A 144,179-nucleotide genomic window follows, 5' to 3' on the forward strand; every position below is an offset into this window, starting at 1 on the left:
GAGTCTCTATCCACTGCCAGACCAGTTCGAGCCTTCATTTCTCAGAGCTGGGGATGACGCACTATGAGCTCTTAGCCTGGTACCACCACAAACCTGGGCAGCCTCCCAGGCTCCTCATCTATGACGCTGAGACCCGGGAAACAGGAATCGCAGACAGGTTCAGTGGCCAAGAGACTGAGCACGGCTTCTCCCTCATCATCAGTGAGGTGGAAGCAGATGATGAGGGAGTTTATTACTGCCAGCAGTACAAAGACACCCCCACACAGTGATACAGCCCAGTACAAAAACCTGCCTGGGCCTTCCCCTTCACTGGCACAGCTGCTTCCTGGATTGTCACTGCAGCAGTGCAACTGCTACCCTGCTATGGGGCAGGGGTTTCCTCAGGGCCCCAGCATTCGGCTAATTGATGCCACACAGCTCGGCTGTATTTGGGATGTACCCAAATAACTACTAACACCAGGTCTTCACTGTGGACTGTGGCTGGCATAGCTGTGTCACTCAGGAGTTAGTGAGATGTCACTTGGGAGCAACAAGACTACACCGGGGACACTGGTTACTCCAGCTCCACAAATCCTACTGATGTTTCCAGGAGACTGAATTTCTATGAAGCTCAAAGCCCGGAGCTGGCTTTCATCTCCTTTGCCCCTTAGCAACACAATCCTGTCCCATCCCAACATCCCTCCTCTACAGTGCTTTCCCAAGACCATAAGAGTAATGTACACCCAGTGGGCCCAGCCCCGACTTCACCCTCGACTGCATTGTAGACCCGACTCATCCAGTTATACAACAGACCGAGATACACAAGCTACTTGCAGAAACCAGAGAATGGCAACCTCCCTTACACTATCAGTGATGCAGGTTGTACCGTGTTGGTCTGCAAGCAAAAGTAATCAGAACTCTTGGGGAGGTGATATCTTTTATTAGACCAACTAGATAGTTGCAAATAATTCCTTTATTTGCAAGTTTTGGGGCACCACCTTTCAGCTCTCCTGTTAAATATGAATTTTCATTTCCACCTGGGAGAAATTTTACAACCTTTGCACTCCCCTATGCCTTAGGAAGGGCACATGTACCCAGAAGCTTGCAAGTAATGTTTTTGCATCTAGTTTGTCTAATAAAAGATATCACCTCCCTAGGGGTTCTGATTACTTGTACAGTATCAGCGACATTCAGAGAGAAGACAAATGCTGATGCTCCATCAGAAGCAGAGGCCTGCATCTCAATACCATAGTCCAAATAACATTTTAGAGCAGTGTTAAATGATATAGCTCAGAAGGGCATTCATACCCACTCTCTGCCCTATTCCTCCCCAATCACAGGATGTGCCAGTGCTTTGAAACATAATTGAGATATATACCACCTGAGAGAAGCCGGCCACCTGACACGATTGCAACCAATTCTTTGTAGAGTGGTTTCACAGGTGTAAATGGTAGTTTCAAATGTTTAAACACAAACATTTTAAAATTGCCACCTACCACCTCATTAGAAGTTAATTTATCTATGTATGTATGAATTTTAGAAGTTAAAATATCTATGTATATGTCCCAAACATTTTAGCTGTCCATGCCAAACTATAGCTAGACTGGGTTAATAAGGTTTCTATTCACATGTTTTCCATCAAAGCCATTTGGTTAAAATTTAAGCTTTAGATTTTGATAAAAAGATTAGTGGATTTTTAAGGGATTGAAAATTAAAATGGGCTATTTTTAGTTCAACTTTGTTATGACCAAAATATATTGTTTTGAACTTAGGAACTGTTTTGTTTTGAAATGTTTCTGATGTTCTAAATCCTATGATGTATATTTTAGTCTGGAACAACTTCCACAGGCTGACATGTTATTCTCATTTGTGGCAAAAGAAAAGTTTGAGCAGCAGGAATCTCACGGGGATTTTCAGCCCTAGGCAGAATGCAGGAGGTGATGGCACGATGGAAATATGAGCTTCCGATTAATGGCCAACAGACGGCAGCACTTCCCCTACAAATGCAACCATCTGAACTTCTAGATGTCATCCAAAGTAAACGTAACAATAAGAAATTGCATACATTCAGAAATAATATTAGCTTTATGAATTTATTCCCTGCTGATCTATGCAGGACATGACCAACATTCACTGGGCTTGAGCCACATTTTTTCCCCATTTACCAAATCCCATTTACTTCCAGCAGCTGCCCTGGCTTAAACAAGCTGGTTAAATCAGAACCAATCCCATGGATTAAAACAGATTTCCTCATATCTTGCTGGGGGAGATTTAGTCCTAGGCATTCATGGCAAAGAGCTTGGGGCAAAACATTCCGGATATTTAGAGCAGGCTGATCTTTCCTTGTTGCTCTAAATGGCTATAATTAAATTGTCCCCCTCTCCCTAATTTACGGATTAGTCTGTGAGGGAAAGGAAGGAGCCAAAGCAGGGGCACTCTCGGGCTTCTGAGAGCAGTGTAGGAAGGTACCTTAGAAGTTAACATAACTGATGATTTTAGTTTGCATCATTACGGAGAACTTGCAAAGCAGCTCAGCGGGTTTGTAAAAGATCTGACTGTCCTTTTGCGGGGACCAAACAGACACACATGACAGCAGATCTGGCACCATCATGGCACACAAAATGATGCAGAATGGGGGAAGAGTCCTCCAGGACTGCTAAATAAAGTCTGTTGGCAGCACGGAGGTGGTAAGATTTTTGGGCAGGTTTAAATGAGCACAGAGGGACCACTAAGGAAACTGAGACGGTAGGAGATCACTCCATTACAGGGGACTGCATGGATAAAACTACCGAGATAGAAGTCGGAAGAGGAAAAAGAAATCAAGGTGCTATAACTTGGGAGAGAAAAGGACGTAGAGGGCTTTAGCGGGAGAGACAGTCCAAAGCAGAGTAAATCTGAACAGGTCGTTGAAGACCGAAATGAGAAGCTTGAATTTAACACACAGAGGGTATGAAGTGGAGGATTTATTTTAGTGTTGATGAGTGAGAAAGGTGGATCTGGTGGCTGTTTTTTGCCTTGACATGAGACTTGGGGAAGTCCAACAGGAAAGCACATTACAGGCATGAAGACTTTTACGCATTGTGCCCATCTGGATGGCAAGGGCACGTTCCCCGTCTGCCATAAGGGGAAAAACAGCAGGATCTGGACTCACCATGGAGGTGAAGAAGGTGGAATGCCCCAAATAAAGGAAGAGATGTGGATGCTGTCAATAGCAAGAAAAATGGGGAAGTTGTAGAGGAAGAGGAGGAAAAAAGATCTTCTTTATTTTTTTATGTTAGGTATTTTTCTTTTGATACCGGAAGTAGGAAGGGCCTTCCCCAGAATCCCACATGAACAAACACGCTCAACGTGCAACTGCAGGCTTCAATAACCTGCTGCCTAAATCTGGGACACAGGCAGTATATTATAACTTGTCCTCTTCTTCTCCACTTGATGCCTGGCCACAGGTCCCTGCCTTGTGAAGCTTGAGCCAAAGGGCGTAAATCTCTCCATTCAAGGAATAGCAATCTATCACAGCCAGCTTGAGCTTTCCAACTTTTTTTTGTGGGCACATGGACAAGGAGGTTGAATGTAAAATCATACTCCAACAAAGTCCCTTTCTGAGCAATGGCCACCCAACTCCACATATGGAAGCACAGAGCTGAATTTTCACTTGCAGTTCAATGCTTTCAAAATCAAGATAATTATTTTAGGTACCTAAATATGGACTTTGGGGTCTAACCCCTTACTGCAAAGTTCAGAAACCATTACCCCATGCTCAGGAAAAGAGCAAGAATTGTTGGGAGATTCACAGTTATGGTTCCAACAAAGCATCAGCTATTAAACAGGGCCTCAGCTGATCCCCAGGAGAGGCAAAAATGGCTCTCAGGTCAGAGACAGCATCTCCTGCTGCCCCCAACAAAGGAAGTCCCACTATCGATGGCATCACAGGGATATTTCCAGTGCAGTTGTGAGACTAAAGCACGTTGACTTAAGCTGGCATCCAGGCGCTGGTGATGACCTGGGAACACTGCTCCCAGTCAAACCTGACATCTACTTATCTTCAACGCATTGACAGTTGGCAAATGCCATTTCAACATAAAATGCAGAACAAAGACCACATGCTCCTATGGGTTTGACTGGCATTTACTGCAATGGGGTCCTGATCTTCACTGCACCAACTGGGCATGACTACAAAGAAGCAAGTAGTAATAATAGCCCCAAAGCCCATTGCTTTGCATAGTGAAAGAGCAGCTGGAGGCCCTCTCAGGTTGCACTTGTCCTCTGATACCCCGGCCATCCGGTCCCTGCACATTTAGATCAGAGGGGGGGCTCTTATATCAAACCCAAATTTGCATGTTGCATGCTCAAGTGACATCTCCTGTGCTGCTTAGAGCTGGTTTAAAACCTCCTGCATCACTCGTTGCAGCCTGCTGAGCAGCTGTGGGCCAGTCAGATGTACCAAGATGGTTTCACAGGCTCCACTCCTCTGCCTGTTACTGCTCGGCATCCACGGTAAGCAGCACACCAAGAGGGAACTGGCTTCATTGACAGTAAAGTTCCCTCTCAGAAAGAAGTTCAAGGCCCAGAGTCTCTGCCTGCAAAATCCTTGCTATTCCCAAGAGGACTCCACAAACTTCAGGCTGCCTGTTCCTCCTCTAAAGAGAAAAACACCCTATTTCAGGTATTTGGGCCTGATGTCAAGCCCACAGAGGTGGATGGGAGTCCACTGACTGCAGTGGATTTTCAGAAATTCCCTGAATGAAAACAGGCCTGCCTTAAGCTGAAAATGTCAGGCGAAAATTCCCACAGAGCTTTTTATAAAAGGGTACAGTACAGTGGATCAGTGTAACTATATTCTGTTTTACCCTTCAGGTTCAAGTGGAGACCGTGTGATGACCCAGACTCCAGAGTCCCTGGCCGTGTTCCCTGGAGACACCGCCACCATCAAGTGCAAATGCAGCTCCAGCCTCACATCTGCAGGAAAGGAGTTCCTAGCCTGGTACCAGCAGAAACTTGGACAAGCTCCTCAACTCATCATCACTTTTGCTTCCACACGACAACCGGGAGTCCCGGCTCGGTTCAGCGGCAGTGGGTCTGGAACGGATTTCACTCTCACCATCAGCCGGGTGGAAGCTGAAGATGCTGGATGTTATTTCTGTCAGCAGAAGTATGGTACCCCACTCACAGTGACGCAAACCAGCGCAAAAACCTCCCGGCACTCTTCAGACCAGCACGGCAGGTGCTTCCTTAGCAGTCACCTTCGGAGTACATGTGCTACACAGAGGGGCACGTTTTCTCCCTTGTTGAAATGACTGTAAAAAGAGAGCTGAAGTCCACTGTGGCATAAAAGCAATAACCAGGAGTCAGGACATGTACTCATTTACTTTCAACTCAGATAAGTAACACTGCAGCATAAAGTGAGGCAGCTCTGAGGAACAGTTAGCTTAAAACTGGTTTGTGGTCCTTTCTGAGCTCATGTTGGGATCAGACATGTACTTTGCATATATTAAAGCAAATAGCACCCTTTGATGCTGTAACAAGTTACTATTAACACCGTGTGCCACTCAGTAGTGGTTGTTCAGATGCATCACAATGATCCCAAAGGCTCAGCTCCTCTGACTGGTAGTAGTACTCTGTACCAAGGGGAAGAGGCTCATGAAGCTAGTACCGGTGTGATGAAAAACTATATTTGAGGGGTTTAGGGATTATAATGATATTATTTTTATTTTTTTAATTATGTTTTGAGTTAAATATATTTAGATATTCATCTATAAAACTTCACACATTCCTCAGAGTGTTCTGCATTTCCTTGTGTTATTTCAAGAGCAGTTAGGTCCTCACAGTATGTCCAGCACAGTGAATACGAGACTTTCACTGGGCTTCAAAGGTTTTGCATTAGGCTCTAAAGTGACTAACTGAAAAAGGGGAGAGAATGAAGGGGACAAATTCAAGGATAGGAACTACATAAAGAGCCATTTGGTAATGTTCATAAAAGATAGCTCCTCTGGCATTTATTTCGCTCTCATACACACATCCCTGTGCACTTTTCACTTATTTAACTTTTCAGACTCAAATGCAAAAACCGCCTGGATTCGGACTCCAGAATTCATGCTTGTGCCTCCAGGAGACAGTCATTGCAGTGTACAGACTTCCAGATACAAAGAGCAATAATCAGTAACTATTAAATACACCCTGGAGTCCCACATAAAGAGATCGGTGCCACCTTCTCATAGGCCCTGTGTGGCTTTAGTGGTTCTGCCTGCTGACAGGGTCTCAATTTCAAGCAGGTAGAACAGTTTTCAATGTCCTGATTGATCCTTGGCCAATACATCACCTCTCTTGCTCGCTGCTTGCATTTCTCAATACCTACGTGCCCCTCCTGGATCTTCTGTAGTATTCCTCTTTGGAGGGTCCGTCGTATTACAACTTTACTGCCCTTGAAAATAACTCCTTCAATGACTGAAAGTTCATGTTGGCAATTCCAGTAGTCCCACACACTCAAGTCACAGGTACTCCTGTCCTCTGGCCAATCAGAAATGATCATTTCAATAGCCGAATCAGTTCAAAAGCTGGAATATTTTTCTTGTCTGGTTTCACCCCTTCTCTAAAAAGAATGTCTCCCACAAATGTCAGTTTTGTAGCTCCAAAAACACATTTCTGTCTATTGAGTTTCAAATTTGAAGCCCTAGGTGCTTCCAACACCTCTCGGAGCTGATGATCATGCTCTTCCTTGGTGGAGCCCCAGATGATGATATCATCCATAGAGGCATCTGTCCCGGGGGAGAGCAGGAGAGAGGACCCCAAATTACAAATGGGGACCCCTGGGGACAGGAGCTCCCTAAGGAAAAGAAAACAAAAAAAAATTAAAAAGGGAACCCTTACCTGCAGCAGGACCCGCAGTGCAGCTGGAACACGGGAAGAGACCCACGTGGATTGTGAGCCACACCTTCATACAGCTGAAGCTGACCGGTCACGTCATCAGCAATCACTAGCCGGTGGGATTAAAGCGGACCACCAGTGAAGGTGGAGGGAAAGGGAGACCGGGGCTGTTGAGGGCACCAACAGTTGGTGCCTCCCGGAAGCCCTTCTGGGAGAGAAAGCCTGCAGAAGTTCCCTGCCCTGGTGGAGGATGGGTCTCCAGGGGGAGCGAGGAGCCAGAAGCAGTTCCTGATGCCGGTAACAGTGGTGGAGGAAACAAGGAGCCAGAAGAAGCCCCTGATGCCAGCAGCTTCAATGGAGGGGCCGGAGAGCTGGACATGGCTCTCTATGCTATAACAGGTGGGAATGTCGAGGGCACCGGGGAGGCAGAAGAGACGCTCCCTCCAGGAAGCAGCAGGTGGGGACAGCACAAGGGGCTGTGAAGCAAGGCCACAAGAGGCAGAGTACTGACCCTGCATGTGAGAAGTGGGCAGGCATCTGCAGAAGCGCTGTGAGGCACCCGAAGAGGAACGCTATTGATGGGAGAGATGAGGAGTGGGGACACAATCCACAGAAGGCTGGGTAATGGGGGAGGCGAGCCAGGCAAGAGACCATGGGCTACCCCAGCCACACATTGGATGTAGCCCCCTGACAAATTCTTAGAGAGGCAGGTGACCGGTACCCTGGCAGAAGGACCCAGGAAGGGACCGCACGGGTCCCTCAAAACATAATAGTGATTTTTTTGTATGTTCTTTGTGTTTCCCCCTTTTGGAGGGCTTGAGGGGCAGGACCAGGTGACACAGGCTGGATAATGGCAGCAGAGCTCTTTTGAGTGCTATCATTGCTTGGGACCCAGGTCAGGCTTCGAGCCCTGGGGAAAGGGAGCCAGCCTCACGACCCAAGTTAGACATCACAGGCAAGCTGGCATTATCCAAGCATGTCACCCTCTGGGAGCTAATACTCCAGAGGGGAGAGGGCCACCCAGGCGGACATAACCAGGGGCTTAACAGTGTTGGGAGCACAGCCAGGAAAACTGCAGTGATCTGCCAAGGCTTGGCGTGAGGTCGGGGTGTAGGGGAGGTGGAGCCCCATGGAAGACCGCCGATGGACTTTTTGCCACTGAGGGACCCTGAGTGGTCAGCCCCCCTCCACTGATAGAATATTCAAAGTCGTGGCAGGAGAGATTGGCAGACACCGCTCCGGGAGCAAACATCTTCTCAACAACCTGCAGGAAACGGTAGGGTGAACACCACCAGCCATTTGGGCCAATGCCGCACATGACCGGATGTTGGAGGCCAGGCAGACACAGTATCTACACATGGACTATGCTCATAAATCATATGTATAGTTTTGTGATGCACCTCTGAAGCTATACCGAAAGATAAACACAGAAACCGATACCTTCCAAAAGGAGGATTGAATGTGCATAATTTCGAGCTTTCCTCTGTTAACTTCAGCTGCCAAAATCCCGAAGAAACATCCAATTTACTGAAGAACTGTGCATTTGCAATCTGAGCCATAATCTCTTCTCTGGTGGGCAACTTAAAATGTTCTCCCTTTATGGCCTTATTGAGATCCTTTGGCTCCCAAGCATATCCGCAGATGTCCATTATTCTTCTCCACAAATAACTAGGGAGTTCACCCACTTTGTTGGCTCCTCAATTTTCTTTATTACCTGGGCTTCCTCCATCCTTTTTAGCTCTGCCTTTAGTTTATCACGGAGGACAAAAGGAATGTTTCTGCATGGGTATATAACTGGAGGGACCTGTTTCTTTACCTGAATTGTATGTTCTCCTGGTAAGCAACCAAGGCCTTGAAATAAATCTTGATAGTCCAAGATAAGGTCCTCATAACCCAAGCCAGAGTGTTGTAATGCAAGCACCCATTTAACCAAATTGAGCTTTTCACAAGCTGTTAGGCCCAAAATGGGTGTCACCTCCTTAGGTACTACAATGAATGCACTATTGTGCACCACATTTTTGTGTGTGATGCACGCAAGGGACTTTCCCTTGACCAGTATCTTTGCTCCTGAATAGGCAGTTATGGTTACTTTTGTTGGCCTCAGTTTTGGTTTAATTTTCAGCCTTTTATAATCTTGCTCCAGTAAAATGTTCACCTCAGCCCCTGTATCCAGTTTAAATGGTATCAGTGTCCCAAGCAATTCCAGTGCCAGGATCCAGTCCTTCTCAGTAGCTCTCCTTGATTCTACTGTATCTATATAATAGCCTCCCTCTGGAGTATCTTCAGCTATATGCACCCAGACATTATGGGCTTGTACTTCGCAACATGTGGCAAAATGAGTATTCCTCCACAATTAAAACAGTTTTCCTAATGCATCACACCATTTGGAGCCCTGCTGCTTTGCACATCGGCTGCATGCTTGCCTGTACTCCATCTGCCCCTTAGTAGCAGCCGTGGTAGCTGAGGTGACCTCCATTTGAAGTGGCCTTTTCTGTTTGTCTTTACTATGTATTGCATGGACATCCCCCTCAGCTGCATTCAGCTCTTTGGCCTGAGCCCTCACAGTTTCAGCTGCTCTACAAATCTGTATAGTTGCTTCTAGGGAGAGGTCTCCTTCGTGTAGCAGCTTCTCTCTTAATCCATTGTCTATAACGCCACAAATGAGTCTATCCCAGAGCAGAGAATCTGTTACATCCCCAAAAACAAAGGTCTTGCTGAGCCTTTTTAGCTCTGTCATATAGTGCTCCATGCTTTCATCTGCTTTTTGCGTGCACATGAAAAATGTATGCCTTTCAAAAGTCTCATTTCATTTTAGCACACAATATTCATCACATTTATTTATGTACCTCACTTAACTTTATGTGTTGGCCTGGAGCAAATGTCAAGGTGTTTTACACCTCAAGCACTTTTTCCCCTACTACATGAAGGAAAACTGATGATTTAACTTTCAGTTTTCTCTTCTGCTCCTATAGCTGCTAAATACAACTCAAAACTTTGTCTAAATTTTCTCCAATTCCCAGGGATATTGCGTGACAACTGAAGGCAAGGAGGGGCTTGTAATGCATACATATTTAACTGTCTCTCTCTGCAGGTGACACTTCTGCCTTGCAGGGACAGTACACTGGTTACTCCAGCTCCAGCAATCCTGTTGATGTTTCCAGGAGACAGAATCCCTATGAAGCTCAAAGCCTGGAGCTGGCTTTGATCTCCATTGCCTCTTAGCAACACAATCCTGTCCCATCCCAACATCCCTTCTCTACAGCGCTTTCTCAAGACCATACGAGTAATGTACACCCAGTGGGCCCAGCCCTGACTTCACCCTCAACGGCATTGTAGACCCGACTCATCCAGTTATACAACAGACCGAGACACACCAGCTATTTGCAGAAACCAGAGCATGGCAAACTCCCTTGCAATATCATGCAATGCAAGTGAGATTCAGAGAGGAAACAAATGTTGATGCTCCATCAGATATTACAAGCAGAGCCCTTTATCCCTCTACTGTAGTCTAAATACCACTTTAAACAGCGTGCTAGATGATACTGCTCAGAGGGGCATTAATATCCACTCTCTGCTCTGTCCTCCCTGCCACATCATTGCTTTGAAACATAACTGAGTGAGATATATACCACCTGAGAGATGCCAGCCATCTACCATGATTGTAATCAGTTCTTTATAGAAGGGTCTCGTGGGTGTAAATGGTGTTTTCTAAAGTTGAAATTCATACATTTTAAATCACCACTGCCCATTCCAGTGCAAAGTGAGGGAGCAGCGCCTGGCCCTGTCAGGCTGCACTTGTCCCCGGATCCCCTGGCCATCTGGTCCCTGCACGTTTAGATAATATGGAGGTTCTCATACCTAACCTATATTTATATACTTCATGCTCAAGTGACATCGCCTGTGCTGCTTAGACCTGGCTTAAAACCTCCTGCATCAGTCGTTGCAGCCTGCTGATCAGCTTTGGGCCAGTCAGATGTCCTAAAGTGATTTCACAGACTCCACTTCTCTGGCTAACTTGCTCTGGATCCATGGTAAGGAGCAAACCAAGAGGGAACTGGCTTCATTGTCAGTGAAGTTACCTTGCAAAAGAAGCTAAAAGTCTAGCGCCTCTGCCTGCCAAATCCGTACTATTCCCAAGAGGGCTCCACTAACCTCAGGCTGCCTGTGCCTCCACTAAAAAGACCTTCTTTCAAGGCCAAGCCCACAGGGGTGGAAGGGAGTCCACTGACTTCAGTGAATTTTCTGAAATTCCCTGAACAAACACATGGCTGCAGGGAGCTGAAAATAGCAGGGGAAAATACCCAGAGGACTTTTTATAAAGTCATTCATCACTTTTGCTTCCATGCGGCAACCGGGAGTCCCGGCCCTGTTCAGCGGCAGTGGGTCTGGAGCGGATTTCACTCTCGCCATCAGCAGTGCAGAAGGTGAAGGCACTGGTGATTATTACTGTCACCAGCAGTATGGGGCCCCTCTCAACAGTGACAAAAACCAGTACAAAATCCTCCCTGATCTATTCAGACCAGCATTTCAGGTGCTTCTTTAACAGCCACCTTCATAGTGCATCTGCTACACAAAGGGCACATCTACGTGAGTTGCTTACTTATAACTCCTTTGTCTACTTCCTGCGGGTGCGTACATGTACACACATACAGATGGGCTCTGGCTTTCTTCCTTGCCTTCTGCTTCCTGCTCAGTCCACTGCTCTGCTTTCTCCTCCTTGTCCTCTGTCGCTTTACTCCCTGCACCCTCTCTGATCTGCTGCATGCCACACACACAGGCTGCCCATGCCACTTGTGGTATACTTGCCACAGGTTGGCCACCCCCGAATGTGGATACAGTAAGAGAAGGCAAATACACTAAGAGTTCCATTTTATGTTACACATGCATGAATGCATGCGTGCACACACACACACACACACACACACACACACACACACACACGTAATTTTAGACAGAGCACACTGATTTCTCTTTCTGCATTTCTTTTAATGCACTTCACACTCCGAATTGCAGATGCTCCAGGGTTGACTTGTGACATGCTGCCATGAAGTTCATCCTCATTATTTGGCTGTCAATTCTCTGGATCCAGGGTATAAGTAGCGGCCACATGGTAAGCCTCTCCCGCTCCCTTCAGTGCCACTCCAGTCTCTTTCCCCTGCCCTCTGCTTGCTGCCCAATCTGCTGCTCAGCTTTCTGCTCCCTGTCCTCTCTGCACTGTGCTCCCTGCTCCCTCCCTCATCTGCTGCATGCCACATACAGAGGCTGCCTGCGCACTTGTGGCATACAGGTAACAGATTGGCCACCCCTGAAATAAAATAAGAGAAGGTGGGATGCAGCAAGTTATAGCTGCTGATGATAGTTTGAAAAGTCTAGCACAGTGGAGTAAAGGCCAAGCATGACTTCATGAGCCCTCTACTTCAATGCAACATTAATTCAGAGACAAAGTCCTAAGGTGAAAAGTGCACTACAATATTTGAAGATGGGGGCGGGGAGGAGGGAAGGGGAGCTTTAAGTTTAACACAAAAAAAAATAAAAAATCAGTGGTTTGTATCAAAACTCAGTTTTCTTCTTTACACAATGTCAGGGGTCAAAAGGAAAAGGAATAAAATCTAAGTGGTTTTGCAGCCTGAAACCTGACTTGAGCAGATCAGGCTTTTCCCTAATTTGCTGAAGGCTTCAACACCTGTCCAGACAGAAAACTGGATGCCTTCTACCCAGTCTCTTTTTCAAAAAGAAAGAAGCACTTACACTGTTGTGGAGAGGAGACATCTAGTGTAACACTGACACCAACCAGCCCTGAAGCAAAAACCATCAGCTGAGAACCGTTCCTGCAGCCCTGGCACATGCCCTGCGAGCCCATCCCCAGGGACTGAACTGGCCGCCTTCACGGGGCTCCCTCCCCTTTGCCCACGACACGGCTCAGCAACCAGTGTTCATCTCTGACCCAGATTTGCATAGTTCACGAACACGGAGATTTCCCTGCTTCTCTGAGCTGTTATAAATGCTTTGGTGCAGTTCTTCTGGGCTGGATGATCAGTGCTGGGTGCCAGACGCGTCATGATGATCTCCCCGGCTCAGTTCACCTGCCTGGTTGTGCTCTGGACCCAGGATAAGCAAGAAGCCAAGAGGGCACTGGCTTTCTCACTCTTACTATTTGTGGTGCAAGAACAGCAAGAGGGCCACGAACTTTTTGTTCTAGACATTGTACAATACCAGACAGGAAAAGGGAGCTCTGCCATAAGGTCAGAGATGGAGCCAAACAAAAACATTTGGATATAAATAGGTCCTACAACAAGGCAAGATTTATCTTCATACGTCACCAGGCTCAGAAAATACTGACTACTTCTAAATTGCTGCTAAAAGAAGGAGGTTGTGAGCAAGGGAAAAAGGGATGTAACATGAGTTTAATATTTACAGCCAGGGTCAGTTAATGAGCTGCAGTAACTTTACAAAGACCTGAAAAATCTCCTAAGCTCCTCATCTGTGTGCCATCTGCATCTCCTCCTCTGCAATCAGGAGTCCCAGCCCATTTCAGTGTCGAAGGGTCTGCAGCAGACTTCTCTCTCACCAGCAGCAGTGTTGAAGCCCAAGATGCTGGGGATTATTACTGTCTCCAGACCCACAACAGCCTTCACTCAGACCACAATAAAAACCTGTCCATGCAGTTCGCAGCTGCTTCCTCCACTTTCTCTCCATCTGTTCAGCAACTCCACTTCTGAGCACGCTTTAACTCTGCTCTTCCCCTTCCCGTTCTCCTGAGAGTGAACGGCAACTGAGAGGAGAAGCCCCTACCAAATGACTCCACACAAACATCGTGGCGATCCCTTCTTCTCCTTCATTCATTCATCTGTGTGCATCCCTCTTGCCCCTTGTCTTATACTTCAAGTGCAGGTTTTTTTCAGACAAGTCCTGTCTATTTGATCCATGGTCATACACTTCCCCCAACACAATGGGGTCCTGGCCCATGATTCAGACCCTAAGACGCAGAATGATATACATGATAAAGTGGGTAAAATAACAAGTGAGGCTAAGGTGTTGGACTTTAGAAGGACCAACTTTAGCAAGCTTAGAAGGCTAGTTAGTGAGGGGATGCAACTCAAGAACATAGAGCAAATGGGGGTCCAGGAGGGTTGGAGGTATTTCAAGGGAGTGATCCTACGCGCTCAGAAGGAGTCTATCCCACTATGTAGGAAGGGAGGTAAGGGGGCAGAAAAGCCCCCTTGGCTGAACAGGGAACTCCAGGAGAGCCTGGGGGCAAAGAAAGAGGTGTATAGGCAATGGAAGCAGGGAGCAGCCACCAAGGAGGAATATCTCTCCCTGGCACGCTATTGCAGGGAATCATTGAGACAGGCCAAGGCGGGCTTGAGCTCAGGCTGGCTTCAACAATCAAGGACAATAAAAAGTCCTTCATCAGGTATATAGAGGGCAAAAGGAAAGCTCAGAGCAACACAGGGCTCCTGCAGGACAAATCAGGACAGTTGGTGGTTGACGTGGGGAAAAAAAGCAGAGCTCTTCAATGAGTCCTTCGCTTCAGTATTTCTACGTACCAACCAAGCCAATTCCCCCACCTCGATCACTGACGGATGCCCACATGGCACCAGTCCGCCTACGGTTAGTTCTGAAATAGTTAAGAAGCTCCTGGAGGACCTGGATGGGTACAAGTCGGCAGGCCCGGATGACCTCCATCCACGGCTGCTGAAAGAATTGGCCAGTGTCATAGCTGAGCCGCTGGCACAGCTGTTCGAGCACTCGTGGTGCTCCGGCCAGGTCCCTGAGGACTGGAGAAGGGCCAGTGTGGTGCCCATACTCAAGAAAGGGAGAAGGGATGAGCCGGGTAACTTTAGACCAGTCAGTCTTACCGCTATTCCTGGGAAAATGCTAGAGAAAATAATCAAAGAAGACATTTGTGCAGGCCCAGCAGGAGAAACGATGCTGAGGGGAAACAGGTAGATCCTGCCTGACAAACCTTGTAGCCTTCTATGACCAGGTCACACACTGCCTGGACGCGGGAGCCAAGGCTGATGTCATCTTCCTGGACTTTAGGAAGGCCTTTGACACAGTCTCGCACCCTATCCTCATAGGGAAGCTAGCAGGCTGCAGAGTGGACGCCTACACGGTCAGGTGGGTGGCCAACTGCCTTAGGGACCGCACCCAGAGAGTGGTGGTGGATGGCTCCTTCTCGGCATGGAGGGAGGTGGGCAGTGGGGTCCCACAGGGTTCGGTCCTCGGACCGATATTATTCAATATCTTCATCAGCAATTTGGACAAGGGCGTGGAGAGCACCCTCTCCAAGTTCGCTGATGATACCAAGTTATGGGGCAAAGTTAGTACACCGGAGGGCAGGGAGTAGATTCAGGCTTATCTGGACAGGTTGGATCAATGGGCAGAGAGAAATAGGATGCAATTTAATAAAGATAAATGTAAGGTACTCCACCTGGGAAGGAGGAACCCCGAGCACACCTATAGCTTGGGGATTGTCCTGCTCAGCAGCTCGGAGGCAGAGAGGGATCTTGGAATCATAATCGACTCCAAGATGAACATGAGCTAGCAGTGTAACGAGGCCATCAACAAGGCCAATCACACCTTGTCATGCATTAGCAGGTGCACGACTAATAGATCAACAGTTGGAGTACTGTGTCCAGTTTTGGGCGCCGCACTTCAAGAGGGATGCAGGGAATCTCGGGAGGGTCCAGAGGAAGGCCACTCGCATGATTAGTGGCCTTCATGATAGACCCTATGGGGGGAGCTTGAGAGAGCTGAATCTCTTCAGTCTTCACAAGAGACGGCTGAGGGAAGATCTTGATTCAGACCCTAGGACACACAATGATATCCATGATAATAGCACTCTAGGACAGCTAAGGCATTTGACACAAGGCTATTTGCAGTCTGAGCAACCTGGTTCTCTGCGGTGAACATGCACTTCTCCACTGATTTCACCTATGCCCCAAGCTTATTACCCATTTGCATGGTTTAAAAACATCCCCTTTGCAAGTGTGGACAGGACTCGGCTTCTGACCAAGGTTCAAGAGCCCAGTCTACCTGATCATGGAGTGGACCTCATTTCCACAACTATTTGGTGGCATTCGCTCTGCCAGGGCTAAAACTAGCACTTCCCTCCAAGCTGCTCTTCTCCCCAAAGCCACTGGCACCCTCGAGGTGCCCAGGTTATACAACTGCCACCCAGCATTCGGGGTTAACAGTGGCAGGTGGTACCGTCTACTATAAATTACAGTAGCAAGAGAAAAAGGCCTGATATGATGTTTTCCATATCTTTATAGCTAGAATGACAGGTATAGATCAGGAAAATAAATTAATGAACCCCACATTTTAATTAACACATCAATTAACCACACCTGTTAGACTAGGTACATGTTGGAAAAGGTGGTTAACCTTAGGGTTAAACTGGCACACCAGATGATAATCAACTTCTACACTATGTCCAAGAGATGGCAGCCTGTACCTTATTAACTGGAGCATTGGCAATGCTGGCGGCACACCATCAAGACAGGAAACCCAGTGATATAAAGCATTTTGCACGGTCTAACTATGCAAATCCCGTGCAGGATACAAGTAACTGTCATTGAGCGTTATGCAGACCTCACTTCAACAATGTTAATGAGTAAACTGAGATCAGACTTAAGTCTACTGACTGTAATGTGCAGTATTTAAATCTCTCCATAGAAAATACCAGTCCTTATACAGCAGATGCTGAGATGACCAAATCTGCATTGATATAATTGACCTTTTTTTTTCCCCTGGGCAGCAAGGAATCACAACGGCTCCATTTTAATCTGTGCTCAACACTGCACAGCTCAGATGCTGGGGAACATTCCTGTTAACATTCCTGTTGCCACTACCATCATCTGTTGCTCACAGGGACAGACCATAAGGAAATGGGGCGGCACTGCTCAGTTCACTTTCTGAACAGTCATTTCCTTTGTGGAGCTGTTACACTCCATGTGTCGTCCCCTTCTTGCGCGCTCATTTGGAGAGTCAGAGATCTTCCATCAGCCCACTATGCTCAGGTCAACGGTGCAGTTCCCAGTGAGCAGGTGCTCCACATGGGTAAGGGGTGGAGAAATCTTTAGTCTAATAAGGGAGTTTTCATGACAATGTGGAAGGGGTTGTATTTATCTTGTCCCATATAATTGTGGTGCCTTGGAAATTGTATCATTCCAGATCATCATGGATTAGCTACTAGATTTGGGCATTACTAGTATGATTCACGACTCCTTCCTCCTGGGCTGGAATAAAAATGCTGTGGTTCATCACCTCTTGCCCCTTTATTCAGAGCATTCATGACTCCCAGCTAAATCATTGAAAAAGATGCTCTAACATGGCAGCCCCATTTGCCTTGCTTTTTCACCTGGGAGATGGTTTCTGGGATAATCAAAAAAAAAAAAAAAAAAAGAAAAAAAAGGAAGACCATGTGCAATGAAAGGGTCTTCCAGGTGAAAAATGCTTTATATGGCTGGAAAATCCTCTAGAAGGGCCAAGTTCAGGAACTTCCTATTTTCTTTACGTTATGCAAGATTTCTAAGTTGAAGAAAAAAAGCAAAGAGTGAGGAAGTCACTTCCCCTATGGCTCCCCTAACACAGGAACATCACCCTAGTGACATTGTGTCCAGCAGGACATGTCTAATAGGAATTAAGCACATTGACGCCCAGACAAGTATGAGCTCACAACCCTCTTCCCACCCACTTGTGACAAATACCAGCTCAGCACAAAGTGAAGGGGCTCCCGTGAACCTGCTGTGTCTGCCCACTTCAACACCACGTGTCTTTCACAGCTTAGTATTGGATCATTTGCAAATCATCTCTGAGCCAAATTTGCATGTTTTACACCCAGTCAACGCCCTCCTCATGCTCGGCGCCAGTATAAGTGCTCCAGGCCAGTTTGTACCAAACGGTGATCGGTGCCAGGCCAGGCAGACGTACCAAGATGGTCTCACTGCCTCCCCTGCTCTGCCTCGTGGTGCTCTGGGTCCAGGGTAAGCAGCAAATGCAGAGGGAAGTAGCGTCATTATAGCAAAACCATCCTTTTTCCAGAAACAAAAAGTCCAAGGAATTGGGTTTCTCTGATGCTTGAAAATGTTCCAAGAAATGCACTGCCTTGGCAGGTAGGGACTGCAACCGAGACAAAAGACTGACTTAATCCCCAATACCAGGATCCAAAGCCCATTGGAGTGACCAGAAGTTTTTCTGGGGATTTCTAGGGGCCGAGGCTGTAACCTAGATGAGCAATGAAGAAAGGGCTGCAAGGAAAGAAGCACTTCTGGCTGCATGTTAGCATTTCAGCCAGGAGAAAAACTCACTTAATTCTGTAATAATGCGCACAAGGAACATTGCTAGAGCATCCAGATTGTCTAGTCTGACTGGTTACTTGGTTTGCTGGAGGCACTACGTTAATTCAAGTTTTACAGGGATTTTGTGTTGCTTTGTTTTTACTTCCAGGTTCCTCTGGGCAGATTGTGCTGACTCAGACCCCAGAGTCCCTGGCGGTGTCTCCAGGAGATCGAGTGACCATCAAGTGTAAAGCCAGTTCCAGCCTTACTTATAGTGTCTTTGGGAGTAGCTATGAGCTATTAGCCTGGTACCAGCAGAAACCTGGACAAGCTCCAAAGCTCCTCATCTATCTTGGTTCCACACGTCAGTCGGGAGTCCCAGCCCGGTTCAGCGGCAGTGGCTCTGGCACTGATTTCACTCTCACCATCAGCAGTGTTGAAGCTGAAGATGCCGGAGATTATTACTGTCAGCAGGACAAAAGCTCACCTCACACAGTGATACAAACCCATACAAAAACCTGCCCTGCTGCCCAGCCCAGCACCACAGCTGCTTCCTGAGGAGACACGTGATCGGCACAACTGCTACACTCAATACCAGCTCAGGGGTTTCCCCGGGACCCAAACACGTCACTTGTTGAGCCACAGATACCGTCACGCTGCCCCTGCTGCCCAGCCTGCAGGACAGATCAACCCCGGTGCGCGGTCCAGGGGAGTTTGCTTCTCAGACTTTTCAACCCACCTGAACTAGGGGTTCATTTCTTCTTCTAGCATAACATTTATTTGCACCCTGAAAACCAAGCAATTCCTTTTCCTCCCCATTCCACAAACACCGTGGCAGGCAGGGCCAGCCTGGGGCTCTGCAAGCGGCACTGCTGCAGGGAGGTGTGGCTCTTGGTTGGGACGGCTGCAGAGGCAGCAACAGAAAAGTCCACGATGCTCTCGTCACCCAACACAGCAGATGCATTGAATGCCATTAGCAAGGTAACAGGGAGGCACACACGCTCTCTCTGATCCATGCAAGAAGGAATAAGGGCATGGACCCTTTGGAGAGGGGAAGGTGCAGAAGATGGGGTATTGTTTCATCTCAGAGAGGTTGTGGTAGGAGTTGCTTTACCTGGGTCTCCCTTTTCCACCCTGTGGGACTGGTCTCTGCATCTCTCACCCTGCAGTGAGTTTCTTCCATCAGGCTGACTGCACCTCAAGAACGTAAATACTTGCTTTCCTTGGAGTATTTCTTCTTTTATACTTAGTCATTCAAGCCACTGCTCTGGGTTACTTCTCAATGAGATTCCCCTCCTCTTCCCTCCACCCTCTCTCTATCCCCAAATCCTTTCAGCATGAAAGAGCTAGACACATTCACAAGGCACATGTACAACTGAACTATTTTGGGGGGGCTTCAGTAGGATGGATGGGTGCATTGAGCATGCCCTGGACTTCTGAAGAGAGGAAATGAAATCCTGGGGAAAATTAAAAATCAAGATGCACACACGCAGGATTGTTATCCAAGACTAAGTTGGCTTGTAAGGAAGATGATAGGGCTGCACACCACATGGTAGCTGCAGCCCCTGCTTGGGCCCAGGGAGATACAGTCACAGGAGGTTGCTTCTCATGTTCCCATGGGAGAATACTGCATATTTCCAACCTGCCCCCGAGCAGTCGTTGCTGGTACCGTTACACACTGCAAAAGACTCAGACCGGGCTCTATCTCTCTAAACACCCCACTGCCATCTCCCAGCTCTCTCCAGCACAGCGTTGTTGGCATAGCCAGGCTGCTTAGTCTACGGAGATGCGACTTGTGACCTATGTGATGTGATTGCAAGGGAGACACTCACAACCATACAAAGGTGCTCTGCAGCCTCACTGCTAATATCGCCTGCATCTGCAATGGTTTCTCTCTGTTTGCACAGCATCCTACTCTAACTACACCGGGGAAGTGCTCTTAGATCAGACCTGACCCCAGTCTGCTTCTCAGGTGCCTGGGGACCTGGGTAGAGAGAAACTGAAGCCACAAGGGACAGAGCAAGATAAAGAAATGTAAACTGTTTTACAGGTTATCAAATGGACAGTATAGCATAGGTCCATCATGTGGTATACAGGGGTAAATGGAGATTCAGGGCTTTAGGGTCAGATAGCACAACAGACTTGTGGACCCAAGGGAGAGATCTATACAGTCCTGCTTAACTACTAAAATACCAGAGCAACCCAAGCCACCTCTGCTTCCTGGTGGAAGTCCTACTTCTGCACATGCCAAGAAGACTGCACAGCAGACACCCTTACACATAAGCTCAGGAAACAATTCAGAACAGATGAGAACATATGAATTGGGTAATTTTTGTATGAAATATCTCCTTTCTCCATTAAAAATAAAATCAGAAGGATTCTATGAAAAAACAAAATCCCCACAACATTTTTCCCCCAACAGGGAAAAGTGGTGTGAGCATAAAGCAAATCAGTTAGGAAATATTGGCATAGCAATTGGAAAATACAGAAATGGTTATACCAAGTTTGTCCTATTTGAGAAACAGTCCAGTCAGCTCTAAATCTTCTGTAAACACGAATATCAGCCATGAGATGGCACTACAAGACTTTCCTTTGGATTTGAGACTGTCCTTTTTAGACCCTCAGGATCAGAAGTCCTTGCCCTTCTTGTATGAGGTGCTAGAAACCATCCAAAAATTCAGGTTTAAGGTCTCCACAAGTCTGAGTGCATTAAACAGGTTGGCTAAAGTGTCGACTCAAAGCAGCAGCAAAAAAGCCACAAGGCCTGAGTTAGAGTTTCTCACTGCACTGTTCCCCTAGGAAGGAGAGTCACAGCATTATCTGCACAAAAACTAAGCTAATTAAATGCAAAGTAGCATTCAGGCATCAGTACACAGCTGGGAATAATTTCCTTTCTACCCCAACACCCACCCCTCCTGAGCTTGCTCAGTGCTGAAAAATGCTATGTCAATGCAATTGTTTGACATAGCATTTTTCCAAAGACTGGGTGCTCCTATGTTTTTGTGCAGCCTTTACCACGTTCAGACCCTGATCCGAATGGAGTGTGTTTGGCACTTCCACAGCGGAAGCAAGCAGTGAGAGCAAGAACAAGCCACCTGCTAACACAGCCTCCTGGGTTCATCTGTTAAACTTGGGTTGAACTCACCCTCCTATGCCCGGACACCTGTCCACTCTACTCTGAACCTCTTCAGACGGGATGGAAATGTTCATATCTAACCAAGTTTGCATCTTTCAGTCCTGAATGACATCCCTGAGCTGCTCAAATCCCTGAGTTTAATAATTCAGGCCACTCAGACCTGTCTTGCGTTCACATCATCCGTTTGTTAGTTGTCTGGGTCCCACATAAAGAACAAAAAGATCTCTTTGATCTCGGCCTACCAAATAGCTAATGTATCTATAAAGTTTCTACTGACTTCTGATTGTCCTGTTTCTAGAAAAGGAAGACCTTGTTCAGATATGTGTCCCGATACAATACCAATGAAGTGGATAAGAGTCTCTTAGTTGGTCTGCATTTGTTCCTAAATAACTTAGTGGGTGAAAAAAAAGTTATGATTATAAAGAAATGATGTTTGTAAAATTGCCAAAATCCCAACAGGGAGAGATCACCAAAGATGAATATACCTCCTCTGCTCGTGCTTGCAGGGAGGCAGTTAGACAGGCCAAAGCTACCATGGAGCTGAGGATGGCAACCCAAGTAAAAGACAACAAGAAATTGTTTTTTAGATATATAGGGAGTAAAAGGAAGGCCCAGGGAGGAATAGGACCCCTGCTAAATGGGCAGAAACAATTGGTGACAGACAGGGGGGCCAAGGCTGAACTCCTCAACGAGTTCTTTGCCTCAGTGTTCCTAAGCGAGGGGCACGACAAGTCTCTCACTGGGGTTGTAGAGAGACAGCAGCAAGGCGCCAGACTACCATGCGTAGACCCCGAGATGGTGCAGAGTCACTTGGAAGAACTGGATGCCTTTAAGTCGGCAGGCCTGGATGAGCTCCATCTGAGGGTACTGAAGGCACTGGCTGACATCATTGCACAGCCACTGGCGGGAATATTTGAACGCTCATGGCGCACGGGCCAAGTCCCAGAGGACTGGAAAAGGGCCAATGTGGTCCCCATTTTTAAGAAGGGGAGGAAAGAGGACCCGGGCAAGTATAGGCCAGTCAGTCTCACCTCCATCCTTGGCAAAGTCTTTGAAAAAATTATCAAGACTCACATTTGTGAGAGCCCAGCAGGACAAATTATGCTGAGGGGAAATCAGCACGGGTTTGTGGCAGGCAGATCGTGCCTGACCAATCTAGTCTCTTTTTATGACCAGGTTACGAAACGCCTGGACACAGGAGGAGGGGTGGATGTCATATACTTAGACTTCAGGAAGGCCTTTGATACGGTATCCCACCCCATACTGGTGAACAAGTTAAGAGGCTGTGACTTGGATGACTACACAGTCCGGTGGGTGGCGAATTGGCTGGAGGGCCGCACCCAGAGAGTCATAGTGGATGGGTCGGTTTCGACCTGGAAGGGTGTGGGCAGTGGGGTCCCGCAGGGCTTGGTCCTTGGACCGATACTCTTTAATGTCTTCATCAGCTACTTGGATGAGGGAGTGAAATGTACTCTGTCCAAGTTTGCAGATGACACAAAGCTATGGGGAGAAGTGGACACGCCGGAGGGCAGGGAACAACTACAAGCAGACCTGGACAGGTTGGACAAGTGGGCAGAAAACAACAGAATGCAGTTCAACAAGGAGAAATGCAAAGTGCTGCACCTAGGGAGGAAAAATGTCCAGCACACCTACAGCCTAGGGAACGACCTGCTAGGTGGCATGGAAGTGGAAAGGGATCTTGGAGTCCTAGTGGACTCCAAGATGAACATGAGCCGGCAGTGTGACGAAGCCATCAGAAAAGCCAATGGTACTTTATCGTGCATCAGCAGATGCATGACGAATAGGTCCAAGGAGGTGATACTTCCCCTCTATCGGGCGCTGGTCAGACCACAGTTGGAGTACTGCGTGCAATTCTGGGCGCCGCACTTCAAGAGGGATGCGGAAAACCTGGAGAGGGTCCAGAGAAGGGACACTCATATGGTCAAGGGCCTGCAGACCAAGCCCTACGAGGAGAGACTAGAGAACCTGGACCTTTTCAGCCTCCGCAAGAGAAGGTTGAGAGGCGACCTTGTGGCCGCCTATAAGTTCATCACGGGGGCACAGAAGGGAATTGGTGAGGCTTTATTCACCAAGGCGCCCCCGGGGGTTACAAGAAACAATGGCCACCAGCTAGCAGAGAGCAGATTTAGACTGGACATTAGGAAGAACTTCTTCACAGTTCTAGTGGCCAAGGTCTGGAACGAGCTCCCAAGGGAGGTGGTGCTCTCCCCTACCCTGGGGGTCTTCAAGAGGAGGTTAGATGAGTATCTAGCTGGGGTCATCTAGACCCAGCACTCTTTCCTGTTTATGCAGGGGGTCGGACTCAATGATCTATTGAGGTCCCTTCCGACCCTAACATCTATGAATCTATGAATCTATAAGCTAAACAAGCCTGAGCTGTAAGAACTATATAAGCCTTTCATACGAAAAAGTACATGGTTGGTGAAACCAAGCAACATATAAACTGGAACACTCTGCTCCTTGTTTTTGCCTCCAGATGCCATGGGGACGTGGTGATGACTCGGACTCAAGACCTGGAAGCGTCTCCAGGAAACACCGTCACTGTCAAGAGCAAAACCAGTTCAAACCTTACCAGCAGCAACTTAGACAAAAAATGCCTATCCTGACACCAGAAGAAATCAGGGCACGCTCTTAACTCCTTATCTATCATGCTTCCACCCCTGCCTTTGGCATCCAGCGGCAGAAACTCGGAAAGTGCCCACGCTCTCACCCTCAGCAGGCTTCAAGTTGAAAACACTGGAGAATCCCACTGTTGGCATGACAAGAGTGCAGCGCTCACAGTGACACAGGCCAGGTCAGAAACCCGCCTGTGCAGCCTTTTAAAACCTACCAATTTGGAGAGAGACTCCCCTGGTGCTCTCACTACTCTTACAGAGCAAATTTGCTCCTGAAGATATTTGCTCCCATATTGAAGAGGGTGTATCACATGAACGCATGTCATGTAAAGTTAAGCAGATTGCACTGACTTAATTTCTTCCCCAGTATCCAAAAATGATTCTGACTGATTGTGCTGTGAAGACAGTGGACGACTCGACAATGAAAATGTCTCAGTGCATCACCGACAGTGCTTTCAACCGGCGACATGAAACCGCGAGTTTAGTTTGCAACATTGCAAATTGCAACAATGCACCTGTCATCTCACCCCCAGGCCGTGGGAGAGGCGGGCAGGCTCTGCAGAAAAAAAGGATTGTGCCCTGTGTCACTTTTGCCTTCAGAGGGAAGCCCACTCACAGCTCACTCCCCAGACATGGGCATTCTCCAGCTCTGAATAAATGAATAAGTAAATAAAGCAGGATCAGACCCATCCACATGAACTCGTTAGGTGGTTGAGGGGAGTTTACTAGGCATAATAAGGCCCTAGACACATTCCCACATGCTAGTCTCATAAGAAATCATGAGTACCATGGGCTATACAGAATTACAACCAGGTAGATACATAACTGATTGACTAACAGGAAGCAAAGCGTAACTATAAATGGATCGAGTTCTGAGAGGGCTCCCCCAACACAGAGGAATCACAGCAAGACACTTTTTACCCAGATTGATCACTGAGAAGCATCCGCTGTACCCCCCAGGCTGAGAAAACGGCCCCTTTCGGAGTCTCACAAGGGCCAGGAGTGTTATCCCTGACCCCAATTTGCCTGTTTTGTCACCCATGAACACCCTCCTTCTCCTCAGGGCAGATATAAAGAGTTCCCTGCCACTCCTAGCACTTTGTTCTCAGCATCGAGCCCATCAGACATATCGTGATGATGTCTCCGGCTCCCCTCACCTGGCTGCTGCTAGTCCTCTAGATCCAGGGTAAGGAGCAAACCAAGGGGGAATTGGCTTCTTTAAACCAAAATCATCCTTTGCAGGGAAAGGAAAAGACCTAAGAAAAGGTGTATCAGCTGCTAAACCACGCTCAAAAGAGGAGCGCAGTTCTCATGCGGCAGGTACAATAGCAATAGAAAAAAAAGTATTGAAAACCTATGACCAGGAGCAAAAGGCCACTAGATTAGGGGGAAGTTATTCTGTTGAGTTTAATGAACTTTGCAAAAAACCCAAAGGGGGCAAATAAGGAATGGGTTGAAAGGAAGAGACACTGACCCTTGACTTACGGCGTTTCAGCCAAGCAACCCCCTTCCACAACTTGGTTAGGATGCCCCTGGGAACCACAACAAAGCTTTAATATTCTTTGGTTGGATTAATTACCTAGGTATGGTATTGCTCTAATTACAATTCCACTGTTCTCTCCTCCAAAATAACCACAAATATCAAACACAGGTTTTCTGTGGGTTTGGCCCATACAGGCAATATTTTTGTAAATGCAATACAACCACCCAGGGGAATTATTATCAGTGTGGTTTTGATTTGAGCCTTTTAAAGGTATTAGACCATTCAAGGAGAAAAGCTGCCCTTCCTCAAATTGAACTAAAAAATGGGGGCAGGAGCACGTAGAGCTGAGCTACAATTGGGACAGCGGGGTGGATGGGTGCACTGTGTTACTTACCGTTTCTTACATTGCCAGCCTCCAAGGGGTCCATTTCCCTGATTCAGACTCCACAAGCCCTGTCGGTGTCTTCAGGAGCCAGAGTCTCTATCCACTGCCAGACCAGTTCGAGCCTTCATTTCTCAGAGCTGGGGATGACGCACTATGAGCTCTTAGCCTGGTACCACCACAAACCTGGGCAGCCTCCCAGGCTCCTCATCTATGACGCTGAGACCCAGGAAACGGGAGTCGCAGCCAGGTTCAGTGGCCAAGAAACTGAGCACGGCTTCTCCCTCATCATCAGTGAGGTGGAAGCAGATGATGATGGAGTTTATTACTGCCAGCAATACAAAGACACCCCCACACAGTGATACAACCCAGTACAAAAACCTGCCTGAGCCTTCCCCTTCACTGGCACAGCTGCTTCCTGGACTGTCACTGTAGCAGTGCAACCGCTACCCTGCTATGGGGCAGGGGTTTCCTTGGGGCCCCAGCATTCGGCTAATTGGTGCCACACAGCTCGGCTGCAGACACAGGATACGGTTGCCTTCCCTTGGGACTGCGAGTAACATGCAGTGGGATCCTTCCCAACACAACAGGCGTTTCCTTCATAGCAATGGTTCTGCTCACACAGGTTCAGGCCCCCCAACCCCATGTCTTTCACCTCCCTTATCAACGAGCACTCCAGCAATCTGCAGCCCCAGGCTGACCCTGCAGCAGAGGGCCACAATCTCAGCAGTTTCTGCTGGAGTTATTCTGTAAGGGCCTGTCTTTTTCTATTTCCTGGGACCTCTCCCTAAGTTTTCACTTTTCCATGAGCTCCATTCAGTCAGCTCTTCTACTGCTGGGGCATCCATATAACCATTTAAACCTGGAAGAAGGGACTGTGTCCTGCAGCAGGCACAGATTGCGGTCCAAGAGTTGCATGGCTTTCTACGACCTGAATACGAGTCACGGAGGTGCTGGCAGCCCACAAACAACACACCCCACACACCACCCACAGTATAGAAGAGATGGAGGTCCATCCACAGCCTGGGTTCCCTTTCACAACCAACTCTTTTTCATGCTTAAGATGTATTTTATTGGTGCATAGACATTTTACTGCACTTCTTCAGCAGAGGCATATGAATGCTGTAGAGAACTGACACTGGATATCACTGGAACAAGGCCATGTCCAACCCCTGGCTCCAATCAATGCCAAATCAGATAATCAGGAGAATTTGTCCCTCGAGGCAGCAGGTACACAGGTGCCACCTGCCTCAAGCCTGGACCAGCACCCTGGGCCCAGCTGGGCTGAACGAGGCAATCAGGGCAGCCCATTCCCAGGGACCACAGGCAGTCGCCACAACCACTCCTGCCCTTAAAAAGCCAGGCCCAGCCCACAGTCTCCTTGTCCGAGCAGACAGATGTACTTGCCCCAGTCCTCTGCGTCTTCCTGGCTTTCTCTTATCAGCTCTCTGGCTTTGACTCTTGACTCCTGATTTCAGTCCCGACTCCCAGCATATCCTGACTCTGGCTAACACTCCCAATTCCAGTTCTGACATTGGACCCATTGCTCCAGGGGAACTCTGCCTCAACATCATCCATGCTTCAGGACATTAGCTACTAGGCCAGACCACCCATGCCCTCATCCCTAGCATTCACTCCCTGATCCCCTCGCTAATGCTCCCCTAGCTGGTCCCCTAGCTCTTTTAAGAGCTGTATGCAAAGATCAAAGGTTGTCTGTGCCCCATGGTCTGTGGGGCTTCATTGCAGCCCACAGGATGCATGTCTCCCCGTGGCTCTGCCTTGTGCACATTGCCTGCAGAGTTATTATTAAAGGTTAGGTATTAGGAAAAAGTCTCTCAGTAGGAGGGTAGTAAAGCACTGCACAGGTTACCCAGAGAAGCTGTCCACTTCGTATCCTTGGAGGTTTTGAAGACCTGGCTGGGCAAAGCCTTAGCTGGGATGATCTAGTTGAGGCTGGTCCTGCTTTGAGCAGGAGGTTGGACTACATGACCTCCTAAGGTCCCTTCCAGCCCTCATTTTCTATGGGCTCCTACACACATGCATGGAGGCTGCTACAACATGCTGCAATTACTGCACTCCAGCAGACTTCAGCATCAAGTGCATCAGCATCCACGCGCTGACAATGGCGGCAGGGTTCTTTAAACTGAAGTTTGCTCAAGGAGCTTTTAGTTCGAAGCGCCCCACTGCCATTTCTCAGCACAGGGATGCTGATGCACGTGACACTCCAGGCACTTTTAATTAGCACAGCTCTAATTAAGGTGCCCCCCAACCTCCGCCCCCGCACACAGAGACATCTATAAACTCCCACAGATTCTGTGATCGACCCATTGAAAGTGAGCACCCAAATGAATACCAACAGATGGCAGCACTTACCTGACAAATGGATCCATCTGAAATGTTCAGTGTCATTGAAGTAACATCGCCCTTTAAATAGAAATGAAAATATCTAGGAATTCTGTATATCAAAGTTTTAATGTACTACAGAAACAACAGGCTGCTTTTTGCATGTCTTTGCCATGTTTTGACTGCAATTAATAGAGGCTAGGCTTGCCTAAAACCCATGATTTGGATGCAAAACCTTCTGAACTGAATGGAAGTTTTTTTCTAATGACTTTCAAGGGCCTTTGAATGAGGCTATACATGAGACATTGAAGAATGGGTTGGAAAGAAAGAACCACTCCTGGCTGAACATTGTCTCTGGCTTGTTGCCAAAGAAGATACTGTCATAACCGTGTAAAGAACAAGGTCCTAAACTCCTCATTGAATATGACAACTACTATCTATCTGCTTCAGGGCTTCCCACGTCTTCACCCAGGCAGGGCCTGAAATCTAGGGTAGACACACCAACAAATCAAAGGGTGCGAACAGCACTGGGGAACCTTTCCTGGAACCAGGGGGATTCATTTTTATTTCTTCCAAAGGTGGACAGGGCAAAGCTAAAGTAGCCATGTAAACCAGCCATGCTGCGAGTTACATATGAACCAGAACACATAGATTCATAGATGCTAGGGTCGGAAGGGACCTCAATAAATCATCGAGTCCGACCCCCTGCGTAGGCAGGAAAGAGTGCTGGGTTCAGGTGATCCCAGCTAGATACTCATCTAACCTCCTCTTGAAGACCCCCAGGGTAGGGGAGAGCACCACCTCCCTTGGGAGCCCGTTCCAGACCTTGGCCACTCGAACTGTGAAGAAGTTCTTCCTAATGTCCAATCTAAATCTGCTCTCTGCTAGCTTGTGGCCATTGTTTCTTGTAACCCCCGGGGGCGCCTTGGTGAATAAATACTCACCAATTCCCTTCTGTGCCCCCGTGATGAACTTACAGGCAGCCACAAGGTCGCCTCTCAACCTTCTCTTGCGGGGGGATTATAGGAGAATGGTAATCTAAGTAGTAAATGAAAGTATGCTCTAATCACTATGTGCCACTCTTTCCCTGAAGGCACGCAGGGCCAGCCCGGGGCTTCACAGGAAGCGCTGCTGCAGGGAGGCCTGGCTCTTGGCTGGGACGGCGGCCGAGGCAGTGACAGAAAAGTCTATGATGCTCGCCTCACCCAACACGGCAGATGCATTGAATGCCACTAACAGAGTAACGGGGAGCCACACAACCTCTCTCTGATACACCAAGAAGCAGTAGGTGTGTGAAATGGTTGAGGGAGGAGGGGGCAGGAGATGCATTGTTTAGTCTTGGAGAGAAGTCCTGGAGCCTGAGGTAGGAGCCGTTTCATCCATGGCCCCAACTTTCCAGTACCCAGGGCTGGTCTCTGCATCTCTCACCCTGCAATGGGTTTCATCCATCAGGCTAACTGCACCTTCAAGAGCTTAAATAATTGATTTCCTCATGGTATTTTCTTCTTTTACACCCTGGCATTCAGTTCTGGGAGGAAAATAGGACGGGGACGGCACGTACCAAAAGTGTGAGGATATATGTGGCTTTCGTAAAATTGGCCCTGAGCCTGGACGGGCTGGCCATGGTCCTGGGTTTCCTCTCAGTGAGATTCCCAGCCCACCCCCTCCACAACCACTTCAGATTAGAAGAGTTTCACACATTGACAAGGCACACGCACCACAGAAGTGCTCTTCATGTGGGGTCTTCAGTGGGATGGATGGGTGCGTTGACATGAATTACACGTCTGCAGGGCGAGAATGAAATCCTTGAGAACATTAAATGGTCACACACACACACACACACACACACACACACACACACGTGCAGGCTTACCTGAATACCTGGGAAGATACTTGAGTAAATTGTAAAAGCCTTCTATTTGTACATAGGTGCCTGATAAAGAGAGAATTATCACCAGCAGTCAATACAGATTTGTTACAAACAGCTCCTGAAAAGACAACTTTGATTTCCTTCTTTTTGCTGGCTGCAGGCAACTACTTTGCTGGCTGCGGGCAATGTACTAGGCATAATAAGTCTGGACTTCAAGCAGGTTTTGGACACATTCCCACATGCCAGTCTCATAAGTAACTTTAAGTACTGCGGGCTATACAGAATTACAATCAGGCAGATACACAACTGACTGAATACGAGGACTGCTGCTTGTCCCCTGGATTCAGGGTAAGCAGCAAACCAAGTGGGGATTGGTTTCATTAGACCATAATCATCCTTTGCATAGAAAGAAAAAGATCAAGGAACAGGGTTTATGAGCTGCTTTGTTATGTTCAAGGAACAAGTGCATTTCTCACACTACACGTATTGCTCTGCTTACAGCTCTACTTTTCTCTCCTCCAAAGTAACCAAAAATAGCAAACACAGCTCACCTGTGAAATTGGTCTCCAATCAGGGCATGGCAATCTTGACAAGTTGCAGCAGGGGACCGAGCTCAGACCCTGCTGTGCTTGCCCCTGAGCTCAGCCTCACCAGGAAACCTGGCCACCAAGAGAACCAGAGCCAGGAGGAAATCCCACCCTGGCACCAAGAGTAAAATCACACCCATCACCAACTGTGAAGCTGGGGCCGGCTCCCACATGACTGAGGGAGCTCTAGTCCTCCTTGAAAAAGGAAGTGGCCCATCGTACAGGTCCCTGGAAAGGGGAAAGCCAGGGAAGATCAGTACCTCATGTTTTGCACACAAGTACTAACAAAACACGGATGGGAGAAGAAAGAGGAGGTCAGCCGAAGTGAAGCTGGGAGACTGATGCCAGAGCCACTACATCCCAGACTGGCCCCGTTTGGTAGGGCCAAAACCCCTTTGGACAGGGAACAGGTGAATCCTAGTCTTTCCTGAAGCTGCGCAAGTACTGGGTACCAAACTGATTGTGGGGAAGAAAACAAGGGAGGAGAGTTGAGAAACTGGTGGACTAGATTTTGCGAAGAAGTTCAATCAATGAAAGGCCAGTCAAGAAAAAATTTATTGACTGAGACATTAACTGTGTGGTGGAGAGGTTATAATTAATTAATGACTGATCAAGGGAGATAACTGATTAGTTAAAACATGAACTATGTTACGTGAGGTTCTTTTTTTTAATTAACTAAAGTCTGATCGAGAAATGTAAATTGATCCATTAGAGCATGAGACCGCGTGGGTGCTGCAATCACTTGCAGGCTGGTCAAGGAAGATAAGAGATTGATTAGGGCAAGTACCATAAGCAGCATTGACATTCATTGCGGATAAGAAAATTGTTCTTTTGACTAGAGAAGGACTCAAACTAACTTGTAAAATTGTCAGTGAGACCTTGTTCCTAGGGAAGGCTCAGGTAATAAGTAATTTAAGGTAGTTTAATCCAGAACCTTATGCCTAGTAAGTAGCCTGCCTAGAGGAAGACCCAGAGGGTTACACTAGGAGGAAAATACAGGGTAAACCTTAGAGTTAAATCTGCTATACAAAGAAACACCTTTAGGGAGTGTGTTGGACCAGGGTGTAGGGAAGGAGGAGCCCTGAAAACACATCTCAAGTACTTACATAGTACGACCCACTAACTGGACAGCTGCCTCCCCTTCTTGTCCATTCCAGTATCAACTCAGTGAGGCAAGGAAAAAAGAAGAGCAGATAGGTGATAAAAGGGTTGATTAGCAGCTAATAGGGGACTGCTGTTACCCTTGTACACAGGCAAAATTTTTGTATATGCAATGCAACTCGATTATTGTCAGTGCAGTTTTGATTTGAGGCTTTTAAAGGTATTAAATCCCCTGGGTCTTTCCCTGGATTGCTGGATTCTCCTCTCACATTTCATAAGGGGATGACCAGGTCAAGGTCATCATATTCTAGACTAACCAACTTCCTTTCAAAGGGAAAAAATATGCCCTTCCTAAAACCAAACCAGAAAATGGGGGAGAGAGCACTAGACTTAGATGCAGAGCTGAATTGTAACTGGAACAATAAGGTGGATGGATGGTCTGTGTTAGTTATAATTTGGTGCATAGTCAGACTCTGAGCAGTTCATTTCTCTGATTCAGACTCCAGAATCACTGGAGACCAGATTCGTTTGACAAATTGTTTTTCATGAATCCATGTTGGCTGCTTGCAATCAGCCTTTCCTCCTCCAGATGCTTTCTAATAGCCTTCCTTAGGATATGCTCCAATAACTTCCCAGGTACTGAGATTAGGCTAGCCTTTCTGTAGTTCCTCAGTTCACGCTTCCCGACTGTTTTTTTGTTTGTTTTTTTGTTTTATTAAAGAGGGGCACTACAATGGTCCTTTTCTAGCCCTCTAGTACCTGCCCATCTTCCACAACTTCATGAAAATCATTGCCAAGGGCTCCAAGATCCCCTCTCCCAGCCCCTTCAGGACCCTGGGATGAAGTTCATCCGGCCTTGATGACTAGAATTCATTCAGATCCAACAAAAGCTCTCTGACTGCCCACAGTCTAGAAGCACTTGTTTCCAAATACCAGGGTTTTCACTTCAGCTGACCTAGGTGCCATTTTCATAGATGATGGGACTTTGCAGCTCGAGACCTGAAAACACTTTTTTCCTCAATGCTTTATAAACATCACATCCACAGCTCAGGTGTATGTACACAGAACCCGATTTTCTCCCTCCAGCCCCCACATCTACCTTGGGCCTGTGAGTAAAATGTAGTGGGATCCTTCTGAACACAGCAGGGGTGGCTTCATAGACATGGTTCCCCCCTTGGAGGTTCAAGCCCTGCCCCATCTCGGTGTCTTTCACCTCTCATATCGATGAGCACTCCCATGTTCTACTGCCCAAGGCTGACCCTGTCACCGAGGGCCACAATATCAGCATTTACAGTTGCGGTTATTATATGAGATATTTTATGAGTTATTTTATAATAGATATACACACATATCTATATATATGTATATGCACACACACACACACACACATATATACACACACTGTAGCCTATCTCTGTCTTTTCACTTGTTCATGAACTGCATTGAATAAACTCTTATCCTGCTGGGGCATCAATACATTCATTTAAACCTGGGAGAAGAGGGACTCTACATCCCAGCAGGCACAGATTGGCATCTGAGGAACTGAATGGCTTTCTCACAACTGGCTGCGTGCCATGGAGATGCTGGCAGCCTCATTGGACTTTCCTTTCAAGATCACCCATGCCCTGATCCCTAACAATCACCCACTGGTCCTCCAGCTAATGGCCCAGTTGTTTGAAGAGATGCATGCAAAGATCAAGGGTTGTGGACACCCCAGGGTTTGTGGTGCTTTGCTGCACCCCACAGGATGCATTTCACAATGGATCTCCCTTGCCCACTGCATGTTGACTGGAGAGTTTTGCATATTCCACCTGGCCTGACAGTCCCCCAGGCATTGGAGCAGAAATCAGTGTTATGGTTTAATGCTTCTGTGGCTCAGATCAGGATCTGTAATTTGGGATGTAGCCAGATAACTACTAAAAGCAGGTCTTCACTGCACGCTGTGGCTGGCATAACTGTGAGAGGTCCCTTGGGAACAACAAGGCTGTGCCAGGCACACTGGTTATTCCAGCTCCAGAAATCCTGTTGATGTTTCCAGGAGACTGAATCCCTATGAAGCTTGAAGCCTGGAGCTGGCTTTCATCTCCTTTGCCTCTTAGCAACACAATCCTGTCCCATCCCAACATCCCTCCTCTACAGCTCTTTCCCAAGACCATAACAATAATGTACACCCAGTGGGCCCAGTCCCAGCTTCACCCTCGACTGCATTGTAGACCCGACTCATCCAGTTATGCAACAGACTGAGACACACAGGCTACTTGCAGAAACCAGGGAATGGCAACCTCCCTTACAATATCAGTGACATTCAGAGACTAGACAAATGTTGATTTTCCATTAGATCTTTACTTGTATCTCCCATATCTCCTTCCCATGTGTGACTGTGTGTACACATACACATATAGGCTCTGGCTTCCTTCCTTGCCTTGCCTTCCGACTGCTTGTCAGACTGCTGCTCTGCTTTCCCCTCCTTCTCTGTTGCTTTACACCCTGCTCCCTCCCCGATCTCCTACATGCCACTCCCATGCCACTCATAGTACACTTCCACAAGTTGGTCACCCCTGAATGTGGATGCAGTAAGGGAAAGCTAATGCAGTTAGTGTTACAGCTTCTTTTACACACACACACACACCCCTAAATTTAGACTGAGCACAATGACTTTTCTTTCTGCATTTCCTTTAATGCACTTTGCACTCAGAATTGCAGATGCTCCAGGCTTGATTCATGACATGTTGCCATAAATGTCATCCTCATTATCATCTATATCTGGATCAAGCATATTTTAGAGATACTGAGATGAGATGATTTACATAAATATAGCTGACTGATCTTTCTCTGCCGCAATGAATAATTATGAGGGTTGCATTCTCCTCCCTGTGATTACTGATCAGCACTGGACAGCTCAGAAACATCAGGAAAATCTCATTGGCGCAGGAATCAGAACTTGTGGTAGAGGAGATACTTTCTATTCAACCAACTAGATGCTCAGGAAAAAAGTCTTTATCTGCAAGCTTTTGGATAGAGGCACCCTTCTTGCCTGCAAATAAAGATTTAATGTATTATGCAAATATCTAGTTGGCCTTATAAAAGCTATCACGAGTAGATATCACCTCTACCACTAATTCCTTTCGCCTCTAGACCAATACGGCTACAAACTGGATCATTGGCTCAGTAAACTTGCCTGTCAGTGCTCTGGACTCAGGTTATAAGTAGATAAGCAAGGGCCACAAGGTGAGTCTCTCCCCCTGCCTTGAGTGCCACTCCCATCTCCTTCCCTTGTTTTTTCTGCTCTGCTTTTTCCCTGCCCTCTGCTCACTCCCCAATCTGCTGCTCAGCTTTCTGCTCCCTGTCCTATCTGCACTGTGCTCCCTCCCTCATCTGTTGCATGCCACATACAGAGGCTGCCTGGCCACTTGTGGCATACATGTGACAGATTGGCCACCCCTGAATTAAAGTAAGAGAAGGTAGGATGCAGCAAGTTATAGCTGCTGCTGACACAGTTTGAAAAACCTAGAAGCACAGTGGAGTAAAGGCCAAGCATGACTTCAGGAGTGATGCAAACCTTGGAGCCCTCTATTTCAAAGCAACATTACTTCAGAGACTTGTGGGGCTGAGAAACGTATGAATAATTAAAATTAGATCAGAACAAAAGCGCTGCCTAAATTCCCATGTTAGCACCGCAGAAATAAGACGAGGAAGGATAAGCACTGAAAGTCTGATCTAAAAAACTCACTGACCCTCAATGGAAAGAGTCTCTTTCACTTCAGGGAACATGGGATGTGGTCTTAATCTGGATGGATGGGTGGAGGGAATAGCATGGGGGACTAGTTACTTCAACAAATGTACAGTTTGGTTTGGTCCTCAGCTGCTTTTTAATTCAGGCTGGATTTTCTGAACAGCATTGTCCATAGAGGAAAACCTAAAAGCCGAGTTTAAAACCCACCAGCAGGGCTGGTCCTGCCTCTTCCCGCTTGAGCACCCGAGGACAAGGCACTCTGGGAACACGGACGCTCTCAGCTGAAAGCTGAAAGTGGAGTTGAACCTGCACTTCTCACAACAGGAGTGCCACAATTTAGCCCTAGCCCCCGTCTAAGTGGCCCTCCAATCCATTTCCCCTCCCAGATCTGTTGCTATGCTTTCTCCGTCCTGCCCTGCTCCCTGCCCAATCTGCTGCTCTGCTTTCTGTTTCCCACCTGATCTGCTACACTGCTTTCTGCTCCCTGTCCTATCTGCCACTGTGCTGCCTGCCCCCTCCCTGATCTGCCACATGTCACACACAGGCTGACTGGCACTTGTGGCACCCATGCCACAGGCTGGCCGCCCCTGCTCCTAGCAGTCCCTCTAAGACTACCTTGCTAATGCTGCTCCTGTTTGTATTAAATACTTAAATCATCAGTACAGCTGCCTTGTGGGAAACATGGGTGCAGATCTCCTGCAGCAAAAGGCACCAGTCCTCACCCTCCCACATGCCCAAACACTGAGGCGTGGCATGAAGGGGGATATGGCTGTCAGCTCCTCCTCTTCCTTCTGCTCACAGTGCCTAGTCCTAGGCCCGAACATCCATTTCTTCTGTTATGAAGCCCTCAAGTAAAATGTGTGCTACAATATTTGTAGATTTGAGGGGAGGGAGGAGGTTTAGCTTAGCACAAAAAACAATCACTGGTTTCTATAAAACTCAGCTTTCTTGTTGACACTTAATTTCAGGGGCCAAAGGAAAAGGAATAAAAACCAAGCTGATTTGCAGCTACATAGCACTGACACCAACCAGCCCTGAGGCAAAAACCATCAGCTGAGAACCATTAGTGCCAGCCCTGGCACATGCCCTGCGAGCCCATCCCCAGGGACTGAGCTGGCTGCCATCACAGGGCTCCCTCCCCTTTGCCCACGACATGGCTCAGCAACGGACGTTCATCTCTGACCCAGATTTGCATAGTTCACAGGCACGGAGATTTCCCTGCTTCCCTAAGCTCTTATAAATGCTTTGGTGCAGTTCTTCTGGGCTGGATGATCAGTGCTGGGTGCCAGACGCGTCATGATGATCTCCCCGGCTCAGCTCATCTGCCTGGTTGTGCTCTGGACCCAGGATAAGCAAGAAGCCAAGAGGGCACTGGCTTTCTCACTATTACTATTTGTGCTGCAATAACAGCAAAAGGGCCACAAACCTTTTGTTCCAGACATTGTGAAATCCCAGACAGGAAAAGGGAGCTCTGCCATAAGGTCAGAGATGGAGCCAACCAAAAACATTTGGATATAAATAGCTCCTACAACAAGGCATGATTTATCTTCATACATCACCAGGCTCAGAAAATACTGACTACTTCTAAACTGCTGCTAAACGAAGGAGGTTGTGAGCAAGGGAAAAAGAGATGTAACATGAGTTTAATATTTCCAGCCAGGGTCAGTTAATGAGCTGCAGTAACTTGACAAAGGTACAAATGGGAATATTTAAACAACCATAATGCAGTTCAAATTAGTTGTCTACTTCATACAGTGAATTATATTTTTTGCTCATGAATTCAGAAGCCAGCAGGGACTCGGTACTGTCTCAGATGCCACAGTCTTTGGGGCCTTTCCCAGCAGACAGAATCGCCATCTGGTGCAAAGCCAGCTCCAGCCTTACCTACTCAGGAAATGAATACTTAGGCTCCTAAGCTCCTCCTCTGTCTGCATCTGCATCTCCTCCTCTGCAATCACGAGTCCCAGCTCGGTTCAGCGTCCGAGGGTCTGGAACAGCCTTCTCTCTCACCAGCAGCAGAGTTGAAGTAAAAGATGCTGGGGATTATTACTGTCTCCAGGCCCACCACAGCCTTCACTCAGACCACACCAAAACCTGTGAACTGCATGGACAGCTGCTTCCTCCACTTTCTCTCCATCCATTCAGCAGCTCCACCTCTGGGCGCGCTCTACCCCTGCTCTTCCCTTCCCGTTCTCCTCTCAGCTGCCCTTCACTCTCAGGAGAAGCCCCCATCCAATGACTCCACACAAACAGCACTTTGGTAAGCCTGCCAATACTTCTTCCCATTAGGCTAGCTACTATCATCATGGTGATCCCGTCTCCTCCTTCATTCATCTGTGTGCATCCCTCTTGCCCCTTGTCTTATACTTCAAGGGTAGGTTTTTTTCAGACAAGTCCTGTCTATTTGATCCATGGTCATACACTTCCCCCAACACAATGGGGTCCTGGCCCATGATTCAGATCCTAGGACGCAAAATGATATACATGATAATAGCACTCTAGGACAGCTAACGCATTTGACACAAGACTACTTGCAGTCTGAGCACCCTCGTTCTCTGAAGTGAACACGGACTTCTCCACTGATTGTACCTATGCTCCAAGCTTAATACCCATTTGCATGGTTTCAAAACATCCCCTTTGCAAGTGTGGACAGGACTCTGCTCCTGGATTGGCTTCTGACCAAGGTCCAAGAGCCCAGTCTACCTGATAATGGAGTGGACCTCATTTCCACAACTCTTTGGTGGCATTCCCTCTGCCAGGGCTAAAACTAGCACTTCCCTCCAAGCTGCTCTTCTCCCCAAAGCCACTGGCACCCTCGAGGTGGCCAGGTTATACAACTGCCACCCAGCATTCGGGGTTAACAGTGGCAGGTGGTACCGTCTACTATAAATTACAGTAGCAAGAGAAAAAGGCCTGATCTGACGTTTTCCATATCTTTATAGCTAGAATGACAGGTATAGATCAGGGAGATAAATTAATGAACCCCACATTTTAATTAACACATCAATTAACCACACCTGTTAGACTAGGTATATGTTGGAAAAGGTGGTTAACCTTAGGGTTAAACTAGCACACCAGATGATAATCAGCTTCTACACTATGCCCAAGAGATGGCAGCCTGTACCTTATTAACTGGGGCATTGGCAATTCTGGCGGCACACCATCAAGACAGGAAATACAAAAATAGAAAACATTTTGCACGGTCTAACTACGCAAATCCTCTGCTGGATACAAGCAACTGTCCTGGGGCATTATTCAGTTCTCACTTCAACAATGTTAATGAGTAAACTGAGATCAGGCTGAAGACTAGTGACTGTAATGTGCAGTATTTAAATGTCTCCATAGAAAATACCAGTCCCTATACAGCAGATGCTGAGATGACAAATCTGCATTGACATAATTGACCAACTTTTTTTTTCCCTGGGCAACAAGGAATCACAAAGGCTCCATTTTGCTCTGCGCTCAACACTGCACAGCTCAGATGCTGGAAAACATTATTGTCACCACTAGTATTATCTGTTGCTCACAGGGACAGACTGTGAGGAAATGGGGCGGCACTGCTCAGTTCACTTTCTGAACAGTCATTTCCTCTGTGGAGCTATTACACTCTGTGTCGTGTCCTTCTTGCACACTCACTTGGAGAGTCAGAGATCTCTCATCAGCCCACTATGCTCCAGTCAACGGTGCAGTTCCCAGTGAGCAGGTGCTCCAGATGGGTAAGGGGTGGAGAAATCTCTAGTATAATCAGGGAGTTTTCATGACAATGTGGAAGGGGTTGTATTTATATTGTGTCCCGTACAGTTGTGGTGCCTGGGAAATTGTATCATTCCAGATCATCATGGATTAGCTACAAGACTTGGCGTTACTTGTATGATTCACGACTCCTTCCTGCTGGCCTGTAATAAAAATGCTGAGGGACATCACCTCTTGCCCCTTTATTCAGAGCGTTCATGACTCCCAGCTAAATGATTGAAAAAGATGATCTAACCTGAAAGCCCCATTTGCCTTGCTTTTTCACCTGGGAGATGGTATGTGGGAGAATCAAGACACAAATAAAATAAAGACCATGCGCAATGAAAGGGTCTTCCAGGTGAAAAAAATGCTCAATATGGCTAAAAAATCCTCTAGAAGGGCCAAGTTCAGGAACTTCCTCTTTTCTTTATGTTATGCAAGATTTCTAAGCTGAAGAAAAAGAGCAAAGAGTGAGGAAGTCACTTCCCCTATAGCTTCCATAACACAGGAACATCACCCTAGTGACATTGTGTCCAGCAGGACATGTCTAATAGGAATTAAACATATTGACGCCCAAACAAGTACGAGCTCACAACCCTCTTCCCACCTACTTGTGACAAATACCAGCTCAGCACAAAGTGAAGGGGCTCCCGTGAACCTGCTGTCTCTGCCTCCTTCAACACCACGTGCCTTTCACAGCTTATTTTTAGATCATTTGCAAATCATCTCTGAGCCAAATTTGCATGTTTTACACCCAGTCAACGCCCTCCTCATGCTCGGCGCCAGTATAAGTGCTCCAGGCCAGTTTGTACCAAATGGTGATCGGTGCCAGGACAGGCATATGTACCAAGATGGTCTCACTGGCTCCCCTGCTCTGCCTTTTGGTGCTTTGGGTCCAGGGTAAGCAGCAAACGCAGAGGGAAGTTGTGTCATTATAGCAAAACCATCCTTTTTCCAGGAAAAAAGTCCAAGGAATTAGGTTTCTCTGATGCTTGAAAATGTTCCAAGAAATGCACTGCCTTGGCAGGTAGGGACTGCAACCAAGACAAAAGACTGACTTAATCCCCAATACCAGGATCCAAAGTGCATTGCAGCGAGCAGAAGTTTTTCTGGGGATTTCTAGGGGCTGAGGCTGTAACCTAGATGAGCAATGAAGAAAGGGCTGCAAGGAAAGAAGCACTTCTGGCTGCATGTTAGCATTTCAGCCAGGAGACAAACTCACTTAATTCTGTAATAACAGAAGGAACAAGGAACATTGGTAAAGCATCCAGATTGTCTAGTCAGACTGGTTACTTGGCTTGCAGGTGGCACTATGTTAATTGAATTTATGGGGGTTTTGTGTTTTGTTTTGTTTTTACATCTAGGTTCCTCCGGGGAGATTGTGCTGACTCAGACCCCAGAGTCCCTGGCGGTGTCTCCAGGAGATCGAGTGACCATCAAGTGCAAAGCCAGCTCCAGCCTTACTTATAGTAGCTCTGGGAGTACCTATCAGGGCTTACACTGGTACCAGCAGAAACCTGGGCAAACTCCAAAGCTCCTTATCTATGATGCTGTCACCCAGCAATCAGGAGTCCCAGCCCGGTTCAGCGGCAGTGGCTCTGGCACTGATTTCACTCTCACCATCAGCAGTGTTGAAGCTGAAGATGCTGGAGATTATTACTGTCAGCAGTACAAAAGTTCACCTCACACAGTGATACAAACCCATACAAAAACCTGCCCTGCTGCGCAGCCCAGCACCACAGCTGCTTCCTGAAGAGACACGTGATCGGCACAACTGCTACACTCAATACCAGCTCAGGGGTTTCCCCAGGACCCAAACACGTCACTTGTTGAGCCACAGATACCGTCACGCTGCCCCTGCTGCCCAGCCTGCAGGACAGATCAGCCCCGGTGTGCGGTCCAGGGGAGTTTGCTTCTCAGACTTTTCAGCCAGCCTGAACTAGGGGTTCATTTCTTCTTCTAGCATAACATTTATTTGCACCCTGAAAACCAAGCAATTCCTTTTCCTCCCCATGCCGCCAACACCGTGGCAGGCAGGGCCAGCCTGGGGCTCTGCAAGCGGCGCTGCTGCAGGGAGGTCTGGCTCTTGGTTGGGACGGCTGCAGAGGCAGCAACAGAAAAGTCCACGATGCTCTTGTCATCCAACACAGCAGATGCATTGAATGCCATTAGCAGGGTAACAGGGAGGCACACACACCCTCTCTCCGATCCATGCAAGAAGGAATAGGGGCATGGACACTTTGGAGAGAGGAAGGTGCAGAAGATGGGGTATTGTTTCATCTCGGAGAGGTTGTGGTAGGAGTTGCTTTACCTGGGTCTCCCTTTTCTACCTTGTGGGACTGGTCTCTGCATCTCTCACCCTGCAACGAGTTTCTTCCAGCAGGCTGACTGCACCTCAAGAACATAAATACTTGCTTTCCTCAGACGATTTCTTCTTTTATACTTAGTCATTCAAGCCACTACTCTGGGTTTCTTCTCAATGAGATTCCCATCCTCCTCTCTCCCCTCTCCCTATCCCCAAATCCTTTCGGCATGAAAGAGCTAGACACATTCACAAAACACATGTACCACTAAACTGCTGTTTTTGGGGGACTTCAGTAGGATGGATGGTTGCATTGAGCATGCCCTGGACTTCTGCAGGGAGGGAATGAAATCCTGGGGAAAATTAAAAATCAAGTCGCACACACACAGGATTGTTATCCAAGAGCAAGTTGGCTTGTAAGGGAGTTGATGGGGCTGTACACCACATGGTAGCTGCAGCCCCTGCTTGGGCCCAGGGAGATACACTTACAGGACGTTGTTTCTCATATTTCCATGGGAGAATTTTGCATATTTCCAACCTGCCCAGAGCAGGCGTTGCCGGTACCGTTACACACTGCAAAAGACTCAGATTGGGCTCTGTCACTCTAAACACCCCACTGCCATCTCCCAGCTCTCTCCAGCACAGCGTTGTTGGCATAGCCAGGCTGCTTAGTCTACAGAGATGCGACTTGTGACCTATGCGATGTGATTGCAAGGGAGACACTCACACCAGTACAAAGATGCTCTGCAGCCTCACTGCTAATAGCGCCTGCATCTGCAATGGTTTCTCTCTGTTTGCACAGCATCCTAATGTAACTACACCGGGGAAGTGCTCTTAGATCAGACCTGGCCCCAGTCTACTTCTCAGGTGCCTGGGGACCTGGGTTGAGAGAAAGTGAAGCCACAAGGGACAGAGCAAGATAAAGAAATGTAAACTGTTTTACAGGTTATCAAATGGACAGTATAGCATAGGTCCTTCATGTGATATACAGGGTAAATGGAGATTCAGGGCTTTAGGGTCAGATAGCACAACAGACTTGCGGACCCAAGGGAGAGATCTATACACTCCTGCTTAACCACTAAAATACCAGAGCAACCCAAGCCACCTCTGCTTCCTGGTGGAAGTCCTACTTCTGCACATGCCAAGAAGACTGCACAGCAGACACCCTTACACATAAGCTCAGGAAACAATTCAGAACAGATGAGAAGATATGAATTGGGTAATTTTTGTATGAAATATCCTCTTTCTCCATTAAAAACAAAATCAGAAGGGTTCCATGAAAAACAAAATGCCCACAACTTTTTTCCCCCAACAGGGAAAATGGTGTGAGTATAAAGCAAATCAGTTAGGAAATATTGGCATAGCAATTGGAAAATAGAGAAATGGTTATACCAAGTTTGTCCTGTTTGAGAAACAGTCCAGTCAGCTCTAAATCTTCTGTAAACACAAATATCAGCCATGAGATGGCACCACAAGACTTTCCTTTGGACTTGAGACTGTCCCTTTTAGACCCTGAGGATCAGAAGTCCTTGCCCTTCTTGTATGAGGTACTAGAAACCATCCAAAAATTCAGATTTAAGGTCTCCACAAGTCTGAGTGCATTAAACAGGTTGGCTAAAGTGTCGACTCAAAGCAGCAGAAAAAAGCCACAAGGCCAGAGCTAGAGTTTTGCACTGCAGTGTTCCCCTAGGAAGGAGAGTCACAGCATTATCTGCACAAAAACTAAGCTAATTAAATGGAAATTGGTATTCAGGCATCGGTGCACAGATGGGAATAATTTCCTTTCTACCCCAACACCCATTCCTCCTTAGCTCACTCAGTGCTGAAAAATGCTATGTCAATGCAATGCAAGGAATAAGGACTGGGTGCTCCTATGTTTTTGTGCAGCCTTTACCACGTTCAGGCCCTGACTCGAATGGAGTCTGTTTGGCACTTCCACAGCAGAAGCAAGCAGTGAGAGCAAGAACAAGCCACCTGCTAACACAGCCTCCTGGGTTGATCTGTTAAACTTGGGTTGAACTCACCCTCCTATGCCCAGGCACCTGTCCACTCTACTCTGAACCTCTTCAGACGGGATGGAAATGTTCATATCTAACCAAGTTTGCATCTTTTGGTCCTGAATGACATCCCTGAGCTGCTCAAATCCCCGACTTGAATAAATCAGGCCACTCAGACCTCTCTTGTTGTAATAGTAAGGGCTTTGCTTAATAGTCATAGCAAGAGTTTTGTATGCGGACTCCATAGTAGGCCAGTATTATAGCACGTTGCTTTTTGCTCTGTCAGAGTGACCGAACCATGAACCTCGATAGTCGAACGTTGTAATACAGCAGCTTGTGGTAAACACCAGGTGTGTAGGATCACGACTCATCCCCAGATTCTTAGCTTGAGATAACCAAATCCCAAATGGGTAGTTATGCGTTTCCCATGTGGTCAGAGGTGGACAATATCCAAAACCCCATAGAAATCCATGGGGAAAAAAAAAGTTCTGATCAGGCAACATTGAGGTTTTTTTCCAACTTATTTATCAAAGGAACAGATGCTGTGCAAGAGGTATAAAGAAAAGAACCATCTTTGTGCTACATTTTCATGAAGAACCTTATTTACAAACAGATTTCCAGCCTTTAGTAAAGCCTTGGTCAAGAACATTTGTCCATTCTCTGGGTTACAGAAAAACTCCCGAAATGGGAACTCAAGTAAGAGCAAAAGGAAGGAAGACAGAAACTTTCACGTATAGCTCCCCTTCCTCAGAGAGCTCACCATAGCAAGAAGATTGCAGAAGTTGTCTTCTGGTATAAATGCTACTAACTCTGCACCAGAAATCTGGATGTGCCCAAACTTCCTATCAACCGGGCTTCTCCGCGTGCCAGCCCCGGCCCATAGCAGTGGATCTGGAACTGAGTCCATCTCACAATCAACGGGGTTCAGGCTGAGTTTGTAGGAGATTATTACTGCCAATATATACCCAACTTGTGATGGCAGGATTCAGTCACCTGTTTCCTAATTCTGGGAGGTAAGCCTGCACGTGTGTAGCATTTAGTATTTCACACAAGTCTCCTTATTCTGTACTTCCTTCTGGCTGGCCTTGGTCCCCAAATCAGGCCAATTTTAGGTGTTTAAATATGGAATTTGGCATCTAACCTCAGGCCAGCAAGTTCAGAAACCATTACCCCATGCTCAGGCCAAGACTACGTATTGTTGGAGATTCACAGCTAAGGTTACAACAATGCATCTCTTATTATACAGGGTTTCTAAGCAGGTCCTCAAGAGAGGCAGACAATGCTTCTTCGATCATAAAGAGGTGGTCCTAACGGCCTGCAACAGGGGAAATCAAAATATCCATGGCATCACAGGGAGATTTCGTATGCAATACTGAGACTAAGTAGATTACCTTCAAACTAGCATCCAGGCATTGGTAATGACCTGGGACCAATGCTCCCAGTCAAACCTGACACCTACCCATCTTCAACCCACTTACAGTTGGAAAATGCCATTAAAATACAAAATGCAAAACAAGGAGCGCGTGCTCCTGTGGGCTTGGCTGGTATCTACCACAAAGGAGCCCTGATCCTGTGCAAAGCCAGCTCCAGCCTTACCGACTCAGGAAATGGATACTTAGCCTGGTACCAGCAGAGACCTGGACGAGCTCCTAAGCTCCTCCTCTGTCTGCCATCTGCATCTCCTCCTCTGCAATCACGAGTCCCAGCCCGGTTCAGTGTCAGAGGGTCTGGAGCAGACTTCTCTCTCACCAGCAGCAGTGTTGAAGCTCAAGATGCCGGGGATTATTACTTTCACCAGACCCACCACAGCCTTCACTCAGACTACAACAAAAACCTGCCCATGCAGTTCACAGCTGCTTCCTCCACTTTCTCTCCATCCGTTCAGCAGCTCCACCTCTGGGCGCGCTCTACCGCTGCTCTTCCCTTCCCGTTCTCCTCTCAGTTGCCCTTCACTCTCAGGAGAAGCCCCCATCCAATGACTCCACACAAACAGCACTTTGGTAAGCCTGCCAATACTTCTTCCCATTAGGCTAGCTACTATCATCATGGTGATCCCGTCTCCTCCTTCATTCATCTGTGTGCATCCCTCTTGCCCCTTGTCTTATACTTCAAGGGTAGGTTTTTTTCAGACAAGTCCTGTCTATATGATCCATGGTCATACACTTCCCCCAACACAATGGGGTCCTGGCCCATGATTCAGACCCTAGGATGCACAATGATATACATGATACTAGCACTCTAGGTGAGGTAACGCATTTGACGCAAGGCTATTGGCAGTGTGAGCATGCTGGTTCTCTGCATTAAACAGGGGCTTCTCCACTGATTTCACCTATGCCCCAAGCTTAATACCCATTTGCATGGTTTAAAAACATCCCCTTTGCAAGTGTGGACAGGACTCTGCTCCTGGACTGGCTTCTGACCAAGGTTCAAGAGCCCAGTCTACCTGATCATGGAGTGGACCTCATTTCCACAACTCTTTGGTGGCATTCGCTCTGCCAGGGCTAAAACTAGCACTTCCCTCCAAGCTGCTCTTCTCCCCAAAGCCACTGGCACCCTCGAGGTGGCCAGGTTATACAACTGCCACCCAGCATTCGGGGTTAACAGTGGCAGGTGGTACTGTCTACTATAAATTACAGTAGCAAGAGAAAAAGGCCTGATATCATGTTTTCCATATCTTCATAACTAGGATGTCAGGTATAGATCAGGGAGATAAATTCATGAACCCCACATTTTAATTAACACATCACTTAACCACACCTGTTAGAATAGGTACATGTTGGAAAAGGTGGTTAACCTTAGAGTTAAACTAGCACGCCAGATGATAATCAACTTCTACACTATGCCCAAGAGATGGCAGCCTGTACTTTATTAACTGGGGCATTGGAAATGCTGGCGGCACACCATCAAGATGGAAAACACAAAAATTTAAAATGTTTTGCATGGTCTAACTATGCAAATCCTCTGCAGGATACAAGTAACTGTCCTGGGGCGTTATGCAGACCTCACTTCAACAATGTTAATGAGTAAACTGAGATCAGACTTAAGTCTACTGACTGTAATGTGCAGTATTTAAATCTCTCCATAGAAAATACCAGTCCTTATACAGCAGATGCTGAGATGACCAAATCTGCATTGACATAACTGACTGATTTATTTCCCTGTGCATCGAGGACTCACAACGCCTCCATTTTGCTCTGTGCTCAACACTGCACAGCTCAGATGCTGGGGAACATTACTGTCACCACTGTCATCATCTGTTGCTCACAGGGACAGACCATAAGGAAATGGGGCACACTGCTCAGTTCACTTTCTGAACAGTCTTTTCCTTTGTGGAGCTGTTACACTACCTGTGTCGTGTCCTTCTTGCACACTCACTTGGAGAGTCAGAGATCTCCCATCAGCCCACTATGCTCCAGTCAACGGTGCAGTTCCCAGTGAGCAGGTGCTCCAGATGGGTAAGAGGGTGGAGAAATCTCTAGTATAATCAGGGAGTTTTCATGACAATGTGGAAGGGGTTGGTATTTATATTGTGTCCCGTACAGTTGTGGTGCCTGGGAAATTGTATCATTCCAAATCATCATGGATTAGCTACTAGACTTGGCATTACTTGTATGATTCACGACTCCTTCCCCCTGGCCTGGAACAAAAATGCTGTGGTTCATCACCGCTTGCCCCTTTATTCAGAGCATTCATGACTCCCAGCTAAATCATTGAAAAAGATGATCTAACATGGCAGCCCCATTTGCCTTGCTTTTTCACCTGGGAGATGGCTTGTGGGAAAATCAAAACAACACACAAAAAAAAAGACCATGTGCAATGAAAGGGTCTTCCAGGTAAAAAATGCTCAATATGGCTGGAAAATCCTCTAGAAGGGCCAAGTTCAGGAACTTCCTCTTTTCTTTATGTTATGCAAGATTTCTAAGTTGAAGAAAAAGAGCAAGGAGTGAGGAAGTCACTTCCCCTATGGCTCCCCTAACACAGGAACATCACCCTAGTGACATTGTGTCCAGCAGGACATGTCTAATAGGAATTAAACATATTGACGCCCAAACAAGTATGAGTTCACAACCCTCTTCCCACCCACTTGTGACAAATAGCAGCTCAGCACAAAGTGAAGGGGCTCCCGTGAACCCGCGGTGTCTGCCCCCTTCAACACCACGTGCCTTTCACAGCTGATTTTTAGATCACTTGTAAATCATCTCTGAGTCAAATTTGTATGTTTTCACTCCGTCAATGGCCTCCTCATGCTCGGCGCCAGTATACGTGCTCCAGGGCACTTGGTCCAGACTGGTGATCGGTGCAGGCCAGGCACACGTACCAAGATGGCATCACTGCCTCCCCTGCTCTGCCTCGTGGTGCTCTGGGTCCAGGGTAAGCAGCAAACGCAGAGGGAAGTTGCATCAGTATAGCAAAACCATCCTTTTTCCAGAAGGAAATAGCCGAAGGAATTGTTTCTCTGATGCGTTAAAATCCTCCAAGAAATGCTTTGCCTTGGCAGGTAGGGACTGCAACCAAGACAAATGACTTACTAAATCCCTAATACCAAGATGCAAAGCCCATTCGAGTGACCAGAAGTTTTTCTGGGGATTTCTAGGGGCTGAGGCTGTAACCTAGATGAGCAATGAAGAAAGGGCTGCAAGGAAAGAAGCACTTAAGGCTGCATGTTAGCATTTCAGCCAGGAGACAAACTCACTTAATTTTTTAATAATGCACACAAGGAACATTGCTAGAGCATCCAGATTGTCTACTCAGACTGGTTACTTGGATGCTAGAGGCACTATGTTAATTTGGGGAAGGAAGGTATTTATTTTTTTTCTAATTCTAGGTTCCTCCGGGGAGATTGTGCTGACTCAGACCCCAGAGTCCCTGGCGGTGTCTCCAGGAGATCGAGTGACCATCAAGTGCAAAGCCAGCTCCAGTCTTACTGATAGTAGCTATCAGCGCTTAGGCTGGTACCAACAGAAACCTGGACAAGCTCCAAAGCTCCTCATCTATCGTGCTTCCACACAGGAGTCAGAGGTGCCAGCCCGGTTCAGCGGCAGTGGCCCTGGCACTGATTTCACTCTCACCATCAGCAGTGTTGAAGCTGAAGATGCCGGAGATTATTATTGTCACCAGACCCACACTTCACACAGGGATACAATCCCATACAAAAACCTGCCATGCTGTGAGCCCAGCACCAGAACTGCTTCCTGAAGAGACATGTGATCGACACAACTGCTACGCTCACGACCAGCTCAGGGGTTTCCACAGACATCACTGTCTGAGACACAGATACCATCACACTGCCTCTGTGGCTCAGCCTGCGGGAGATACCAGCCCAGCTGTACAGGCTTTGGGTGGGGGTAGACCAAGACCCCCACGGTGGAGGAGGGAGTGCAGTAGGGACAGGGCAGCTATTATCAACCACAGCATGTCTTAGAACAAGCAGCCTGCTACCAACAGGAAGGCAGGACAAGCTCCTCCGCTTCTCCTTCGCAGTGAGTCTACCTGCACTTCAGACTAGCTCAGTGGCTGCGGCTTAGTAACCATCTAAGTCACGAATCAGCAGGGTTGATTCTATACGCCAAGAAAATCCAGTGGAGCCCACAAAAGGCATCATGGGAGAGTCCTCAGCAGACACATTTCCTGTTGAAAGTGTGCAGGCCGGGCCCCGATCCCGCCCTCGTCGCCATGTGCGGCGGTGATTCCGATCCCATTCTGGCCGCCATGGGCTAGCCGGGGGCGAACCGGGGTTGAACCGGACCCATCTTCGGTGCACACGGGCTGTGGCCAGCAGCCCGGGCACGCGGGGCAGGAGAGAACCGCGGGGCGGTTTAGCGCACGCGAGTTAGAATTAGTTACGGAGGCGTAATGGTTGATTGAAAAGATTGTTTACTTACACCCAAAGATGGTATCGGTGTAGGCTGGACAGGTTTCCAGGCACAGCTCCCGCTTGAACCCTCGTTGGAGGACTCTGACAAATCGATTGCTCCCACGGAGTTGTTCAGGCTCCGCGGGTCCGGTTCGGTTGGGTTCGGAAAGTTTCCCCGGAGTCACTTAGGCTCCGCGGGTCCGAAGTTACAGGAAAGGGATACGTCTAGGATTGCGCTCGGCGACGGGGAGAGGCGAGAAGCGAAAGCTCCGTAGACTCGGTTCTATTGCCTCTCTTGCCTGCTTAGGGGAGGCGCGCCGGGTCCGCGAGGGGCCGCAGCGCTTGGAGATCTTCACACAGAATCTTTCTCGTCCTCCCTCCTCCGGCTTGGGCGGAAGCTACCCAAGCCTTATGTACGGCTAGCAAGCCAATCGCTAGCCGCCACGTGTGCCTATATTAGGAATGGGCCAATAACGCGGTGTAAATCCTAATACAAATGGCGGGAACTTCTTTACAACGTGTATCACTACAATGCAAGAAAGAGATGCACCCTGCAAAGAAGCTACAATTCGGCGGGAAATCCCCCGTTGCACCAGAGCTCTCTCTTGCAGCAGAGAGCTCTACCGTGCAAAGAAAGCGACAAATCGGCGGGAAATAATTTAGCGGTGCCAAAGCACACACAAACAAAAAATCACAACTTTGGGTTGTGACAGAAAGGTGCATGCCTTCCCCGACTCTCCGACTTGCAGCAACAAAATGCCACCAAGCATCATAGAGAAATAGGTCCAAACGCTGCAGGCTCCGTTCTACCTGCATTAACTGGACTGGGTCTTGCAACCACCTGTGAGGCTGTCAGTCAGCTGCAGTGCTACAGGAACAGCCTGGGTTGCTCTTGTACGGATGTGTTTTTCTCCTCCAAGAGACCCCATCACCCAGTTGTTATTCTTTGAAAAACATCAAAATTCATGTCTCTGGTCTGCTCTTTCAGTGGACTGCCTAATCACTTCAGGAGAACTGTTTCCCATGCCCATGCTGCTCTTTACTATCGTGTGTTTCCATCTCTGCCTGTGTCACATGTGAGCAAGAATCAGGACTGCTGACTAATCTGCCTTGGTTTTGAGGAGTGGAGATTGTTCTCTTTATTTGATACCTGATCTATTATTTCAAACCTGCTCAACAGAGCATTAAACACATTGTGCAAATCTGAACGTAGCTTCTTCTGAGAAGTGCAACAGCTCAGCAGCCAGCCTCCCAGAAGTTTTGGAGGCTGATGCAATTGGTTTCTGTGAATTTGACAGGGGATGCAAAATATACAATTAATCAGACATGTAGCCTGAAGAATAAATCAGAAGAGGCTGCTGCCCAGCTGTAAGAGCAAGCTGTGAATGTGACGGGTTCCTAGGCTCTTCTGTGAACACTGTTCTGCTTCAGCACAAGTAAAGCACTTGGATTAGGCTGAACTCTGGTTTCACCGACACAAGAGTAACTGATTAACCAGTATAACTGAGACCAGTCAAGTCCACAGACTTCAGTGGGAGTCGACGTGTCCATCCATAGTAGAATCTGTCTCCATCTAAGGCCTGTGTCTCTGCAGCACACGGGGTGGAACAAGACTTTTCAATGCTCAGAACGACTGATTGCTTCCTGCTGCTAAGCACTGTTATGTTCATGGCTTACTGCTCTAATTTGATCTCATTTGAGTTGGTCTAATACAAGATACTGGATTTACCCAAAGAACCTTGTAGGGCTCACTAATCAGCAATGGACAGCTCAGACACATCCAGAGGCTCAAAAGCCTCTCTCAGCCTCACTTCATTTGGCTGCTAAGGCTCTGCATCCAGAGTGAATTAAACCAAGAGGTGGCCTTCACTTTCTTTTTTATACATATTTAAAGACCAGGTGTGAATATTTATATTAGCCCATTCTGCATATTTCACTTCTGACATTCTCCAGATTGCCGTGAGCCAATATAAATTGGCAATCAGTGATTTGGACAATGGGGTGAAAAGCAACCTGTTCAATTTGCTGATGATACCAAAATTTGGGGTGAGGTGGGCACGGTAGTAGGGAGGGAAAGACTGCAGAAAGACCTGGATAGGTTGCAGGGGTGGGCTAACAAAAACAGGATGTGTTTCAACACTGACAAGTGCAGGGTGCTGCACTTGGGCAGTAGTAACCGGCAGCACACTTATAAGATGGGAAACTGCCTTCTTGAGAGCACGGAGACAGAAAGGGATCTCGGAGTCATCATTGACTCCAAGATGAACATGGGCCGACAATGCGAGGCCACAGTTGGCAGGGCTAACCAGACCTTATCGTGCATCCACAGGTGCATCTCAAGTAGGGCCAAGGAAGTGATCCTCCCCCTCTACGTGACACTGGTCAGGCCACAGCTGGAGTACTGTGTCCAGTTCTGGGCACCCCACTTCAAGAGGGATGTGGACAACATTGAGAGGTCCAGAGGAGGGCCACCCGCATGATCTGGGGACAACAGGGAAGACCCTACAATGAGAGGCTACGGGACCTGAACCTGTTCAGCCTTCACAAGAGAAGGCTGAGGGGGGACCTGGTGACCATTTATAAACTCACTAGGGGGGACCAGAAGGGTTTGGGGAGACTTTGTTTCCCCTAGCACCCCCCGGGATAACAAGGAATAATGGCCACAAGTTGTTGGAGAGTAGGTACAGATTAGACATCTGTAGGAACTACTTCACAGTTAGGGTGGCTAGGATCTGAAACCAGCTTCCAAAGGCAGTGGTGCTGGCTCCTACTCTGGGGGTCTTTAAGAAGCAGCTCGATGCCTACCTGGCTGGGGTCACTTGAGTCCAGTTTCCCTCCTGCCCAGGCAGGGGTTGGACTTGAAGATCTACAAGGTCCCGTCCAACCCGACTTCTATGATTCTATGATGATAAATGCTCTGCTGCACTTGCTCCAATCTGTTGATCAGCGTCAAGCCAGGGAGCTGTATCAAGATGATCTTGCAGGCTCAGCTCTTCTGGCTTCTGGTGCTCTGGATCCAAGGTTAGATTTGTACCAAAAAGGTTTAGCCACAGTCTACAAAAATCCCACTTATTTTATAACATCTTTGGGACATTGAGTATTTGTACAGCATCTGGCAAGACTGAGCTCAATTGCATGGGGTGTTGTGGGCACATAAACATTAAATAACTTTATTAGCAGTAGCTCTTCAGAGATTTACACTAATAAGAGCAAAACCTCTCTCATTTCAACCAACACGAAGGGGGAAAAAACATAAAAAGATGTACTGTAGAGATAGGAGTTAGCATGAAAGGCCATCCCAAGCTCAGGACTAATATCACTGCTGCAGAGTGAGATTGCTATAGCAATGATGTAAAGACACACATGGGAATATTGAACAGGATCAGGATCAACTAATTTCACTGCCTTCATATGTATGTGTATTAACTTATAGTCTCTTTGGAAATTCAGGTTCTAGTGTGTGAGTTTTGATGGCTCGGATTCCAGATCCCTGGGTGGTAACTCCAAGAGACACAGTCACCATCGAGTGCAAAGCCAGCTCAGCCATCCCAGGCTGTTATATCTACTTACACTGGTACCACCAGAAACCCAGACAAGCTCCTAAACTTCCTATCTATTAGGCTTCCAACTCTTCACTGGAGTCTCCGACTGGTTCAGTGGCAGCAAGCCTAGCACTGACAATACGCTCACTCACCACCAGAATTGTTGAAGCTGCTGGAGATCATTATTGCCAACACAGCTATAATTGCTCTCTGATACAGACCCATACAAAAACCTGTTTCTGAGGTCTGAGACAGTGGTGAAATAAAGACTACATTTGGGCATGCATATGGCTGAGATTTTTTTTTTCCTTATGAACCAAGAGCCACTGGCCATCACCTTTGAAAACTCATGGTGATCATGAGAGGTCCCAGATGACTGGAGTAAACAGCCCAGTCTACTCTATCATGGAGTGAACCTCACCTGCACAACCTTTTGCTGATATTTCCTCTGCCAGGGGTAAGGCTAGTACCACCTCCCCTCTAAGCTTCTCTTGTGCCTGAAGCCATTGGCACCCTAGAAGTTGCCAAGTTATTTAACTGCCACCCAACATTCGGGATTAACAGTCGGAAGGGGTACCATCTATTGTAAGCCACAGTAGCAGGCGAACGTGACCTGACCTGATATGGGCCATATTTTTATAGCTAGAATGTCAGGTATAGATCAAGGAAATTAATAAATGAACTCCCACATTTTAATTAGCGTATCATTTAAACACATGTTAGACAAGGGACATGTTTGGAAAGGTGGTTAACCTTAGTGTTAGACTATCACACCCAGCCATTTAATGATGAACTTCTACACTATGTCCAAGAGATGGCAGCCTGTAGCTTATTACCTGGAGCCTTGGCAATTCCGGCTGCACACCATGAAGAGAGGAAGCACAAAAATAGAAAACACTGTGCACGGTTTAAAATTACACAAATACTAACTAAGCAAATCCTCTACAGGATACAAGTAACTGTCACAGGGAGTCACGCGGATCTCACTTCAACAATATTCATCAAATCAATGGCCTCCCCCAAGGAAGCGTACTTGCACCACTGTTATACAACATCTATACAGATGACTGACCAATCGTTTTGAAAACAAAATGGGTCATCTATGCAGGTGACCTAACATAACAGCCCAAACACTGGCATTGACCATGTTGAAAAATCCCGAAGCAAGGCACTAACTGGCCTAACTTCATACTACATTGAAAACCAATCACGCACCAACCCAGTGAAAATGTACGTAGATGCCTTCCATCTGAAAAACCATGAGGCCAACTGCCAGCTCAGCATCACATGGTCCGGGATCCCACTGTTGAAACCCAGCTTACCTTGGAGTTACCCTCAATTGAATACTTTCATAAGAAGACCACATCATGAAGACAAAACCAAAGGTGAGCTCTCGGAATAACATCCTGTAGAAGTTTGCCAAATCGAAATGGGGAGCTAACTCCTCAACCATCCAAACCACTGCTCTGGCTTTCGGCTTCTCCTCTGCTGAGCATGCATGCCCTGTATGAGAGAGAGCCATGCATGCTAAGTGCCTTGAGCTCATCCTGACCGATAGCTGCTGATGCATCTCAGGATGTTCGAAGCCTACCAGCCTAAGCAGTGGGTACCTGCTAGCTAGCATTGCTCCGCCTGACATCAGAAGAGCAGTGGCCAGCAGGATACAAGGATCGAGACAAACTAAAGATGTGAGACACTTGCTGTATGACTATTCTGCAGCACACAAGACTGAAGTCATGCAGGACCAGCATCCAACCTCTCTATGCTACACACAAGGAGATGTGACTACAGATGTAGAACGAGAGTCTGAAAAAAATATCTAACCGGGAAAAAACGGACATTCCCATGGCTGAATCCTTACTGCCAGGGGCTGATGAACCATGGCAAAGGTGGCAATGTCTCAGCTGCCTCTACACGGAAGTCAGATGCTCCAAGGAACTAATGAAGAGGTGGGGCCAGATCACTGTTTCAACCACCTGTAACTGGCACAGAGCCTCAAGTGATGCAAGACCTGCCACATTACCAGCTGGTTGAAGGCACATGTACAATGAAAGATCCAACAAAGTTCAATAAACAAGCACAAGCACATGTAACAAAATGATCAAATGTGGTGTACAGACATGAGAAGAAGAATCAGTAAACTGAGAACAGAGCCAAGTCTAGTGAATTTAATATGCGTTATTTAAATCTTTCCATAGAAAATAGCCATCCTTATACATCAAAGGCCTGAGCATATGCAGCAGACACTTAGATGGCAAGCTCTGCAGAAATTAATTACAGTAACTATAATTAACTGATTTTTTTTTCCTTTGAGCAATGAGAAATCACAAAGGCTCCATTTTTCTCCCTGTGCTCAGCACTGGACAGCTCAAAAATGGGGAACATTATTTTGTCACCACTATCATCATTCATTTCTCACAGGGACGGACCCATAAGGAAATGAGCCAACACTGCTCAGTTCACTCTCTGAACAGTCATTTCCTCTGTGGAGCTGTTACTCTCCATGTGTTGTGCCCTTCCTTGCACACTCACTTGGAGAGTCAGAGCTCTCCCATCATCCCACTATGCTCCAGTCAACAGTGCAGTGAGCGGGTGCCCCAGAGGGGTAAGGGGGTGGAGACATCTGTAGTATAATGAGGGAGTTTTCATGACAATGTGGGAGAGGGTGATAGTTATGTTCTCTGGACTGCAGGAACTCAGGAGTTACTGGGAAAAATCCCATGGCCTGTGTTATGTAAGAAGTGAAGCTCGATCAGCATTTCTCAACCCTTACGTCACAACTCAAAAGTGAGTCACAAGAATATATGAAAGGGTCATGGACAATCTTTAAACATGGTTTCTCCTTTAAAAGAAACACATGGGGAACTGTGGCTTTTCCCTTGCAGGCTGGCAGAGTTCCAGCCTGTGAGGGGCTGCTCAGGACCCCCCATATCCTTCACAAACCTCCCAACCCACACACTGGGAGGCTGGGTCCTGGAAGTGGGAGGCAGTGGGCCAGGAATGAGGGGCACTGAGTCAGGAGTGGCCATCAATGTTTACAGATGGGTCCTGGGCCAAAAAATGTTGAGAACCACTGGGCTAGATGGTCATAAACATCCCTCCTCATCTTATTATTTCAAAATCCCTAGAAATGGATGCATGAAATTAGTATAATTATAAGTCAGGCACTATGTCAGTCCCATTGTTTCCCAGTGTACGGCCATTGTGCACACTCTTACCCTGCACAGTAAAAATGCTGGCCAGTTGACCTGTGTGAATAGGGAAGGATTCAATTCAGATTCAGCTGATTCGAAGGACAACGATTCGATTCAGAGATACGGATCACTGTCCTAAATCAATTCAGCCAGATCAGCTTCAGAAGATTTGGTGCTGATTTGGAGAGATTCAGATCAGCCAGGGAGAGGCAGGCACAGCCAGGTGGCTTCAGGTTCTCCCACGGCTCCTCTGATTGTGCCTATGCCTGCCTCTCCCCAGGTGGGGGAACCACGGGAGAATCCCCCATGGAGGACCTGCCTGGCCCCAGCCCCCTCCCAGCCCCAGCCTAGCCCAGCACTTAAAAAAAAAAAATAGCCCTGCACTCACCGGCTGCAGCAGCAGTGACAGGGCCTCTGGGCACTTGTGGCAGAGCCCCTCCATTCAGTGTGGTGCAGTGAGTGGCAGTGGGAATCACCCCACCCGTCACCCCTGCCTGGCACCCACATGGCAGTTGTCACATCACATTGGCTTGGCAGGGTGCTGCACGCTGTCTGGGAGCTTCAGCCACTGGGGCTGAGTGGTGCTGGGCTCTAGCTGACACATGGAGGCACCCCAGCTCCCAGGCAGCACATGGCATCCTGCCAAGCCCATCTAATGCAAAAGCTGCCACATGGGTGCCAAACGGGGTGAGGAGGCAATACCCACTGCCCCGTGCTGCGCGAGGGACCTCTGCCACAAGCCCTCAGCCAGCATGGCAAGCATGGGATGCGGGCACAGCAGTACTGGAAACAGGGGCTATGCCCTATGCCCTGCTGCTGCTTTCCCCCTTCTGCCTGGAGCGGGCTGCACCCGCATCCCGCCCGCCCCGCCCCGCCCCCCACCTTGGCTGGGCATACGGCAGCAGGCTGAGCCCCCGCTCCCAGCACTGCTACGTCCGCATCTCCCCCTCCCCCCCGCCCCGCTTCTCAAGTAATGTGCCCCCCATCCCGGCTGGGCAGCTTGTCCCAGCCCCAGCCCCAATCACTTCCCTCCCCCATGCTCCTTCCCTCCCCTTACCCCAACAGCTAGAGGCAGCTCTCAGTTACCTGTTTAGTCTATGGCCAAATCTCTGAATTGGCAAATCCATAGGAGTACATTAGATACAACCTATGAGACACCTGTCTCCTTCTCCTGTACTCCTCACAAGACCAAGATGGGTTGTATGCTCCTGCAGGTAGTCCCAAATGCCTTGGTAGGAGTCACTGGGGTGCTGCAGAGACAACCAAATCCCAGGAGAAGCTCCTCAACTGGCACGCAGAGTCCATTTATTACACTGCAGCCCCAGCCTGAGCTGGGACAGTCAGCTGTGGGGGATGCAGAGATGCTTGTCCCAGAATTAATGGTGCTAAGACTGGAGGTGATGGAAATCATTACTGTCAGGGCCAATGCCAATGACCACTATTAATTCATATTTAGCTATTTGTGCACATCTGCTTCCCTTAGATTGGTACTGGGAAGGGCTGCATTCAGTCTAAAGGGAGATACAAGCCTTTTCTCTACTGGCTCGGGCTGTGTCTGAGCACACAGGGCAAAAAAAAATTGTCACATAATTTGCCATTAATTTCATGGGACACTCAATAGTTCAGGTTTTTCAGGCCCCTTCTTTGCTTGGGAGGAGCTGCACAATGTTAAACAGTGCTACTACATTATCCAGATCACTAACCACAACAGTGTCCTACACAGCATCCAGAGGCGGTGTTTGGGCCATGTGCATGCACCGTCACTGAGACTGCTCACATGTGAGCCAGGGAACTGGCTCTTACCTCACTACCAGGGACGGAAAAAAAACCCACAATCCTGACGGGAGCAATGTTCCTCCCTCACCCCAGACCTGACAGTCAGCTTGACCCACAGTGTAAGAGCAAGACCCACCAGCCAGGCACCTGAAAGGACTAAGAGGACCATGCTGAGCACCAGCACATATTAATGAGGCCCCCAGGATGCCATTTCCCCAAGTCCTCTGACTCAAGACATGATCATCCCTGTCTAAACCAAGTGTTTCTCTAACCTGCTCTTAACACCTTCCAAGGATGGAGAGGCTACAACCCCTCCAGGCAAGCTGCTCCAACACTTAACCACCCGCAGCGTGATGAAGTTGTTCCTAATCCCCAACTTCCATTTCCATTAGTGCAAATTAAAATTCTTACTCTGCCCTGAATTCAAGAGAAGGAAAAAAGGTTATAGCTTTTGACATTGCCTTCTACACAAATGGTTCGTTTCACTCACCTGCGCTAGGTAGCGGGGAGGAGAAATCTTTCTTCCAGGCTACATCAACGCAAAAACCCTTCTCCTTCCAGCCACATTACAGGACATTTAGTCATAGCAGGCAGCCAAGAACTCAGATTTACAAAGCACTGACTGTTATATCAACACCAACTAACCGATGGCTGGAGATGCAGGCTCTGTTGGACAACCTTTGCAAGGACAGTTATGGATTTCTTTTCATTTGTTCCCAGTGGGGTGAGCAGGCCAGGCCTGGAAGAGGAATGGGGGGAGCTGGTGCATCCTGGTAAGGGAGTCTCCCCACCTCCCCATTGGGAAGCAGGAAATAGAGGGAATCTATTAGAAGTCTAAGCTAAATCCATATATTTTGAAATAAATTTTGAGAGTTCAGACCTCTACTTTATTTCTACGCATGTTACTTGTAATAACCATTTTACTCGCTACAGTTTACCGAATATTAAAACAGGTAAAACACGTAAATTTGGAGGGGGCAAGCTTGGGAGCCTGGTATAACTGTTTCCCATCCCCTTCCTCTCACAGGCCTCATAGACAGAGCAAAGTTAGCACTGCTCAGGATATGGGTTCGTTAACTTGAGTGGAAAATTGTATCATGCCAATATATCATGGATTACTTACTGTACTTGGGAGTTAGTAGTATGATTTGGGACTTTTTTCCTCTGGGCGGGAATAAAACCTGTTGTAGGTAATTACCACATGCCCTTTCATTCAGAGGAGCAAAGCATTTACGATTCCCAGCAAAATCATGGAAAAAGATGCTCTAAAACCCTGTGTGCCAGGAGAAATAGCATGGCATATGATCTTCATTAGAAACAAAATAAAAAATACGATATGCTATCAAAATGTCTTCCTGGTTCAAAATGCTTAATGTGGCTGGACAATCCTCTAGAAAGGCAAAGTTCGGGATCTTGCTCTTTTCTTTATGTTAAACAAGTTTTCTAAGGTGAGGAAAAGGAGCAGAGTGAGGAAGTAATTTCCTCTGTGGCTGCTCTAGCCCAGGGAGATCACAGCAGTGACTGTGTGTCCAGCAGGACTTGTCCGGTATGAATTTAACAAGGTGGAACCAAAATACGCATGTGTTACCAACCCTCTTCCCATCCACTTGTGACAAACACCAGCTCAACATGAAGTGAAGCAGCTCCGTGAACCCGCTGTGTCTGCCCCCTTCAACACCACATGCCTTTCACAGCTGATTTTTAGATCACTTGCAAAACATCTCTGAGCCAAATTTGCATGTTTTACACCCAGTCAACGCCCTCCTCATGCTCGGAGCCAGTATAAGTGCTCCAGGGCACTTGGTCCAGACTGGTGATTGGTGCAGGCCAGGCACACGTACCAAGATGGCATCACTGGCTCCCCTTCTCTGCCTCGTGGTGCTCTGGGTCCAGGGTAAGCAGCAAACTGGGAGCTTCATTATAGTAAAACCATCCTTTTTACAGAAATGAACAGTGCTAGGAATGGGTTTATTGGGTGCTTAAAAATGCTTAGAGAAATGGACTCCATTAAGAAGGAGGAACTGCCATGGAGTCAAAAGACTTACTGTATCCCTATGACCAGCGTCCAAAGCCCACTGGAGTGAACAGAAGTTTGTTTGTTTTTTTATGTGGATGTCCAAGTGCTGAGGCTATAACTCTAAATGAGCAGTAAAGAAGGACTAGAAGGAAATAAGCAGTCCTGGCTGAACGACTGCATTTCATCCAGGAGACAAACATAACTTAATTCTGTAAGGAGGCACACAAGGAACATTGCAAAGCATCCGTGTTGTCTAGGTGGAGTGATTACTTAACTTGATGGAGACACTATGTTACTTCAACTTTTGTTTTTACATCTAGGTTCCTCTGGGCAGATTGTGCTGACTCAGACCCCAGAGTCCCTGGCGGTGTCTGCAGGAGATCGAGTGACCATCAAGTGCAAAGCCAGCTCCAGCCTTACTGATAGTAGTTATCAGTACTTAGCCTGGTACCAGCAGAAACCTGGACAAGCTCCAAAGCTCCTCATCTATGATGGTTCCACACAGCAGTCGGGAGTCCCAGCCCGGTTCAGCGGCAGTGGCTCTGGCACTGATTTCACTCTCACCATCAGCAGTGTTGAAGCTGAAGATGCTGGAGATTATTACTGTCACCAGTACCGCATTGATCCTCACACAGTGATACAAACCCATACAAAAACCTCCCCGGGCTGCCCAGCTCAGCATCGCAGCTGCTTCCTGAAGACTCACTTGATTGAACAACTGCTACACTCAGTCCCAGCTCCGGGGTTTCCCAGGACACAAACACGTCACTGTCTGACCCACAGACACCACCACGCTGCCCCTGCTGCCCATCCTGGTGGACAGATCATCCCAGGCATGCAGTCCAAGGGAGTTTCCTCCATATCTCAGAGATTTCACCCCACCTGAAGTAGAGGCTGACATTTCCTTCCAACATAACATTTATTTTCTTCCTGGAAACCAAGCGATCGCTGTTCCTCCCCATGCCACAAACACAGTAGGCCCCCATCAGAGTGAGAGCAGGCAGGGCCAGCCCAGGGCTTCACAGGCAGCGCTGCTGCAGGGAGGCCTGGCTCTCGGCTGGGACGGCTGCAGAGGCAGCGACAGAAAAGTCCACGATGCTCGCCTCACCCAACACGGCAGGTGCAGTGAATGCCACTAAGGAATGCAAGAAGGCATAGGGGCATGCACACTGTGGGAGGGGAAGAAGCAGAACCTTTTCCAACCTCAGAGAGGAGCCTAGGAAGCTGTACTAGGAGTAGCGTAATCCATGTCCCCCTTTTCCATTCCCTGGGGCTGGTCTCCACATCTCTCACCCTGCAGTTTCCTACAGAAGGCTGACTGCATTTGCAAGAGCACAAGTATTTGTGTTCCTCACAGTATTTCTTCTTTTACACCCAGTCATTCAGGTCTGGGAGGAAAAGAAGACGGGAAGGCAGGGACTGAGAGACCAAGAGAGTATATTGCTTCATCCTGAAGGAATTGGCCGCTGCTCTGGGCTTCTTCACTGTACGATTTCCGTCCTACCCCCACTCATCCCCCTCTCATCACTTTCAGCATAAAACACCTGGACACAATCACAGGGCACATGCATCCCTGATGTCCTTTTCATTTGGGGGCTTCAGTGGGATGGATGGTTGTATTGAGCATGGACTGGACTTCTGCAGAGAGGGAATGAAAACCTGGGGAAAATTTAAAACCATCACACACACACACACACACACACACACACACACACACACACACACACACAAGTTTGTCATCCAGGAGCAAGCTGGCTTGTAAGGGAGTCGATGGAGCTGTACACCATGTGATATCTTCACCCCCTGCTTGGACACAGGGAGATACAGTCACAGGAGGTTGCTTCTCACATTTCCGTAGGAGAATATTGCATATTTCTAACCTGCCTCACAGCCCCTGCTCCGAGCAGGCATCACTGGTACCGTTACACGCTGCATATGGCTCAGATTGGGCTCTGTCACTCTAGACACACCAGGGCCACTTCCGAGGTGTCTCCAGCAAACACTTGTTGGCATAGCCAGGCTGCTGATTCTAGTGATGCACAACTTGTGACCAATGCGACTGCACTGCCACGTGATCTTAGGGCAGTCAGAGTTATTCCTGCACAAAGGTGCTTTGCAGCCCAGCAGAAAGGTTGCAATAAAGGTCAGCTTTGCTAAGAGCTGCTGCATCTGCAATGGGAGCGCTCTGTCTGCTCAGCATCCTACTGTAACTACACCAGGGAAGTGCTCTGAGCTCAGACCTGGCCCAGGTCTGCTTCTCAGGCTCCTGGTGACCTGAGTTCAGAGAAAATGAAAGCAGACAGGACAAATTAGGATAAAGAAGTATAAACTGTTTGACATGTTATCAAATGAACAGTAGAGCATAGGTATATTTATGTGGTATAGGCAGGTGAATGGAAATTCACAGCTTTAGGGTCAGGTAGCAAAACAGACTTGTGGACCATATTCCAAGGGAGCGATCGTATAGCCCTGCCGAACTACTCAAGCACCAGGGAAACCAAAGCCATCTCTGCTTCCTGGTATGAGTTCTGCTACCGCACAGGTGAAGCAGGGGACAAAGCAGATGCCCTTACACCCAAATACAGGCAACAATACAGAACAGATGAGAACAGATGACCACAGTGATTTTTTCTATAAAATATCTGTTTGTTCCCACTAAAAGAATTCAGAGTTCTAAGGACAATTCCTGTGTGTATTTTAAGCAGGGGGGAAAAAACTCCCACAACTCTTTTGTCCAACAGGGAAAAGTGGTAGGCTGTTTAAAACAAAGCAGTGAGGATATATTTGCACAGCAAATCAAAAATACAAAACAGGACCGATCCAGTTTTTCCTAATTTGAGAAACATTCCAGCCTGCTCTAAATCTTCTGTGAGCACAGAGATGAACTTACCTCTCTCTCTCACCAGATGGCATCACAAGACTTTAGTTTGGGAGCTGATCCCTTCACTGAAAAGTCAAGTGACTTATTCAAGGAGCCTAGGGTATGTGTACACGCCAGGGGAGTTAATGTAGACCACCCGAAAATTTTAATGCAGCTTTTTTTAGTGCGGTGCATTTCTGTTTGCATGAACAGCGTTTTCATGTGAGTTAAGCCCCCGTATGTCATTCCCTGCAGAGTTCAGTAGGGGCAGTCAAATCCCAGCTCACCCCCTAGAGTGTCTCTGCTAATGTATTACTGCAGGAGGCGCACGTGAGCCACCCGGGCTCCCAGTCTCCACCCCCGGACTCTCACCGGGAGTCTCCCCTGGGCACAGTCATGGGCACCCCAAAATCCTTGTCACTTGGACCAGCCTATGCTAATTCAATCTGGTCTCTCCATCAGTACACGATCCCAAACCCCATCCCAATCCCAACAAACAACGTGAAACCTGCCCCCCCGTTCCTTTCCCTTCCAATCCCACCATGTTACAAATAAATGGGGGCCAGGGTCATTAACTCTAGCTGCTTAATAACTGCTTTATCATAAGAGTAGTGGGTGGGGCTGTGATATCATAAGAGTAGAGGGAGGGTGGGTGGGCAGGTGGGTAGGTCTGCTCATGGTCGCTGTCACCCAGCTTCCCTTCAATCATTAGGTCACTGATTAGGGCATCCCCAGTTGCCAGTACCAGGTCGAGCAACACTTTACCTCTCGTTGGCCCGTAGACTTCTTGTGTCAGACAGAGCTCAGCCACACACGAGAAGCAGCTCTGCGACCGCTCGGATTTGACCAAGCATGCTTACCACAAGATGTCTGGGTAGTTGAAGTCTCCCATGACAACCATGGACCGGGAGCATGCGGCCTCAGCCAATTCCCTGGCGAACTCCTGGTCAAGCCCTTGATTTTGGGTAGGAGATCTGTAGAAGACTCCCACCTCTGTGTCCCCTGTGCCATGTTCCCCACAGATTTTAACCCAGAGGGTCTCCAGTTGTCCACCCTGGGCACCCATGTCAGCTTGCAGGGACATGTAGTTGTCCTTGACAAGGAGAGCTACACCCCCGCCCCTTTTGTCCACTCAATCTCTCCTGTACAGGGTATTGCCATCTATACCTCTGGCCCAGTCACGGGCAGAGTCCCACCAGGTCTCCGTTATCCCTATGACCTTGTAATTATTTGTGTTAATCAGGAGGACAAGTTCATCCTGTTTATTCCCCAAGCTCCTGGCGTTTGTGTACAGGCACACAAGTGTCCGCTTGGGGGCCCTTGCCTTGCCCACTGCTCGTTCCAGGGCTGGGGCAGAGGTAGACTTCCTTAAGTGCCTAGACCTGCTGGCTTTGCGAGGGTCGCTCAGTGGGCCAGCATTGGCGGTAATCCCCTCATCCTCTGGTGGGATCAGTTTAAAGCCCGGTGGAGCAGGTCAGCCAGACCGGCTGGGAAGAGCCTCCTCCCCAGAGGAGGGAGGTGGAGGCCAGCCTTCGCAGCAGCTCACTGCCTCTCTCTCCAAAGAGTGGACTGTAGTCATGGACGCCAAAGCCTTCCCGATGATACCAGTGCTGCAGTCTTTGATTCAGTACCTCTCTCCTTCTCTCCCTCCTCCACCCATAGCCGAAGACTGGGAGGATTGAAGAAAACACCACCTGTGCCTCTAAACCCTTTAGCCCTGCTCCTAAATCCCTGTAGTGCTTCATGATCCAGGTGGGAGTGCTCCGAGATGTGTCATTTGTGTCCACATGGATAAGGAGCATAGGGTAGTGGTCAGTGGGTAGAATTCCTTCCCTGGAGGTGCCAAATTTCAGCCGATTTTGGATTTTAAACTTCATTGCAGATCAACAAGGCAGTTTTTTTACCTCCCTGCCTCTCATCTGACACCTCCAGGGAAGGAATTCTACCTGATCAACACATCAAAGAGCTACTCAACACAGCTCACAAAGACACTCTCATGGACCCAGAGGGACAGACTTCCATCTTCAGCTCCCTCTGTGCAAAAATGAAGTTTATTTTAAGGGAGAAGAGATTGATGTCATATATCTTCACTTCAAAAAAGCCTTCGATCTGGTTCCCCATGATCGCCTCTTGGAGAAACTGGCCAATTGTCGCCTTGGGTCCTCCACGCTCCACTGGCTGGAAAATTGGCTCCGGGGTCGGACCCAGAGGGGAGTAATTGATGGAAGTCACTCATCATGGTGTCCTGTGACCAGTGGGGTCCCCCAAGGCTCTGTCCTTGGACCCATACTGTTCAACATCTTCATTAACGATGTGGACACTGGAGTCAGAAGCGGACTGGCCAAGTTCATCAATGACACCAAACTTTGGGGCAAAGCATCCACACCAGAAGACAGGCGGATGATCCAGGCTGACCTGGACCGGCTCAGCAAGTGGGCGGACGAGAATCTGATGGTGTTCAATGCCGATAAATGCAAGGTTCTCCACCTTGGGAAGAAAAACCCGCAGCATCCTTATAGGCTCGGCAGTGCTATGTTGGCTAGCACTATGGAAGAAAGAGTCTTGGAGGTCATCATTGACCACAAGATGAACATGAGCCTGCAGTGCGATGCTGCGGCTAGTAAAGCTACCAAAACGCTGGCTTGCATCCATAGATGCTTCTCAAGCAAATACCAGGACGTCTTTCTCCCCTTGTACTCGGCCTTGGTGAGGCCGCAGCTGGAGTACTGCGTCCAGTTTTGCGCTCCACAATTCAAAAAGGATGTGGAGAAGCTTGAGAGAGTCCAGAGAAGAGCCACGCGCATGATCAGAGCTCAGGGAAGCAGACCCTACGATGACAGGCTGAGAGCCCTGGGGCTCTTTAGCCTGGAAAAGCGCAGGCTCAGGGGTGATCTGGTGGCCACCTATAAGTTTATCAGGGATGACCACCAGTATCTGGGGGAACGTTTGTTCACCAGAGCACCCAAAGGGATGACGACTAGGTCAAATGGTCATAAACTACTACAAGACCGTTTCAGGCTGGACATAAGGAAAAATTTCTTTAATGTCCGAGCCCCCAAGGTCTGGAACAGCCTGCCACCGGAGGTGGTTCAAGCGCCTTCATTGAACACCTTCAAGAGCAAACTGGATGCTTATCTTGTTGGGATCCTATGACCCCAGCTGACGTCCTGCCCTTTGGGCGGCGGGCTGGACTCGATGATCTTCCGAGGCCCCTTCCAGCCCTCATGTCTATGAAATCTGTGAAATCTTATTTCCTACCTATGGGGACTTTTTACCATCTTGTACCATCTACACTTTTCCCGGAGCCTGACAAAGGGACTTTGTTCCCAAAAGCTTGCAGAAAAGGATAATTTTCTTGCCATTTTCCAGTTGGTCTAATAAAAGGTATCGTTTTGAACCAAGAGTTCTAGTTTTTTGTAAGTCTTTTTGTCTCAGACCAACACGGCTACCAAGTACACCCCTGAAAGCTGAGATTATATATTCTGAAATACATTTTGAGAGGTCAGACTTCTATTTATTTACAGACATATTAATTGCAATTATTATTTTACTCACTTCAGTTTACTGTCTATTAAGACAGAAAATGCTCATAAATTTGGAGAAGGGGCAAGCTTGCGAGCCTGGTATAGTTGTATTCCCATTCCCTGCCCCTAACAGGCCTTGTGGACAGGGTGAGGTTTAGAATAGCCACGCAAATGGGACATTGCTCAGCTTATAGGTTCATCCTGAGGTGTCTGGGAAATTATATCGTTCCAATATATCATGGATTAGTTACTAGACTTGGTTAGTTACAGCCTTGCTGTTTCTCCTGGCAGATGGTCTGCATGAGAAACAAAAGAGAAAATACAATACGCAATCAAAATGTCCTCCTGGTTCAAAATGCTGAATGTGGCTGGACAATCCTCTAGAAAGGCAAAGTTCAGGATCTTGCTCTTTTCTTTACGTTAAACAAGTTTTCTAAGGTGAGGAAAAGGAGCGAAGAGTGAGGAAGTCATTTCCACTACGGCTCCCCGAACACAGGGAGATCACAGCAGCAACAATGTGCCCAGCAGGACTTGGCCGGTATGAATTAAACAACCTGGCACCAAAACAAGTACATTAGCAACCCTCTTCCCACCCACTTGTGACAAATACCAGCTCAACATGAAGCGAAGCAGCTTCGGGAACCTGCTGTGTCTCCCCCTTCAACACCACCTGCCTTTCACAGCTGATTTTTAGATCACTTGCAAATCATCTCTGAGCCAAATTTGCATGTTTTACACCCAGTCAACGCCCTCCACATGCTCAGAGCCAGTATAAGTGCTCCAGGGCACTTGGTCCAGACTGATGATCGGTGCAGGCCAGGCACACGTACCAAGATGGCATCACTGGCTCCCCTGCTCTGCCTCGTGGTGCTCTGGGCCCAGGGTAAGCAGCAAACTCAGAGGGAAGTAGCTTCATTACACCAAATCCATCCTTTCCACAGAAACAAAAAGTTCTAAAAATTGGGTTTATCAGGTGCTTAAAACTGCTCAGAGAAATGCACCCCCTTAGAAGGGAGGGACTGCAATTACTTCATCTCTGTGACCGGGATCCAAAGCACATAGGAGTGAACATTAGTTTTTCTCTGGATGTCCACGGGCTGAGGCTGTTACTCTACATGAGCAATGAAGAAAGGACTAGAAGGAAAAGAGCACTTCTGGGTGCACGTTACCATTTCAGCCAGGAGACAAACGTGCTTTATTCTGTATGAAAGCACACAGGGAAGATTGCCAAAGCATCCAGATTGTCCAGTGGGACTCATGCATAGACGGATGCAGGCACTATGTTAACTCAACATTTGTTTTTACTTCTAGGTTCCTCCGGGCAGATTGTGCTGACTCAGACCCCACAGTCCCTGGCGGTGTCTCCAGGAGATCGAGTGACCATCAAGTGCAAAGCCAGTTCCAGCCTTACTGCTAGTAGTTATCAGTACTTAGCCTGGTACCAGCAGAAACCTGGACAAGCTCCTAAGCTCCTCATCTATGGTGGTTCCACACTGCAGTCGGGAGTCCCAGCCCGGTTCAGCGGCAGTGGCTCTGGCACTGATTTCACTCTCACCATCAGCGGTGTTGAAGCTGAAGATGCTGGAGATTATTACTGTCACCAGTCCCTCAGTGATCCTCACACAGTGATACAAACCCATACAAAAACCTCCCGAGGCTGCACAGCCCAGCACCACAGCTGCTTCCTGAAGAGACACTTACTTGAAAACTTGCTAAACACAATATTGTCTCAGGGGTTTCCCCAGGATGTCAGTGTGTGAGCCACAGATACCATCACGCTGCCCCTGCTGCCCAGCCTGCAGGACAGATGAGCCTAGGGGCGTAGTCCGGGGGAGTTTGCTCCCCAGTCTCAGACATTTCACCCCACCTGAACTAGAGGCTCACATTTTCTTCCAGCATAACATTTATTTTCTTCCTGGAAACCAAGCAATCCCTTTTCCTCCCCAAGGCACAAACACAGTAGACACCGATCAGAGTGACAGCAGGCAGGGTCAGCCTGGGGCTTCACAGGCAGCGGTGCTGCAGGGAGGCCTGGCTCTAGGTGGGACGGCTGCAGAGGCAGCGACAGAGAAGTTCATGATGCTCTCATCACCCAGCATGGCAGATGCAGTGAATGCCACTGGCAGAGTAACAGGGAGCCACACGTGGCATTTCGCTGATATATGCAATAAAAAATAGGAGCATGGACCCTTTGCAGGAGGGCAAGGGGCAGGAGGTGGTGCATTGTCTAGTCTTGGAGAGGAGCCCAGGAGGTTGTGGTAGGAGTTGCTTTATCCAGATCCCCCTTTTCCATTCCCTGGGGCTGGTCTCTACATCTCTCACCCTGCAGTGAGTTTCCTACAGCAGGCTGACTGCACTTGCAAATGCATAAATACTTGCTTTTCTCACAGTATTTCTTCTTTTACACCCAATCATTCAGGTCAGGAAGGAAAAGAGGAGGGGTGGGCAGGCACTGGGAGACCGAGAAGGTGTGTGGCTTCATCCTGGAGGCATTGGCCACTGCTCTGGGTTTGTTCACAGTAAGATTCCCCTCCATCCTCCACCCCCTTCATCCCTTTCAGCATAAAAAAAGCTGGACACATTCACAAGGCACATGCATCACTGATGTCCTTTTCATTTTGGGGTTTCAGTGGGATGGACGGCTGTATTGAGCATGCACTGAACTTCTGCAGGGAGGGAATGAAATACTCACACACACACACACACACACACACACACACGCACACACACACACACACACACACAGGTTTGTCATCCAGGAGCACATTGGCTTGTAAGGGAGTAGACAGCTGTACAGCACGTGGTGTCTGCAGCCCCTGCTTGGGCCCAGGGAGATACAGTCCCAGGAGGTTGCTTCTCAGATTTCCATGGGAGTATTCTGCATATTTCCAACCGGCCTCACAGCCCCTGCTCCGAGCAGGCATCGCTGGTAACTACACACCGTGCATGTCAATCAGATTGGGCTGTGTCGCTCTAGACGCTGTGACTCCAGTGGGTACTCGTGGTTTGCACAGCATCCTACTGTAACTACACCAGGGAAGTGCTCTTAGCTCAGACCTGCTCACAGTCTACTTCTCAGGCTCCTGGTGACCTGGGTTCAGAGAAAATGAAGCCAAAGGGGAGAGATTTAGATCAAGAAATATAAACTGTTTTGCACGTTACCAAACGGACAGTGGAGCTTAGGTCCATGAATGTGGTATGCAGGGGTGAATGGAGATTCAGGGCTGTAGGGTCCGATAGCAAAACAGACTTGCAGACCTTATTCCAAGGGAGAGATCCATAAACACCTTCCTAACGACTAAAACACCAGAGAAACCAAAGCCACCTCTGCTTCCTGGTGGAAGTCCCACTACTGCGCACCCCACAGCACTGCACAGAAGCCACCCGTACTCCTAAATTCAGGAAACAATTCAGAATAGGTGAGAATATATGAACTCAGTAACTTTTGCCTAGCAAATATCTTCTTTCTCCATTAAGAAAAAAAAAAAATCACACCCATTCCAAAGAAAAATCCTATTCATAATTTAAGCAAGGGAAAAAAAAACAAATTCCCACAACTTCTTCCCTCAGCAGGGACAAGTGGTGGTAGATAGAAAGCAAAGCAGTGAGGAGACACTGGAATAGCAAATGCAAAATACAATAACGGTTCTGTCAAGCTTGTCTCAGTTTGAGGAACAGCCGAGTCAGCTCTAAATCTTCTGCAAACACGAAGATCAACTTACAGTTCTGGGCCACGAGATGGCACCACAAGACTTTCCTTTGGGAGCTGCTCAGTGCGCTGAAAAAATCAAGCTACTGATTCTCGGAGCTTAAACATGGACTTTAAACTGTCCTTTATAGACTCTCAGGATCAGAAGTCATTGCCCTTCTTGTATGAGGCACGAGAAACCATCAGAAGATCCAGGTTCAAGGTCTCCACAACTCTGAATGCATTAAGCAGATTTGCTAAGATGTCAATTCAGGCAGCAGCAGAAAGAGCCACAAGGCCAGAGTTAGAAATTCGCTCTGCAGCGTTCCCCCAGGAAGGGAAGCCACAACATTAACTGCACAAAAACTAGGCTAATTAAATGCAAAATGGTATTTAGGCATCAGGACTCAGCTATGAACATTTAACTCAATTTCTACGCCAACACCGATCCGCCCTTAGCTCACCCAGTGCTGAAAAATGCCATTTCAATGCAAGGCAAAGAATAAGGACTGGGTGCTCCTGTTTTTGTGCAGCATCTACCACGTTCAGACCCTGATCCTAATGGAGTGTGCTCGCACTTCCACAGTGGCAGCAAGCAGTTATCAGAAGAACAAGCCAGCTTCGCATACAGTCTCCAGGGTTGATTTGTTAAACTTGGGTTGAACTTGTCCTCTTATGCCCGGGCACCTGTCCACTCTACTCTGAACCTCTTCGGACGGGATGGAAATGTTCATATCTAACCCAGTTTGCATCTTTCAGTCCTGGAGGACATCCCTGAGCTGCTCTGCACGGCATCATTATTCTGTGATGCTTGGTACAGCCTGTTGAACAAATTGCACCAGTCAGACATGTCTCGATGATCTCTTCTGCTCAAATCATCTGTTTGTTACTGCTCTGGATCCCACATAAAGAACTACATGATCTCTTTGATCGCTGCCTACCAAATAGCTAATGTCCCCATAAAGTTTCTACTGACTTCTGGCAGTCTTGTCTCTAAACAGGAAAGACATTGTTCAGATATCTGGCCCTGATACAACCCCCTTGAAGTGGATGAGAGTCTTTCAGTTGGTTTGCATCTGTTCCTAAATAAATTGGCAGGTGAAAAAAAAAGTCATGATTATAAAAATGTTATGTTTTAAATACTGCCGTAAGCTAATAAGTCTGTGCTGTAACACCTATATAGGATTTTTATAGGAAAATGTAAAGAGTTTGTCAAACCAAACAACATATAAACTGTAACCCTATGTTCTCTGTGTTTGCCTCCAGATTCCCGTGGGGACATGGTGGTGACTCGGACTCTAGCAGGGCAAGAGTGCACCACGCGCAGTGACACAGGCCAGACACCTGCCTGTCCAGCCTTTCAACGCCTGTCCATCTGCAGAGAGACTCCCCTTGTGCTCTCACGACTGGGACGGGGGAAATTTGCTGCTGAAGATATTTGCTCCCATATTGAAGAGAGTATATCACACGAACTCATATAATGTCAGGTTAATCAGACTTCACTCTCTTAGGATCATTTTTGGATAGTGGGGAAGAAGTTGACTGACGGTGCTGTGAAGACAGTGGATGACTTCATAATGAAAACATCTCAGTGCATCATCTTTAGTGCTTCCAAGCGGCGACAAGAGACCGCGAGTTTAGTTTGCAACATTGCAAATTGCAACGATGCAGCCATCATCTCACCGCCAGGCCGCGGGAGAGGTGGACAGGCTCTGCAGCAAAAAAAGGATCAGGCCCCACACCACTTCTGCCTTCACCAAGCTCCAACTAAAGGCAAAATCAGTGAGGAGCCTGATCTTTTTTCTTCCCCCACAGTGGAGCCTGCCTGCCTCTCCTGCAGCCAGGGGTGAGCTGCTGGCAGCCCAAGTAGTCATTGAGCTCCTGGGGGCTCCAGTCCTTCCTTCTGAGGTATCAGTGCCACCGGGGCTGCCCAGGTGGGTGGCTAGCAGACAGGTATTCCCCCAACTTGGGGTCAGGGAAGACTTGGATCAGGCCGGGTGCTGCCTCTGAGCTGGCCTGCTAGCAGCCCGCCCGGGCAGCCCTGGGGGACACTGCCACTGCAGAGAGAATGACCGGGGTCCCCTGCAGCTCAGGGGCTGCTCAGCCCACTCCCAGCTCACCCCCAGCCATGGGCGGGCTTCAGCTCTGAGAAAAATTAAAATTAAAATAATAAATCAGGCACTTCACTGTAAGTTGGCAGAAAAATTAAAATATTAAAAGCCCACAATTTCAATTTAGGGTGCATAGAATAAAACCCTGAGGACTAATCTCCTGTCATGTGTGCAAGCACCCCTAGTGTCCAGAAACTCATGGAGAGCAGGTGAATTTTCAGGCGAAGGGCTTTTACAGTCATCCTTTTAAAAAGGATGTCCCAAGGAGTTAAAGACTCAGCAGGCTTACCTTGGGAAGATACTGGAATAAATGACAAAAACCGTCCATTTGGAAATAGGTGTATGAGGAATATACACCAGAAGCCAACACAGAGTTGACAGAAACAACTCCTGAAAAGACCACTTGGATTTCCCCTTTTTTCCACATGAACTCGTTGGGTGGTTGAGGGGAGTTTACGAGGCATAATAAGGCCCTAGACACATTCCCACATGCTAGTCTCATAAGAACTCATGAGTACCATGGGCTATACAGAATTACAGCCAGGTAGATACATAGCTGAGGGACTCACAGGAAGCAAAGCGTAACTATAAATGGAGTGATTTCTTAGTGGGGTCCCCCAACACGGAAGAATCACAGCAAGACACTTTCTACCCAGATAAATCACTGAGTGGCATCTGCCCTACCCCCCAGGCTGAGAAAACGGCCCCCTTCAGAGCCTCACAAGTGCCAGGAGTGTTATCCCTGACCCCAATTTGCCTGTTTCGTGACCCATGAACACCCTCCTACTCCTCAGGGCAGATATAAGTGTTCCCTGCCACTCCTGGCACTTTGTTCTCAGCATCGAGCCCATCAGACATATCGTGATGTCGTCTCCGGCTCCCCTCGCCTGGCTGCTGCTAGTCCTCTGGATCCAGGGTAAGGAGCAAACCAAGGGGGAATTGGTTTCATTACACCAAAATCAGCCCTTGCAGGGAAAGGAAAAGACCTAGGAACGGGGTGCATCAGCTGCTAAGCCACGCTCAAAGAATGAGTGCATTTCTCACACTGCGGGTACAAAACAAGAGAAGCAAAACTCATTTAAAACCTGTGACCAGGAGCCAAACGCCACTAGATTGAATGGAAGTCATTCTGTTGCTTTTCGTGGGCTGTGCATAAAACCCAAAGGAGGCAAATAAGGATTGGGTTGAAGGGAAGAGACACTTCCCCCTGACTTACAGCGTTTCAGACAAGAAACCCCCTCCCAGAACTTGGTTAGGATGCCCCCAGGGATTGCACTCCAATGTTATTATTGTGTTGTTGGATTTATTAAAGGGTTGCTCTGATCTGTATCACTTGCTCCGATTACAGCTCTGCTTTTCTCTCCTCCAAAATAACCACAAATATCAAACACAGCTGGCCTGTGGGATTGATCCATACCGGCAATATTTTTGTAAATGCAATACAAGCACCCAGGGGAATTATTGTCAGTGTGGTTTTTGATTTGAGCCATTTAAAGGTATGAAACCTTTTGGGTCTCTCCCTTGATTGCTGGAGTCTCTTCATAGATTTCATAAGGGGAAAAGCAGTTCAAGGTCATTTTCTAGACTGACATTCAAGGGGAAAAGCTGCCCTTCCTCAAGCTGAAGCAGGAAATGGGGGCAGGAGCACGTAGAGCTGAGCTACAATTGGGACAGCGGGGTGGATGGGTGCACTGTGTTACTTCCCAGTTTTTACATTGCCAGCCTCCAAGGGGTCCATTTCCCTGATTCAGACTCCACAAGCCCTGTCGGTGTCTCCAGGAGCCAGAGTCTCTATCCACTGCCAGACCAGTTCGAGCCTTCATTTCTCAGAGCTGGGGATGACGCACTATGAGCTCTTAGCCTGGTACCACCACAAACCTGGGCAGCCTCCCAGGCTCCTCATCTATGACGCTGAGACCCGGGAAACAGGAATCGCAGACAGGTTCAGTGGCCAAGAGACTGAGCACGGCTTCTCCCTCATCATCAGTGAGGTGGAAGCAGATGATGAGGGAGTTTATTACTGCCAGCAGTACAAAGACACCCCCACACAGTGATACAGCCCAGTACAAAAACCTGCCTGGGCCTTCCCCTTCACTGGCACAGCTGCTTCCTGGACTGTCACTGTAGCAGTGCAACCGCTACCTTGCTATGGGGCAGGGGTTTCCTCGGGGCCCCAGCATTCGGCTAATTGGTGCCACACAGCTCGGCTGTATTTGGGATGTACCCAAATAACTACTAACACCAGGTCTTCACTGTGGACTGTGGCTGGCATAGCTGTGTCACTCAGGAGTTAGTGAGATGTCACTTGGGAGCAACAAGACTACACCGGGGACACTGGTTACTCCAGCTCCACAAATCCTACTGATGTTTCCAGGAGACTGAATTTCTATGAAGCTCAAAGCCCGGAGCTGGCTTTCATCTCCTTTGCCCCTTAGCAACACAATCCTGTCCCATCCCAACATCCCTCCTCTACAGTGCTTTCCCAAGACCATAAGAGTAATGTACACCCAGGGGGCCCAGCCCCGACTTCACCCTCGACTGCATTGTAGACCCGACACATCCAGTTATACAACAGACCGAGATACACAAGCTACTTGCAGAAACCAGAGAATGGCAACCTCCCTTACACTATCAGTGATGCAGGTTGTACCGTGTTGGTCTGCAAGCAAAAGTAATCAGAACTCTTGGGGAGGTGATATCTTTTATTAGATCAACTAGATAGTTGCAAATAATTCCTTTATTTGCAAGATTTGGGGCACCACCTTTCAGCTCTCCTGTTAAATATGAATTTTCATTTCCACCTGGGAGAAATTTTACAATCTTTGCACTCCCCTATGCCTTAGGAAGGGCACATGTACCCAGAAGCTTGCAAGTAATGTTTTTGCATCTAGTTTGTCTAATAAAAGATATCACCTCCCTAGGGGTTCTGATTACTTGTACAGTATCAGCGACATTCAGAGAGAAGACAAATGCTGATGCTCCATCAGAAGCAGAGGCCTGCATCTCAATACCATAGTCCAAATAACATTTTAGAGGAGTGTTAAATGATATAGCTCAGAGGGGCATTAATACCCACTCTCTGCCCTATTCCTCCCCAATCACAGGATGTGCCAGTGCTTTGAAACATAATTGAGATATATACCACCTGAGAGAAGCCGGCCACCTGACATGATTGCAACCAATTCTTTGTAGAGTGGTTTCACAGGTGTAAATGGTAGTTTCAAATGTTTAAACACAAACATTTTAAAATTGCCACCTACCACCTCATGTAGAAGTTAAAATATCTATGTATATGTCCCAAACATTTTAGCTGTCCATGCCAAACTATAGCTAGACTGGGTTAATAAGGTTTCTATTCACATGTTTTCCATCAAAGCCATTTGGTTAAAATTTAAGCTTTAGATTTTGATAAAAAGATTAGTGGATTTTTAAGGGATTGAAAATTAAAATGGGCTATTTTTAGTTCAACTTTGTTATGACCAAAATATATTGTTTTGAACTTAGGAACTGTTTTGTTTTGAAATGTTTCTGATGTTCTAAATCCTATGATGTATATTTTAGTCTGGAACAACTTCCACAGGCTGACATGTTATTCTCATTTGTGGCAAAAGAAAAGTTTGAGCAGCAGGAATCTCACGGGGATTTTCAGCCCTAGGCAGAATGCAGGAGGTGATGGCACGATGGAAATATGAGCTTCCGATTAATGGCCAACAGACGGCAGCACTTCCCCTACAAATGCAACCATCTGAACTTCTAGATGTCATCCAAAGTAAACGTAACAATAAGAAATTGCATACATTCAGAAATAATATTAGCTTTATGAATTTATTCTCTGCTGATCTATGCAGGACATGACTAACATTCACTGGGCTTGAGCCACATTTTTTCCCCATATACCAAATCCCATTTACTTCCAGCAGCTGCCCTGGCTTAAACAAGCTGGTTAAATCAGAACCAATCCCATGGATTAAAACAGATTTCCTCATATCTTGCTAGGGGAGATTTAGTCCTAGGCATTCATGGCAAAGAGCTTGGGGCAAAACATTCCGGATATTTAGAGCAGGCTGATCTTTCCTTGTTGCTCTAAATGGCTATAATTAAATTGTCCCCCTCTCCCTAATTTACGGATTAGTCTGTGAGGGAAAGGAAGGAGCCAAAGCAGGGGCACTCTCGGGCTTCTGAGAGCAGTATAGGAAGGTACCTTAGAAGTTAACATAACTGATGATTTTAGTTTGCATCATTACGGAGAACTTGCAAAGCAGCTCAGCGGGTTTGTAAAGGATCTGACTGCCCCTTTGCGGGGACCAAACAGACACACATGACAGCAGATCTGGCACCATCATGGCACACAAAATGATGCAGAATGGGGGAAGAGTCCTCCAGGACTGCTAAATAAAGTCTGTTGGCAGCACGGAGGTGGTAAGATTTTTGGGCAGGTTTGAATGAGCACAGAGGGACCACTAAGGAAACTGAGACGGTAGGAGATCACTCCATTACAGGGGACTGCATGGATAAAACTACCGAGATAGAAGTCGGAAGAGGAAAAAGAAATCAAGGTGCTATAACTTGGGAGAGAAAAGGACGTAGAGGGCTTTAGCGGGAGAGGCAGTCCAAAGCAAAGTAAATCTGAACAGGTTGTTGAAGACCAAGATGAGAAGCTTGAATTTAACACACAGAGGGTATGAAGTGGAGGTTTTATTTTAGTGTTGATGAGTGAGAAAGGTGGTTCTGGTGGCTGTTTTTTGCCTTGACATGAGACTTGGGGAAGTCCAACAGGAAAGCACATTACAGGCATGAAGACTTTTACGCATTGTGCCCATCTGGATGGCAAGGGCACGTTCCCCGTCTGCCATAAGGGAAAAAACAGCAGGATCTGGACTCACCATGGAGGTGAAGAAGGTGGAATGCCCCAAATAAAGGAAGAGATGTGGATGCTGTCAATAGCAAGAAAAATGGGGAAGTTGTAGAGGAAGAGGGGGAAAAAAGATCTTCTTCTTTATTTTTTTATGTTAGGTATTTTTCTTTTGATACCGGAAGTAGGAAGGGCCTTCCCCAGAATCCCACATGAACAAACACGCTCAATGTGCAACTGCAGGCTTCAATAACCTGCTGCCTAAGTCTGGGACACAGGCAGTATATTATAACTTGTCCTCTTCTTCTCCACTTGATGCCTGGCCACAGGTCCCTGCCTTGTGAAGCTTGAGCCAAAGGGCGTAAATCTCTCCATTCAAGGAATAGCAATCTATCACAGCCAGCTTGAGCTTTCCAACTTTTTTTTGTGGGCACATGGACAAGGAGGTTGAATGTAAAATCATACTCCAACAAAGTCCCTTTCTGAGCAATGGCCACCCAACTCCACATATGGAAGCACAGAGCTGAATTTTCACTTGCAGTTCAATGCTTTCAAAATCAAGATAATTATTTTAGGTACCTAAATATGGACTTTGGGGTCTAACCCCTTACTGCAAAGTTCAGAAACCATTACCCCATGCTCAGGAAAAGAGCAAGAATTGTTGGGAGATTCACAGTTATGGTTCCAACAAAGCATCAGCTATTAAACAGGGCCTCAGCTGATCCCCAGGAGAGGCAAAAATGGCTCTCAGGTCAGAGACAGCATCTCCTGCTGCCCCCAACAAAGGAAGTCCCACTATCGATGGCATCACAGGGATATTTCCAGTGCAGTTGTGAGACTAAAGCACGTTGACTTAAGCTGGCATCCAGGCGCTGGTGATGACCTGGGAACACTGCTCCCAGTCAAACCTGACATCTACTTATCTTCAACGCATTGACAGTTGGCAAATGCCATTTCAACATAAAATGCAGAACAAAGACCACATGCTCCTATGGGTTTGACTAGCATTTACTGCAATGGGGTCCTGATCTTCACTGCACCAACTGGGCATGACTACAAAGAAGCAAGTAGTAATAATAGCCCCAAAGCCCATTGCTTTGCACAGTGAAAGAGCAGCTGGAGGCCCTCTCAGGTTGCACTTGTCCTCTGATACCCCGGCCATCCGGTCCCTGCACATTTAGATCAGAGGGGGGCTCTTATATCAAACCCAAATTTGCATGTTGCATGCTCAAGTGACATTTCCTGTGCTGCTTAGAGCTTTTTTAAAAACTCCTGCATCACTCGTTGCAGCCTGCTGAGCAGCTGTGGGCCAGTCAGATGTACCAAGATGGTTTCACAGGCTCCACTCCTCTGCCTGTTACTGCTCGGCATCCACGGTAAGCAGCACACCAAGAGGGAACTGGCTTCATTGACAGAAAAGTTCCTTCTCAGAAAGAAGTTCAAGGCCCAGAGTCTCTGCCTGCAAAATCCTTGCTATTCCCAAGAGGACTCCACAAACTTCAGGCTGCCTGTTCCTCCTCTAAAGAGAAAAACACCCTATTTCAGGTATTTGGGCCTCATGTCAAGCCCACAGAGGTGGATGGGAGTCCACTGACTGCAGTGGATTTTCAGAAATTCCCTGAATGAAAACAGGCCTGCCTTAAGCTGAAAATGTCAGGTGAAAATTCCCACAGAGCTTTTTATAAAAGGGTACAGTACAGTGGATCAGTGTAACTATATTCTGTTTTTCCCTTCAGGTTCAAGTGGAGACCGTGTGATGACCCAGACTCCAGAGTCCCTGGCCGTGTTCCCTGGAGACACCGCCACCATCAAGTGCAAATGCAGCTCCAGCCTCACATCTGCAGGAAAGGAGTTCCTAGCCTGGTACCAGCAGAAACTTGGACAAGCTCCTCAACTCATCATCACTTTTGCTTCCACACGACAACCGGGAGTCCCGGCTCGGTTCAGCGGCAGTGGGTCTGGAACGGATTTCACTCTCACCATCAGCCGGGTGGAAGCTGAAGATGCTGGATGTTATTTCTGTCAGCAGAAGTATGGTACCCCACTCACAGTGACACAAACCAGCGCAAAAACCTCCCGGCACTCTTCAGACCAGCACGGCAGGTGCGTCCTTAACAGTCACCTTCGGAGTACATGTGCTACACAGAGGGGCACGTTTTCTCCCTTGTTGAAATGACTGTAAAAAGACAGCTGAAGTCCACTGTGGCATAAAAGCAATAACCAGGAGTCAGGACATGTACTCATTTACTTTCAACTCAGATAAGTAGCACTGCAGCATAAAGTGAGGCAGCTCTGAGGAACAGTTAGCTTAAAACTGGTTTGTGGTCCTTTCTGAGCTCATGTTGGGATCAGACATGTACTTTGCATATATTAAAGCAAATAGCACCCTTTGATGCTGTAACAAGTTACTATTAACACCGTGTGCCACTCAGTAGTGGTTGTTCAGATGCATCACAATGATCCCAAAGGCTCAGCTCCTCTGACTGGTAGTAGTACTCTGTACCAAGGGGAAGAGGCTCATGAAGCTAGTACCGGTGTGATGAAAAACTATATTTGAGGGGTTTAGGGATTATAATGATATTATTTTTATTTTTTTAATTATGTTTTGAGTTAAATATATTTAGATATTCATCTATAAAACTTCACACATTCCTCAGAGTGTTCTGCATTTCCTTGTGTTATTTCAAGAGCAGTTAGGTCCTCACAGTATGTCCAGCACAGTGAATACGAGACTTTCACTGGGCTTCAAAGGTTTTGCATTAGGCTCTAAAGTGACTAACTGAAAAAGGGGAGAGAATGAAGGGGACAAATTCAAGGATAGGAACTACATAAAGAGCCATTTGGTAATGTTCATAAAAGATAGCTCCTCTGGCATTTATTTCGCTCTCATACACACATCCCTGTGCACTTTTCACTTATTTAACTTTTCAGACTCAAATGCAAAAACCGCCTGGATTCGGACTCCAGAATTCATGCTTGTGCCTCCAGGAGACAGTCATTGCAGTGTACAGACTTCCAGATACAAAGAGCAATAATCAGTAACTATTAAATACACCCTGGAGTCCCACATAAAGAGATCGGTGCCACCTTCTCATAGGCCCTGTGTGGCTTTAGTGGTTCTGCCTGCTGACAGGGTCTCAATTTCAAGCAGGTAGAACAGTTTTCAATGTCCTGATTGATCCTTGGCCAATACATCACCTCTCTTGCTCGCTGCTTGCATTTCTCAATACCTACGTGCCCCTCCTGGATCTTCTGTAGTATTCCTCTTTGGAGGGTCCGTCGTATTACAACTTTACTGCCCTTGAAAATAACTCCTTCAATGACTGAAAGTTCATGTTGGCAATTCCAGTAGTCCCACACACTCAAGTCACAGGTACTCCTGTCCTCTGGCCAATCAGAAATGATCATTTCAATAGCCGAATCAGTTCAAAAGCTGGAATATTTTTCTTGTCTGGTTTCACCCCTTCTCTAAAAAGAATGTCTCCCACAAATGTCAGTTTTGTAGCTCCAAAAACACATTTCTGTCTATTGAGTTTCAAATTTGAAGCCCTAGGTGCTTCCAACACCTCTCGGAGCTGATGATCATGCTCTTCCTTGGTGGAGCCCCAGATGATGATATCATCCATAGAGGTATCTGTCCCGGGGGAGAGCAGGAGAGAGGACCCCAAATTACAAATGGGGACCCCTGGGGACAGGAGCTCCCTGAGGAAAAGAAAACAAAAACAAAAAATAAAAAAGGGAACCACTTACCTGCAGCAGGACCCGCAGTGCAGCTGGAACACGGGAAGAGACCCACGTGGATTGTGAGCCACACCTTCATACAGCTGAACCTGACCGGTCACGTCATCAGCAATCACTAGCCGGTGGGATTAAAGCGGACCAGCAGTGAAGGTGGAGGGAAAGGGAGACCGGGGCTGTTGAGGGCACCAACAGTTGGTGCCTCCCGGAAGCCCTTCTGGGAGAGAAAGCCTGCAGAAGTTCCCTGCCCTGGTGGAGGATGGGTCTCCAGGGGGAGCGCGGAGCCAGAAGCAGTTCCTGATGCCGGTAACAGCGGTGGAGGAAACAAGGAGCCAGAAGAAGCCCCGATGCCAGCAGCTTCAATGGAGGGGCCGGAGAGCTGGACGTGGCTCTCTATGCTATAACAGGTGGGAATGTCGAGGGCACCGGGGAGGCAGAAGAGACGCTCCCTCCAGGAAGCAGCAGGTGGGGACAGCACAAGGGGCTGTGAAGCAAGGCCACAAGAGGCAGAGTACTGACCCTGCATGTGAGAAGTGGGCAGGCATCTGCAGAAGCGCTGTGAGGCACCCGAAGAGGAACGCTATTGATGGGAGAGATGAGGAGTGGGGACACAATCCACAGAAGGCTGGGTAATGAGGGAGGCAAGCCAGGCAAGAGACCATGGGCTACCCCAGCCACACATAGGATGTAGCCCCCTGACAAATTCTTAGAGAGGCAGGTGACCGGTACCCTGGCAGAAGGACCCAGGAAGGGACCGCACGGGTCCCTCAAAACATAATAGTTGGTTTTTTGTATGTTCTTTGTGTTTCCCCCTTTTGGAGGGGTTGAGGGGCAGGACCAGGTGACACAGGCCGGATAATGGCAGCAGAGCTCTTTTGAGTGCTATCGTTGCTTGGGACCCAGGTCAGGCTTCGAGCCCTGGGGAAAGGGAGCCAGCCTCACGACCCAAGTTAGACATCACAGGCAAGCTGGCATTATCCAAGCATGTCACCCTCTGGGAGCTAATACTCCAGAGGGGAGAGGGCCACCCAGGCGGACATAACCAGGGGCTTAACAGTGTTGGGAGCACAGCCAGGAAAACTGCAGTGATCTGCCAAGGCTTGGCGTGAGGTCGGGGTGTAGGGGAGGTGGAGCCCCATGGAAGACCGCCGATGGACTTTTCACCACTGAGGGACCCTGAGTGGTCAGCCCCCCTCCACTGATAGAATATTCAAAGTCGTGGCAGGAGAGATTGGCAGACACCGGTCGGGGAGCAAACATCTTCTCAACAACCTGCAGGAAACGGTAGGGTGAACACCACCAGCCATTTGGGCCAATGCCGCACATGACCGGATGTTGGAGGCCAGGCGGACACAGTATCTACACATGGACTATGCTCATAAATCATATGTATAGTTTTGTGATGCACCTCTGAAGCTATACCGAAAGATAAACACAGAAACCGATACCTTCCAAAAGGAGGATTGAATGTGCATAATTTCGAGCTTTCCTCTGTTAACTTCAGCTGCCAAAATGCCGAAGAAACATCCAATTTACTGAAGAGCTGTGCATTTGCAAACTGAGCCATAATCTCTTCTCTGGTGGGCAACTTAAAATGTTCTCCCTTTATGGCCTTATTGAGATCCTTTGGATCCCAAGCATATCCGCAGATGTCCATTATTCTTCTCCACAAATAACTAGGGAGTTCACCCACTTTGTTGGCTCCTCAATTTTCTTTATTACCTGGGCTTCCTCCATCCTTTTTAGCTCTGCCTTTAGTTTATCACAGAGGACAAAAGGAACGTTTCTGCATGGTTATATAACTGGAGGGACCTGTTTCTTTATCTGTTCCCCTGGTAAGCAACCAAGGCCTTGAAATAAATCTTGATAGTCCAAGATAAGGTCCTCATAACCCAAGCCAGAGTGTTGTAATGCAAGCACCCATTTAACCAAACTGAGCTTTTCACAAGCTGTTAGGCCCAAAACGGGTGTCACCTCCTTAGGTACTACAATAAATGCAAGATTGTGCACCACATTTTTATGTGTGATGCAGGCAAGGGACTTTCCCTTGACCAGTATCTTTGCTCCTGAATAGGCAGTTATGGTTACTTTTGTTGGCCTCAGTTTTGGTTTAATTTTCAGCCTTTTATAATCTTGCTCCAGTAAAATGTTCACCTCAGCCCCTGTATCCAGTTTAAATGGTATCAGTGTCCCAAGCAATTCCAGTGCCAGGATCCAGTCCTTCTCAGTAGCTCTCCTTGATTCTACTGTATCTATTTAATAGCCTCCCTCTGGAGTATCTTCAGCTATATGCACCCAGACATTATGGGCTTGTACTTCGCAACATGTGGCAAAATGAGTATTCCTCCACAATTAAAACAGTTTTCCTAATGCAGCACACCGTTTAGAGCCCTGCTGCATTGCACATCGGCTGCATGCTTGCCTGTACTCCATCTGCCCCTTAGTAGCAGCCGTGGTAGCTGAGGTGACCTCCATTTGAAGTGGCCTTTTCTGTTTGTCTTTACTATGTATTGCATGGACAACCCCCTCAGCTGCATTCAGCTCTTTGGCCTGAGCCCTCACAGTTTCAGCTGCTCTACAAATCTGTATAGTTGCTTCTAGGGAGAGGTCTCCTTCGTGTAGCAGCTTCTCTCTTAATCCATTGTCTATAACGCCACAAATGAGTCTATCCCAGATCAGAGAATCTGTTACATCCCCAAAAACAAAGGTCTTGCTGAGCCTTTTTAGCTCTGTCATATAGTGCTCCATGCTTTCATCTGCTTTTTGCGTGCACATGAAAAAAGTATGCCTTTCAAAAGTCTCATTTAATTTTAGCACACAATATTCATCACATTTATTTATGTACCTCACTTAACTTCATGTGTTGGCCTGGAGCAAATGTCAAGGTGTTTTACACCTCAAGCACTTTTTCCCCTACTACATGAAGGAAAACTGATGATTTAACTTTCAGTTTTCTCTTCTGCTCCTATAGCTGCTAAATACAACTCAAAACTTTGTCTAAATTTTCTCCAATTCCCAGGGATATTGCGTGACAACTGAAGGCAAGGAGGGGCTTGTAATGCATACATATTTAACTGTCTCTCTCTGCTGGTGACACTTCTGCCTTGCAGGGACAGTACACTAGTTACTCCAGCTCCAGCAATCCTGTTGATGTTTCCAGGAGACAGAATCCCTATGAAGCTCAAAGCCTGGAGCTGGCTTTGATCTCCATTGCCTCTTAGCAACACAATCCTGTCCCATCCCAACATCCCTTCTCTACAGCGCTTTCTCAAGACCATACGAGTAATGTACACCCAGTGGGCCCAGCCCTGACTTCACCCTCAACGGCATTGTAGACCCGACTCATCCAGTTATACAACAGACCGAGACACACCGGCTATTTGCAGAAACCAGAGCATGGCAACCTCCCTTGCAATACCATGCAATGCAAGTGAGATTCAGAGAGGAAACAAATGTTGATGCTCCATCAGATATTACAAGCAGAGCCCTGTATCCCTCTACTGTAGTCTAAATACCACTTTAAACAGCGTGCTAGCTGATACCGCTCAGAGGGGCATTAATATCCACTCTCTGTTCTGCCCCCCTCAACATCATTGCTTTGAAACATAACTGAGTGAGATATATACCACCTGAGAGATGCCAGCCATCTAACATGATTGTAATCAGTTCTTTATAGAAGGGTCTCATGAGTGTAAATGGTGTTTTCTAAAGTTGAAACTCCTACATTTTAAATCACCACTGCCCATTCCAGTGCAAAGTGAGGGAGCAGCGCCTGGCCCTGTCAGGCTGCACTTGTCCTCGGATCCCCTGGCCATCAGGTCCCTGCATGTATAGATAATATGGAGGTTCTCACATCTAACCTACATTTATATACTTCGTTCTCAAGTGACATCCCCTGTGCTGCTTAGACCTGGCTTAAAACCCCCTGCATCAGTCGTTGCAGCCTGCTGATCAGCTTTGGGCCAGTCAGATGTCCCAAAGTGATTTCACAGACTCTTCTCTGGCTAACTTGCTCTGGATCCATGGTAAGGAGCAAACCAAGAGGGAACTGGCTTCATTGTCAGTGAAGTTACCTTGCAAAAGAAGCTAAAAGTCTAGAGCCTCTGCCTGCCAAATCCGTACTATTCCCAAGAGGGCTCCACTAACCTCAGGCTGCCTGTGCTCCACTAAAAAGACCTTCTTTCAAGGCCAAGCCCACAGGGGTGGAAGGGAGTCCACTGACTTCAGTGAATTTTCTGAAATTCCCTGAACAAACACATGGCTGCAGGGAGCTGAAAATAGCAGGGGAAAATACCCAGAGGACTTTTTATAAAGTCATTCATCACTTTTGCTTCCATGCGGCAACCAGGAGTCCCGGCCCAGTTCAGCGGCAGTGGGTCTGGAGCGGATTTCACTCTCGCCATAAGCAGTGCAGAAGGTGAAGGCACTGGTGATTATTACTGTCACCAGCAGTATGGGGCCCCTCTCCACAGTGATAAAAACCAGTACAAAAACCTCCCTGATCTATTCAGACCAGCATTTCAGGTGCTTTTTAAACAGCCACCTTCATAGTGCATCTGCTACACAAAGGGCACATCTACATGAGTTGCTTACTTATATCTCCTTTGTCTACTTCCCGCGGGTGCGTACATGTACACACATACAGATGGGCTCTGGCTTTCTTCCTTGCCTTCTGCTTCCTGTTCAGTCTGCTGCTCTGCTTTCTCCTCCTTGTCCTCTGTCGCGTTACTCCCTGCACCCTCGCTGATCTGCTGCATGCCACACACACAGGCTGCCCATGCCACTTGTGGTATACTTGCCACAGGTTGGCCACCCCCGAATGTGGATGCAGTAAGAGAAGGCAAATACACTAAGAGTTGCAGTTTCTGTTACATACGCATGCACGCACACACACACACACACACACACACACACGTAATTTTAGACTGAGTACACTGATTTCTCTTTCTGCATTTCTTTGAATGCACTTCACACTCCGAATTGCAGAAGCTCCAGGGTTGATTCGTGACATGCTGCCATAAAGTTCATCCTCATTATTTGGCTGTCAATTCTCTGGATCCAGGGTATAAGTAGCGGCCACATGGTAAGCCTCTCCTGCTCCCTTCAGTGCCACTCCAGTCTCTTTCCCCTGCCCTCTGCTTGCTGCCCAATCTGCTGCTCAGCTTTCTGCTCCCTGTCCTATCTGCACTGTGCTCCCTGCTCCCTCCCTCATCTGCTGCATGCCACATACAGAGGCTGCCTGCGCACTTGTGGCATACAGGTAACAGATTGGCCACCCCTGAAATAAAATAAGAGAAGGTGGGATGCAGCAAGTTATAGCTGCTGATGATAGTTTGAAAAGTCTAGCACAGTGGAGTAAAGGCCAAGCATGACTTCATGAGCCCTCTACTTCAATGCAACATTAATTCAGAGACAAAGTCCTAAGGTGAAAAGTGCACTACAATATTTGAAGATGGGGGCGGGGAGGAGGGAAGGGGAGCTTTAAGTTTAACACAAAAAAAAAATAAAAATCAGTGGTTTGTATCAAAACTCAGTTTTCTTCTTTACACAATGTCAGGGGTCAAAAGGAAAAGCAATAAAATCTAAGTGATTTTGCAGCCTGAAACCTGACTTGAGCAGATCAGGCTTTTCCCTAATTTGCTGAAGGCTTCAACACCTGTCCAGACAGAAAACTGGATGCCTTCTACCCAGTCTCTTTTTCAAGAAGAAAGAAGCACTTACACTGCTGTGGCGAGGAGACATCTAGTATAACACTGACACCAACCAGCCCTGAAGCAAAAACCATCAGCTGAGAACCGTTACTGTCAGCCCTGGCACGTGCCCTGCGAGCCCATCCCCAGGGACTGAACTGACCGCCTTCACGGGGCTCCCTCCCCTTTGCCCACAACACGGCTCAGCAACCAATGTTCATCTCTGACCCAGATTTGCATAGTTCATGAACACGGAGATTTCCCTGCTTCTCTGAGCTGTTATAAATGCTTTGGTGCAGTTCTTCTGGGCTGGGTGATCAGTGCTGGGTGCCAGACGCGTCATGATGATCTCCCCGGCTCAGTTCACCTGCCTGGTTGTGCTCTGGACCCAGGATAAGCAAGAAGCCAAGAGGGCACTGGCTTTCTCACTCTTACTATTTGTGGTGCAAGAACAGCAAGAGGGCCACGAACTTTTTGTTCTAGACATTGCACAATACCAGACGGGAAAAGGGAGCTCTGCCATAAGGTCAGAGATGGAGCCAAACAAAAACATTTGGATATAAATAGGTCCTACAACAAGGCAAGATTTATTTTCATATGTCACCAGCCTCAGAAAATACTGACTACTTCTAAACTGCTGCTGAAAGAAGGAGGTTGTGAGCAAGGGAAAAAGGGATGTAACATGAGTTTAATATTTACAGCCAGGGTCAGTTAATGAGCTGCAGTAACTTTACAAAGACCTGAACAAGCTCTTAAGCTCCTCATCTGTGTGCCATCTGCATCTCCTCCTCTGCAATCAGGAGTCCCAGCCCGGTTCAGCATCCAAGGGTCTGGAGCAGACTTCTCTCTCACCGGCAGCAGTGCTGAAGCCCAAGATGCTGGGGATTATTACTGTCGCCAGACCCACCACAGCCTTCACTCAGACCACAATAAAAACCTGTCCATGTAGTTCACAGCTGCTTCCTCCACTTTCTCTCCATCTGTTCAGCAACTCCATTCTGGGCGAACTCTACCTCTGCTCTCCCTTCCCGTTCTCCTCTCAGCTGCCCTTCACTCTCAAGAGAAGCCCCCATCAAATGACTCCACACAAACAGCACTTTGGTAAGCCTGCCAATACTTCTTCCCATTAGGCTAGCTACTATCATCATGGTGATCCCGTCTCCTCCTTCATTCATCTGTGTGCATCCCTCTTGTCCCTTGTCTTATACTTCAAGTGTAGGTTTTTTTTCAGACAAGTCCTGTCTATTTGATCCATGGTCATACACTTCCCCCAACACAATGGGGTCCTGGCCCATGATTCAGACCCTAGGACGCACAATAATATACATGATAAAGTGGCTAAAATAACTAGTGGGCCTAAGGTGTTGGACTTTAGAAGGGCCAACTTTAGCAAGCTTAGTAGGCTAGTTAGTGAGGGGATGCAACTCAAGAACATAGAGCAAATGGGGGTCCAGGAGGGTTGGAGGTATTTCAAGGGAGTGATCCTTGGGGCTCAGAAGGAGTCTATCCCACTATGTAGGAAGGGAGGTAAGGGGGCAAAAAAGCCCCCTTGGCTGAACAGGGAACTCCAGGAGAGCCTGGGGGCAAAGAAAGAGGTGTATAGGCAATGGAAGCAGAGAGCAGCCACCAAGGAGGAATATCTCTCCCTGGCACGCTATTGCAGGGAATCATTGAGACAGGCCAAGGCGGGCTTGAGCTCAGGCTGGCTTCAACAATCAAGGACAATAAAAAGTCCTTCATCAGGTATATAGAGGGCAAAAGGAAAGCTCAGAGCAACACAGGGCTCCTGCAGGACAAATCAGGACAGTTGGTGGTTGACGTGGGGAAAAAAAGCAGAGCTCTTCAATGAGTCCTTCGCTTCAGTATTTCTACGTACCAACCAAGCCAATTCCCCCACCTCGATCACTGATGGATGCCCACATGGCACCAGTCCGCCTACGGTTAGTTCTGAAATAGTTAAGAAGCTCCTGGAGGACCTGGATGGGTACAAGTCAGCAGGCTTGGATGACCTCCATCCACGGCTGCTGAAAGAATTGGCCAGTGTCATAGCTGAGCCGCTGGCACAGCTGTTCGAGCACTCGTGGTGCTCCGGCCAGGTCCCTGAGGACTGGAGAAGGGCCAGTGTGGTGCCCATACTCAAGAAAGGGAGAAGGGATGAGCTGGGTAACTTTAGACCAGTCAGTCTTACCGCTATTCCTGGGAAAATGCTAGTGAAAATAATTAAAGAAGACATTTGTGCAGGCCCAGCAGGAGAAATGATGCTGAGGGGAAACCAGCACGGGTTTGTCACAGGTAGATCCTGCCTGACAAACCTTGAAGCCTTCTATGACCAGGTCACACACTGCCTGGACGCGGGAGCCAAGGCTGATGTCATCTTCCTGGACTTTAGGAAGGCCTTCGACACAGTTTCACACCCTATCTTCATTGGGAAGCTAGCAGGCTGCAGAGTGGATGCCTACACGGTCAGGTGGGTGGCCAACTGGCTTAGGGACCGCACCCAGAGAGTGGTGGTGGATGGCTCCTTCTCGGCCTGGAGGGAGGTGGGCAGTGGGGTCCCGCAGGGGTCGTTCCTCGGACCGATATTATTCAATATCTTCATCAGCAATTTGGACAAGGGCGTGGAGAGCACCCTCTCCAAGTTCGCTGATGATACCAAGTTATGGGGCAAAGTTAGTACACCGGAGGGCAGGGAGTAGATTCAGGCTGATCTGGACAGGTTGGATCAATGGGTAGAGAGAAATAGGATGCAATTTAATAAAGATAAATGTAAGGTACTCCACCTGGGAAGGAGGAACCCCCAGCACACCTATAGGTTGGGGAGTGTCCTTCTTAGCAGCTCGGAGGCAGAGAGGGATCTTGGAGTCATAAGTGACTCCAAGATGAACATGAGCCGGCAGTGTAACGAGGCCATCAACAAGGCCAATCACACCTTGCCGTGCATTAGCAGGTGCATGACTAATAGATCAAAGGAGGTGACGCTCCCCCTCTATGCGGCACTGGTCAGGCTGCAGTTGGAGTACTGTGTCCAGGTTTGGGCGCCGCACTTCAAGAGGGATGCAAGGAATCTCGAGAGGGTCCAGAGAAGGGCCACTCACATGATTAGTGGCCTTCATGATAGACCCTATGGGGGGAGCTTGAGAGAGCTGAATCTCTTCAGTCTTCACAAGAGACGGCTGAGGGGAGAACTTGTGGCCGCCTATAAATTTATTAGGGGAGGTCAATGGGGCATAGGCGAAGTGCTGTTTACTAAGGTGCCCCATTGAGTGACTAGGAATAATGGGTGTAGACTAGTTGAGAGGGGATTTAGGTTAGATATTAGGAAGAAATTTTTCACGGTAAGGGTGGCCAGGATCTGGATTCAGCTTCCAAGAGAGGTGGTGCTATCACCTAGCTTGGAGGTCTTCAATAAGAGGCTACATAGTCACCTGGTTGTTGTCACCTGACCGCAGTCATCTTTCCTGCCAGGGGCAGGGGGTTGGACACGATGATCCATTGTGGTCCCTTCCGACTCTACAATCTATGAAATTATGAATGATAATAGCACTCCAGGACAGCTAACGCATTTGACACAAGGCTATTTGTAGTCTGAGCAACCTGGTTCTCTGCGGTGAAAACGGACTTCTCCACTGATTGTACCTATGATCCAAGCTTAATACACATTTGCATGTTTTAAAAAACATCCCCTTTGCAAGTGTGGACAGGACTGCACTCCTGGACTGGCTTCTGATCAAGGTTCAAGAGCCCAATCTCCTGATCATGGAGTAGACCTCATTTCCACAACTCTTGGTGGCATTCCCTCTGCCAGGGATAAAACTAGCGCTTCCCTCCAAGCTGCTCTTCTCCCCAAAGCCACTGGCACCCTCGAGGTGGCCAGGTTATACAACTGCCACCCAGCATTCGGGGTTAACAGTGGCAGGTGGTACCGTCTACTATAAATTACAGTAGCAAGAGAAAAAGGCCTCATATCATGTTTCCATATCTTTATAGCTAGAATGTCAGGTATAGATCAAGGAAATAAATTAATGAACCCCACATTTTAATTAACACATCAATTAACCACACCTGTTAGACTAGGTACATGTTGGAAAAGGTGGTTAACCTTAGGGTTAAACTAGCACACCAGATGATAATCAGCTTCTACACTATGCCCAAGAGATGGCAGCCTGTATCTTATTAACTGGAGCATTGGCTATTCTGGCGGCACACCATCACGACAGGAAACACAAAAATAGAAAACATTTTGCACGGTCTAACTATGCAAATCCCGTGCAGGATACAAGCAACTGTCCTGGGGCGTTATTTAGTTCTCACTTCAACAATGTTAATGAGTAAACTGAGATCAGGCTGAAGTCTAGTGACTGTAATGTGCAGTATTTAAATCTCTCCATAGAAAACACCAGTCCTTATACAGCAGATGCTGAGATGACCAAACCTGCATTGACATAACTGACTGATTTGTTTTTTCTCTGGGCAGCGAGGAATCACAACGCCTCCATTTTGCTCTGTGCTCAACACTGCACAGCTCAGATGCTGGAGAACATTCCTGTTACCACTATCATCATCTGTTGCTCACAGGGACAGACCATAAGGAAATGGGGCGGCACTGCTCAGTTCACTTTCTGAACAGTCATTTCCTCTGTGGAGCTATTACGCTCCGTGTCGTGTCCTTCTTGCACACTCACTTGGAGAGTCAGAGATCTCCCATCAGCCCACTATGCTCCAGTCAACGGTGCAGTTCCCAGTGAGCAGGTGCTCCAGATGGGTAAGGGGGTGGAGAAATCTCTAGTCTAATAAGGGAGTTTTCATGACAATGTGGAAGGGGTTGGTATTTATATTGTGTCCCATATAATTGTGGTGCCTGGGAAATTGTATCATTCCAGATCATCATGGATTAGTTACTAGACTTGGGCATTACTAGTATGATTCACGACTCCTTCCTCCTGGGCTGGAATAAAAATGCTGTGGGTCATCACCTCTTGCTCTTTTATTCAGAGCATTCATGACTCCCAGCTAAATCATTGAAAAAGATGATCTAACCTGAAACCCCATTTGCTTTGCTTTTTCACCTGGGAGATGGTTTGTGGGAAAATCAAACAAAAAAAACCAAAAAAAAAAGACCATGTGCAATGAAAGGGTCTTCCAGGTGAAAAATGATTTATATGGCTGGAAAATCCTCTAGAAGGGCCAAATTCATAAACTTCCTCTTTTCTTTACGTTATGCAAGATTTCTAAGTTGAAGAAAAAGAATAAGGAGCGAGGAAGTCACTTCCCCTATAGCTTCCATAACACAGGAACATCACCCTAGTGACACTGTGTCCAGCAGGACATGTCTAATAGGAATTAAACACATTATCGCCCAAACAAGTACGAGTTCACAACCCTCTTCCCACCCACTTGTGACAAATATCAGCTCAGCACAAAGTGAAGGGGCTCCCGTGAACCCGCGGTGTCTGCCCCCTTCAACACCACGTGCCTTTCACAGCTTATTCTTAGATCACTTGCAAATCATCTCCGAGCCAAATTTGCATGTTTTACACCCAGTCAACGCCCTCCTCATGCTCGGCGCCAGTATAAGTGCTCCAGGCCAGTTTGTACCAAATGGTGATCGGTGCCAGGCCAGGCAGACGTACCAAGATGGTCTCACTAGCTCCCCTGCTCTGCCTCGTGGTGCTCTGGGTCCAGGGTAAGCAGTAAACGCAGAGGGAAGTTGTGTCATTATAGCAAAACCATCCTTTTTTCTAGAAGCAAAGAGCCCAAGGAATTGGCTTTCTCTGATGCTTGAAAATGTTTCAAGAAATGCACTGCCTTGGCAGGTAGGGACTGCAACCGAGACAAAAGACTGACTTAATCCCCAATCCCAGGATCCAAAGCCCATTGGAGTGACCAGAAGTTTTTCTGGGGATTTCTAGGGGCTGAGGCTGTAACCTAGATGAGCAATAAAGAAAGGGCTGCAAGGAAAGAAGCAGTTCTGGCTGCATGTTAGCATTTCAGCCAGGAGACAAACTCACTTAATTCTGTAATAATGAGCACAAGGAACATTGCTAAGGCATCCAGATTGTCTAGTCAGACTGGTTACTTGGCTTCCTGGAGGCACTATGTTAATTCAACTTTGGGGGTTTTTTGTGTTTTGTTTTCTTTTTACATCTAGGTTCCTCCGGGCAGATTGTGCTGACTCAGACCCCAGAGTCCCTGGCGGTGTCTCCAGGAGATCGAGTGACCATCAAGTGCAAAGCCAGCTCCAGCCTTACTTATAGTAGCTCTGGGAGTACCTATCAGGGCTTAGCCTGGTACCAGCAGAAACCTGGACAAGCTCCAAAGCGCCTTATCTATAACGCTGTCACACAGCAATCAGGGGTCCCAGCCCGGTTCAGCGGCAGTGGCTCTGGCACTGATTTCACTCTCACCATCAGCAGTGTTGAAGCTGAAGATGCTGGAGATTATTACTGTCAGCAGTACAAAAGCTCACCTCACACAGTGATACAAACCCATACAAAAACCTGCCCTGCTGCGCAGCCCAGCACCACAGCTGCTTCCTGAAGAGACACGTGATCGGCACAACTGCTACACTCAATACCAGCTCAGGGGTTTCCCTGGGAACCAAACACGTCACTTGTTGAGCCACAGATACCGTCACGCTGCCCCTGCTGCCCAGCCTGCAGGACAGATCAGCCCCGGTGCGCGGTCCAGGGGAGTTTGCTTCTCAGACTTTTCAACCCACCTGAACTAGGGGTTCATTTCTTCTTCTAGCATAACATTTATTTGCACCCTGAAAACCAACCAATTCCTTTTCCTCCCCATGCCGCCAACACCGTGGCAGGCAGGGCCAGCCTGGGGCTCTGCAAGCGGTGCTGCTGCAGGGAGGTGTGGCTCTTGGTTGGGACGGCTGCAGAGGCAGCAACAGAAAAGTCCACGATGCTCTCGTCACCCAACACAGCAGATGCATTGAATGCCATTAGCAGGGTAATGTGGAGCCACACACGCCCTCTCTCCGATCCATGCAAGAAGGAATAGGGGCATGGACACTTTGGAGAGGGGAAGGGGCAGAAGATGGGCTATTGTTTCATCTCGGAGAGGTTGTGGTAGGAGTTGCTTTACCTGGGTCTCCCTTTTCCACCCTGTAGGACTGGTCTCTGCATCTCTCACCCTGCAATGAGTTTCTTCCAGCAGGCTGACTGCACCTCAAGAACGTAAATACTTGCTTTCCTTGAAGTATTTCTTCTTTTATACTTAGTCATTCAAGCCACTGCTCTGGGTTTCTTCTCAATGAGATTCCCCTCCTCTTCCCTCACCTCTCCCTATCCCCAAATCCTTTCAGCATGAAAGAGCTAGACACGGTCACAAGGCACATGTACCACTGAACTGCTGTTTTTGGGGGGCTTGGAGATACAGTCACAGGAGGTTGCTTCTCAGATTGCTATGGGAGAATACTGCATATTTCCAACATTCCTCCAAGCAGGCATCGCTGGTACCGTTACACACGGCAAAAGACTCAGACCGGGCTCTGTCACTCTAAACACCCCTCTGCCATCTCCCAGCTCTCTCCAGCATAGTGCTGTTGGCATAGCCAGGCTGCTTAGTCTACGGAGATGCGACTTGTGACCTATGCGATGTGATTGCAAGGGAGACACTCACACCAGTACAAAGGTGCTTTGCAGCCTCACTGCTAATAGCGCCTGCATCTGCAATGGTTTCTCTCTGTTTGCACAGCATCCTACTCTAACTACACCGGGGAAGTGCTCTTAGATCAGACCTGACCCCAGTCTGCTTCTCAGATGCCTGAGGACCTGGGTTGAAAGAAAGTGAAGCCACAAAGGACAGATCAAGATAAAGAAATGTAAACTGTTTTACAGGGTACCAAATGGACAGTGTAGCATAGGTCCATCACGTGGTATACAGGGGTAAATGGAGATTCAGGGCCTTAGGGTCAGATAGCACAACAGACTTGTGGACCCAAGGGAGAGATCTATACACTCCTGCTTAACTACTAAAATACCAGAGCAACCCAAGCCACCTCTGCTTCCTGGCAGAAGTCCTACTTCTGCACATGCCAAGAAGACTGCACAGCAGACACCCTTACACATAAGCTCAGGAAACAATTCAGAACACATGAGAACATATGAATTGGGTAATTTTTGTATGAAATATCCTCTTTCTCCATTAAAAAAAAAAATCAGAAGGATTCTATGAAAAACAAAATTCCCCCAACTTTTTTCCCCAACAGGGAAATGTGGTGTGAGTATAAAGCAAATCAGTTAGGAAATATTGGCTTAGCGATTGGAAAATAGAGAAATGGTTATACCAAGTTTGTCCTGTTTGAGAAACAGTCCAGTCAGCTCTAAATCTTCTGTAAACACGAAGATCACCTTCCGCCTCTGAGCCATGAGATGGCACCACAAGACTTTCCTTTGGACTTGAGACTGTCCCTTTTAGACCCTCAGGATCAGAAGTCCTTGCCCTTCTTGTATGAGGTACTAGAAACCATCCAAAAATTCAGGTTTAAGGTCTCCACAAGTCTGAGTGCATTAAACAGGTTGGCTAAAGTGTCGACTCAAAGCAGCAGCAAAAAAGCCACAAGGCCAGAGCTAGAGTTTTGCACTGCAGTGTTCGCCTAGGAAGGAGAGTCACAGCATTATCTGCACAAAAACTAAGCTAATTAAATGGAAATTGGTATTCAGGCATCGGTGCACAGATGGGAATAATTTCCTCTCTACCCCAACACCCATCCCTCCTTAGCTCACTCAGTGTTGGAAAATGCTATGTCAATGCAATGCAAGGAATAAGGACTGGGTGCTCCTATGTTTTTGTGCAGCCTTTACCACGTTTAGGCCCTGACTCGAATGGAGTCTGTTTGGCACTTCCACAGCGGAAGCAAGCAGTGAGAGCAAGAACAAGCCACCTGCTAACACAGCCTCCTGGGTTCATCTGTTAAACTTGGGTTGAACTCACCCTCCTATGCCCAGGCACCTGTCCACTCTACTCTGAACCTGTTCAGACGGGATGGAAATGTTTATATCTAACCAAGTTTGCATCTTTCGGTCCTGAATGACATCCCTGAGCTGCTCAAATCCCCGAGTTGAATAAATCAGGCCACTCAGACCTCTCTTGTTGTAATAGTAAGGGCTTTGCTTAATAGTCATAGCAAGAGTTTTGTATGCGGACTCCATAGTAGGCCAGTATTATAGCACGTTGCTTTTTGCTCTGTCAGAGTGACCGAGCCATGAACCTCGATAGTCGAACGTTGTAATACAGCGGCTTGTGGTAAACACCAGGTGTGTAGGATCACGACTCATCCCCAGATTCTTAGCTTGAGATAACCAAATCCCAAATGGGTAGTTATGCGTTTCCCATGTGGTCAGAGGTGGACAATATCCAAAACCCCATAGAAATCCATGGGGAAAAAAAAAAGTTCTGATCAGGCAACATTGAGGTTTTTTTCCAACTTATTTATTAAAGGAACAGATGCTGTGCAAGAGGAATAAAGAAAAGAACCATCTTTGTGCTACACTTTCATGAAGAACCTTATTTACAAACACATTTCCAGCCTTTAGTAAAGTCTTGGTCAAGAACATTTGTCCATTCTCTGGGTTACAGAAAAACTCCCGAAATGGGAACTGCAGTAAGAGCAAAAGGAAGGAAGACAGAAACTTTCACGTATAGCTCCCCTTCCTCAGAGAGCTCACCACAGCAACAAGATTGCAGAAGTTGGCTTCTGGTATAAATGCTACTAACTCTGCACCAGAAATCTGGATGTGCCCAAACTTCCTATCAACCTGGCTTCTCCCCGCGCCAGCCCCGGCCCATAGCAGTGGATCTGAAACTGAGTCCATCTCACAATCAACGGGGTTCAGGCTGAGTTTGTAGGAGATTATTACTGCCAATATATACCCAACTTGTGATGGCAGGATTCAGTCACCTGTTTCCTAATTCTGGGAGGTAAGCCTGCACGTGTGTAGCATTTAGTATTTCACACAAGTCTCCTTATTCTGTACTTCCTTCTGACTGGCCTTGGTCCCCAAATCAGGCCAATTTTAGGTGTTTAAATATGGAATTTGGCATCTAACCTCAGGCCAGAAAGTTCAGAAACCATTACCCCATGCTCAGGCCAAGACTATGTACTGTTGGAGATTCACAGCTAAGGTTACAACAATGCATCTCTTATTATACAGGGTTTCTAAGCAGGTCCTGAAGAGAGGCAGACAATGCTTCTTCGATCATAAAGAGGTGGTCCTAATGGCCTGCAACAGCGGAAATCAAAATATCCATGGCATCACAGGGAGATTTCGTATGCAATACTGAGACTAAGTAGATTACCTTCAAACTAGCATCCAGGCATTGGTAATGACCTGGGACCAATGCTCCCAGTCAAACCTGACACCTACCCATCTTCAACCCACTTACAGTTGGAAAATGCCATTAAAATACAAAATGCAAAACAAGGAGCGCGTGCTCCTGTGGGCTTGACAGGTATCTACCACAAAGGAGCCCTGATCCTGTGCAAAGCCAGCTCCAGCCTTACCGACTCAGGAAATGGATACTTAGCCTGGTACCAGCAGAGACCTGGATGAGCTCCTAAGCTCCTCCTCTGTCTGCCATCTGCATCTCCTCCTCTGCAATCACGAGTCCCAGCCCGGGTCAGTGTCAGAGGGTCTGGAGCAGACTTCTCTCTCACCAGCAGCAGTGTTGAAGCTCAAGATACCGGGGATTATTACTTTCACCAGACCCACCACAGCCTTCACTCAGACCACACCAAAAACCTGTGAACTGCATGGACAGCTGCTTCCTCCACTTTCTCTCCATCCGTTCAGCAGCTCCACCTCTGGGCGCGCTCTACCGCTGCTCTTCCCTTCCCGTTCTGCTCTCAGTTGCCCTTCAATCTCAGGAGAAGCCCCCATCCAATGACTCCACACAAACAGCACTTTGGTAAGCCTGCCAATACTTCTTCCCATTAGGCTAGCTACTATCATCATGGTGATCCCGTCTCCTCCTTCATTCATCTGTGTGCATCCCTCTTGCCCCTTGTCTTATACTTCAAGGGTCGGTTTTTTTCAGACAAGTCCTGTCTATATGACCCATGGTCATACACTTCCCCCAACACAATGGGGTCCTGGCCCATGATTCAGACCCTAGGATGCACAACGATATACATGATACTAGCACTCTAGGTGAGGTAACGCATTTGACGCAAGGCTATTGGCAGTGTGAGCATGCTGGTTCTCTGCATTGAACAGGGCCTTCTCCACTGATTTCACCTATGCCCCAAGCTTAATAACTATTTGCATGGTTTAAAAACATCCCCTTTGCAAGTGTGGACAGGAGTCTGCTCCTGGACTGGCTTCTGACCAAGGTTCAAGAGCCCAGTCTACCTGATCATGGAGTGGACCTCATTTCCACAACTCTTTGGTGGCATTCGCTCTGCCAGGGCTAAAACTAGCACTTCCCTCCAAGCTGCTCTTCTCCCCAAAGCCACTGGCACCCTCGAGGTGGCCAGGTTATACAACTGCCACCCAGCATTCGGGGTTAACAGTGGCAGGTGGTACTGTCTACTATAAATTACAGTAGCAAGAGAAAAAGGCCTGATATCATGTTTTCCATATCTTCATAACTAGGATGTCAGGTATAGATCAGGAAGATAAATTCATGAACCCCACATTTTAATTAACACATCACTTAACCACACCTGTTAGAATAGGTACATGTTGGAAAAGGTGGTTAACCTTAGAGTTAAACTAGCACGCCAGATGATAATCAACTTCTACACTATGCCCAAGAGATGGCAGCCTGTACTTTATTAACTGGGGCATTGGAAATGCTGGCGGCACACCATCAAGATGGAAAACACAAAAATTTAAAATGTTTTGCATGGTCTAACTATGCAAATCCTCTGCAGGATACAAGTAACTGTCCTGGGGCGTTATGCAGACCTCACTTCAACAATGTTAATGAGTAAACTGAGATCAGACTTAAGTCTGCTGACTGTAATGTGCAGTATTTAAATCTCTCCATAGAAAATACCAGTCCTTATACAGCAGATGCTGAGATGACATAATCTGCATTGACATAACTGACTGATTTATTTCCCTGTGCATCGAGGACTCACAACGCCTCCATTTTGCTCTGTGCTCAACACTGCACAGCTCAGATGCTGGGGAACATTACTGTCACCACTGTCATCATCTGTTGCTCACAGGGACAGACCATAAGGAAATGGGGCACACTGCTCAGTTCACTTTCTGAACAGTCTTTTCCTTTGTGGAGCTGTTACACTACCTGTGTCGTGTCCTTCTTGCACACTCACTTGGAGAGTCAGAGATCTCTCATCAGCCCACTATGCTCCAGTCAACGGTGCAGTTCCCAGTGAGCAGGTGCTCCAGATGGGTAAGAGGGTGGAGAAATCTCTAGTATAATCAGGGAGTTTTCATGACAATGTGGAAGGGGTTGGTATTTATATTGTGTCCCGTACAGTTGTGGTGCCTGGGAAATTGTTTCATTCCAAATCATCATGGATTAGCTACTAGACTTGGCATTACTTGTATGATTCACGACTCCTTCCCCCTGGCCTGGAACAAAAATGCTGTGGTTCATCACCGCTTGCCCCTTTATTCAGAGCATTCATGACTCCCAGCTAAATCATTGAAAAAGATGATCTAACATGGCAGCCCCATTTGCCTTGCTTTTTCACCTGGGAGATGGTTTGTGGGAAAATCAAAACAACACACAAATAAAAAGACCATATGCAATGAAAGGGTCTTCCAGGTGAAAAATGCTCAGTATGGCTGGAAAATCCTCTAGAAGGGCCAAGTTCAGGAACTTCCTCTTTTCTTTACGTTATGCAAGATTTCTAAGTTGAAGAAAAAGAACAAGGAGTGAGGAAGTCACTTCCCCTATGGCTCCCCTAACACAGGAACATCACCCTAGTGACATTGTGTCCAGCAGGACATGTCTAATAGGAATTAAACACATTGACACCCAAACAAGTACGAGTTCACAACCCTCTTCCCACCCACTTGTGACAAATATCAGCTCAGCACAAAGTGAAGGGGCTCCCGTGAACCCGCGGTGTCTGCCCCCTTCAACACCACGTGCCTTTCACAGCTGATTTTTAGATAACTTGTAAATCATCTCTGAGCCAAATTTGTATGTTTTCACTCCGTCAATGGCCTCCTGATGCTCGGCGCCAGTATAAGTGCTCCAGGGCACTTGGTCCAGACTGGTGATCGGTGCAGGCCAGGCACACGTACCAAGATGGCATCACTGCCTCCCCTGCTCTGCCTCGTGGTGCTCTGGGTCCAAGGTAAGCAGCAAACGCAGAGGGAAGTTGCATCAGTATAGCAAAACCATCCTTTTTCCAGAAGGAAATAGCCGAAGGAATTGTTTCTCTGATGCGTTAAAATCCTCCAAGAAATGCTTTGCCTTGGCAGGTAGGGACTGCAACCAAGACAAATGACTTACTAAATCCCTAATACTAAGATGCAAAGCCCATTGGAGTGACCAGAAGTATTTCTGGGGATTTCTAGGGGCTGAGGCTGTAACCTAGATGAGCAATGAAGAAAGGGCTGCAAGGAAAGAAGCACTTAAGGCTGCATGTTAGCATTTCAGCCAGGAGACAAACTCACTTAATTTTTTAATAATGCACACAAGGAACATTGCTAGAGCATCCAGATTGTCTACTCAGACTGGTTACTTGGATGCTAGAGGCACTACGTTAATTTGGGGAGGGAAGGTATTTGTTTTTTTTCTAATTCTAGGTTCCTCCGGGGAGATTGTGCTGACTCAGACCCCAGAGTCCCTGGCGGTGTCTCCAGGAGATCGAGTGACCATCAAGTGCAAAGCCAGCTCCAGCCTTTCTGATAGTAGCTATCAGCGCTTAGGCTGGTACCAACAGAAACCTGGACAAGCTCCAAAGCTCCTCATCTATCGTGCTTCCACACAGGAGTCAGAGGTGCCAGCCCGGTTCAGCGGCAGTGGCCCTGGCACTGATTTCACTCTCACCATCAGCAGTGTTGAAGCTGAAGATGCCGGAGATTATTATTGTCACCAGACCCACACTTCACACAGGGATACAATCCCATACAAAAACCTGCCATGCTGCGAGCTCAGCACCAGAACTGCTTCCTGAAGAGACATGTGATCGACACAACTGCTACACTCACGACCAGCTCAGGGGTTTCCACAGACATCACTGTCTGAGACACAGATACCGTCACACTGCCTCTGTGGCTCAGCCTGCGGGAGATACCAGCCCAGCTGTACAGGCTTTGGGTGGGGGTAGACCAAGACCCCCACGGTGGAGGAGGGAGTGCAGTAGGGACAGGGCAGCTGTTATCAACCACAGCATGTCTTAGAACAAGCAGTCTGCTACCAACAGCAAGGCAGGACAAGCTCCTCCGCTTCTCCTTCGCAGTGAGTCTACCTGCACTTCAGACTAGCTCAGTGGCTGCGGCTTAGTAACCATCTAAGTCACGAATCAGCAGGGTTGATTCTATACGCCAAGAAAATCCAGTGGAGCCCACAAAAGGCATCATGGGAGAGTCCTCAGCAGACACATTTCCTGTTGAAAGTGTGCAGGCCGGGCCCCGATCCCGCCCTCGTCGCCATGTGCGGCGGTGATTCTGATCCCATTCTGGCCGCCATGGGCTAGCCGGGGGCGAACCGGGGTTGAACCGGACCCATCTTCGGTGCACACGGGCTGTGGCCAGCAGCCCGGGCACGCGGGGCAGGAGAGAAACGCGGGGCGGTTTAGCGCACGCGAGTTAGAATTAGTTACGGAGGCGTAATGGTTGATTGAAAAGATTGTTTACTTACACCCAAAGATGGTATCGGTGTAGGCTGGACAGGTTTCCAGGCACAGCTCCCGCTTGAACCCTCGTTGGAGGACTCTGACAAATCGATTGCTCCCACGGAGTTGTTCAGGCTCCGCGGGTCCGGTTCGGTTGGGTTCGGAAAGTTTCCCCGGAGTCACTTAGGCTGCGCGGGTCCGAAGTTACAGGAAAGGGATACGTCTAGGATTGCGCTCGGCGACGGGGAGAGGCGAGAAGCGAAAGCTCCGTAGACTCGGTTCTATTGCCTCTCTTGCCTGCTTAGGGGAGGCGCGCCGGGTCCGCGAGGGGCCGCAGCGCTTGGAGATCTTCACACAGAATCTTTCTCGTCCTCCCTCCTCCGGCTTGGGCGGAAGCTACCCAAGCCTTATGTACGGCTAGCAAGCCAATCGCTAGCCGCCACGTGTGCCTATATTAGGAATGGGCCAATAACGCGGTGTAAATCCTAATACAAATGGCGGGAACTTCTTTACAACGTGTATCACTACAATGCAAGAAAGAGATGCACCCTGCAAAGAAGCTACAATTCGGCGGGAAATCCCCCGTTGCACCAGAGCTCTCTCTTGCAGCAGAGAGCTCTACCGTGCAAAGAAAGCGACAAATTGGCAGGAAATAATTTAGCGGTGCCAAAGCACACACAAACAAAAAATCACAACTTTGGGTTGTGACAGAAAGGTGCATGCCTTCCCCGACTCTCCGACTTGCAGCAACAAAATGCCACCAAGCATCATAGAGAAATAGGTCCAAACGCTGCAGGCTCCGTTCTACCTGCATTAACTGGACTGGGTCTTGCAACCACCTGTGAGGCTGTCAGTCAGCTGCAGTGCTACAGGAACAGCCTGGGTTGCTCTTGTACGGATGTGTTTTTCTCCTCCAAGAGACCCCATCACCCAGTTGTTATTCTTTGAAAAACATCAAAATTCATGTCTCTGGTCTGCTCTTTCAGTGGACTGCCTAATCACTTCAGGAGAACTGTTTCCCATGCCCATGCTGCTCTTTACTATCGTGTGTTTCCATCTCTGCCTGTGTCACATGTGAGCAAGAATCAGGACTGCTGACTAATCTGCCTTGGTTTTGAGGAGTGGAGATTGTTCTCTTTATTTGATACCTGATCTATTATTTCAAACCTGCTCAACAGAGCATTAAACACATTGTGCAAATCTGAACGTAGCTTCTTCTGAGAAGTGCAACAGCTCAGCAGCCAGCCTCCCAGAAGTTTTGGAGGCTGATGCAATTGGTTTCTGTGAATTTGACAGGGGATGCAAAATATACAATTAATCAGACATGTAGCCTGAAGAATAAATCAGAAGAGGCTGCTGCCCAGCTGTAAGAGCAAGCTGTGAATGTGACGGGTTCCTAGGCTCTTCTGTGAACACTGTTCTGCTTCAGCACAAGTAAAGCACTTGGATTAGGCTGAACTCTGGTTTCACCGACACAAGAGTAACTGATTAACCAGTATAACTGAGACCAGTCAAGTCCACAGACTTCAATGGGAGTCGACGTGTCCATCCATAGTAGAATCTGTCTCCATCTAAGGCCTGTGTCTCTGCAGCACACGGGGTGGAACAAGACTTTTCAATGCTCAGAACGACTGATTGCTTCCTGCTGCTAAGCACTGTTATGTTCATGGCTTACTGCTCTAATTTGATCTCATTTGAGTTGGTCTAATACAAGATACTGGATTTACCCAAAGAACCTTGTAGGGCTCACTAATCAGCAATGGACAGCTCAGACACATCCAGAGGCTCAAAAGCCTCTCTCAGCCTCACTTCATTTGGCTGCTAAGGCTCTGCATCCAGAGTGAATTAAACCAAGAGGTGGCCTTCACTTTCTTTTTTATACATATTTAAAGACCAGGTGTGAATATTTATATTAGCCCATTCTGCATATTTCACTTCTGACATTCTCCAGATTGCCGTGAGCCAATATAAATTGGCAATCAGTGATTTGGACAATGGGGTGAAAAGCAACCTGTTCAATTTGCTGATGATACCAAAATTTGGGGTGAGGTGGGCACGGTAGTAGGGAGGGAAAGACTGCAGAAAGACCTGGATAGGTTGCAGGGGTGGGCTAACAAAAACAGGATGTGTTTCAACACTGACAAGTGCAGGGTGCTGCACTTGGGCAGTAGTAACCGGCAGCACACTTATAAGATGGGAAACTGCCTTCTTGAGAGCACGGAGACAGAAAGGGATCTCGGAGTCATCATTGACTCCAAGATGAACATGGGCCGACAATGCGAGGCCACAGTTGGCAGGGCTAACCAGACCTTATCGTGCATCCACAGGTGCATCTCAAGTAGGGCCAAGGAAGTGATCCTCCCCCTCTACGTGACACTGGTCAGGCCACAGCTGGAGTACTGTGTCCAGTTCTGGGCACCCCACTTCAAGAGGGATGTGGACAACATTGAGAGGTCCAGAGGAGGGCCACCCGCATGATCTGGGGACACCAGGGCAGACCCTACAATGAGAGGCTACGGGACCTGAACCTGTTCAGCCTTCACAAGAGAAGGCTGAGGGGGGACCTGGTGACCATCTATAAACTCACTAGGGGGGACCAGAAGGGTTTGGGGGAGACTTTGTTTCCCCTAGCACCCCCCGGGATAACAAGGAATAATGGCCACAAGTTGTTGGAGAGTAGGTACAGATTAGACATCTGTAGGAACTACTTCACAGTTAGGGCGGCTAGGATCTGAAACCAGCTTCCAAAGGCAGTGGTGCTGGCTCCTACTCTGGGGGTCTTTAAGAAGCAGCTCGATGCCTACCTGGCTGGGGTCACTTGAGTCCAGTTTCCCTCCTGCCCAGGCAGGGGTTGGACTTGAAGATCTACAAGGTCCCGTCCAACCCGACTTCTATGATTCTATGATGATAAATGCTCTGCTGCACTTGCTCCAATCTGTTGATCAGCGTCAAGCCAGGGAGCTGTATCAAGATGATCTTGCAGGCTCAGCTCTTCTGGCTTCTGGTGCTCTGGATCCAAGGTTAGATTTGTACCAAAAAGGTTTAGCCACAGTCTACAAAAATCCCACTTATTTTATAATATCTTTGGGACATTGAGTTTTTGTACAGCATCTGGCAAGACTGAGCTCAATTGCATGGGGTGTTGTGGGCACATAAACATTAAATAACTTTATTAGCAATAGCTCTTCAGAGATTTACACTAATAAGAGCAAAACCTCTCTCATTTCAACCAACACGAAGGGGGAAAAAACATAAAAAGATGTACTGTAGAGATAGGAGTTAGCATGAAAGGCCATCCCAAGCTCAGGACTAATATCACTGCTGCAGAGTGAGATTGCTATAGCAATGATGTAAAGACACACATGGGAATATTGAACAGGATCAGGATCAACTAATTTCACTGCCTTCATATGTATGTGTATTAACTTATAGTCTCTTTGGAAATTCAGGTTCTAGTGTGTGAGTTTTGATGGCTCGGATTCCAGATCCCTGGGTGGTAACTCCAAGAGACACAGTCACCATCGAGTGCAAAGCCAGCTCAGCCATCCCAGGCTGTTATATCTACTTACACTGGTACCACCAGAAACCCAGACAAGCTCCTAAACTTCCTATCTATTAGGCTTCCAACTCTTCACTGGAGTCTCCAACTGGTTCAGTGGCAGCAAGCCTAGCACTGACAATACGCTCACTCACCACCAGAATTGTTGAAGCTGCTGGAGATTATTATTGCCAACACAGCTATAATTGCTCTCTGATACAGACCCATACAAAAACCTGTTTCTGAGGTCTGAGACAGTGGTGAAATAAAGACTACATTTGGGCATGCATATGGCTGAGATTTTTTTTTTCCTTATGAACCAAGAGCCACTGGCCATCACCTTTGAAAACTCATGGTGATCATGAGAGGTCCCAGATGACTGGAGTAAACAGCCCAGTCTACTCTATCATGGAGTGAACCTCACCTGCACAACCTTTTGCTGATATTTCCTCTGCCAGGGGTAAGGCTAGTACCACCTCCCCTCTAAGCTTCTCTTGTGCCTGAAGCCATTGGCACCCTAGAAGTTGCCAAGTTATTTAACTGCCACCCAACATTCGGGATTAACAGTCGGAAGGGGTACCATCTATTGTAAACCACAGTAGCAGGCGAACGTGACCTGACCTGATATGGGCCATATTTTTATAGCTAGAATGTCAGGTATAGATCAAGGAAATTAATAAATGAACTCCCACATTTTAATTAGCGTATCATTTAAACACATGTTAGACAAGGGACATGTTTGGAAAGGTGGTTAACCTTAGTGTTAGACTATCACACCCAGCCATTTAATGATGAACTTCTACACTATGTCCAAGAGATGGCAGCCTGTAGCTTATTACCTGGAGCCTTGGCAATTCCGGCTGCACACCATGAAGAGAGGAAGCACAAAAATAGAAAACACTGTGCACGGTTTAAAATTACACAAATACTAACTAAGCAAATCCTCTACAGGATACAAGTAACTGTCACAGGGAGTCATGCGGATCTCACTTCAACAATATTCATCAAATCAATGGCCTCCCCCAAGGAAGCGTACTTGCACCACTGTTATACAACATCTATACAGATGACTGACCAATCGTTTTGAAAATAAAATGGGTCATCTATGCAGGTGACCTAACATAACAGCCCAAACACTGGCATTGACCATGTTGAAAAATCCCGAAGCAAGGCACTAACTGGCCTAACTTCATACTACATTGAAAACCAATCACGCACCAACCCAGTGAAAATGTACGTAGATGCCTTCCATCTGAAAAACCATGAGGCCAACTGCCAGCTCAGCATCACATGGTCCGGGATCCCACTGTTGAAACCCAGCTTACCTTGGAGTTACCCTCAATTGAATACTTTCATAAGAAGACCACATCATGAAGACAAAACCAAAGGTGAGCTCTCTGAATTACATCCTGTAGAAGTTTGCCAAATCGAAATGGGGAGCTAACTCCTCAACCATCCAAACCACTGCTCTGGCTTTCGGCTTCTCCTCTGCTGAGCATGCATGCCCTGTATGAGAGAGAGCCATGCATGCTAAGTGCCTTGAGCTCATCCTGAACGATAGCTGCTGATGCATCTCAGGATGTTCGAAGCCTACCAGCCTAAGCAGTGGGTACCTGCTAGCTAGCATTGCTCCGCCTGACATCAGAAGAGCAGTGGCCAGCAGGATACAAGGATCGAGACAAACTAAAGATGTGAGACACTTGCTGTCTGACTATTCTGCAGCACACAAGACTGAAGTCATGCAGGACCAGCATCCAACCTCTCAATGCTACACACAAGGAGATGTGACTACAGATGTAGAACGAGAGTCTGAAAAAAATATCTAACCGGGAAAAAACGGACATTCCCGTGGCTGAATCCTTACTGCCAGGGGCTGATGAACCATGGCAAAGGTGGCAATGTCTCAGCTGCCTCTACACGGAAGTCAGATGCTCCAAGGAACTAATGAAGAGGTGGGGCCAGATCACTGTTTCAACCACCTGTAACTGGCACAGAGCCTCAAGTGATGCAAGACCTGCCACATTACCAGCTGGTTGAAGGCACATGTACAATGAAAGATCCAACAAAGTTCAATAAACAAGCACAAGCACATGTAACAAAATGATCAAATGTGGTGTACAGACATGAGAAGAAGAATCAGTAAACTGAGAACAGAGCCAAGTCTAGTGAATTTAATATGCGTTATTTAAATCTTTCCATAGAAAATAGCCATCCTTATACATCAAAGGCCTGAGCATATGCAGCAGACACTGAGATGGCAAGCTCTGCCGAAATTAATTACAGTAACTATAATTAACTGATTTTTTTTTCCCCTGAGCAATGAGAAATCACAAAGGCTCCATTTTTCTTCCTGTGCTCAGCACTGGACAGCTCAAAAATGGGGAACATTATTTTGTCACCACTATCATCATTCATTTCTCACAGGGACGGACCCATAAGGAAATGAGCCAACACTGCTCAGTTCACTCTCTGAACAGTCATTTCCTCTGTGGAGCTGTTACTCTCCATGTGTTGTGCCCTTCCTTGCACACTCACTTGGAGAGTCAGAGCTCTCCCATCATCCCACTATGCTCCAGTCAACAGTGCAGTGAGCGGGTGCCCCAGATGGGTAAGGGGGTGGAGACATCTGTAGTATAATGAGGGAGTTTTCATGACAATGTGGGAGAGGGTGATAGTTATGTTCTCTGGACTGCAGGAACTCAGGAGTTACTGGGAAAAATCCCATGGCCTGTGTTATGTAAGAAGTGAAGCTCGATCAGCATTTCTCAACCCTTACGTCACAACTCAAAAGTGAGTCACAAGAATATATGAAAGGGTCATGGACAATCTTTAAACATGGATTCTCCTTTAAAAGAAACACATGGGGAACTGTGGCTTTTCCCTTGCAGGCTGGCAGAGTTCCAGCCTGTGAGGGGCTGCTCAGGACCCCCCATATCCTTCACAAACCTCCCAACCCACACACTGGGAGGCTGGGTCCTGGAAGTGGGAGGCAGTGGGCCAGGAATGAGGGGCACTGAGTCAGGAGTGGCCATCAATGTTTACAGATGGGTCCTGGGCCAAAAAATGTTGAGAACCACTGGGCTAGATGGTCATAAACATCCCTCCTCATCTTATTATTTCAAAAACCCTAGAAATGGATGCATGAAATTAGTATAATTATAAGTCAGGCACTATGTCAGTCCCATTGTTTCCCAGTGTACGGCCATTGTGCACACTCTTACCCTGCACAGTAAAAATGCTGGCCAGTTGACCTGTGTGAATAGGGAAGGATTCAATTCAGATTCAGCTGATTCGAAGGACAACGATTCGATTCAGAGATACGGATCACTGTCCTAAATCAATTCAGCCAGATCAGCTTCAGAAGATTTGGCGCTGATTCGGAGAGATTCAGATCAGTCAGGGAGAGGCAGGCACAGCCAGGTGGCTTCAGGTTCTCCCACGGCTCCTCTGATTGTGCCTATGCCTGCCTCTCCCCAGGTGGGGGAACCACGGGAGAATCCCCCATGGAGGACCTGCCTGGCACCAGCCCCCTCCCAGCCCCAGCCTAGCCCAGCACTTAAAAAAAAAAAATAGCCCTGCACTCACCGGCTGCAGCAGCAGTGACAGGGCCTCTGGGCACTTGTGGCAGAGCCCCTCCATTCAGTGTGGTGCAGTGTGTGGCAGTGGGAATCACCCCACCCCTCACCCCTGCCTGGCACCCACATGGCAGTTGTCACATCACATTGGCTTGGCAGGGTGCTGCATACTGTCTGGGAGCTTGAGCCACTGGGGCTGATTGGTGCTGGGCTCTAGCTGACACATGGAGGCACCCCAGCTCCCAGGCAGCACATGGCATCCTGCCAAGCCCATGTAATGCAAAAGCTGCCACATGGGTGCCAAACGGGGTGAGGAGGCAATACCCACTGCCCCGTGCTGCGCGAGGGACCTCTGCCACAAGCCCTCAGCCAGCATGGCAAGCATGGGATGCGGGCACAGCAGTACTGGAAACAGGGGCTATGCCCTATGCCCTGCTGCTGCTTTCCCCCTTCTGCCTGGAGCGGGCTGCACCCGCATCCCGCCCGCCCCGCCCCCCACCTTGGCTGGGCATACGGCAGCAGGCTGAGCCCCCGCTCCCAGCACTGCTACGTCCGCATCTCCCGCATCACCCCCCCCACCCCGCTTCTCAAGTAATGTGCCCCCCATCCCGGCTGGGCAGCTTGTCCCAGCCCCAGCCCCAATCCCTCCCTCCCCCATGCTCCTTCCCTCCCCTAACCCCAACAGCTAGAGGCAGCTCTCAGTTACCTGTTTAGTCTATGGCCAAATCTCTGAATCGGCAAATCCATAGGAGTACATTAGATACAACCTATGAGACACCTGTCTCCTTCTCCTGTACTCCTCACAAGACCAAGATGGGTTGTATGCTCCTGCAGGTAGTCCCAAATGCCTTGGTAGGAGTCACTGGGGTGCTGCAGAGACAACCAAATCCCAGGAGAAGCTCCTGAACTGGCACGCAGAGTCCATTTATTACACTGCAGCCCCAGCCTGAGCTGGGACAGTCAGCTGTGGGGGATGCAGAGATGCTTGTCCCAGAATTAATGGTGCTAAGACTGGAGGTGATGGAAATCATTACTGTCAGGGCCAATGCCAATGACCACTATTAATTCATATTTAGCTATTTGTGCACATCTGCTTCCCTTAGATTGGTACTGGGAAGGGCTGCATTCAGTCTAAAGGGAGATACAAGCCTTTTCTCTACTGGCTCGGGCTGTGTCTGAGCACACAGGGCAAAAAAAAATTGTCACATAATTTGCCATTAATTACATGGGACACTCAATAGTTCAGGTTTTTCAGGCCCCTTCTTTGCTTGGGAGGAGCTGCACAATGTTATACAGTGCTACTACATTATCCAGATCACTAACCACAACAGTGTCCTACACAGCATCCAGAGGCGGTGTTTGGGCCATGTGCATGCACCATCACTGAGACTGCTCACATGTGAGCCAGGGAACTGGCTCTTACCTCACTACCAGGGACGGAAAAAAAACCCCACAATCCTGACGGGAGCAATGTTCCTCCCTCACCCCAGACCTGACAGTCAGTTTGACCCACAGTGTAAGAGCAAGACCCACCAGCCAGGCACCTGAAAGGACTAAGAGGACCATGCTGAGCACCAGCACATATTAACGAGGCCCCCAGGATGTCATTTCCCCAAGTCCTCTGACTCAAGACATGATCATCCCTGTCTAAACCAAGTGTTTCTCTAACCTGCTCTTAACACCTCCCCAAGGATGGAGAGGCTACAACCCCTCCAGGCAAGCTGCTCCAACACTTAACCACCCGCAGCATGATGAAGTTGTTCCTAATCCCCAACTTCCATTTCCATTAGTGCAAATTAAAATTCTTACTCTGCCCTGAATTCAAGAGAAGGAAAAAAGGTTATAGTTTTTGACATTGCCTTCTACACAAATGGCTCGTTTCACTCACCTGCGCTAGGTAGCGGGGGAGGAGAAATCTTTCTTCCAGGCTACATCAACGCAAAAACCCTTCTCCTTCCAGCCACATTACAGGACATTTAGTCGTAGCAGGCAGCCAAGAACTCAGATCTACAAAGCACTGACTGTTATATCAACACCAACTAACCGATGGCTGGAGATGCAGGCTCTGTTGGACAACCTTTGCAAGGACAGTTATGGATTTCTTTTCATTTGTTCCCGGTGGGGTGGGCAGGCCAGGCCTGGAAGAGGAATGGGGGGAGCTGGTGCATCCTGGTAAGGGAGTCTCCCCACCTCCCCATTGGGAAGCAGGAAATAGAGGGAATCCATTAGAAGTCTAAGCTGAATCCATATATTTTGAGATAAATTTTGAGAGCTCACAGCTCTACTTTATTTCTACGCACGTTACGAGTAATAACCATTTTACTCGCTACAGTTTACCGAATATTAAAACAGGTAAAACACATAAATTTGGAGGGGGCAAGCTTGGGAGCCTGGTATAACTGTTTCCCATCCCCTTCCTCTCACAGGCCTCATAGACAGAGCAAAGTTAGCACTGCTCAGGATATGGGTTCATGTTAACTTGACTGGGAAATTGTATCATGCCAATATATCATGGATTACTTACTGGACTTGGGAGTTAGTAGTATGATTTGGGACTTTTTTCCTCTGGGCTGGAATAAAACCTGTTGTGGGTAATTACCATCTGCCCTTTCATTCAGAGGAGCAAAGCATTTACGATTTCCAGCAAAATCATGGAAAAAGATGCTCTAAAACCCTGTGTGCCAGGAGAAATAGCATGGCATATGATCTTCATTAGAAACAAAATAAAAAATACAATATGCTATCAACATGTCTTCCTGGTTCGAAATGCTTAATGTGGCTGGACAATCCTCTAGAAAGGCAAAGTTCGGGACCTTGCTCTTTTCTTTATGTTAAACAAGTTTTCTAAGGTGAGGAAAAGGAGCAGAGTGAGGAAGTAATTTCCTCTGTGGCTGCTCTAGCCCAGGGAGATCACAGCAGTGACTGTGTGTCCAGCAGGACTTCTCCGGTATGAATTTAACAAGCTGGAACCAAAATACGCATGCGTTACCAACCCTCTTCCCACCCACTTATGACAAACACCAGCTCAACATGAAGCGAAGCAGCTTCGGGAACCTGCTGTGTCTCCCCCTTCAACACCACCTGCCTTTCACAGCTGATTTTTAGATCACTTGCAAATCATCTCTGAGACAAATTTGCATGTTTTACACCCAGTCAACGCCCTCCTCATGCTCGGAGCCAGTATAAGTGCTCCAGGGCACTTGGTCCAGACTGGTGATCGGTGCAGGCCAGGCACACATACCAAGATGGCATCACTGGCTCCTCTGCTCTGCCTCGTGGTGCTCTGGGTCCAGGGTAAGCAGCAAACTGGGAGCTTCATTATAGTAAAACCATCCTTTTTACAGAAATGAACAGTGCTAGGAATGGGTTTATTGGGTGCTTAAAAATGCTTAGAGAAATGGACTCCATTAAGAAGGAGGAACTGCCATGGAGTCAAAAGACTTACTGTATCCCTATGACCAGCGTCCAAAGCCCACTGGAGTGAACAGAAGTTTGTTTGTTTTTTTATGTGGATGTCCAAGCGCTGAGGCTATAACTCTAAATGAGCAGTAAAAAAGGACTAGAAGGAAATAAGCAGTCCTGGCTGAACGACTGCATTTCATCCAGGAGACAAACATAACTTAATTCTGTAAGGAGGCACACAAGGAACATTGCAAAGCATCCGTGTTGTCTAGTTGCAGTGATTACTTAACTTGATGGAGACACTATGTTACTTCAACTTTTGTTTTTACATCTAGGTTCCTCTGGGCAGATTGTGGTGACTCAGACCCCAGAGTCCCTGGTGGTGTCTGCAGGAGATCGAGTGACCATCAAGTGCAAAGCCAGCTCCAGTCTTGCTGATAGTAGTTATCAGTACTTAGCCTGGTACCAGCAGAAACCTGGACAAGCTCCAAAGCTCCTCATCTATGATGGTTCCACACGGCAGTCGGGAGTCCCAGCCCGGTTCAGCGGCAGTGGCTCTGGCACTGATTTCACTCTCACCATCAGCAGTGTTGAAGCTGAAGATGCTGGAGATTATTACTGTCACCAGTACCGCAGTGATCCTCACACAGTGATACAAACCCATACAAAAACCTCCCCGGGCTGCCCAGCTCAGCACCACAGCTGCTTCCTGAAGACTCACTTGATTGAACAACTGCTACACTCAGTCCCAGCTCCGGGGTTTCCCAGGACACAAACACGTCACTGTCTGACCCACAGACACCACCACGCTGCCCCTGCTGCCCAGCCTGGTGGACAGATCATCCCAGGCATGCAGTCCAAGGGAGTTTCCTCCATATCTCAGAGATTTCACCCCACCTGAAACAGAAGCTGACATTTCCTTCCAACATAACATTTATTTTCTTCCTGGAAACCAAGCGATCGCTGTTCCTCCCCATGCCACAAACACAGTAGGCCCCCATCAGAGTGAGAGCAGGCAGGGCCAGCCCAGGGGCTTCACAGTCAGCACTGCTGCAGGGAGGCCTGGCTCTCGGCTGGGACGGCTGCAGAGGCAGCAACAGAAAAGTCCACGATGCTCGCCTCACCCAACACGGCAGGTGCAGTGAATGCCACTAAGGAATGCAAGAAGGCATAGGGGCATGCACACTGTGGGAGGGGAAGAAGCAGAACCTTTTCCAACCTCAGAGAGGAGCCTAGGAAGCTGTACTAGGAGTAGCGTAATCCATGTCCCCCTTTTCCATTCCCTGGGGCTGGTCTCCACATCTCTCACCCTGCAGTTTCCTACAGAAGGCTGACTGCATTTGCAAGAGCACAAGTACTTGTGTTCCTCACAGTATTTCTTCTTTTACACCCAGTCATTCAGGTCTGGGAGGAAAAGAAGACGGGAAGGCAGGGACTGAGAGACCAAGAGAGTATATTGCTTCATCCTGAAGGAATTGGCCGCTGCTCTGGGCTTCTTCACTGTACGATTTCCGTCCTACCCCCACTCATCCCCCTCTCATCACTTTCAGCATAAAACACCTGGACACAATCACAGGGCACATGCATCCCTGATGTCCTTTTCATTTGGGGGCTTCAGTGGGATGGATGGTTGTATTGAGCATGGACTGGACATCTGCAGAGAGGGAATGAAATCCTGGGGAAAATTTAAAACCATCACACACACACACACACACACACACACACACAAGTTTGTCATCCAGGAGCAAGCTGGCTTGTAAGGGAGTCGATGGAGCTGTACACCATGTGGTATCTTCACCCCCTGCTTGGACACAGGGAGATACAGTCACAGGAGGTTGCTTCTCAGATTTCCATGGGAGAATACTGCATATTTCTAACCTGCCTCACAGCCCCTGCTCCGAGCAGGCATCGCTGGTACCGTTACACGCTGCATGTGCCTCAGATTGGGCTCTGTCACTCTAGACACACCAGGGCCACTTCCGAGGTGTCTCCAGCAAACACTTGTTGGCATAGCCAGGCTGCTGATTCTAGTGATGCACAACTTGTGACCAATGCGACTGCACTGCCACGTGATCTTAGGGCAGTCAGAGTTATTCCTGCACAAAGGTGCTTTGCAGCCCAGCAGAAAGGTTGGAATAAAGGTCAGCTTTGCTAAGAGCTGCTGCATCTGCAATGGGAGCGCTCTGTCTGCACAGCATCCTACTGTAACTACACCAGGGAAGTGCTCTGAGCTCAGACCTGGCCCAGGTCTGCTTCTCAGGCTCCTGGTGACCTGAGTTCAGAGAAAATGAAAGCAGACAGGACAAATTAGGATAAAGAAGTATAAACTGTTTGACATATTATCAAATGAACAGTAGAGCATAGGTATATTTATGTGGTATACGCAGGTGAATGGAGATTCACAGCTTTAGGGTCAGGTAGCAAAACAGACTTGTGGACCATATTCCAAGGGAGTGATCAGATAGCCCTGCCGAACTACTCAAGCACCAGGGAAACCAAAGCCATCTCTGCTTCCTGGTATGAGTTCTGCTACCGCACAGGTGAAGCAGGGGACAAAGCAGATGCCCTTACACCCAAATACAGGCAACAATACAGAACAGATGAGAACAGATGACCACAGTGATTTTTTCTATAAAATATCTGTTTGTCCCCACTAAAAGAATTCAGAGTTCTAAGGACAATTCCTGTTTGTATTTTAAGCAGGGGGGAAAAAACTCCCACAACTCTTTTGTCCAACAGGGAAAAGTGGTAGGCTGTTTGAAACAAAGCAGTGAGGATATATTTGCACAGCAAATCAAAAATACAAAACAGGACCGATCCAGTTTTTCCTAATTTGAGAAACATTCCAGCCTGCTCTAAATCTTCTGTGAGCACAGAGATGAACTTACCGCTCTCTCTCACCAGATGGCATCACAAGACTTTAGTTTGGGAGCTGCTCCGTTCACTGAAAAGTCAAGTGACTTATTCAAGGAGCCTAGGGTATGTGTACACGCCAGGGGAGTTAATGTAGACCACCCGAAAATTTTAATGCAGCTTTTTTTAGTGCGGTGCATTTCTGTTTGCATGAACAGCGTTTTCATATGAGTTAAGCCCCCGTATATCATTCCCTGCAGAGTTCAGTAGGGGCAGTCAAATCCCAGCTCACCCCCTAGAGTGTCTCTGCTAATGTATTACTGCAGGAGGCGCACGTGAGCCACCCGGGCTCCCAGTCCCCACCCCTGGACTCTCACTGGGAGTCTCCCCTGGGCACAGTCATGGGCACCCCAAAATCCTTGTCACTTGGACCGGCCTATGCTAATTCAATCTGGTCTCTCTCCATTAGTACACGATCCCAAACCCCATCCCAATCCCAACAAGCCACGTGAAACCTGTCCTCCCGTTCCTTTCCCTTCCAATCCCACCATGTTACAAATAAATGGGGGCCAGGGTCATTAACTCTAGCTGCTTAATAACTGCTTTATCATAAGAGTAGTGGGTGGGGCTCTGATATCATAAGAGTAGAGGGAGGGTGGGTGGGCAGGTGGGTAGGTCTGCTCATGGTCACTGTCACCCAGCTTCCCTTCAATCGTTAGGTCACTGATTAGGGCATCCCCAGTTGCCAATACCAGGTCGAGCAACACTTTACCTCTCGTTGGCCCGTAGACTTCTTGTGTCAGACAGAGCTCAGCCACACACGAGAAGCAGCTCTGCGACCGCTCGGATTTGACCAAGCATGCTTACCACAAGATGTCTGGGTAGTTGAAGTCTCCCATGACAACCATGGACCGGGAGCATGCGGCCTCAGCCAATTCCCTGGCGAACTCCTGGTCAAGCCCTTGATTTTGGGTAGGAGATCTGTAGAAGGCTCCCACCACTGTGTCCCCTGTGCCATGTTCCCCACAGATTTTAACCCAGAGGGTCTCCAGTTGTCCACCCTGGGCACCCATGTCAGCTTGCAGGGACACGTAGTTGTCCTTGACAAGGAGAGCTACACCCCCGCCCCTTTTGTCCACTCAACCTCTCCTGTACAGGGTATAGCCATCTATACCTCTGGCCCAGTCACGGGCAGAGTCCCACCAGGTCTCCGTTATCCCTATGACCTTGTAATTATTTGTGTTAAGCAGGAGGACAAGTTCGTCCTGTTTATTCCCCAAGATCCTGGCGTTTGTGTACAGGCACACAAGTGTCCCCTTGGGGGCCCTTGCCTTGCCCACCGCTCGTTTCAGGGCTGGGGCAGAGGTAGACTTCCTTAAGTGCCTAGACCTGCTGGCTTTGCGAGGGTTGCTCAGTGGGCCAGCATTGGCGGTAATCCCCTCATCCTCTGGTGGGATCAGTTTAAAGCCCGGTGGAGCAGGTCTGCCAGACCGGCTGGGAAGAGCCTCCTCCCCAGAGGAGGGAGGTGGAGGCCAGCCTTCGCAGCAGCTCACTGCCTCTCTCTCCAAAGAGTGGACTGTAATCATGGACGCCAAAGCCTTCCCGATGATACCAGTGCTGCAGTCTTTGATTCAGTACCTCTCTCCTTCTCTCCCTCCTCCACCCATAGCTGAAGACTGGGAGGATTGAAGAAAACACCACTTGTGCCTCTAAACCCTTTAGCCCTGCTCCTAAATCCCTGTAGTGCTTCATGATCCAGGTGGGAGTGCTCCGAGATGTGTCATTTGTGTCCACAGGGATAAGGAGCATAGGGTAGTGGTCAGTGGGTAGAATTCCTTCCCTGGAGGTGCCAAATTTCAGCCGATTTTGGATTTTAAACTTCATTGCAGATCAACAAGGACGTTTTTTTACCTCCCTGCCTCTCATCTGACACCTCTAGGAAAGGAATTCTACCTGATCAACACATCAAAGAGCTACTCAACACAGCTCACAAAGATACTCTCATGGACCCAGAGGGACAGACTTCCATCTTCAGCTCCCTCTGTGCAAAAATGAAGTTTGTTTTAAGGGAGAAGAGATTGATGTCATATATCTTCACTTCAAAAAAGCCTTCAATCTGGTTCCCCATGATCGCCTCTTGGAGAAACTGGCCAATTGTCGCCTTGGGTCCTCCACACTCCACTGGCTGGAAAATTGGCTCCGGGGTCGGACCCAGAGGGGAGTAATTGATGGAAGTCACTCATCGTGGTGTCCTGTGACCAGTGGGGTCCCCCAAGGCTCTGTCCTTGGACCCATACTGTTCAACATCTTCATTAACGATGTGGACACTGGAGTCAGAAGCGGACTGGCCAAGTTTGCCAATGACACCAAACTTTGGGGCAAAGCATCCACACCAGAAGACAGGCGGATGATCCAGGCTGACCTGGACCGGCTCAGCAAGTGGGCGGACGAGAATCTGATGGTGTTCAACGCCGATAAATGCAAGGTTCTCCACCTTGGGAAGAAAAACCCGCAGCATCCTTATAGGCTCGGCAGTGCTATGTTGGCTAGCACTATGGAAGAAAGAGACTTGGGGGTCATCACTGACCACAAGATGAACATGAGCCTGCAGTGCGATGCTGCGGCTAGTAAAGCTACCAAAACGCTGGCTTGCATCCATAGATGCTTCTCAAGCAAATACCAGGACGTCTTTCTCCCCTTGTACTCGGCCTTGGTGAGGCCGCAGCTGGAGTACTGCGTCCAGTTTTGCGCTCCACAATTCAAAAAGGATGTGGAGAAGCTTGAGAGAGTCCAGAGAAGAGCCACGCGCATGATCAGAGCTCAGGGAAGCAGACCCTACGATGACAGGCTGAGAGCCCTGGGGCTCTTTAGCCTGGAAAAGCGCAGGCTCAGGGGTGATCTGGTGGCCACCTATAAGTTTATCAGGGGTGACCACCAGTATCTGGGGGAACGTTTGTTCACCAGAGCACCCAAAGGGATGACAACTAGGTCAAATGGTCATAAACTACTACAAGACTGTTTCTGGCTGGACATAAGGAAGAATTTCTTTAATGTCCGAGCCCCCAAGGTCTGGAACAGCCTGCCACCGGAGGTGGTTCAAGCGCCTTCATTGAACACCTTCAAGAGCAAACTGGATGCTTATCTTGTTGGGATCCTATGACCCCAGCTGACTTCCTGCCCTTTGGGCGGGGGGCTGGACTCGATGATCTTCCGAGGCCCCTTCCAGCCCTCATGTCTATGAAATCCGTGAAATCTTATTTCCTACCTATGGAGACTTTTTACCATCTTGTACCATCTACACTTTTCCCGGAGCCTGACAAAGGGACTTTGTTCCCAAAAGCTTGCAGAAAAGGATAATTTTCTTGCCATTTTCCAGTTGCTCTAATAAAAGGTATCGTTTTGAACCAAGAGTTCTAGTTTTTTGTAAGTCTTTTTGTCTCAGACCAACATGGCTACCAAGTACACCCCTGAAAGCTGAGATTATATATTCTGAAATACATTTTGAGAGGTCAGACTTCTATTTATTTACAGACATATTAATTGCAATTATTATTTTACTCACTTCAGTTTACTGTCTATTAAGACAGAAAATTCTCATAAATTTGGAGAAGGGGCAAGCTTGAGAGCCTGGTATAGTTGTATTCCCATTCCCTGCCCCTAACAGGCCTTGTGGATAGGGTGAGGTTTAGAATAGCCACGCAAATGGGACATTGCTCAGCTTATAGGTTCATCCTGAGGTGTCTGGGAAATTATATCGTTCCAATATATCATGGATTAGTTACTAGACTTGGTTAGTTACAGCCTTGCTGTTTCTCCTGGCAGATGGTCTGCATGAGAAACAAAAGAGAAAATACAATACGCAATCAAAATGTCCTCCTGGTTCAAAATGCTGAATGTGGCTGGACAATCCTCTAGAAAGGCAAAGTTCAGGATCTTGCTCTTTTCTTTACGTTAAACAAGTTTTCTAAGGTGAGGAAAAGGAGCGAAGAGTGAGGAAGTCATTTCCACTACGGCTCCCCGAACACAGGGAGATCACAGCAGCGACAATGTGCCCAGCAGGACTTGTCCGGTATGAATTAAACAACCTGGCACCAAAACAAGTACATTAGCAACCCTCTTCCCACCCACTTGTGACAAATACCAGCTCAACATGAAGCGAAGCAGCTTCGGGAACCTGCTGTGTCTCCCCCTTCAACACCACCTGCCTTTCACAGCTGATTTTTAGATCACTTGCAAATCATCTCTGAGACAAATTTGCATGTTTTACACCCAGTCAACGCCCTCCACATGCTCGGAGCCAGTATAAGTGCTCCAGGGCACTTGGTCCAGACTGGTGATCGGTGCAGGCCAGGCAAACGTACCAAGATGGCATCACTGGCTCCCCTGCTCTGCCTCGTGGTGCTCTGGGTCCAGGGTAAGCAGCAAACTCAGAGGGAAGTAGCTTCATTACACCAAACCCATCCTTTCCACAGAAACAAAAAGTTCTAGAAATTGGGTTTATCAGGTGCTTAAAAATGCTCAGAGAATTGCACCCCCTTAGAAGGGAGGGACTCCAATTACTTCATCTCTGTGACGGGGATCCAAAGCGCACAGGAGTGAACTTTAGTTTTTTCTCTGGATGTCCACGGGCTGAGGCTGTAACTCTACATGAGCAATGAAGAAAGGACTAGAAGGAAAGGAGCACTTCTGGCTGCACGTTACCATTTCAGCCAGGAGACAAACATGCTTTATTCTGTATGAAAGCACACAGGGAAGATTGCCAAAGCATCCAGATTGTCCAGTGGGACTCATGCATAGACGGATGCAGGCACTATGTTAAACTGTAACCCTATGTTCTCTGTGTTTGCCTCCAGATTCCCATGGGGACATGGTGGTGACTTGGACTCTAGCAGGGCAAGAGTGCACCACGCGCAGTGACACAGGCCAGACACCTGCCTGTCCAGCCTTTCAACGCCTGTCTATCTGCAGAGAGACTCCCCTTGTGCTCTCACGACTGGGACGGGGCAAATTTGCTGCTGAAGATATTTGCTCCCAAATTGAAGAGAGTATATCACACGAACTCATATAATGTCAAGTTAATCAGACTTCACTCTCTTAGGATCATTTTTGGATAGTGGGGAAGAAGTTGACTGACGGTGCTGTGAAGACAGTGGATGACTTCATAATGAAAACATCTCAGTGCATCATCTTTAGTGCTTCCAAGCGGCGACATGAGACCGCGAGTTTAGTTTGCAACATTGCAAATTGCAACGATGCAGCCATCATCTCACCGCCAGGCCGCGGGAGAGGTGGACAGGCTCTGCAGCAAAAAAAGGATCAGGCCCCACACCACTTCTGCCTTCACCAAGCTCCAACTAAAGGCAAAATCAGTGAGGAGCCTGATCTTTTTTCTTCCCCCACAGTGGAGCCTGCCTGCCTCTCCTGCAGCCAGGGGTGAGCTGCTGGCAGCCCAAGTAGTCATTGAGCTCCTGGGGGCTCCAGTCCTTCCCTCTGAGGTATCAGTGCCACCGGGGCTGCCCAGGTGGGTGGCTAGCAGACAGGTATTCCCCCAACTTGGGGTCAGGGAAGACTTGGATCAGGCCGGGTGCTGCCTCTGAGCTGGCCTGCTAGCAGCCCGCCCAGGCAGCCCTGGGGGGCACTGCCACTGCAGAGAGAATGACCGGGGTCCCCTGCAGCTCAGGGGCTGCTCAGCCCACTTCCAGCTCACCCCCAGCCATGGGCGGGCTTCGGCTCTGAGAAAAATTAAAATTAAAATTAAAAAAATAAATCAGGCACTTCACTGTAAGTTGGCAGAAAAATTAAAATATTAAAAGCCCACAATTTCAATTTAGGGTGCATAGAATAAAACCCTGAGGACTAATCTCCTGTCATGTGTGCAAGCACCCCTAGTGTCCAGAAACTCATGGAAAGCAGGTGAATTTTCAGGCGAAGGGCTTTTACAGTCATCCTTTTAAAAAGGATGTCCCAGGGAGTTAAAGACTCAGCAGGCTTACCTTGGGAAGATACTGGAATAAATGACAAAAACCGTCCATTTGGAAATAGGTGTATGAGGAATATACACCAGAAGCCAACACAGAGTTGACAGAAACAACTCCTGAAAAGACCACTTGAATTTCCCCTTTTTTCCACATGAACTAGTTGGGTGGTTGAGGGGAGTTTACTAGGCTTAATAAGGCCTAAATACATTCCCACGTGCCAGTCTCATAAGAACTCATGAGTACCATGGGCTATACAGAATTACAGCCAGGTAGATATATAGCTGAGGGACTCACAGGAAGCAAAGCGTAACTATAAATGGAGTGATTTCTTAGTGGGGTCCCCCAACATGGAGGAATCACAGCAAGACACTTTCTACCCAGATAAATCACTGAGTGGCATCTGCCCTACCCCCCAGGCTGAGAAAACGGCCCCCTTCAGAGCCTCACAAGTGCCAGGAGTGTTATCCCTGACCCCAATTTGCCTGTTTCGTGACCCATGAACACCCTCCTACTCCTCAGGGCAGATATAAGTGTTCCCTGCCACTCCTGGCACTTTGTTCTCAGCATCGAGCCCATCAGACATATTGTGATGTCGTCTCCGGCTCCCCTCGCCTGGCTGCTGCTAGTCCTCTGGATCCAGGGTAAGGAGCAAACCAAGGGGGAATTGGTTTCATTACACCAAAATCAGCCCTTGCAGGGAAAGGAAAAGACCTAGGAACGGGGTGCATCAGCTGCTAAGCGACGCTCAAAGAATGAGTGCATTTCTCACACTGCGGGTACAAAACAAGAGAAGCAAAACTTATTTAAAACCTGTGACCAGGAGCCAAACGCCACTAGATTGAATGGAAGTCATTCTGTTGCTTTTCGTGGGCTGTGCATAAAACCCAAAGGAGGCAAATAAGAATTGGGTTGAAGGGAAGAGACACTGCCCCCTGACTTACAGCGTTTCAGACAAGAAACCCCCTCCCAGAACTTGGTTAGGATGCCCCCCAGGGATTGCACTCCAATGTTATTATTGTGTTGTTGGATTTATTAAAGGGTTGCTCTGATCTGTATCACTTGCTCCGATTACAGCTCTGCTTTTCTCTCCTCCAAAATAACCACAAATATCAAACACAGCTGGCCTGTGGGATTGATCCATACCGGCAATATTTTTGTAAATGCAATACAAGCACCCAGGGGAATTATTGTCAGTGTGGTTTTCGATTTGAGCCATTTAAAGGTATGAAACCCTTTGGGTCTCTCCCTTGATTGCTGGAGTCTCTTCATAGATTTCATAAGGGGAAAAGCAGTTCAAGGTCATTTTCTAGACTGACATTCAAGGGGAAAAGCTGCCCTTCCTCAAGCTGAAGCAGGAAATGGGGGCAGGAGCACGTAGAGCTGAGCTACAATTGGGACAGCGGGGTGGATGGGTGCACTGTGTTACTTCCCAGTTTTTACATTGCCAGCCTCCAAGGGGTCCATTTCCCTGATTCAGACTCCACAAGCCCTGTCGGTGTCTCCAGGAGCCAGAGTCTCTATCCACTGCCAGACCAGTTCGAGCCTTCATTTCTCAGAGCTGGGGATGACGCACTATGAGCTCTTAGCCTGGTACCACCACAAACCTGGGCAGCCTCCCAGGCTCCTCATCTATGACGCTGAGACCCGGGAAACAGGAATCGCAGACAGGTTCAGTGGCCAAGAGACTGAGCACGGCTTCTCCCTCATCATCAGTGAGGTGGAAGCAGATGATGAGGGAGTTTATTACTGCCAGCAGTACAAAGACACCCCCACACAGTGATACAGCCCAGTACAGAAACCTGCCTGGGCCTTCCCCTTCACTGGCACAGCTGCTTCCTGGACTGTCACTGTAGCAGTGCAACCGCTACCCTGCTATGGGGCAGGGGTTTCCTCGGGGCCCCAGCATTCGGCTAATTGGTGCCACACAGCTCGGCTGTATTTGGGATGTACCCAAATAACTGCTAACACCAGGTCTTCACTGTGGACTGTGGCTGGCATAGCTGTGTCACTCAGGAGTTAGTGAGATGTCACTTGGGAGCAACAAGACTACACCGGGGACACTGGTTACTCCAGCTCCACAAATCCTACTGATGTTTCCAGGAGACCGAATCTCTATGAAGCTCAAAGCCCGGAGCTGGCTTTCATCTCCTTTGCCCCTTAGCAACACAATCTTGTCCCATCCCAACATCCCTCTTCTACAGTGCTTTCCCAAGACCATAACAGTAATGTACACCCAGGGGGCCCAGCCCCGACTTCACCCTCAACTGCATTGTAGACCCGACACATCCAGTTATACAACAGACCGAGATACACAAGCTACTTGCAGAAACCAGAGAATGGCAACCTCCCTTACACTATCAGCGATGCAGGTTGTAGCCGTGTTGGTCTGCAAGCAAAAGTAATCAGAAGTCTTGGGGAGGTGTTATCTTTTATTAGATCAACTAGATAGTTGCAAATAATTCCTTTATTTGCAAGTTTTTGGGCACCACCTTTCAGCTCTCCTGTTAAATATGAATTTTCATTTCCACCTGGGAGAAATTTTACAACATTGCACTCCCCTATGCCTTAGGAAGGGCACATGTACCCAGAAGCTTGCCAGTAATATTTTTGCATCTAGTTTGTCTAATAAAAGATATCACCTCCCTAGGGGTTCTGATTACTTGTACAGTATCAGCGACATTCAGAGAGAAGACAAATGTTGATGCTCCATCAGAAGCAGAGGCCTGCATCTCAATGCCATAGTCCAAATAACGTTTTAGAGCAGTGTTAAATGATTTTTAGACCCGCAGGATCAGAAGTCCTTGCCCTTCTTGTATGAGGTGCTAGAAACCATCCAAAAATTCAGTTTTAAGGTCTCCACAAGTCTGAGTGCATTAAACAGGTTGGCTAAAGTGTCGACTCAAAGCAGCGGGAAAAAAGCCACAAGGCCTGAGTTAGAGTTTCGCACTGCAGTGTTCCCCTAGGAAGGAGAGTCACAGCATTATCTGCACAAAAGCTAAGCTAATTAAATGCAAAGTAGCATTCAGGCATCAGTACACAGCTGGGAATAATTTCCTTTCTACCCCAACACCCACCCCTCCTGAGCTTGCTCAGTGCTGAAAAATGCTATGTAAATGCAATGCAAAGAATAAAGACTGGGTGCTCCTATGTTTTTGTGCAGCCTTTACCACATTCAGACCCTGATCCGAATGGAGTGTGTTTGACACTTCCACATCGGAAGCAAGCAATGAGAGCAAGAACAAGCCACCTGCTAACACAGCCTCCTGGGTTCATCTGTTAAACTTGGGTTGAACTCACCCTCCTATGCCCGGACACCTGTCCACTCTACTCTGAACCTCTTCAGACGGGATGGAAATGTTCATATCTAACCAAGTTTGCATCTTTCAGTCCTGAATGACATCCCTGAGCTGCTCAAATCCCTGAGTTGAATAAATCAGGCCACTCAGACCTGTCTTGCGTTCACATCATCCGATTGTTAGTTGTCTGGGTCCCACGTAAAGAACAAAAAGATCTCTTTGATCTCGGCCTACCAAATAGCTAATGTATCTATAAAGTTTCTACTGACTTCTGATTGTCCTGTTTCTAAAAAAGGAAGACCTTGTTTAGATATGTGTCCTGATACAATACCAATGAAGTGGATAAGAGTCTCTTAGTTGGTCTGCATTTGTTCCTAAATAACTTAGTGGGTGAAAAAACAGTTATGATTATAAAGAAATGATGTTTGTAAAATTGCCAAAATCCCAACAGGGAGAAATCACCAAAGATGAATATACCTCCTCTGCTCGTGCTTGTAGGGAGGCAGTTAGACGGGCCAAAGCTACCATGGAGCTGAGGATGGCAACCCAAGTAAAAGACAACAAGAAATTGTTTTTTAGATAGATAGGGAGTAAAAGGAAGGCCCAGGGAGGAACAGGACCGCTGCTAAATGGGCAGAAGCAATTGGTGACAGACACGGGGGCCAAGGCTGAACGCCTCAACGAGTTCTTTGCCTCAGTGTTCCTAAGCGAGGGGCACGACAAGTCTCTCACTGGGGTTGTAGAGAGGCAGCAGCAAGGCGCCAGACTGCAATGCGTAGACCCTGAGATGGTGCAGAGTCACTTGGAAGAACTGGATGCCTTTAAGTCGGCAGGCCCAGATGAGCTCCATCCGAGGGTGCTGAAGGCACTGGCCGACATCATTGCAAAGCCACTGGAGGGAATATATGAACGCTCGTGGCGCACGGGCCAAGTCCCGGAGGACTGGAAAAGGGCCAATGTGGTCCCCATTTTTAAGAAGGGGAGGAAGGAGGACCCGGGCAACTATAGGCCAGTCAGTCTCACCTCCATCCTTGGCAAAGTCTTTGAAAAAATTATCAAGGCTCACATTTGTGAGAGCCCGGCAGGACAAATTATGCTGAGGGGAAATCAGCACGGGTTCGTGGCAGGCAGATCGTGCCTGACCAATCTAGTCTCTTTTTATGACCAGGTTACGAAACGCCTGGACACAGGAGGAGGGGTGGATGTCGTATACTTAGACTTCAGGAAGGCCTTCGATACGGTATCCCACCCCATACTGGTGAACAAGTTAAGAGGCTGTGACTTGGATGACTACACAGTCCGGTGGGTGGCGAATTGGATAGAGGGTCGCACCCAAAGAGTCATGGTGGATGGGTTGGTCTCGACCTGGAAGGGTGTGGGCAGTGGGGTCCCGCAGGGCTTGGTCTTTGGACCGATACTCTTTAATGTCTTCATCAGCTACTTGGACGAGGGAGTGAAATGTACTCTGTCCAAGTTTGCGGATGACACAAAGCTATGGGGAGATGTGGACACACCGGAGGGCAGGGAACAGCTGCAAGCAGACCTGGACAGGTTGGACAAGTGGGCAGAAAACAACAGAATGCAGTTCAACAAGGAGAAATGCAAAGTGCTGCACCTAGGGAGGAAAAATGTCCAGCACACCTACAGCCTAGGGAATGACCTGCTGGGTGGCACAGAAGTGGAAAGGGATCTTGGAGTCCTAGTGGACTCCAAGATGAACATGAGTCGGCAGTGTGACGAAGCCATCAAAAAAGCCAATGGCACTTTATCGTGCATCAGCAGATACATGATGAATAGGTCCAAGGAGGTGATACTTCCCTTCTATCGGGCGCTGGTCAGACCACAGTTGGAGTACTGTGTGCAATTCTGGGCGCCGCACTTCAAGAGGGATGCGGATAACCTGGAGAGGGTCCAGAGAAGGGCCACTCATATGGTTAAGGGCCTGCAGACCAAGCCCTACGAGGAGAGACTAGAGAAACTGGACCTTTTCAGCCTCCGCAAGAGAAGGTTGAGAGGCGACCTTGTGGCAGCCTATAAGTTCATCACAGGGGCACAGAAGGGAATTGGTGAGGATTTATTCACCAAGGCGCCCCCGGGGGTTACAAGAAACAATGACCACAAGCTAGCAGAGAGCAGATTTAGACTGGACATTAGGAAGAACTTCTTCACAGTTCGAGTGGCCAAGGTCTGGAACGGGCTCCCAAGGGAGGTGGTGCTCTCCCCTACCCTGGGGGTCTTCAAGAGGAGGTTAGATGAGCATCTAGCTGGGGTCATCTAGACCCAGCACTCTTTCCTGCTTATGCAGGGGGTTGGACTCGATGATCTATTGAGGTCCCTTCCGACCCTAACATCTATGAATCTATGAATCTATAAGCTAAACAAGCCTGAGCTGTAAGAACTATATAAGCCTTTCATACGAAAAAGTACGTCGTTGGTGAAACCAAGCAACATATAAACTGGAACACTCTGCTCCTTGTTTTTGCCTCCAGATGCCATGGGGACGTGGTGATGACTCGGACTCAAGACCTGGAAGCGTCTCCAGGAAACACCGTCACTGTCAAGTGCAAAACCAGTTCAAACCTTACCAGCAGCAACTTAGACAAAAAATGCCTATCCTGACACCAGAAGAAATCAGGGCACGCTCTTAACTCCTTATCTATCATGCCTCCACCCCTGCCTTTGGCATCCAGCGGCAGAAACTCGGAAAGTGCCCGCGCTCTCACCCTCAGCAGGCTTCAAGTTGAAAACACTGGAGAATCCCACTGTTGGCATGACAAGAGTTCAGCGCTCACAGTGACACAGGCCAGGTCAGAAACCCGCCTGTGCAGCCTTTTAAAACCTACCAATTTGGAGAGAGACTCCCCTGGTGCTCTCACTACTCTTACAGAGCAAATTTGCTCCTGAAGATATTTGCTCCCATATTGAAGAGGGTGTATCACATGAACGCATGTCATGTAAAGTTAAGCAGATTGCACTGACATAATTTCTTCTCCAGTATCCAAAAATGATTCTGACTGATTGTGCTGTGAAGACAGTGGACGACTCGACAATGAAAATGTCTCAGTGCATCACCGACAGTGCTTCCAACCGGCGACATGAAACCGCGAGTTTAGTTTGCAACATTGCAAATTGCAAATTGCACCTGTCATCTCACCCCCAGGCCGTGGGAGAGGCGGGCAGGCTCTGCAGAAAAAAAGGATTGTGCCCTGTGTCACTTTTGCCTTCAGAGGGAAGCCCACTCACAGCTCACTCCCCAGCCATGGGCATGCTCCAGCTCTGAATAAATGAATAAGTAAATAAAGCAGTATCAGACCCATTCACATGAACTCGTTAGGTGGTTGAGGGGAGTTTACTAGGCATAATAAGGCCCTAGACACATTCCCACATGCTAGTCTCATAAGAAATCATGAGTACCATGGGCTATACAGAATTACAACCAGGTAGATACATAACTGATTGACTAACAGGAAGCAAAGCGTAACTATAAATGGATCGAGTTCTGAGAGGGCTCCCCCAACACAGAGGAATCACAGCAAGACACTTTTTACCCAGAGTGATCACTGAGAGGCATCCGCTCTACCCCCCAGGCTGAGAAAACGGCCCCTTTCGGAGTCTCACAAGGGCCAGGAGTGTTATCCCTGACCCCAATTTGCCTGTTTCGTGACCCATGAACACCCTCCTACTCCTCAGGGCAGATATAAAGAGTTCCCTGACACTCCTAGCACTTTGTTCTCAGCATCGAGCCCATCAGACATATCGTGATGATGTCTCTGTCTCCTCTCACCTGGCTGCTGCTAGTCCTCTGGATCCAGGGTAAGGAGCAAACCAAGGGGGAATTGGCTGCTTTAAACCAAAATCATCCTTTGCAGGGAAAGGAAAAGACCTAAGAAAGGGTGTATCAGCTGCTAAACCACACTCAAAAGAGGAGTGCAGTTCTCATGCGGCAGGTACAATAGCAATAGAAAAAAAAGTTTTAAAAACCTATGACCAGGAGCAAAAGGCCACTAGATTAGGGGGAAGTTATTCTGTTGAGTTTAATGAACTTTGCAAAAAACCCAAAGGGGGCAAATAAGGAATGGGTTGAAAGGAAGAGACACTGACCCTTGACTTACGGCGTTTCAGCCAAGCAACCCCCTTCCACAACTTGGTTAGGATGCCCCTGGGAACCTCAAGAAAGCTTTAATATTCTTTGGTTGGATTAATTACCTAGGTATGGTATTGCTCTAATTACAATTCCACTGTTCTCTCCTCCAAAATAACCACAAATATCAAACACAGGTTTCCTGTGGGTTTGGCCCATACAGGCAATATTTTTGTAAATACAATACAACCACCCAGGGGAATTATTATCAGTGTGGTTTTGATTTGAGCCTTTTAAAGGTATTAGACCATTCAAAGAAGATACTGTCATAACCATGTAAAGAACAAGGTCCTAAACTCCTCATTGAATATGACAACTAGTAACTAATGTAACACAGTGCACCCATCCACCCCGCTGTCCCAATTACAGCTCAGCTCTACGTGCTCCTGCCCCCATTTTTTAGTTCAATATGTGGAAAGGTCTGTTTCCTAATTCTGGGAGGTAAGCCTGCAAGTGTGTACTATTTAGTATTTCACACAAGTCTCCTTATTCTGCACTTCCTTCTGGCTGGCCTTGGTCCCCCATGTGCATCTTGAGCCCAAATTTTGAGCTCAAGTGGCAAGAATCTCTACATTCGAGGTAGAGAGCTCCAGCACACCCAGTTGGGTTGCCAGTTTTCCTCCTGGCAACGCACGTTGTTGGAAGCAATGCAATCCACAGCACTGCCTCAACAAGGTCCTTTCTGAGCAACTCCATATCGAGAAACACCAAACTGAATTTCCACAGGATACACAGTGCTCTCCAAATCAGGCCAATTTTAGGTGTCTAAATATGGACTTTGGTATCTAACCTCAGGCCAGCGAGTTCAGAAACTGTTACCCCACGCTCACGCCAACACTATGTATTGTCGGAGATTCACAGCTAAGATTTCAACAATGCATCTCTTATTATACAGGGGTTCTAGGCAGATCCTCAAGGGAGGCAGATAATGCTCCTTAGATCATAAAGAGGTGTTCCTAATGGCTCCAACAGGGGAAATCAAAATATCCATGGCATCACAGGGAGATTCTGAGTACAATAGTGTGACTAAGTACATTACCTTTCAACTAGGATCCAGGCATTGGTAATGACCTGGGATCAACGCTCCCAGTCAAACCTGACCCTGACTGGACCAGCTGGGCTTGACCACATTAAAAAACAAGCAGTAATAACAGCACCAAAGCCCATTGCAGTGCAAAGGCAGGGAGGGAGGGAGCAGTGGCTGGCTCTGTCTGGTTGCACTTGTCCTCTGATCCCCTGGCCATCTGGTCCCTGCACGTTTAGATCAGGTGGGGAATCCCATACCCAACATAAATTTGCATATTATGTACTCAAGTGACACCCCCTGTGCAGCTTAGAGCTGGTTTAAAACCTCCTGCATCTCTCACTACAGCCTGCTGACCAGCTTTGGGCCTGCCACAGGTACCAAGATGATCTCGCAGACTCCACTCCTCTGCCTGTTACTGATCTGCATCCTCGGTAAGGAGCACACCAAGAGGGAACTGGTTTCATTGACACTGAAGTTTTTTTTCTCAAAAGGAAGCTAAAGGCCTAGAGCCTCTGCCTGCAAAATCCTTACTATTCCCGAGAGGGCTCCTGTGCTTCCGCTGGAGAGCCAGGCCTCCTTTCAGATACTTGGGCCAGACAGCAAGCCCACAGATGTGTGTGGGAGTCCACTGACTTCAGTAGATATTCAGAACTTCTCTGAATGAACACAGGGCTGCCTAAAGCTGGACAGAACAGGTGAAAATACCCAGAAGATATTGGTTCGTTTGACAAAGTGCATTAAAAAAAAATGCATCCTTGTAAATAACTTCTGTTTTTACCTTCAGGTTCAAGTGGCGACATTGTGATGACCCAGACTCCACGATCCTTGGCTCTGTCTCCTGGAGACACGGCCACCATCAAGTGCAAATCCAGCTCCAGTCTTACTTACTCAGGCAGAGAAGAATTAGCCTGGTACCAACAGAAACCTGGACAAGCTCCAAAGCTCCTCATCTATAACGCTGTCACCCGGCAGTCGGGAGTCCCAGCCCGGTTCAGCAGCAGTGGCTCTGGCACTGATTTCACTCTCACCATCAGCAGTGTTGAAGCTGAAGATGCTGGAGAATATTACTGTCAGCAGTACTATGGCACTCCTCTCACAGTGATACAAACCCATACAAAAACCTACCTGTGCTGCCCAGCACCACAGCTGCTTCCTGAAGAGACACATGATCAACACAACTGCTACGCTCAAAACCAGCTCAGGGGTTTCCCCAGGACACAAACTTGCCACTGTCTGAGCCACAGATACCATCACGCTGCCCCTGCTGCCCAGCCTGGTGGACACATCAGCCCAGGTGCACAGACCAGGCGAGTCTGCTCCTAAGTGTCACCCCACCTGAACTAGGGGCTCATTACATCTTCCAGCACAACATTTGTTTGCTTCCTGAAAGCCAAGCAATCCCTGTTCCCCCCCATGCCACAAACACAGTAGGTTGCCAACAGAGTGAGAGCACGCAGGGCCAGCCCGGGGCTTCGCAGGCAGCGCTGCTGCAGGGAGGCCTGGCTCTTGGCTGGGACGGCGGCAGAGGCAGTGACAGAAAAGTCCACGCTGCTCGCCTCACCCAACACGGCAGCTGCATTGAATGCCACTAACAGAGTAACGGGGAGCCACACACAACCTCTCTCTGATACACCAAGAAGTAGTAGGTGTGTGAAATGGTTGAGGGAGGAGGGGGCAGGAGATGCATTGTTTAGTCTTGGAGAGAAGTCCTGGAGCCTGAGGTAGGAGCTGCTTCATCCATGGCCCCAACTTTCCAGTACCCAGGGCTGGTCTCTGCATCTCTTACCCTGCAATGGGTTTCATCCATCAGGCTAACTGCACCTTCAAGAGCTTAAATAATTGATTTCCTCATGGTATGTCTTCTTTTACACCCTGGCGAGGAAAATAGGACAGGGACGGCAGGTACCAGAAGTCTGAGGATATATGTGGCTTTTTTTTTTAATTGGGCTGGAGGCTGGATGGGCTGGCCATGGTCCTGGGTTTCCTCTCAGTGAGATTCCCAGCCCACCCCCACCACAATCATTTCAGATTAAAAGAGTTTAACACACTGACAAGGCACACGCACCACAGAAGTGCTCTTCATTTGGGGTCTTCAGTGGGATGGATGAGTGCGTTGACATGAATTACACATCTGCAGAGGGAGAATGAAATCCTTGGGAAAATTAAATGGTCACACACATACACACGTGTGCACACATGCAGGCTTACCTCAGTACCTGGGAAGATACTTGAGTAAATTGTCAAAGCCTTCTATTTGTACATAGGTGCCTGAAAAAGAGAGAATTATCACCCACAATCAATACAGATTTCTAACAAACAACTCCTGAAAAGACAACTTTGATTTCCTTCTTTTTTCACATGAACTACTTTGCTGGCTGCGGGCAATGTACTAGGCATAATAAGTCTGGACTTCAAGCAGGTTTTGGACACATTCCCACATGCCAGTCTCATAAGTAACTGTAAGTACTGCGGGCTATACAGAATTACAATCAGGCAGATACACAACTGACTGAATACGAGGACTGCTGCTTGTCCCCTGGATTCAGGGTAAGGAGCAAACCAAATGGGGATTGGTTTTCATTAGACCAAAATCATCCTTCGCATAGACAGGAAAAGATCAAGGAACAGGGTTTATGAGCTGCTTTGTAATGTTCAAGGAACAAGTGCATTTCTCACACTGCAGGTGCAATAAGAGAAACAAAACTTATTTAAAATCTTGACCGGGAGATTAAAAAGCCCACAGAACTGAACAGAAATTACTCTGTTGATTGTGATGGGGTTTGCATAAAATCCCAAGGGGGCAAATGAGGAATGGGTTAGAAGGGGAGAGGCACTGCCCCCTTCCTTACAATACTGCAGCTAAACAACCCTCTCCTACAACTTGGTTAGGATGCCCCTGGGGTTTCCAAATAAGATTCATTATTGTTTAATTGAATGTATTAGACAGTCACTGTATTGCTCTGCTTACAGCTCTACTTTTCTCTCCTCCAAAATAACCAAAAATATCAAACACAGCTCACCTATGAAATTGGTCTCCAATCAGGGCATGGCAATCTTGACAAGTTGCAGCAGGGGACCGAGCTCAGACCCTGCTATGCTTGCCCCTGAGCTCAGCCTCACCAGGAAACCTGGCCACCGAGAGCACCAGAGCCAGGAGGAAATCCCACCCTGGCACCAAAAGAGTAAAATCACACCCATCACCGACTGGTGCAGCTGGGGCCGGCTCCCACATGACTGGGGGAGCTCCAGTCCTCCTTACAAAAGGAAGTGGCCCATCGTACAGGCCCCTGGAAAGGGGAAAGCCAGGGAAGATCAGTACCTCGTGTTTTGCATGCAAGCACTAACAAGACATGGATGGGAGAAGAAAGAGGACGTCAGCCAAAGTGAAGCTGGGAGACTGACGCCAGAGCCACTACATCCTGGACTGGCCCCACTTGGTAGGGTGGAAACCTTTTTTGACAGGGAAAACGTGAATCCTAGTCTTTCCTGAACTGTACATGTACTGGATACCAAACTGATTGTGGGGAAGAAAACAAGGGAAGAGAGTTGAGACACTGATGGACTAGATTTTGTGAAGAAGTTCAATGAATTAAAGGGCAATCAAGAAAGAGAACTGATTAACTGAGACATTAACTGTGTGGTGCAGATGTTACAATTAAGTAATTAATGGCTGATCAAGAGAGATAATTGATTAGTTAAAACATGAACTATGTTACGTGAGGTTCTTTTTTTTTAATTAATTAAAGTCTGATCAAGAACTGTAAATTGATCCATTAGAGCATGAGACTGCGCAGGTGCTACAATCACTTGCAGACTGGTCAAGGAAGATAAGAGATTGATTCAGGCAAGTACCATAAGCAACACTGAAATTCATTGCGGATAAGAAAATTGTTCCATCGACTAGAGAAGGATGCAAATTAACTTGTAAAATTGCCGGTGAGACCTTGTTCCTAGGGAAGGCTCAGGTGGGATAACTGAGCCAGGTAAGAAGTAATTTAAGGTAGTTTAATCCAGAACCTTATGCCTAGTAAGTAGCCTGCCTAGAGGAAGACCCAGAGGGTTTCACCAGGAGGAAAATATAGGGCAAACCTTAGAGTTAAATCTGCTATCCAAAGAAACACCATTAGGGAGTGTGATGGACCAGGGCGTAGGGAAGGAGGAGCCCTGAAAACACACCACAAGAACTTACATAGTACAACCCACTAACTGGACAGCTGCCTCCCCTTCTTGTCCATCCAGTATCATCTCAGTGCGGCGGGGAAAAAAAGAAGAGCAGAGAGGTGATAAAAGGGTTGATTAGCAGCTAATGGGGGACCTCTGTTACCTGTGTACACAGGCAATATTTTTGTACATACAATGCAACCGCCCACTCAATTATTGTCAGTGCAGTTTTGATTTGAGTCTTTTATAGGTATTAAATCCCTTGGGTCTCTCCCTGGATTGCTCGATTCTCCTCTCACATTTCATAAGGGGAAGAGCAGGTCAAGGTCTTATTCTAGACTTACCAACTTCCTTTCAAAGGGAAAAAAATATGCCCTTCCTAAAACCAAACCAGAAATTGGGGGAGAGAGCACTAGACGCAGAGCTGAACTGTAGTTGGAGCAATAGGGTGGATGGATGGTCTGCGTTACTTATCATTTTGTTTGCTCAGTCAGACTCTCTCATTTCTCTGATTTGGGCTCCAGAATCACTGGAGATCAGGTTTGTTTGACAAACTGTTTGTCATAAATCCACATTGGCTGCTTGCAATCAGCCTTTCCTCCTCCAGATGCTTTTTAATGGACTTCCGGTCCTGCCCACCTGTCACATTTGCATTGAAGGATGGTGAGCCTATATATTACTAGCTTCCTTAGGATATGCTCCAGTAACTTCCCTTGTATTGAGATGAGGCTAGCCAGTCTGTAGTTCCTCAGTTCACCCTTCCTGATTCTTTGGGGTTTTTTTTAAAGAGGGGCACTACAATGGCCCTTTTCCAGCCCTCTGATACCTGGCCCATCTTCCACAACTTCATGAAAATCATTGCCAAGGGCTCCAAGATCCGCTCTGCCAGTCCCTTCAGGACCCTGGGATGAAGCTCATCCAGCCTTGATGACTTGAATTCATTCAGATCCAACAAAAGCTCTCTGACTGGAAACAAGTTCTTCCAGACTGTGGACAAATACCAGGGTTTTTGCTTTAGTTGACCTAGGTGCTATTTCATAGATGACGGGACTTTCCACCTGGAGACCTGACAATGCTTTTTTCCTCATTGCTTTACAAACATCACATCGACAGCTCAGGTGTGGGTACACAGAACCTGATTTCCTCCCTCCAACACCCCCCCCCCACACACACACACACCTGCCTATCTCCATCTTTTCACTTTTTCATCAACTGCATTGAAAAAGCTCTTATCCTGCTGGGGCATCAATACATCCATTTAACCCTGGGAGAAGAGGGACTCTACATCCCAGCAGGCACAGATTGGCATCTGAGGAACTGCATGGCTTTCTCACAACTGGCTGTATGCCATGGAGATGCTGGCAGCCTCATTGAACTTTCCTTTTCAGATCACCCATGCCCTGATCCCTAACAATCACCCACTGGTCCTCCAGCTAATGGCCAGTTGTTTGAAGAGATGCATGCAAAGATCAAGGGTTGTGGACACCCCAGGGTTTGTGGTGCTTTGCTGCACCCCACAGGATGCATTTCACAATGGATCTATCTTGCCCACTGCATGTTGCCTGGAGAGTTTTGCATATTCCACCTGGCCTGACAGTCCCCCAGGCATTGGAGCAGAAATCAATGTTATGATTTAATGCTTCTGTGGCTCAGATCAGGATCTGTAATTTGGGATGTAGCCAGATAACTGCTAAAAGCTGGTCTTCACTGCACGCTGTGGCTGGCATAACTGTGAGAGGTCACTTGGGAACAACAAGACTGTGCCAGGCACACTGGTTATTCCAGCTCCAGAAATCCTGTTGATGTTTCCAGGAGACTGAATCCCTATGAAGCTTGAAGCCCGGAGCTGGCTTTCATCTCCTTTGCCTCTTAGAAACACAATCCTGTCCCCTCCCAACATCCTTCCTCTACAGCTCTTTCCCAAGACCATAACAGTAATGTACACCCAGTGGGCCCAGCCCCGACTTCACCCTCGACTGCATTGTAGACCCGACTCATCCAGTTATGCAACAAACTGAGACACACAGGCTACTTGCAGAAACCAGGGAATTGCAACCTCCCTTACAATATCAGTGACATTCAGAGACTAGACAAATGTTGGTGCTCCATGAGATCTTTACTTGTATCTCCCATATCTCCTTCCCATGTGTGACTGTCTGTACACATACACATATAGGCTCTGGCTTTCTTCCTTGCCTTCTGACTCCTGCTCAGTCTGCTGCTCTGCTTTCCCTGCTCCCTCCCTGATCTCCTACATGCCACTCATAGTACACTTTCACAAGTTGGTCACCCCCGAATGTGGATGCAGTCAGGAAAGGCTAATGCAGTAAGAGTTACAGCTTCTTTTACACACACACACATTTAGACTGAGCACAATGATTTCTCTTTATGCATTTCCTTTAATGCACTTTGCACTCAGAATTGCAGATGCGCCAGGGTCGATTCATGACATGTTGCCATAAATGTCATCCTCGTCATCATATATATCTGGATCAAGCATATTTTAGAGATACTGAGATGAGATGCTTTACATAAATATAGCTGACTGATCTTTCTCTGCTGCATTGAATAATTATGAGGGTTGCATTCTCCTCTGTGTGCTTACTGATCAGCACTGGACAGCTCAGAAACATCAGGAAAATCTCATTGGCGCAAGAATCACAACTCATGGTACAGGAGATATCTTCTATTTGACCAACTAGATGCTTGGGAAAAAAAAAGTCTTTATCTGCAAGCTTTTGGATGAAGGCACCCTTCTTGCCTGCAAATAAAGATTTAATTTATTTTGCAAATATCTAGTTGGCCTTATAAAAGCTATCAAAAGTAGATATCACCTCTATCACTAATTCCTTTTGCCTCTAGACCAATACGGCTACAAACTGGATCATTGGCTCAGTAAACTTGCCTGCAAGTGCTCTGGACTCAGGTTATAAGTAGATAAGCAAGGGCCACAAGGCGAGTCTCTCCCCCTGCCTTGAGTGCCACTCCCATCTCCTTCCCCTGTTTTTTCTGCTCTGCTTTTTCCCTGCCCTCTGCTCACTCCCCAATCTGCTGCTCAGCTTTCTGCTCAGTGTCCTATCTGCACTGTGCTCCCTGCTCCCTCCCTCATCTGCTGCATGCCACATACAGAGGCTGCCTGAGCACTTGTGGCAAACATGTAACAGGTTGTCCACCCCTGAAATAAAATAAGAGAAGGTGGGATGCAGCAAGTTATACCTGCTGCAGAAACAGTTTGAAAAGTCTAGAAGCACAGTGGAGTAAAGGCCAAGCACAACTTCAGGAGTGATGCAAAGCTTGGAGCTCTCTACTTCAGTGCAACATTAGTTCAGAGACTTGTGTGGCTGAGAACCGTCTGAATGATTAAAATTGGTTCAGGAGGGAATATCATGGGGGACTAGTTAATTCAACAAATGTACAGTTTGGGTAGGTCCTCAGCTCCTTTTTCATTCAGGCTGGATTATCTGAACAGCTGAGTGTAAAACCCATGAGCCTGCCTCTTCCTACTCAGCATCCTAAAACAAGGCACTCCCCGGGAATACGGACACTCTCGGCTGAAATCTGAAAGTTGAGTTGAACCTGCACTTCTCACAACAGGCATGCCACAATTTAGCCCTAGCCCCCGTCTAAGTGGCCCTCCAATCCATTTCCCCTCCCGGATCTGTTGCTATGCTTTCTCCCTCCTGCCCTGCTCCGTGGCCAATCTGCTGCTCTGCTTTCTGTTTCCCACCTGATCTGCTACCCTGCTTTCTGCTCCCTGTCCTGTCTGCCACTGTGCTGCCTGTCCCCTCCCTGATCTGCCACATGTCACACACACAGGGTGACTGTGGCACTTGTGGCACCCATGCCACAGGCTGGCCACCCCTGCTCCAAGCAGTCCCTCTCAGACTACCTTGCTAATGCTGCTCCTGTTTGTATTAAATACTTAAACCATCAGTACAGCTGCCTTGTGGGAAACATGGGTGCAGATCTCCTGCAGCAAAAGGCACCAGTCCTCACCCTCCCACATGCCCAAACACTGAGGTGTGGCATGAAGGGGGATATGGCTGTCAGCTCCTCCTCTTCCTTCTGCTCACAGTGCCTAGTGCTAGGCCCGAACATCCATTTCTTCTGTTATGAAGCCGTAAAGTAAAATGTGTGATATAATATTTGTAGATTTGAGGGGAGGGAAGGGGTTAAGTTTAGCACAAAAAACAATCACTGGTTTGTATAAAAATCAGCTTTCTTGTTGACACTTAATTTCAGGGGCCAAAGGAAAAGGAATGAAAACCAAGTTGATTTGCAGCCGCATAGCACTTGCACCAACCAGCTCTGAAGCAAAAAACATCACCTGACAACGGTTACTGCCAGCTCTGGCACGTGCCCTGTGAGCCCATCCCCAGGGACTGAACTGGCCGCCTTCACAGGGCTCCCTCCCCTTTGCCCACAACACGGCTCAGCAATGGATGTTCATCTCTGACCCAGATTTGCCTAGTTCACAGGCACGGAGATTTCCCTGCTTCCCTGAGCTCTTATAAATGCTTTGGTGCAGTTCTTCTGGGCTGGATGATCAGTGCTGGGTGCCAGACGCATCATGATGATCTCCCCGGCTCAGTTCACCTGCCTGGTTGTGCTCTGGATCCAGGATAAGCAACAAGCCAAGAGGGCACTGGCTTTCTCACTATTACTATTTGTGCTGCAATAACAGCAAGAGGGCCATGAACCTTTGGTTCCAGACATTGTACAATCCCAGACAGGAAAAGGGAGCACTGCCATAAGGTCAGAGATGGAGCCAACCAAAAACATTTGGATATAAATAGGTCCTCCAACAAGGCAAGATTTATCTTCATACGTCACCAGGCTCAGAAAATACTGACTACTTCTAAACTTCTGCTAAACGAAGGAGGTTGTGAGCAAGGGAAAAAGGGATGTAACATGAGTTTAATATTTACAGCCAGGGTCAGTTAATGAGCTGCAGTAACTTGACAAAGGTACAAATGGGAATATTCAAACCAACATAATGCAGTTCAAATTAGTTGTCTACTTTGTACAGTGAAATATATTTTTGCTCATGAATTCAGATGCCACCAGGGACATTGTACTGACTCAGATGCCACAATCCTTGGAGGATTCCCCAGAAGTCAGAATCACCATCCGGTGCAAAGCCAGCTCCAGCATTACCGACTCAGGAAATGAATACCTAGCCTGGTACCAGCAGAGACCTGGACGAGCTCCTAAGCTCCTACTCTGTCTGCCATCTGCATCTCCTTCTCTGCAATCAGGAGTCCCAGCCTGGTTCAGCGTCTGAGGGTCTGCAGCAGCCTTCTCTCTCACCAGCAGCAGCAGTGAAGCCCAAGATGCTGGGGATTATTACTGTCTCCAGACCCACCACAGCCTTCACTCAGACCACACCAAAAACCTGTGAACTGCATGGACAGCTGCTTCCTCCACTTTCTCTCCATCCGTTCAGCAGCTCCACCTCTGGGCGCGCTCTACCTCTGCTCTTCCCTTCCCGTTCTCCTCTCAGCTGCCCTTCACTCTCAGGAGAAGCCCCCATCAAATGACTCCACACAAACAGCACTTTGGTAAGCCTGCCAATACTTCTTCCCATTAGGCTAGCTACTATCATCATGGTGATCCCGTCTCCTCCTTCATTCATCTGTGCGCATCCCTCTTGCCCATTGTCTTATACCTGAAGTGTAGGTTTTTTTCAGACAAGTCCTGTCTATTTGATCCATGGTCATACACTTCCCCCAACACAATGGGGTCCTGGCCCATGATTCAGATCCTAGGACGCAAAATGATATACATGATAATAGCACTCTAGGACAGCTAACGCATTTGACACAAGACTACTTGCAGTCTGAGCACACTGGTTCTCTGCAGTGAACACAGACTTCTCCAATGATTTCACCAATGCCCCAAGCTTAATACCCATTTGCATGTTTTAAAAACATCCCCTTTGCAAGTGTGGACAGGACTCTGCTCCTGGACTGGCTTCTGACCAAGGTTCAAGAGCCCAGTCTACCTGATCATGGAGTGGACCTCATTTCCACAACTCTTTGGTGGCATTCGCTCTGCCAGGGCTAAAACTAGCACTTCCCTCCAAGCTGCTCTTCTCCCCAAAGCCACTGGCACCCTCGAGGTGGCCAGGTTATACAACTGCCACCCAGCATTCGGGGTTAACAGTGGCAGGTGGTACCGTCTACTATAAATTACAGTAGCAAGAGAAAAAGGCCTGATCTGATGTTTTCCATATCTTTATAGCTAGGATGCCAGGTATACATCAGGGAGATAAATTAACGAACCCCACATTTTAATTAACACATCAATTAACCACACCTGTTAGACTAGGTACATGTTGGAAAAGGTGGTTAACCTTAGGGTTAAACTAGCACACCAGATGATAATCAGCTTCTACACTATGCCCAAGAGATGGCAGCCTGTATCTTATTAACTGGAGCATTGGCAATGCTGGCAGCACACCATCAAGACAGGAAACACAAAAACAGAAAACATTTTGCACGGTCTAACTATGCAAATCCTCTGCAGGATACAAGTAACTGTCCTTGAGTGTTATGCAGATCTCACTTCAACAATGTTAATGAGTAAACTGAGATCAGACTTAAGTCTACTGACTGTAATGTGCAGTATTTAAATCTCTCCATAGAAAACACCAGTCCTTATACAGCAGATGCTGAGATGACCAAACCTGCATTGACATAACTGACTGATTTGTTTTTTCTCTGGGCAGCGAGGAATCACAACGCCTCCATTTTGCTCTGTGCTCAACACTGCACAGCTCAGATGCTGGAGAACATTCCTGTTACCACTATCATCATCTGTTGCTCACAGGGACAGACCATAAGGAAATGGGGCGGCACTGCTCAGTTCACTTTCTGAACAGTCATTTCCTTTGTGGAGCTGTTACACGCCATGTGTCATGTCCTTCTTGCACACTCACTTGGAGAGTCAGAGATCTCCCATCAGCCCACTATGCTCCAGTCAATGGTGCAGTTCCCAGTGAGCAGGTGCTCCAGATGGGTAAGAGGGTGGAGAAATCTCTAGTATAATCAGGGAGTTTTCATGACAATGTGGAAGGGGTTGGTATTTATATTGTGTCCCGTATAATTGTGGTGTCTGGGAAATTGTATCATTCCAGATCATCATGAATTAGTTACTAGACCTGGGCGTTACTAGTATGATTGTGACTCCTTCCTGCTGGGCTGATATAAAAAAATGCTGTGGGTCATCACCTCTTGCCCTTTTATTCAGAGCATTCATGACTCCCAGCTAAATCATTGCAAAAAATGCTCTAACATGGCAGCCCCATTTGCCTTGCTTTTTCACCTGGGAGATGGTTTCTGGGAGAATCAAAAAAAAAAAACAGAAAAAAAAAGACCATGTGCAATGAAAGGGTCTTCCAGGTGAAAAGTGCTCAATATGGCTGGAAAATCCTCTAGAAGGGCCAAGTTCAGGAGCTTCCTCTTTTCTTTATGTTATGCAAGATTTCTAAGCTGAAGAAAAAGAGCAAGGAGTGAGGAAGTCACTTCCCCTATGGCTCCCCTAACACAGGGACATCACCCTAGTGACACTGTGTCCAGCAGGACATGTCTAATAGGAATTAAACACATTGACACCCAAACAAGTATGAGTTCACAACCCTCTTCCCACCCACTTGTGACAAATACCAGCTCAGCACAAAGTGAAGGAGCTCCCATGACCTTGCTGTGTCTGCCCCCTTCAACACCACGTGCCTGTCACCTCTGATTTTTAGATCACTTGCAAATCATCTCTGAGCCAAATTTGTATGTTTTACACCCAGTCAACGCCCTCCTCATGCTCGGCACCAGTATAAGTGCTCCAGGGCACTTGGTCCAGACTAGTGATCGGTGCAGGCCAGGCACACGTACCAAGATGGCATCACTGCCTCCCCTGCTCTGCCTCGTGGTGCTCTGGGTCCAGGGTAAGCAGCAAACTGGGAGCTTCATTATAGTAAAATCATCCTATTTACAGAAATGAGCAGTGCTAGGAATGGGTTTAAAGGGTGATTAAAATGCTCCGGGAAATGCACTCCCTTCAGAAGGAGGGACTGCAACCAAGACAAAGACTTACTTAATCCCTATGACCAGCATCCAAAGCCCACTGGAGTGAACAGAAGTTTTTATGTGGATGTCCACGGGCTGAGGCTGTAAGGCTGAATGATCATACTTCATCTGGGGACAAACACACTTAATTTGTAAGGAGGCAAACAAGGAACATTGCTAAAGCATCCATGTTGTCTATTTGGAGTGATTACTTAACTTGATGGAGGCACTATGTTAATTCAGCATTTGTTTTTATGTCTAGGCTCCTCCGGGCAGATTGTGCAGACTCAGACCCCAGAGTCCCTGGTGGTGTCTCCAGGAGATCGAGTGACCATCAAGTGCAAAGCCAGCTCCAGCCTTACTTACTCAGGAAATGAATACTTAGCCTGGTACCAGCAGAGACCTGGACAAGCTCCAAAGCTCCTCATCTATGGTGCTTCCACACGGCAGTTGGGAGTGCCAGCCCGGTTCAGCGGCAGTGGCTCTGGCACCGATTTCACTCTCACCATCAGCAGTGATGAAGCTGAAGATGCTGGAGGTTATTATTGTCACCAGACCCACAGTGCTACTCACCCAGTGATACAAACCCATACAAAAACCTGCCATGCTGCCCAGCCTAGCACCACAGCTGCTTCCTGAAGAGACACATGATTGACACAACTGTTACACTCAATATTGGCTCAGGGGGTTCCTCAGGACGTCACTGTCTGAGCCACAGATACCGTCACGCTGCCCCTGCTGCCCAGCCTGCAGGACACACCAGCCCAGCTGCACAGTCCAGGGGAGTTTGCTCCCAAGTCTCACAGATTTCACCCCACCTGAAATAGGGGCTCATTTCTTCTTCCAGCACAACATTTATTTTGTTCCTGAAAACCAAGCAATCTCTGTTCCCCACCACGGCGTGAACACAGTTGGCCCCCATCAGAGTGAGAGCCGGCAGGGCCAGCATGGGGCTTCACAGGCAGTGCTGCTGCAGGGAGGTCTGGCTCTAGGTGGGACAGCTGCAGAGGCAGTGACAGAGAAGTCCATGATGCTCTCGTCACCCAACATGGCAGATAACAGGGAGCCATGACTGCCTCTCCTGCATACACGTAAGACAGACTAGGGGATGGAGCCTTTTCAGGAGGGGAAGGGGCAGAATACGGTGCATTGTCTAGTCCCAGAGAGGAGCCCAGGAGGTGGTGGTAGGAGTTGCTTCATCAAGCTCCCCCTTTTCCATTCCCTGGGACTGGTCTCTACATCTCTCACCTTGCAGTGAGTTCCCTCCAGCAGGCTGACTGCACTTGCAAGAACATAAGTACTTGCTTTCCTCACAATATTTCTTCTTTTACACCCACTCATTCAGTTCGGGGAAGAAAAGAGGAGGGTAGGGGAGGGACTGAGAGGTCAAGAGAGTATGTGGCTTCATCCTGGAGGGAATGGAGGACACTGCTCTGGGTTTCTTCACAGTGAGATTCCCCTCCAACCTGTCACAACCCAGTGGTTTTGATGCCTCGGCACGGTGGAATTTTCCCGCCACATGAGATCCTCTTGCAAAAGTAAAGGCTTTCTGTTGCTGCAGAAAACCCCCGGTGCAAGAGAGTTCCCGCCATTTGGATGTAAATTTGTGTCCTGCTATTGGCCAGTTCTAAATTATGCACACGTGACGGCTAGTAATTGGCTTGCTGGCCGTTTAAAAATTAGCGCGACTTCCACCCAAGTCGGAGAACTTTGAGCACGCTGCAGAGTGCTTCTGAAGAGATCTGACTCGTGGCTGAGCTGATCGATAGACTGATCACCTATTGATTCGTCTCCCCGTCGCCGAGTGCAATCCCAGACGTAACATTTTCCCTGATGGCCCGATTTGTAGATGGACGTGCTGGCCTGAGCCCTGCCAGCTGGAACAACTCACGCAGTTGTTCAGATGACCGGACCGTTTTCGTCGCAATCACCAGCGGCATAAGTAAAGTTTTACAACCTTAAAGCTTTCTCGGCCTCTCTATTCACCAGCCCGCCCCGACGAACGAGTAATTATTCAATCACCTCGAGTCGGCTTTGGCCGTCCGAGACATGGCGACGAGGATGGGATTAAAGGGCACGGTGATAGAGAAGAACCTAATCGGGTGCTGCCCCTGGTGCACCGGGACCCGCCACGTAGAGAATGCCAACGATCTATGGGCACATATTGCTTACCACCAGGCGGTAGAAGGGGAGGAAAGAAATATTGATGGTTACTTCTCCGCAAAGAGAGAAGAAGCCGTGGTGAAGGAATGGAGAACTAAGCTATCCCTTGGGGAGTTCGGATGCATAATGGGGAGCGACCGGGTCTATTATCGACCCCCGGAGGAAACCTTGACCATATCCTTAGCCAGGGTGAAAGCACGGAAGGCAGAGAAGCTGACCCCCGCTCAAGAGTTCGCTCAATGCATTCGATACTTAAGGGAAGGAGGGGAACCCACCCCTACGGACTGGTTTAACTGTCCGGATTTGGTGCCTGAGTCGCGGGGTCATGAGCTCCTCGTTCAGCTCTGGGAGGATTTGGAAACTAAGGGCTGTTATGTGCCGAGATGGGGTCTAACTAAATGGAAGAAGGGAAAAATGATAAATGTGCTGTTCCATACAGTAGCGGGTCTACTAAGGGAATACGCAAATTTAGAGGCACAGATGCATACGGTGGGTAAGGCGTCGCTGGAGCGGGCAGCCAGAGGCTCCGGAGCAGCGCTTATTAATAGCATCGGCCGCATGATACCGCTAGCAGAAAATGGCGCCGAAAGAAGCGCGAGCCATCCGGGGAATCTGGAAAGGAGGGGCGGAGCTTCAGAAAACCTGGCGGGGATCCGCCTAGCGCCTCCGCCCCCTGAGGTGATGTTGTTCCCAACGGCCCCGTCTCCTTGCCAAGGGGAGGGGGCAATGGGAGGAGGGATGTACCCAACGCTCCCAGACGAAGAATTTAACTCTTTCTCTACTGCAGCTCACCCGATAGCTGTGACGAAGCATGTTGCAGATGAAGATGGTGCTACGCATACCACTATCATCTCACGCACACACACCAGACCAGAGATTCAAGAGCTTTGCAAGGAATCTAAAATAAGATCAGGAGAAACCTTAGCAATGTGG

General features: G+C 47.9%; 1 protein-coding gene and 10 gene segments (V, D, J or C); all 11 read left to right on the forward strand.

Moving 5' to 3' along the window:
* The window catches only part of LOC132248229 (immunoglobulin kappa variable 3-20-like), a 1,207-nt gene extending 938 nt beyond the window's left edge, over positions 1-269 (forward strand). The window contains 1 exon segment of the V gene segment in view: positions 1-269. This exon segment is cut by the window's left edge and continues 63 nt beyond it. Within this exon segment, the coding sequence occupies positions 1-269 (269 nt within the window).
* A 17,494-nt stretch (positions 270-17,763) lies between these two features.
* LOC132248230 (signal-regulatory protein beta-1-like) lies at positions 17,764-26,124 on the forward strand. Its single transcript, XM_059721151.1, has 3 exons — positions 17,764-17,831; positions 18,295-18,645; positions 25,793-26,124. The coding sequence occupies exons 1-3, from the start codon at positions 17,783-17,785 to the stop codon at positions 26,122-26,124; spliced, it is 732 nt and encodes a 243-aa protein (XP_059577134.1). The 5' UTR covers positions 17,764-17,782.
* Positions 26,125-47,749: 21,625 nt separating this feature from the next.
* LOC132248477 (Ig kappa chain V-III region VH-like) lies at positions 47,750-49,548 on the forward strand (the record flags this gene model as incomplete). The annotated part of the segment is given in 3 exon segments: positions 47,750-47,798; positions 48,253-48,558; positions 49,520-49,548. Coding segments are annotated over 3 exon segments (384 nt in total), but the record flags the coding sequence as incomplete, so codon positions are not given.
* Positions 49,549-59,638: 10,090 nt separating this feature from the next.
* On the forward strand, positions 59,639-63,548 carry LOC132248231 (immunoglobulin kappa variable 3-11-like). The segment is given in 3 exon segments: positions 59,639-59,687; positions 60,131-60,444; positions 63,453-63,548. Coding segments are annotated over 3 exon segments (459 nt in total).
* A 3,466-nt stretch (positions 63,549-67,014) lies between these two features.
* Positions 67,015-67,954, forward strand: LOC132248232 (immunoglobulin kappa variable 3-20-like). The segment is given in 2 exon segments: positions 67,015-67,077; positions 67,506-67,954. Coding segments are annotated over 2 exon segments (498 nt in total).
* Positions 67,955-72,841: 4,887 nt separating this feature from the next.
* LOC132248233 (immunoglobulin kappa variable 3-20-like) lies at positions 72,842-74,047 on the forward strand. The segment is given in 2 exon segments: positions 72,842-72,909; positions 73,716-74,047. Coding segments are annotated over 2 exon segments (384 nt in total).
* A 17,843-nt stretch (positions 74,048-91,890) lies between these two features.
* Positions 91,891-92,948, forward strand: LOC106737759 (immunoglobulin kappa variable 4-1-like). The segment is given in 2 exon segments: positions 91,891-91,956; positions 92,422-92,948. Coding segments are annotated over 2 exon segments (438 nt in total).
* A 6,567-nt stretch (positions 92,949-99,515) lies between these two features.
* Positions 99,516-100,389, forward strand: LOC132243284 (immunoglobulin kappa variable 3D-11-like). The segment is given in 2 exon segments: positions 99,516-99,564; positions 100,019-100,389. Coding segments are annotated over 2 exon segments (420 nt in total).
* Positions 100,390-111,407: 11,018 nt separating this feature from the next.
* LOC132248234 (immunoglobulin kappa variable 4-1-like) lies at positions 111,408-112,465 on the forward strand. The segment is given in 2 exon segments: positions 111,408-111,456; positions 111,900-112,465. Coding segments are annotated over 2 exon segments (615 nt in total).
* A 16,776-nt stretch (positions 112,466-129,241) lies between these two features.
* On the forward strand, positions 129,242-130,182 carry LOC106740046 (immunoglobulin kappa variable 4-1-like). The segment is given in 2 exon segments: positions 129,242-129,290; positions 129,644-130,182. Coding segments are annotated over 2 exon segments (588 nt in total).
* A 10,731-nt stretch (positions 130,183-140,913) lies between these two features.
* LOC109280657 (Ig kappa chain V-III region VH-like) lies at positions 140,914-141,722 on the forward strand. The segment is given in 2 exon segments: positions 140,914-140,962; positions 141,346-141,722. Coding segments are annotated over 2 exon segments (426 nt in total).
* Positions 141,723-144,179: the final 2,457 nt, after the last annotated feature.

Source organism: Alligator mississippiensis, chromosome 2 (assembly GCF_030867095.1).
Source record: "Alligator mississippiensis isolate rAllMis1 chromosome 2, rAllMis1, whole genome shotgun sequence".
Lineage (NCBI taxonomy): Eukaryota > Metazoa > Chordata > Crocodylia > Alligatoridae > Alligator > Alligator mississippiensis.

Excerpts from the sequence above, each read along its gene's own strand:
- LOC132248230 (XM_059721151.1), top strand. The coding sequence starts at position 17,783 with ATGGTCTCACTGCCTCCCCTGCTCTGCCTCGTGGTGCTCTGGGTCCAG. Across the intron at positions 17,832-18,294 it reads CGTGGTGCTCTGGGTCCAGG|GTTCCTCTGGGCAGATTGTG; the intron begins GTAAGCAGCAAA and ends TTTTACTTCCAG. Across the intron at positions 18,646-25,792 it reads ACAAACCCATACAAAAACCT|CCTCCAAGGGGTCCATTTCC; the intron begins GCCCTGCTGCCC and ends TTACATTGCCAG.